The 120591-nt window shown below is 43.1% G+C and overlaps 1 protein-coding gene and 1 long non-coding RNA gene across 2 annotated transcripts; both read right to left on the bottom strand.

Annotated features, from left to right (window-relative positions):
* Window positions 1–10937: 10937 nt before the first annotated feature.
* On the bottom strand, window positions 10938–32348 carry LOC137378440 (uncharacterized). The gene is made up of 3 exons (XR_010976605.1): window positions 32225–32348; window positions 20388–20486; window positions 10938–12033 (listed from the first exon to the last, which is right to left on the bottom strand). It is a non-coding gene; the product is annotated as an uncharacterized lncRNA (long non-coding RNA).
* A 1622-nt stretch (window positions 32349–33970) lies between these two features.
* LOC137378034 (bactericidal permeability-increasing protein-like) lies at window positions 33971–72444 on the bottom strand. Its single transcript, XM_068048075.1, has 16 exons — window positions 72402–72444; window positions 71987–72124; window positions 69862–69976; window positions 65736–65864; window positions 63817–63972; window positions 62159–62222; window positions 61948–62008; window positions 60143–60234; window positions 59404–59580; window positions 55146–55205; window positions 54825–54992; window positions 54651–54718; window positions 41827–41869; window positions 40809–40872; window positions 38998–39074; window positions 33971–35618 (listed from the first exon to the last, which is right to left on the bottom strand). Exons 1-16 carry the CDS (start codon window positions 72403–72405, stop codon window positions 35577–35579), a joined length of 1458 nt encoding a protein of 485 aa, XP_067904176.1. The 5' UTR covers window positions 72406–72444; the 3' UTR covers window positions 33971–35576.
* Between the last annotated feature and the right edge of the window lie 48147 nt (window positions 72445–120591).

The raw sequence follows: 120591 nt of genomic DNA, 5'->3' as shown, positions 1-120591 counted from the left end.
CAGCTCTGGTTCCCACACTTTAAGAAGGATGTGAGGGTCCTTAAGAGGATACAGAGGAGATTTACCAGAATGGTTCCAGGGATGAGGGATTTTCACTGCAAGGTTAGGTTGGAGAAGTTGGTGTTGTACTCCTTGGAGCAGAGGAGATTGTGTGGAGATTTGGCAGAGGTGTACAAGATTCTGATAAGTTTGGATAGGGTAGACAAAGAAAGGCTGTTTCCATTAGTTGATGGTACAAGGACTAGGGGGCACAATTTAAGATTTTGGGCAAGAGATGGAGGGGAAATGTAAGGAGGAACTTTTTTGTAGCAAGTGGTAATGACCTGGAACTTGCTGCCTACAAAGGTGGTGAAAGTGGAGACAATGAATAATTTCAAAAGAAATTGGATGAGCACTTGAGAGAAATAAACCTACAGGGCTACGAGGATAAAGCCGGGGAATTTGACTGATTGGATTGCTCTGCAGAGAGTTGGCATGCACTTGATGGGCTGAATGGCCTCCTTCTCTGCTGTTATGACTCTGACTGTAAGATGTGGTCTACTATTTTGTCCTTGTAGAAGACCTTGGCCATATCTCACTTGGAATACTGTGCCCAGTTTTTGTCTCCTCACCTATTGAGACACTAGAGTAATTCCCAGTATAAAGCATTTTAATTATCAAGATAGGCTGAAATAGCTGGGACTGTACACTTTAGAGAAGTGTAAACTTAAGAGTGATCTGATTGAGGTTTATAAGATGAGAAGGGAATAGATTGGAACAACTTGTCAACTGGAACACAATTAAATAGGTTAGGGAGGACCAGAGGTCACAATTTCAAGTTGTATAAGGCCAGATCTAGGTTTGATGTCAGGCAGTGGTCTTTTTCCAGAGAATACTGGGCCTCTGGAACAGACTGCCGTCTTGTACAGCGGATACTAATTCGCTGATTTCCTTCAAGCGAGAGCTGGACCTGTTTCTGGTTGGGGGCGGATGTCACCTCTTACAAAAGACAGGTACTTCAGGGCATGAGTGATCTCCGAAACTAGTTTCAATCGCCGCGATGGGTCGGAGAGTCATTTCCTGGATTCTTTTCCACCAATTTGGCCTGGGTTTTTATCTGGTTTCTTGTCTCTCCCAGGAGATCACATGGTTTTGGGTGGGGTGGGGAGTGTATATATTGTGATATACAGGGGGTCACAATTGTGTGGGACAGGCTGGATCGACCAGATTGTATTTGTCTGTCTGTCATTGTTCGTATCACCATTAGGATTGACCGAGAGAACACAAAGCATGCTTTCCAATCATGTTGAAATAACAGGTGATTACTCTTACCCAAATTGATCATTGTCTGGGAATATATATTTTCAACAAATATTTACTGCTGTGCATGGCTGTAATGGTAATTGAAGGATACAAGAGCTGTGGAAGTGACGAAGTATGTTAGAATATTGAAACCATTAATACACATTTGGTTTTATCTCAGTAACACTTGGTGGGGGAGAGGGTAATTTTCTCTTAATCAGTCTCAGAACTGGAGTTGCTGCAAGTATTTATTACACTGGACAGAACAATCCACCTTAAATTTAAGATACAAAATAATAAGTTAAAGGTCTTCCATGCAGTGTGCATTTGCTGTGTCACAATTACTTCCTGAATCACTTTCCATTTTGAAATTCATTCTCAGGATGTGGGCATTATTGACAAAGTTGGTATTTATTGCCCACCCTCGTTGCCTTGAGAAGGTGGTGATGGGCCACCTGTAATATTACTTGTTCATTTGATACGTGAACTGTTGTAAGACTCAAGTAATTTCCAAAGAAAAAGTGGGTTTTTATTATACTTTAAACTAGAACATATATGTATATGTATACAGTTACTGCACAAGCCACATCTAAACACATCTTACTCTGTTGGCTATTCCCACAACTCCCTGGTCATGTGTAACATAGTCACATAATTTCCTGCAGTGACCTTCACTTTCAGTTCTTAAGTGGTCTGCTGTTAAAGTTGTCTCCATCCTGCACCATTTCCCTTTTTGCCAAAGATAAAAACATATGTACAATATACTGTGATGTTGCAGTTCGGACTAACGATACATGATTACATCAAAACATTATTTACAAGTGAGTAAGTTTAACACTCTCTAAAATGTAGAGGAGGTTTTCTTATTTGTCTCGATCTTGTTATCGTAAACCTCTTCCTGGAGCTGAGCTCGCCTTGACGACTCCTCTGAGACTCTGGTGACTCGGAACTCTGGTTAGTGTGTTCTTCCTCTGTGCTCGAAACCTCTCTACAATCATCTTCAGACTTTGTTTTTGAACATGTTTGTGATGCTGCAGCGTTGTGACATGTAGTGTTGTCATATAGCTCTCTGAGTTGACTTCAGTTCTGTCCAAAGAACAAAGAACAGTACAGCACAGGAACAGGCCATTCGACCCTCCAAGCCTGCGCCAATCTTGATGCCTGCCTAAAAAAAAACCTTCTGCACTTCTGGGGACCGTATCCCTCTATTCCCTTCCTATTCATGTATTTGTCAAGATGCCTCTTAAACGTCGCTATCGTACCTGCTTCCACCACCTCCCCTGGCAGCAAGTTCCAGGCACTCACCACCCTCTGTGTAAAGAACTTGTCTCGCACATCCCCTCTAAACATTGCCCCTCGCACCTTAAACCTATGCCCCCTAGTAACTGACTCTTCCACCCTGGGAAAAAGCTTCTGACTATCCACTCTGTCCATGCTGCTTATAACTTTGTAAACCTCTATCATGTCGCCCCTCCACCTCCGTCGTTCCTGTGAAAGCAATCCGAGTTTATCCAACCTCTCCTCATGGCTAATGCCCTGCAGACCAGGCAACATCCTGGTAAACCTCTTCTGTACCCTTTCCAAAGCCTCCACGTCCTTCTGATAGTGTGGCGACCAGAATTGCACACAATATTCTCAGTGTGGCCGAACTAAGGTTCTGTACAGCTGCAGTATGACTTGCCAATTTTTATACTCCGTGCCCCGACCAATGAAGGCAAGCATGCTGTATGCCTTCTTGACTACCTTATCCACCTGCGTTGCCACTTTCAGTGACCTGTGGACCTGTACGTCCAGATCTCTCTGCCTGTCAATACTCCTAAGGATTGTGCCATTTACTGTATATTTCCCACCTGCATTAGATCTTCCAAAATGCATTACCTTACATTTGTCCGGATTAAACGCCACCTGCCATTTCTCCGCCCAAGTCTCCAACCGATCTATATTCTGCTGTATCCTCTTACAATCCTCATCACTATCTGCAACTCCACCAACCTTTGTATCGTCCGCAAACTTACTAATCAGACCAGCTACATTTTCCTCCAAATTATTAATATATACTACAAACAGCAAAGGTCCCAGCACTGATCCCTGCGGTACACCACTAGTCACAGCCCTCCATTTAGAAAAGCACCCTTCCACTGCTACCCTCTGTCTTCTGTGACTGAGCCAGTTCTGTATCCATCTTGCCAGCTCACCTCTGATCCCGTGTGACTTCACCTTTTTGTACCAGTCTGCCATGAGGGACCTTGTCAAAGGCTTTACTAAAGTCCATATAGACAACATCCACTGCCCTTCCTTCATCAATCATCTTCGTCACTTCCTCAAAAAACTCAATCAAAATAGTGAGACACGACCTCCCCTTCACAAAACCATGCTGTCTCTCGCTAATAAGTTCATTTGTTTCCAAATGGGAGTAAATCCTGTCCCGAAGAATCCTCTCTAATAATTTCCCTACCACTGACGTAAGACTCACCGGCCTATAATTTCCTGGATTATCCTTGCCACCCTTCTTAAACAAAGGAACAACATTGGCTATTCTCCAGTCCTCTGGGACCTCACCTGTAGCCAGTGAGGATACAAAGATTTCTGTCAAGGCCCCAGCAATTTCTTCCCTTGCCTCCCTCAGTATTCTGGGGTAGATTCCATCAGGCCCTGGGGACTTATCTACCTTAATGCTTTGCAAGACGCCCAACACTTCCTCCTTTTTGATAACGACATGACCGAGACTATCTACACTCCCTCCCCTAGACTCATCATCCACCAAGTACTTCTCTTTGGTGAATACTGATGCAAAGTACTCATTTAGTACCTCGCCCATTTCCTCTGCCTCCACACATAGATTCCCTCCTCTGTCTTTGAGTGGGCCAACCCTTTCCCTGGTTACCCTCTTGCTCTTTATATATGTATAAAAAGCCTTGGGATTTTCCTTAATCCTGTTTGCCAATGACTTTTCATGACCCCTTTTAGCCCTCCTGACTCCTTGCTTAAGTTCCTTCCTACTGTCTTTATATTCCTCAAGTGCTTCATCTGTTCCCAGCCTTCCAGCCCTTTCAAATGCTTCATTTTTCTTTTTGACCAGGCTCACAATATCCAAGGTTCCCGAAACTTGCCAAACTTATCCTTCTTCCTCACAGGAACATGCTGGTCGTGGATTCTAATCAACTGATGTTTGAAAGATTCCCACATGTCAGATGTTGATTTACCCTCAAACAGACGCCCCCAATCTAAATTCTTCAGTTCCTGCCTAATATTGTTATAATTAGCCTTCCCCCAATTTAGCACCTTCACCCGAGGACTACTCTTATCCTTATCGACAAGTACCTTAAAACTTATGGAATTATGGTCACTGCTCCCGAAATGCTCCCCTACTGAAACTTCGAACACCTGGCTGGGCACATTCCCCAATACCAGGTCCAGTACGGCCCCATCCCTAGTTGGACTATCTACGTATTGTTTCAAGAAGCCCTCCTGGATGCTCCTTACAAATTCTGCCCCATCCAAGCCCCTAGCACTAAGTGAGTCCCAGTTAATATAGAGGAAGTTAAAATCACGCACATCTACAACCCTGTTACCTTTACATCTTTCCAAAATCTGTCTACATATCTGCTCCTCTACCTCCCGCTGGCTGTTGGGAGACCTGTAGTAAACCCCCAACATCGTGACTGCACCCTTCCTATTCCTGAGCTCCACCCTTATTGCCTCGCTACATGATCTCTCCGAGGTGTCCTCCCGCAGTACAGCTGTGATATTCTCCTTAACCAGTAATGCAACTCCCCCACCACTTTTACATCCCCCTCTATCCCGCCTGAAGCTTCTAAATCCTGGAACATTTAGCTGCCAATCCTGTCCTTCCCTCAACCAAGTCTCTGTAATAGCAACAACATCATAGTTCCAAGTACTAATCCAAGCTCTAAGTTCATCTGCCCTACCTGTTATACTTCTCACATTGAAACAAATGCACTTCAGACCACCAGTCCCGCTGTGCTCAGCGACATCTCCCTGCCTGCTCTTTCTCTTAGTCTTACTGGCCTTATTTACTAGTTCCCCCTCATTTATTTCACCTGCTGTCCTACTGCTCTGGTTCCCACCCCCCCGCCACACTAGTTTAAACCCTCCCGAGTGACGCTAGCAAACCTTGCAACCAGGATATTTGTGCCCCTCCAGTTTAGATGCAACCCGTCCTTCTTGTACAAGTCCAACCTGTCCCTGAAGAGATCCCAATGATCCAGATATCTGAAACCCTCCCTCTTACACCAGCTGCTCAGCCACATGTTTAGCTGCACTATCTTCTTATTTCTAGCCTCACTGGCACGTGGCACAGGGAGTAATCCAGAGATTACAACCCTCGAGGTCCTGTTTTTTAACTTTCTACCTAACTCCCTAAACTCCCCCTGCAGGACCTCGTCACTCTTCCTGCCTATGTCGTTGGTACCGATGTGTACCACAACCTCTGGCTGTTCACCCGCCCCCTTCAGAATGCCCCCTGTCTGTTCAGAGACATCCTTGACCCTGGCACCAGGGAGACAACATACCATCCTGGAGTCTCTTTCACGTCCACAGAAGCGCCTATCTGTGCCCCTGACTATAGAGTCCCCTATAACTGTTCCTCTTCAGCGCTTTGTCCCTCCCTGCTGAACAACAGTGCCAGCCGTGGTGCCACTGCTCTGGCTGCTGCTGTTGTTTTCCCCTGATAGGCCACCCACCCCCCCCCACCAACAGTATCCAAAACGGTATACTTGTTAGAGAGGGGGATAGCCACAGGGGATTCCTGCACTGACTGCCTGCCCCTTCTAGTGGTCACCCATCTATCTGCCTGCACCTTGGATGTAACCACCTCTCTAAAACTCCTGTCTATGACGCTTTCTGCCACCTGCATGCTCTTAAGCGCATCCAGTTGCTGCTCCAACTGATCCATGCGGTCTGTGAGGAGCTGCAACTGGGTACACTTCCTGCAGATGTAGTCGTTCGGAACGCTGGAAGCGTCACGGACTTCCCACATCTCACAGGTGAAGCACTTCACCCCTCTAACTGACATTTCTAGCACTAATTAATAAATTAATTAAAAATAAATAAATACTTATTAAATCCTTAATAAATTATGTTACAATTAACTATTTGGTCCCTAGTGCTAGATTTCTACTATAAATATTAAATGCTAACTTAATACAGTAATCTCCTCCCTCTGGTTTAGTTACTCCTCTACTTATTAGTTAATTAGCTAATTAGGGTTTTAATCAATTTTTATCAATGTTTTATTTTCAAATTCAGTACTGATTTCCTACCAGCCAATCAGGTCACAGCTTTCCTGTGATGTCACTTTTTCAGGTTTTTTTTTCCAGTTTTTTTTAAACCAAGGTAAGTTTTTTATACTTACTGGTCTGGAACTCCGCCCTCCGAGTCTTCTCCCTGGATGAAGGCCGCGAATCCCCGAGGTAAGTTTTTTATACTTACAGGTCCGGAACTCCTCCCTCCGAGTCTTCTCCCTGGATGAAGCCATAGGGTGTCTGGACCTCATACTATCTGGGTTGGTCGCATATCTTCACAACCTCTGCAGGATACCAAGTTTCTGTGACACGACTGAGGAATTTGACCCTTTGTCCTACATGCCATTGAGCTAATTCTGGTACTGCTTGCCTGTCATATGATATTTCATAATCCCTTGTTTAGAAAGCTCATAAAAATGATGACTGGCAACATCACCAATCACCGGCAAGCCTGAGGAGAGACTCCTGTCATTTTGCCTCTTCGTGTCAAGACTCCCAGCTTTGTGTTGTCCATTACATGGACCGACCCGATACACTCGACCTGGATATTTTCTACCACCTTTGGTGTGCACTTGATTGGAGAACCATTGTAGGCCGTCAGCCTAGCCATGGTGGGTCGCAACGTAGATTCCCATTTCTTTAAGTGCATGTCCTTCAGTACATGGGCGGGCATATTTGCATTTGCTCTGGTGTCAATTTTTACTCTGAGCTTGTGCTTGCCACTCTTCTGTAGACATATAACCCTCAGACTGCATGATAGCATTGACATGCTGATCCAGATTAACGATGTGGATGCTTACTCGCTGTTCGTACAAGTGCATTCTTCATCCATGTCCTCCTGACAATCTGTCTCTGTTGACCTGATGTACCTGCTTGGGCTTTTGTTGTGTGTTGGCATAGCCCTTGTTGTGTTTGCCATTCTTTCTTGCAGATGTTCTCTCTGCATGTGATCTGCCATCATTCCTGTGTGAACTATCTGAGCTCAGCCTTCTGCACTGTCTTGCCCAATGACCTTGCATGCCACAGGTCCTGCTGTGCTGGACAACTGCAAATTGGTTGAATCAGGCCAGGTTTGTCACAAGGCTTAGTAGACTTCTGAGCCTTGGTTACCATATCATAGAAACATAGAAAATAGGAGCAGGTGTCGGCCATTCGGCCCTTCGAGCCTGCTCTGCCATTCATTATGATCATGGTTGATCATCCACCCTGTAACCTTTTCCCGCTTTTCCCCCTTATCCTTTGATCCCTTTTGCCCCAAGAGCTATATCTAACTCCTTCTTGAAAACATACAATGTTTTGGCCTCAACTGCTTTCTGTGGTAGCGAATTCCACAGGCTCACCACTGTCTGGGTGAAGAAATTTCTCCTCATCTCAGTCCTGAAAAGTTTACCCCATATTCTTAGACTATGACCCCTGGCTCTGGACTCCCCCACCATCAGGAACATCCTTCCTGCATCTACCCTGTCAATTTTATAGGTTTCTATGAGAACCCCCTTACTCTTCTGAAGTCCAGCGAATATAATCCTAACCGACTCAATCTCTCCTCATATGTCAGTCCCGCCATCCCAGGAATCAATTATTGTAGCATTTGTAACTCTTGGTGACCAGCCATGATGGCTTCTAATTCCCTGCCATCATTAAGTAGTGCATCTATGGTGTGCCCTTTCTTCTTTTCTAGCTCGTCTTTTTGAAAGGCTTCTCTTGGGGTAAACGCGTTAACTAGCTCTATAATCCCGTCAAACAATTCGATATGTACAAAGTCGCATTCCTGAGCCTTGTCTCAGCACCTTGCAACAAACTGGTCAATGGACACATCTTGCCTTTGCCGGTATGTCAGAAGCTCAAGTCCCCCTATGTACTTGGAAATTTACCTTCATCTTGAGTTGCTGTTCCAGAAATGTCCATAGCTTGCTCGGGTCATTCTGATCCTCAGCTGACAATCCTGATGCATTGATCGATTGCAGGCCGTTGTTGCCCAGTGTGATCTGAATCTTGATAGCTTGTTTTTCTGGTTTGCTCATTTCTTGATCCAGGAAACACAATAACATTTGCTGTCGAAACAGTTGAAATTCAGACACTATTGAAGTGATTTATGACTTTAACCCCTTATAGGGATTAAACCAAATCAGGAGTACATCCCTATGAATCTACTTTAATTAAGTTCAAACCAGGCAAATTCTTATCGGCACTTATTTGGGTCCAAAGAATTGAACTAGCTTGCCCTCAAAGAAAGAAAACTAACAGAGAATATTACCATCTTTCGGATTGCCTATTTTTAATCATTATGGCCAAGTCATAAATATCCCAGATATTATAAGGATCTGGGAATCTCTGTTCAATACGTATCTCTCCACCAAAAGAGACACAGAGAGGGGGTTCTTGTAGTTGTATACAGAATGCTACATGAGATGATCTTTTAACTTCTGTATATTTGTTATAGAACTTAACATGCAATACACTTCCAAACAGATAAGTATATCTTTTTTCTTTTTTTTTCTTTGACCTCCTTGTCTTGAGAGACAATGGGTAAGCACCTAGAGGTGGTCAGTGGTTTGTGAAGCAGTGCCTGGAGTGGCTATAAAGGCCAATTCTAGAGTGACAGGCTCTTCCACAGGGGCTGCAGATAAAATTTGTTGTCAGGGCTGTTACACAGTTGGCTCTCTCCTTGCGCTTCGGTTTTTTTTCCAGCCAACTGCTAAGTCTCTTCGACTCGCCACTCTTTAGCCCCGCCTTTATGGCTGCCCGCCAGCTCTGCGATCGCTGGCAACTGACTCCCACGACTTGTGATCAATGTCACAGGACTTCATGTCGCGTTTGCAGACGTCTTTAAAGCGGAGACATGGACGGCTGGTGGGTCTGATACCAGTGACAAACTCACTGTATAATGCGTCCTTGAGAATCCTGCCATCTTCCATGCGGCTCACATGGCCAAGCCATCTCAAGTGCCGCTGGCTCAGTAGGGTATATATGCTGGGGATGTTGGCCACCTCGAGGACTTCTGCGTTGGAGATACAGTCCTGCTACCTGCTGCTAAGGATTCTCCGGAGGCAGCGAAGATGGAATGAGTTGAGACGTCGCTCTTGGCTGACATACGTTGTCCAGGCCTCGCTGCCATAGAGCAAGGTACTGAGGACACAGACTTGATACACTTTTGTGTTCCGTGTCAGTGCGCCATTTTCCCACACCCTCTTGGCCAGTCTAGACATAGCAGTGGAAGCCTTTCCCATGCGCTTGATGATTTCTGCATCGAGAGACAGGTTACTGGTGATAGTTGAGCCTAGGTAGGTGAACTCTTGAACCACTTCCAGAGTATGGTCGCCGATATTGATGGATGGAGCATTTCTGATGTTCTGTCGCATAATGTTCATTTTCCTGATGCTGATGGTTAGGCCAAGTTCATTGCAAACAGCTGCAATCCTGTCGATGAGTCTCTGCAGACACTCTTCTATGTGGGATGTTAATGCAGCATCGTCAGCAAAAAGGAGTCCCCTGATGAGGACCTTCTGTACTTTGGTCTTCGCTCTAAGATGGGCAAGGTTGAACAACCTGCCATCTGATCTTGTGTGGAGGAAAATTCCTTCTTCTGCTTCACATATATTGTATATCACCATATCAAATATTACTAAGAGATGTAACACATAATCTTATTTCTAACATAGAATCCAAAAGTGTAACCTTGCTAATGTTACAGCAAAAATTCTCAGAATATCCATCAAAATGTAAAGTAAACTTTAACTTAAGTTCCCAGAGAAAACCATGAGGTGAGAAGTATTGTTTGAGGAATTCAACACTTCTAATTTTTTGCTTCAAAAACTCTCATGTTTATACTGTTTCTAAAGTGTCATATGATCTTTTAGCATATAGTTGTTACCTTTCTGTGTGTGTTTTTCTTGGTTTCAAGATCCATGTTTGGTAGTATAATTAACTAACATCTTCTCTTAGTGTTTTACTGAAATTCCCCTGCTCTTGAAGTTGTGAGCATTTATCTGGTCAAAATATTTATAATTGTGTTTTATGGTAGGTTGAAACCCCTTTGTGGATCAATCTGCCTACATTTACCAACACCATCAATTAATTTAATTTATGGCTACCTTTTACTGATATCATACAGGATATTTCAATGTGTGTGTTTATCCTCCAAGTCCTTGGCAACAGAAACACTTCAAATGGATTTCTCAACTTAAAAGCTGTTTCAGTTTCATACTCCACTGCAACAAGGACCTTGAAATTTTTTTAACTCTACCTACTTAAAGGGGAATGCCAATGAGTCTTGAAAACTGACCATTTATTCAATCTTGAATTCTAAAAGGTATAATATATTAACTATATCTAAATTCTACCTAATTAAGCCTATTCTACCTATATTTCATCACACCCCCTCTTAACCAGGAGAACACAAGTAGGTTGTTTAAACTAAGTAATGCCTAAAATATAAACATGCAATAAAGTGTCATAACCTATTATGTAAAGCAGTGCAATAATACAAAAGATCACATCAACAACAATCAGAGTCCGTGTTGTTACATGGATCATCTAAATTCTCCAAAAATAAATCTTTTAATTCTATCACAAAGTTCAGAATAAAACTATGCGAAGCGTCGGTGACCTGAGGTCACAAAATGTTCAATAAGATGACTGTATTTTGACATGTCGGACATCAATGATCAATCGATGAGACCACGTGATGCCGTAGAGAAGTAAGGTTCCATAGCTGCCACTTGATCTTGAACCGATGAAGTCCTGTTGAGATAAACTAAAATGCGCTTTAGTCGATTTTCAGTCACATTCCAGCCAACGTCCTCATACCAGGAATAAAATGAAAAGAGCTTAACATCAGGGAATTCTGAGGTTACCTGGTAAAAAGTGTTATTCAGAACCTGATTATCATTATAACAGGTGTACATTCCATCAGAAGCTAACTGGGCGACACAAAGACTAGTCATTCCGCCATGTTTTCCTTAGTACCATCGCACTCTTCCAATGTCACAATAAATAAGAACATCACATGCATTGCCTCCCCTCCAAATGTCACTCAGGCAGTAAAATGTTTTATTTCTGCTTCTCTGGAAGAAATCGTATAGTGTGAGGTATTCAAGCAGTAAGACATCTCTGGCATGTCACATGCACTGCCTGCAGCCAGAAGACCTGCAACAAAGAATCCACCAGTAACTTAATCCTTGCTTTACATGAGAGCATGTCCCATCGCTGAGAGTCTACAGTGCTTTGTTCCTTTCCTACAGTATTGCCACCTTCTGTTGTTGTGACTTGACTATCGCTCGTTGCGCCGAATGTGGTTCCCTGTGAACCCAACCTTTAAGGTGCTGCGAGTCTTGCGTGGGGGAGGAACAGTTATTGACGCAGTTGGTTGCAGGTTGATTAGCGTTGTTCCCAATGCCATCCTCCAGGCTGGGTCCTGAAAGACAATGTACAACTGCACCTCGTACTGTTCCTCCATTCCTGTACCCTTCAGGACGTCTCTTCAGGTTGTCTACAGAGACAATTTTAAAAGATTGCTTGCCATTTGGCTGGTTAGTAAATATTTTGACAGTTCTTTCATTAATAACAGAATGTATTTGAACAGGTTTCTTCCACTTAGGTTGCAAACCAGGTTTCTGTTCAAACTTTCTCTCCTGAACCCCACTCCCTGGTTACAGGTTGCCAAGCTTTGTTAGTTACCTGTTTTTGTCTATTCTTCTCTCTGATCCTCTGATCAATTTCATGAATTTGATCTGTTATTTCTTGTCCCAAATCTAACTGTGGTTGTCGAGTCAAGGAGTCAGAAAGCATAGAGACAATAAAGGAACCGTGACGCGAGTAGGTGGTGTATGCATTTCAACACCATACATTAAATAATACGGTGTTCTAGGGAACACTGTTCCTGATGCACATATGGGCACATTATTTAGTGATAACTGTACCTCCGGAATGATGGCGGCCCACTTATTCCTTCTGATTCTCATCAGTTTGGTCAATAGCTTTTTTACTTCCTGGTTTGTACGTTCCATCAGTCCCGCTGACTGCAGATGACGTGGTGTGCTGTGCTCTAAGCCAATCCCCCTTTGCACACAATAATCTTTGAAAACCTTGGAAACAGAGGCTCCACCTTGATCAGTGTGTAGGATTTTGGGTGCACCAGCTACAATAATAATGTCAATAATAGCATTGGCAAGTGCAGTTTCTGAAACAGTTTTTGTGGGGACCAGCCAACAGAAAGAAGTGCAGACATCAACACAAATGAGAACATGTTTATACCCCATTTATGGGAGTAGTGGTCCATTGAAATCAACAAAGAATTTCTCCATTGATTTATTAGACTTCACAGGAGCCAACGGTGGCGATTTAATAAATGATGAGTTGTTGATTAAATTACATGGCTCACAATTTGCCACATATGTTTTACAGGCTTTAAGCATGCCTGGCCACCAATATAAAGGAGTCAATTTGCAGAATGTTGTTCGGGCACCACCATGTGCCTGACCTATACCCTCGTGAGCTTCCTTTATAAGCTGTTCTCATTTGTAACTCGGGGGCACCTCTCAGACACCCTTGGGCAACTTAACCAGTAGAATACCAGTCAGGGTCTCTGCATAGAACTACTTTGATTCATATTCTTTTGGATTCTCTTACGTCGGGTCTAATAGCTGAATCAGTTCCTCATCCTGATTAGCTGCCCATTCTGCCCTAGTGATTACATTTACTATGGCAGGCCCCTCTCAAGGGGGTGTCATGCTGACTGAATGTTTTGCCTGTCCATCGGCAAGACTGTTGTCCTTTGAATGTACTGAACCAGTGATATGCCCGTCAACATGAATTACCTGACAATTACGTTTCACCTTTCACAAATGGAGAATATCTTCCCACAATGACTTGTGTTTTATGGGTTTACCTTTATGATTGGTAAAGCCTGTTTGCTCCCAGAGCGCAAGGTCTTGGTTGTAAGCTCGTTTACAATAGTCACTATCTATACAAATTAATGAGGGCTTAATAGGGTCTGCCCTTTCTAAAGCATACCGTAATGCTGCAGCTTCTGCATACTGTGCTGTCTGTTGGCCAAGAGGTATGGACAGCAATTCTTCTGGATAGAAAGAATAAGAATCCCGAAAGGTACCTATTACTATCCCCATCCCAGCTGAGGATTGTTGGGATATCCCTTTTTAATCATCATTGACGACCCTTCACAGTAAATAACCTGATGATAATCTGTAAGTGGTTTAAGAGGTAACTCCCATCTCGGTATCATCATCTTCCATAATAGGAAGGTGTTCAAAGTCCACGTCTGAGGATAGAGATTTAAAAATGAGTGTAGGATCATTCAAAAAGGAGGCCCATTTGTTGTATTGGATTTGAGTGACTCTTCTCTTGTCGGAGGCCATTCGCAAGACTGATCTCAAGTCTGGTATTTCAGTATAAATTGTAATGGGGTGTATCCCTTGAAGGGGCCGTGCTTTAATGAGGCTCTGAACTACCATCGTCATAACTCTTTCCTTTTCATTGTACCGTCTTTCAGCATGGGAAAAATTATAAGAATGAAACTGAACTGGCACAATTCTATTTTCATTTTTAAAACTGCAACTGCTACTTTAGGAGATGTTTTAACGTGAAGATTAAGTGGGACCTGCAAGTCCCTTTGCTCCAAATTTATAGCGTTCTGTACATCACGACACAGTTGTTATAATTTCAAGTAATCGTCTGGGGAAAAAATGAATGGGCCTTTCTACCTACTAGACAGAGATGCTGAGAGCTCAGCAAAGGTTAGTGTAAATGATCTAGCTAAGTTCAGGAGTCCTAAACTTGCCTGCAAATTTTTCAAGGTTCAGGGATATTGTATTGTATCTAGTTTCTCTTTATAAGACTGAATAGGCCATTGTTTCCTGGGCTTGTGCCAGCCTGTATCAAGAGAGTGAGGTTCTATATCTACCTTGCCACATTGATTCAGATGACGCTGTAGATAAGGGTAGTACTTATTTAGGAGCTGTTCCAAAAAACCCTTGTTTCCCCCCTCCAGGCAGGTGCGGTCTAGCTGTGCCTGAATATATTTCTGTCGGTCATCCTGGTCCGTGGATGCCTCCACAGGCCTGGACGTGACCTTAAGGAAGTATTTAATATCAGGCTGTCCTATAATAAGAGGGCAAACCAAATCAGGTGCTAAACCCACCTCTAGGGTGGCTGTAATACCATAAATAACAACAGGAATTGCATAAAAGGCAACCCACTGTGTCTTATACTGTGTAAATTCCCCTAATTATAACTGATAAATTGTGCTTCCCAAATCTGACCACTGAGTCTTTATAATTACAGGATCCATGACTGAGTAATCAGTTTCTGTCTCAAAGAATGTCTGTACCTGTTCAGCAGTGGGCAGAGTTGCCAGGGCATAGGGGAATTTGAGAGACCCTGGCTGGGTGCCAGCCCTTCACTGTGGAGAGTCAGATGCTTCTGAGTCCTGACTATCAGCCCTGCTTTGATTTCTGATAACTTTAACTGAAGTCTGCCCCTCCCTCTTAGGAGTCTCATGCTTTCCCGACCCCTTAGGTGGTCTATCAGAAGGCTTACAGTCATGACCTTGGGGTGGATGCTGATTCTGTCAGGAGGCTTTCTGATTGCTGCCTCTGTTAGCCCTGGAACCTCCCATTACTCTATGATAGGAATGGCCAGTGTTATATTCATCCCCATGGGGATCTCAGCTCACCCTGCTATCTCTATGATGCGTGGTGCTAGACCGTTCCCACCGTTCTGGGGAAATTTGTTGCTTGCGCTCCTGGCAAGATGGCGGTGCAGACCGACCACACTGCCCATCTGGGGGCCCAAAGGAACGAGTCTGCGGGTGACTGGAACAAGAGGTAGTTCATGTTCTGTTCTGTCCTTGTCTGTGTGCCGCATAATTAGGGAAGTAGAGAGGGTTGTAAACTGAATAGTGGGGGCAAGGGATCAAATTTGGGAAGAACTCATAAATCAAGGAGTGGAGACAAGGCAAAAAAGGTATTAATATGGGAAATGATAAACAGACTGTGACAGGAAGGGACAGAGAGTACAAATCTAAGAGTAAATCAACAAATAAGGCTAGAGGTTACAAAAATAATAAAAGGACAAAAGAATGCACATAGCATTCGAAACAAAACAGGTGAACTGAGAGTACAAATAGAAATAAATAAGTACGATCTGATAACTATTAGAGAGACATGGCAGCAGGACCACATAGATTGGGGTGAATATTGAAGAGTATATGGCATTTAGGAAGGACAGGAAGCGAGGAAAAGGTGGAGGGGTAGCTCTGTTAAGTAATGGTATTAGCGCAATAGACAGGGATGATCTAAGTGCAGGAGACCAGGATGTAGAAGCAGTTTGGGTAGAGATGAGAAAGCATAAAGGCAAGAAGACACTTGTGGGAGTCGTGTACAGGCCACCTAACATTAACCACACTGTAGGATGGGGTATAAAGGAAGAAACAAGGGCAGCTTGTCAGAAAGGTACAGAAATAATTATGGGAGATTTTAACCTACATATAGACTGGAAAAATCAGATGGGCAGAGGTAGTTGAGATGAGGAGTACATAGAATGTTTTCGGCATAATTTCTAGGAACAATATGTTCTGGAGCCAACCAGAGAGTAGGCTATACTAGACCTGGTATTCTGCAATGAGATAGGATTAATTAATGACCTCATAGTTAAAGCACCCCGAGGTAGTAGTAATCATAATATGCTTGAATTTTACATTCAGTTTGAGGGAGAGAATAGTGGGTCCAAGACTAGATTTTAAACTTAAAGGGCAATTATGAGGGCATGAAAGCAGAGCTAGCTAAAGTGAACTGGCAAATCAGGTTAAGGGATACGTCATAGAGTCAGAGAATCATAGAGTTGTACAGCATAGAAACAGACCCTTCGGCCCACCGCGTCCATACTGAACATAATGCCTATCTATACTAATCCCACCTGCCTGCATTAATTCCATATCCCTCTATGCCTTGCTCATTCAAGTACCTGTCCAGATGCCTCTTAAATGTTGTTACTGTTCCCGCCTCCACCACCTCCTCAGGCAGCTCATTCCAGATACCCACTATTCTTGGTTTGAAAAATGTACCCCTTTGATCCCTTTTAAACCTCCTCCCTTTCACCTTAAATCTATGCCCTCTAGTTTTAGTCACCCCTACCATGGGAAACAGACTCTGGCTATCTACCCTATCTATGCCTCTCATAAATTTATATACCTCTATCATGTCCCCTCTCAGCCTCCTTCGCTCCAGGGAAAACAGACCCAGCCTTTCCAATCTCTCTTTATAACTCAAACCCTCCAAACCAGGCAACATCCTTGTGAATCTTTTCTGCACCCTCTCTAGCTCAATCGCATCTTTCCTGTAGTGCGGCGACCAGAACGGCACACAGTATTCCAGATGCAGCCTAACCAACGTTATGTACAGCTGTAACATGATGAACAACTCTTATACTCAATGCCTCGGCCGATGAAGGCAAGCATGCCATACGCCTTCTTCACCACCCTGTCTACCTGTGTTGCCACTTTCAGGGAACTATGTACTTGCACCCCAAGGTCTCTCTGCTCAACAACACTCCCCAGGGCCCTGCCATTCACTGTATATGTCCTGCCCTGGTTTAATTTCCCAAAATGCATCACTTCACACTTGTCTGCGTTAAATTCCATTTGCCAATCCCTTGCCCACTTTCCCAGTTGATCTATATCATGTTGTAACCTTAGACAACCTTCTTCACTGTCATCTGCAAACTTACTAATCATGCCCCCTGCATTCACATTCAAGTCATTAGTATATATGGCACACAACAGAGGGCCCAGCACCAATCCCTGCGGCACGCCGCTGGTCACCGGCCTCCAATCTGAAAAACAACCCTCCACTACCACCCTCTGCCTCCTATCACCAAGCCAAATTTGTATCCAATTTGCTAGCTCACCCTGGATCCCATGTGTTCGAAACTTCTGGACCAGCCTACCATGTGGGACCTTGTCAAAGGCCTTGCTAAAGTCCATGTAGACAACGTCCATCGCCCTGCCCTCGTCAATCCTCTTGGTCACTTCCACGAAAAACTCAATCAAATTCGTGAGACTTGATTTCCCACGCACAAAGCCATGCTGACTATCCCTAATCAGACCATGCCTTTCCAGATGCATATAAATCCTGTCTCTCAGAATCCCTTCCAATAACTTTCCCACCATTGATGTTAGGCTCACCGGCCTGTAATTCCCTGGCTTATCCCTGCTGCCCTTCTTGAATAAAGGCACAGCATTATCTATCCTCCAGTCTTCAGGTACCTCACCCGTGGCTAACGATGATACAAAAATCTCTGCCAGGGCCCCAGCAATCTCCTCCCTTGCTTCCCATAGCATCCTAGGATACACCCAGTCAGGCACTGGGGATTTATCCACCTTAATGCGCTTCAAAACCTCCAACACCTCCTCCTTTGTAATGTTGATATCGCTGTTCCTCCCTTGAACTCAATAGCTTCCATGACCTTCTCCACGGTAAATACGGACGAGAAATATTCATTTAAGACCTCGCCTATTTCCCGTGGCTCCACACATAGATTGCCACACAGATCCTTAAGGGGACCTACTCTCTCCCTTGCTACCCTTTTACTCTTAATATACTTATAGAATCTTTTAGGATTCTCCTTTATCTTATCTGCCAGGGAAATCTCATGGCCCCTTTTTGCCCTCCTAATTTCCTTCTTAAGTGTACTCCTACATCCCCTATACTCCTCGAGGGACTCGCTCGATCCCAGCTGCCTATACCTGACATGTGCCTCCTTCTTTGTCCTGAACAGACCCTCAATATCCCTCGTCAACCAAGGTTCCCTTTACTTGCCAGCCTTGCCCTTCCATCTAACAGGAACATGCCGGCCCTGAACTCTTCCTATCTCACTTTTAAAAGCCTCCCACTTGCCAGACGTCCCTTTACTTGTAAACAGCCTCTCCCATTCAACTTTTGAGAGTTCCTGTCTGATGCCTTCCTCCAATTTAGGACTTCAACCTGAGGACCAGTCCTATCCTTTTCCATAACTATCTTGAAGCTAGTAGAGTTACGGTCACTGGTCCCAAAGTGTTCCCCCACTGACACATCAACCACCTGCCCATCCTCATTTCCTAAGAGGAGGTCGAGTGTAGCCCCTTCTCTAGTAGGGCCATCCACATACTGCTTCAGAAAACTATCCTGGACACACTTAACAAATTCTTCCCCATCTGATCCTTTAGCACTAAGGCAGTCCCAGTCAATATTAGGGAAGTTAAAATCACCTACTATTACAACCCTATAATTCCTACACCTGTCTGTGATTTCCCTACATATATGCTCCTCCAATTCCCTCTGACTATTGGGGGGCCTATAGTCTAATTCCATCAAAATTTATTTCTAAGTTCTACCCATATGGCCTCACTGGACATTCCCCCCGGGATATCCTCTCTCAGTACTGCCGTGATGTCCTCCCTACTCAATTGTGCAACTCCCCCTCTCTTACCTCCACCTCTGTCACGCCGGAAGGATCGGTAGCCCCGGAACATTAAGCTGCCGGTCCTGCCCATCCCTCAACCACGTTTCCATAATAGCTATAATATCACAATTCCATGTACCGATCCATGCTCTGAGTTCATCTGCTTTACCTGTAAGGCTTCTTACATTAAAGTAAATGCAGTTTAGCCTATCAGACCTTCCACGCTCCCTGTCCTGCCCCTGCCTGGCCTGCCTACTGGACTTGCTTGCTTTAGCCTCTACATTTGCCTCAACTATCTCATCTGAGAGACTACTACTTTGGGTCCCACCCCCCTGCAAGGCTAGTTTAAACCCTCCCGAGTATTACTAGCAAACCTCCCCGCAAGGGTATTGGTCCCCTTCCAGTTTAGACGCAACCTGTCCTTCTTGTACAGGTCACCTCTGCACCAGAAGAGATACCAATGATCCAAGTAGCTGAAGCCCTCCCGCCTACACCAGCTCTTCAGCCACGCATTCATTTGCCTTCTCCTCCTATTCCTACCTTTACTAGCACGTGGCACAGGGAGTAATCCTGAGATTACAACCCTAGAGGTCCTGCTTTTTAACCTTCTGCCTAACTCCCTATATTCACTTTAGAGGACCTCATCTCTTTTCCTGCATATGTCGTTAGTACCAATATGGACCACAACCTCTGGCTGCTCACAGTCCCCTTTCAGAATGTCCTGCAGCCGCTCCGAGACATCCTTGACCCTTGCACCAGGGAGGCAACATACCATCCTGGAGTCTCATTTACAGCCAGAGAAACGCCTATCTGCACCCCTTATGATAGAATCCCCTATCACTATAGCTCTTCCAACACTTTTCCTCCCCTGCTGTGCAGCAGGGCCACAGGGACTCCTGCACTACCTGCCTGCGCCTACTACTCTGTCTGGTGGTCATCCATCCTTTTTCTGCTTGTGCAGCCATTACCTGCGGTGTGACCACCTCACTAAACATGCTATCCACGACATCCTCAGCATCGCGGATGTTGCACAGTGAATCCACCCGCAGCGCCAGCTCCGTAATGCGGGTAGCCAGTAGTTGCAGATGGATACACTTCCTGCACACATGGTCACCAGGGACACTGGAAGCATCCCTGATTTCCCACATAGCGCAAGAGGAACATATCACAGGGCTGAGCTCTCCTGTCATGACTTACCTTTAGATTAATTTAATTACTCCCTTTAAAAAATACTAATTATACTAGGAGCCTTGTTCTACCCACTCCAATGTAAAGTCCTTAAAAATAAAACACTTTAGTAGTACTCACCTTATCACCAGAGGTTTTTTTTTTCCAACAAAAAAACTTTCCCCTTATTTTTTTAAAGATATTCTAACAGCTGCAACTCACCAACCAATCACCTTGCAGCTCTCCTCTGACGTCACTTTTGGCTTTTTTTCCCAAAACTCCAGCTTGCTGGAAGAGGTCCGAATGCTCTGAGCTCCGCTCCTGGAAGGTAAGAGGTCAATTGAGATGCAGTGGCAGACATTTAAGGGGATATATCAGAATATACAGAATAGATACATTTCAACGAGAAAGAAAAATTCCAAGGGTGGGACCCGCCATCCGTGGTGAATTAAAACAGTTAAAGATAGTATCAAACTTAAAGAAAAAGTCTATAACTGCGCAAAGATGGGAGGCAGGTAAGAAGATTGGACAGAATATAAAAATCAGCAAATAATGAATAAAAGATTGATAAGGAAGGTAAAATTAGAGTACGAGAGAAAGCTAGCTAGAAATATAAAGACAGATAATAAGAGTTTCTATAGATATTTAAAAAAGAAAAGAGTTAACAAAGTGAGCATGGCTCCTATGGAAAGTGAGTCTGGGGAATTAATAATAGATAATAAGGAGATGGCAGATGAGTTGAAGAGATATTTTGCATCGGTCTTCACTATTGAGGATACAAGTAACATCCCAGTATTAGCTGTAATTCAGGGAAATGGAAGGGAGGGAGGAACTCAAGAAAATTACAATCACCAGGGAAGTGGTACTGAACAAATTGTTGGAGCTGTGGGCTGACAAATCCCCGAGTCCTGATGGACTTCATCCTAGAGTGTTAAAAGAAGGGGCTAGTGAGATAGTTGATGCATAAGTTTTGATTTTTCAAAATTCCCTAGATTTGGGGGAAGGTTCCGTTAGATTGGAAAATAGCAAACGTAACTCCCTTATTCAAAAAGGGAGGGAGACAGAAAGCAGGAAACTACAAGCCAGTTAGCTTAATATTTGTCTTAGGGAAAATGTTAGAAGTTATTATTAAAGACAGAATAGCAGGGCATTTAGAAAAATTCAAGATAATCAGGCAGAGGCAACATGGTTTTGTGAAAGGGAAATCATATTTAACCAATTTATTGGAGTTCTTTGAGGGAGTTACATGTGCTGTGGATAAAGGGGAATTAGTGGATGTATTGTACTTAGATTTCCAGAAGGAATTTGATAAGGTGCCACATCAAAGGTTATTGCAGAAAATAAAAGCTCATGGTATAGGGGGTAACATATTGGTATGGTTAGAAGATTGGTTAGATAACAGGAAATAGAGAGTAGGCATTATTGGGTCATTTTCTGGTTGACAAGATGTAACGAGTGGTGTGCCACAGGGATCTGTGCTGGGGCCTCAACTTTTTACAATTTATATAAATGATGTAGATGAAAGGACCAAAGGTATGGTTGCTAAATTTGATGACACAAAGATAGGTAGGAAAGTAAATTGTGAAGAGGACATAAGGAGGCTACAAAGGGATATAGATAGGTTAAGTGAGGGGGCAAAGACCTGACAAATGGAGTATAATGTGGGAAAGTGTGAAATTGTCCACTTTGGCAGGAAGAATAAAAAAGAAGCTTATTATCTAAATGGTGAGAGATTGCAGAGCTCTGAGATGCAGAGGAATCTGGGTGCCCTAATGCATGAATCGCAAAAGGTTTGCATACAGGTACAGCACGTAATTAGGGAAGCTAAAGGAATGTTATCGTTTATCGCAAGGGGAATTGAATACAAAAGTAGGGAGATTATGCTTCAGCTTTACAAGGCATTGGTGAGACCACATCTGGATACTGTGTACAGTACTGATCTCCTTATTTAAGGAAGGATGTAAATGCGATGGAAGCAGTACAGAGAAGGTTTACTAGACTAATACCTGGGATGGGCTGGCTGTCTTACGAGGAAAGATTGGACAGGCATGGCTTGTATCCACTGGAATTTAGAAGAGTAAGAGGTGACTTGATTGAAACATATAAGATCCTGAGGGGTCTTGACAGGGTGGCTGTGGAAAGGATGTTTCCCCTTGTGGGAGAATCTAGAACTAGGGGTCATTGTTTAAAAATAAGGGTTCGCCCATTTAATACAAGGATGAGGAGAATGTTTTTCTCTCCGAGATCATGAGTCCTTGGAATTCTCTTTCTCAAATGGCGGTGGAAGCAGAGTCTTTATTTTTAAGGGAGAGGAAGATAGATTCTTGATAAGCAAGGGGTTGGAAGGTTATCGGGAGTTGGTGGAAGTGTGGAATAATCAGTTCAGCCTTGAACTTATTGAATGGCGGAGCAGACTTGAAGGGCCAAGTGGCCTACTCTTGCTCTTAATTCATATGTTCATATGTGTGAAACAGAGACATTGTCCACGTTACTTTTAACCTTAGGATCCAGTTGGACCACACGTTTAGTATGGGGCAGACCCAGCAAGGCATGGTTAGAGCGGATAATGCGTTCAACATTATCCCACCTCTGCTAGTCATCAGGATAAGCAAACAATGCCCCTTCACAGGCTAATCTAAGTGCAGAATTCTGATACTAAGTTAGCAAGACAACCTTGAACAATTTCCCAGTTGCCATGTATAAGGTTCTTACCTAATCGATAGGCAGCTACCAAACCATTCGACTTAACAATATTTTGAAGAATTTCTTTGGTTGAACCGATTACATGCCCTCCCTGGGTTGCGGTCAGGAGGTGGGAACATATTTGTATCCAGCTGTTGCACTTGTTAATTGGGGGGACGAGATTAGAGTTTAACATCATGGAGAAGAGCTGCCGTAAATGTGCAGCACTCCAGCCCTGACAACGATTGTCAAGTCTATCAAGGTTGTTTAAAAGCTATCTTGTTTTATCTTGGTTGCTGAGACTGGGCTTGCCACACATGGCCTACATAGAGTTAAGATTCACATTGCCTAGGGGTTAATTTGAGACTGCACTGGCTGTCCCACTGACAGAGGAAAGCCTGCAGCACCATCATTCACAACAGCCTGGAGAAGTGTCTGTTTCATCTGAAGGTGATGTACCAGTAGCTGTCTATAATCCTCCCGCAAATTCTGATCACAAACCTCATTGTGAGGAAGCCATCTAATCCAAAACCCATGGCCACCACGCATATAGGGAGATCCAGGACCTACAATTTTACCATGGATACCCCCAACCTGTCGTGCACCAGTCATTAGGCCACCCAGTTATGCAAGTGTGCACTTTATCATTAAGGAATGTTGTGGGTCTGGGGTATCAGTCTGATTATCACACTGAATACGTGCAATCCCTTCCTCCTGGGGGTCAGCCACAATAGTACCATGAGCTCTAACTGAATCATTGGCATCAAAATTATCTATCTCGAAGACTACCACTCGATCTACCTGAGGCAGCGGAATGGGATTCTGTAATCTACAGAAATAAGTTGATGAATCACCCAATGGAAAAATTAAGCCAATCCCTTCTTCACTAGCCATTATATTTGAACAGATCCTGAACTGGGACTTAACATACATTAGGATCTAATCTCAACTGGGATTTAAAGTGAACTTTAAAGGAAATTTCCAAACCTCAAAAGTAGAATGAGGGAGTTCTGATTTAATATCCACAAACCATGATCAAGAGTTTGCTGTCTCAAGATTCTTAAATCGGGGTCTTAATAACACTGACATTAAGTATTCCTTCCATACTTACAAATCTAAAATAAACGTTAAAGACTAACATATAGTTACAGGATTCTGTTAACAACAAGCCACATTTTTGGGCGCCTACTTAAGTGATTTATGACTTTAACCCCTTACAGGGACTAAACCAAATCAGGAGTACATCCCTATGAATCTCCTTTAATTATGTTCAAACCAGACAAATTCTTATAGACACTTATTTGGGTTCAAAGAATTGAATTAGCTTTCCCCCAAAGAAAGAAAACTAACAGAGAATATTACCATTTTTCAGATAGCCTATTTTTAAATAATTATGGCTAAGTCATAAATATCCCATATATTATAAGGGTCTGGGAATCTCTCTTCAATTCGTATCTCTCCACCTAAAGAGACACAGAGAGGGGGTTCTTGTAGTTGCATACAGAATGCTACATGAGATGATCTTTTAACTTCTATATATTTATTATAGAATTTAACATGCAATACACTTTTAAGCGTATAAGTATATCACAATATCAAATATTACTAAGAGATGTAACACATAATCTTATTTCTAACAGAATCCAAAACTTGCTAATTTTACAGCAAAATATCTTAGAATATCCATCAAAATTTGAAGTAAACTTTTACCTTAAATTCCCCGAGTAAACCATGGGTTGAAAAGTATTGGTTGAGGAATTCAACACTTCTAATTTTTTGCCTCAAAAACTGTCATGTTTATACTGTTTCTAAAGTGTCATATGGTCTTTTAGTGTATAGGTGCTACCTTTCTGTGTATGTTTTTCTTGCATTCAAGATCCATATTTGGTAGTATCGTTAACTAACATCTCCACTTAATGTTTTACTGGAATTCCCCTGCTCTTGAAATTGAGAGCATTTATCTGGTCAAAATATTTATAATTGTGTTTTATGGTAGGTTAAACCCTCTTTGTGGGTCAATCTGCCTACATTTACCAACACCATTAATTAATTTGATTTATGGCTACCTTTTACTGATGTCATACATGATATTTCAATGTGTGTTTATCCTCCAAGTCTTTGGCAACAGAAACACTTTAAATGGATTTCCCAACTTAAAAGCTGTTTCTGTTTCAAACTCCACTGCAACAGGGACCTTGAAGTTTTTTTTAACTCTACCTTCTTAAAGGGGAATGCCAGTGAGTCTTGAAAACTGACCATTTATCCAATCCTTAATTCTAAAAGGTATAATATATTAACTATATCTAAATTCTATCTAATGAAGCCTATTATACATATATTCCATCACACTATGTCCGACCTTTCCAATCTATAACTGGATATCTGAAAACCATTGTCTTAATGATCCTGCTTGTTTTATAAATATAGGACTTTTTAAAGGTTTTCTTTTTCACAGTACACTTTTATTCTTGTTTAGATAGATTCATTTTCTGCAGTCCTGCCCTTTAAGGATTCCATAGATGCTGGAACTTTGAGTGTTTTTTTTAAAGGAAGCCAATAGAAGTTTTGGACTGAGTTTGAATTGTAAACAGATACTGGAAAACATCTGAAAGAACCTAGTCAGGGTTGTTTTTGACTTGGGGAGATGTTGACAGGCCAAGATCGATGGACATCAGGAGACTTGACTTCTGGAATGTTTTCAGTTTCAATTTGACTTTTAAAAAGACAGTTGGTGTTTTGCCTGCAACATAAGAAGAGCAACTCAGCTCTCTCTCTTGAAAACAACTCCTGCATTCAATGTTTCAGTTCCTATTTCCTCCTGTATTTGAAGAAACACTGCACGTTTGAAGGAAACTTTGCATCAAATGTGTGGGAACTGAAACCTTTGTTGCTGCATTCCTGCTGTAAGGCCTATTTTGTGCCTCTGTAGCTGCATCTCTTGGAAAGCCTACCAAACTGATCATCAACATCACCTGGAAACAACTGTTCGACCAAGATCCCATTGACAGCCATCGACACGCATTTGGGACGCAAAACCAAAACAAAGGACATCTTTCCATACCTTCTTTTCAGCCTATTATTCCTTCTATTTCTTTGTAACAGCTGTAAACAAAAATCCCTTTTATTTTTCCCAGATAACTGGTGTGTATGTATGTGTGCGAGGGCTAGGATAAATAAAGGGCTTTAATATTTCAATTTGCGTGTCTGTTTTACTTCATTATTGGTTAGAACTTGGTTTATAATAAACTGATTTTTTTTTGTTATTAATGAAACCTGGTTGGAATGTGATTGAGTGTACTGTTAGGTGGGAAAATTTAAATATATGTTGTGACCTGTGGAGAAGTGGGATGAGAATAAAGAGGGCACTCCTCCTGCCTCAGTCGTAACATATAATTGGGGGCTCTGTGTGGGATAACCCAATGCCGCTCATGTTCAATTGTATATGGGCTAATAATAATTGAAAAAGGAAAACTAAAAGAACCAGGTTTCTGGTGTAATAGAGTAAAGTCTACACCACCAGAATGTCTTTAACAGTCACTGTGACTTTTTTTGGTGAAAGAGAATGTAGACCTTAACCAAGGTTAAGCGAATAGCATTGGCAGCAACATTGGGGTTAGAGTTAAAACCAGGAGCTAAGAAAGCAGACATAATTGAAGTAATAGCCCAACATTTGAAATTGGAAGAAGAAGAAAGCAAACCAAAGGGTAGTGCTGTTGAATTAGCTAAAATTCAGTTAGAAATGAAAACACTTGAGCAGGAACAGGAAATGGAAAAACTTAAACTTCAATAAGAAAAAGAAATAGAAATAAGAAAACTTGAGCAGGAAAAAGAATTGAAAAATCTTGAGTTTGAAAAAGAGGAAAAGGAAAAGGAGACAGCATTTCAGACAGAACAAGAAAGAGAAGGAAGGGAACATGAAGTTAAAAAAGTGTAACTAAAACAACAGGGTGGGCCTGACTCCAGTGAAGATTTTGGTGAAGACAGATCTGACTACAGCCCAGAACCCAGCAGAAAACTGTTTAATTTTATATAAGCTGTCTCTAAGTTTGAGGAAAGGGACATAGAGGCATTTTTCATTTCTTTTGGAAAGATAGCCAAACAAATGAACTGGCCAACGGAAAGCTGGACACCGCTTATGCAAAGCAGATTGATGGGCAGAGCTCATGAAGTTTGTGCCATGCTTTCTGAGGAGGCTTCTGCAGATTATGAGATGGCAAAAAAAGCTATTCTCGCTGCATTTGAGTTGGTCCCTGAAGCTTAACAACAGAAATTTCAGAACCTCCGGAGATTCTCCGGGCAGACTCGTACAGAATTTGAGAGAGTAAAACAAATTAATTTTGATTGTTGGATACAGGCACTAAAGATGGAAGCCACCTTAGGGAATTAATTCTCCTGAAAGAATTAAAAAAATAATTTCTTCCCTTAGTAAAAACCTATGTAGAGAACCAGAAGGTTTCAATGGCCAGACAGGCAGCAGAAATTGGAGATGATTATGAGCTTGTGCATAAGCCCAACCCCTTTGTCCTTCACCCCCACAAACCCAAGAAGGATGGAAGGTGGGAGCGTGAAAGGAAAACAAGTAGCTGGGGACAAGAAGGGACAGCTGGGAACACCCCTGGACCTCCTCTGCAGGCCAAAAAGCAAGATGCTGAGGGGGGAAGTGAGGTCCGCAAGCCTAAGTGTTATCATTGTCACAAGATGGGACAGCTCGTGCAGAATGCTGGAAGTTGTGAGGTAAACCCATGAAACCTATTGGGATACACAAAGCCAATGCAGAGAAAGGGGCCCTGACCGAGGGTACAACAGATCAGGCTGTAGCGTTAACTGCAGCTGTAAAGCCAAATACAAAAAACAATGTGAGTGCAGGGGTTAAGAACAAGATACCGGAGAGTTATAGGGAATTCTTGTTGAAAGGAAAGGTAACACCTTATCCCTCAAGTGAGGCAAGCAAACCTATAGTTATACTTAGGGATGCAGGAGCAACCCAAACTCTTTTACTGAGGGAAGGCATAATATTTCCACCAGAGAGTGCTCTGAACACTAGTGTTTTAGTGAATGGTATTGGCAGGTGTAAAAACATGTACCTTCGGGTGCACCTGGAGTGTGACCTAATGTCTGGAACAGTAACTGTAGGAGTTGTTCATAGTTTGTCAGTAGACATAATTGACCTACTCCTGGGAAATGATTTGGCCGGAGAAAAAGTAGTAGTTTCTCCCGTATTCACAGAGAAACCAAGTGATGTTAAAGAGACCAACAGTTACAGGTAAAGGTTCCAGGAATTTTTCCTTCATGTGTAGTAACCCGAGCAATGGCTAAACAAGTTCCATTGTTGGCAGTAAAATTGGCACCACTGTCAAATAGTTGAATATCTGAAACTTTATTTGGGGATTTGGATAAACCAAAGGAAATGTTTTATAAGTCTTCTCTGATCACGGTTCAGCAAGCTGATCCAGAGTTTTAAAAAAATGGCACAATCAGCTCTAACTGAAGCGGAGGCAAAAGGAGTTCCAGAAAGCTATTATATTAAAGATGGGGTTTGATGAGGAAGTGGAGACTACCTCACAGACCTACGGATGAAGAATGGATGGTTGTTCATCACATAGTGGTACTGCCAAAGTATCACCGGGAAATTCCTATAGCGGGAGATGTGGGATCCAGAAGACCAAATCACGCATAAGTCAACATTTTTACTGGCCAGATCTTTCCCAGGATGTGGGTTTGTAAAACATGTCATATGTGCCAGATTGTGGGAAAATCACAATCTGTCATAAAACGGGCACCTCTAATTCCCATAGCAGTTATTGGAGAACCATTTAGTAAGGTGTTGGTAGACTGTGTAGGATCTTTACCGAAAACAAAAGCGAAACACCAATATATATATCACTATCATGGATGTGGCTACTTGGTTCCCAGAGGCCATTCCCTTCAGACAATCTCTGCTATGGTAGTGATAGAGACGCTAACCCAGTTCTTCACTAGATATGGATTATCTATTGCGATTCAGTCGGATCAAGGTTCCAATTTTGTGTCCAAAAATTTTCAGTAAAACACAGTTAATGTCTTCAGCCTACCATCCACAGACACGAGGGGCTTTAGAAAGGAAATAAAAACAGAAGGTGCTGGAAATATTCAGCAGGTCTTAAAGCATCTGTGGAGAGAGAAGCAGAGTTAACATTTCAGTTCAGTGACCTTTCATCGGAACTGGCAAAGATTAGAAATGTAATAGGTTTTAAGCAAATAAAGCGGGGTGGGGAAAAGAGAACAAAAGATAAGGTGTGTGATAGAACAGAGAGCCAGAAAAATTAACTGACAAGGAGTTCATGGAGCAAAGGCAAAGACAGTGTGTTAATGGTGTGGTGAAAGACAAAGTGTTAGTGTAGAGGAAATATTAATGACAGAATAATGAGCAGCCTTAGCCAAAAGCACAAACATGAAAAAACCAGTAGGCAGGCACATGGTAAAAAACAAAAAAAAAGGAACAAAGTAAAATAAAAATAAAAAGGACCAGTCTGTGTTCTGGGAATGCCTCATGAGAGCTTGCAAAGTTGCTCAGGAACACCTTAAAGCTTTCCAAACAACTATGAAGAAATGGGCAGACAAGCATGCTAAGATCCAAACATTTCAACCAGGTGATGAAGTGTTAGTATTACTGCCTTTACAGGGTGAATCGTTAAAAGCACGGTTCAGTAGTCCATTTCAAGTGGTCAAGAGAATTGGTGAAGTAAATTATTTGATTGACACCCCAGATTGCCGGAGGAAGAATCGACTGTGTCATATCTATATGCTAAACCAATACTATCGCTGGGGAACAGAATAAGTAAACACAGGTATGTCAGGTAGTAGGGACAGTGAAGAATGAAGATGATAATGAGAATGAGGCAGAAGCAGGCCTAGACAGTTCTCAAATTGAACTTCCGATTAGCTCATACTGAATTGCTGTGCAATGCTTTCATATTTAGATGTAGAACAACGAGAACACTAACAAGGCTACTCACAGCGTTTGAAAGAGTCTGTGGGGATAAGCCAAGATGTACAACCTTCGCCACATGATGCGGTGGTAGGGGAATCTGTTTCTATAAAACAGCATCCTTACAGCTTAAATCCAGAGAAACAGGCCCAAGTAAAAGCAGAAATCCAATACGTGATCGAAAACCACCCAATTGAACCCAGTCAAAGCAGCTGGAGTTCACCATTATTATTATGGCCTAAACCTGATAGTTCAACTAGACTTTGCATAGACTACAGAAAAGCTAATGCAGTGATAAAGGCAGACTCCGACCCAATCCCTCACTTGGAAGACTGCATTAACAGAGTGGGCAGTGCCATGTTTCTTACAAAAATAGATGTGTTAAAGGGAAACTGGCAAGTTCCTCTAACCCCTGAGCTAAAGAAATATCAGCCTTGTCACACCAGACGGACGGTTTGTTCCAGTGCCGAGTGATACCATACAGGCTAAGGAGTGCCCCAACGCTTCAGAGACTAGTCAGCCCAGTGGTAACCAGTGTTCTGAACTGTGTGGTTTACCTTGGTGATGTGCTGGTTTATATTAACACTTGGAAGGAATCCTTGGAACAACTGGGGAGTTCTGTTTGGAAGGTTGCAGTCGGCTGTTTTGGTGATAAACTTTGTAGAAAAATTTCAAAACCAGAATGCCAGGTTGTTTCAATGGAGTTTACTATTACAGCCCTATCACTTAAAGATTATCCACATTGTGGACAAAGATAATGTTATTGCAAATGCTTCATCACAAATTTAACTTTGTTTGAGTTATGAGTGCAGAGATGGTACAAAGCAAAACTGTATTAACTGCAGGTGAAGAGTGAATGGGATGAGTGTGAGAATGTCTTTTAAAATGTTTTCATCTTCTGTTTTAATGCATTTCAAAATGGTGTTTCATTTCTCCTATGCCAGAAGTGTTACAAGTGTTTCCATTTTTTGTTAAATTTTCAGAGTTTGTTTTAAAACTGAAAAGGATCCCATAGATGTTGGAACTTTGGGTGTTTTTAAAAAAAAAGTCACTAAAAGTTTTGAACTGTAAACAGTTACTGGAACGCACCTATTTTCAAATAACCTAGCAGGGGTTAGAAGAACCAGAGAAAAATTATGGCCATTCAGCCCATCATATCTGCACCAGACGAAAAACTGGCCTCCCAAGCTAATCCCAACTTCAAGCACCTGGTCCATAGCCTAAACCATCCCCAACAGCACTAGCAAACCTTCCTGCAAGGGTATTTGTCCCAGCCCTGTTCGGGTGTAGACCGTCTGGCTTGTATAGGTCCCACCTTCCCCAGAACGAGTCCCAATGCCCCAGAAATCCGAAGCCCTCCCTCCTGCACCATTTCTCCAGCCACGCATTCATCTGGTGTATTCTCCTATTTCTATACTTACTTGCATGTGACCTTGGGAGTAATCCGGAGATTACCACCTTTTGAGGTCCTCATTGCTAATCTCTTCCCTAACTCTCAAAACTCAGCCTGCATGACATCATTCCTCTTTCTGCCTATATTGTTGGTACCAACGTGGACCATGACCTCTGAATGTGGACCCTCGCTCTCCAGAATGCACTGTAGCCGCTCGGTGATATCCATGACCCTTGCACTTGGGAGGCAACATACCATCCTGGAATCATTTCTGCGACCACAGAAACACCTGTCTGTTCCCCTAACTATAGAATCCCCTATCACTATTGCTCTCTTGTAATTTCTTCTCCCTCTCTGCACAGCTGAACCACCCATGATGCTCTGGTTATGACTCTTGCTGCATTCTCTAGAGGAACCCTCTCTCCCATCAGTACTCAGAACTGAATACCGGTTAGAAAGTGGGATTCCCTCCAGGAACTCCTGCACTACCTGCCTTGACCTCCTTGTCTGTCTGGCAGCACCCAGTCTCTCTCTGCCTGTGCTCTCTTAAGCTCCGGGGTGACTACCTCCTGAAACATGCTATACCCACAGTTCTCTACCTCACGGATGTGCCACAGTGACTCCAGCCGCCATTCGAGTTCCGAAACCCAGAGATCAAGCTTCTACAGCCAGCTTTACAAACTAATTATTGCTAATATATTAAGTAGAATAACTTACCAGTTACTTGCTAATCAGCTTTTTCCCTGTACCCTGGAGGCTGCAAAGGCAGAAAAGAAAAGCAAGAGACCAAAGAGCACCTCCTTCCCCGAGTCAGTAAAGTCCCTCACACCGACTCACAGCCTTACACTCTGTCCGAACAGCATTTTCTAATCAGTAATTATTCATAAATTACACTAACTAAAAACCTTAGTAGTACTAACCTTACCACTTACAAGGTAGCTATTTGAGTGTTTAAAAAAAAAACATTTTTCTCTCTGATTTTTTAAGCTATTATAGGGAATAACTGCTTTTACTTACCAAGCAATCAACTTAAGGATTTCCCATGATGCCACTTAGCTTTTTTCCCCCCACTTTTCAATCCAGCCACGGTCCGCCGACTGCCACTCTGGTCTTTCAGGTAAGTGAGAGCCTTGAGCCCTGCTCTTGATTTCTATCTCACGCTCCAGTCCCGGTTCCAGCGATGTCCGCTGACTGCCTCTCTGGTCTTCCAGATAAGTGAAGGCTTCGTGCCCCGCTGTCAATTTTTATCTTCCGCTCCAGTCCCTGTTCCTCCAAGATCCGCCGACTGCCTCTCTGGTCTTCCAGGTAAGTGAGGGCCTCGAGTCCCGCTCTTGATTTTTATCTCCCGCTCCAGTCCCAGTTCCTCATGGGTCCGCCAACTGCCACTCTGGTCTTCCAGGTAAGGTTGTTTTGACTTGGGGGGATGTTGACAAAGGAGTGACAGGCCAAGATTTATGGGCATTGGGAGACTTGACTTCTGGAATGTTTTCAGTTTCAATTTGAACTGTTAAAAAGCAGGTTGGTGTTTTTCCTGCAACAGAAGGACAACAGTTCAGTTCCCTCTCTTGAAAACAAATCCTGCATCCAGTGTTTCAGTTTCCTATTTCCTCCTGTATTTGAAGAAACACTGCATGTTTGAAGGAACCTTTGCACCAAATGTGTGGGAACTGAAACTTTGTTGCTGCATTCCTGCTACAAGACCTATTTGGAGCCTCCGTAGCTGCATCTCTTGGAAAGCGTACTCAAACTGATCATTAACGTTGTCTGGAAAGAACTGTTCTAGGAAGATCCCATTGACAGCTGGGATGCGAAACCAAAACAACGGACATCTTTCCATACTTTCTTTTCAGTCTAGGTGCTTTTTTAAAATTATTCCTTCTATTTTTTTGTAACAGCTGTAAACAAGAATCCCTTTTATTTTTCCTGGTTAACCCATGTGTGTGTGTGTGTGTGTGTGTGTGTGTGTATGTGCGCACACGTGTGTATGTGCGCACACGTGTGTGTGAGGGCTTTAATATTTCAATTTTTGTGTATATTTTCCCTCATTCTTGGTTAGGACTTGGCTTATAATAAACTGATTTTTTTTTTGTTAATTCACAAATCCTGGTTGGTGTGTTTTATTCTTGGAAAAAAATAAAGTATATGATTGTATCGGTAGGTGGGAAAATTTAAATATAGGTTGTGACCTGTGGAAAAGTGGGACTAGAATTAACAGTGCACTCCTCCACCCTCGGTTGTAACAACAGAGAGAGCAGTTGTTTTGGCTACAGCCAGCTACACATTGCAATACCAGCAGCTGCCACAACCAGCCTTTCTTCGTGTTCTGTGAACCTCCAGTGGCGATGTTGAGTTCTTCCTTTTCATTTCCGTTTAGGCCTTGCTCATAAAGTAAAAAAACGTGGGAAAACACAAACAATAATGGCTACAGCTACTATTTTTCAGATTTTTCGACCCACTGCCAGATTAGTTGAAATCTCCATTCTCCTGGCATATCACCTGCTGTACTTTGAGTTTCAACACCTCCCAGGGTCCTATCTGTGGTCCTAGCTCGCTACACTGTTGTGGGATCTTCAGCCACTCCAGGTAAGCAACCTGATGCTCTTTGTTCTCTCTCAGTGTGTTCTTCAGAAAAAAATCAAATGTTGTCACGATGTAATATTTGGTGGTCTTAAGAAAAAAAAATCCCAAACATTGCCACCAGATAATATTACTTGTTCCTTTGATATGTGAACTGCTGTAAGACTCACAGGCCTACAAGTAATAGCCAAAGAAAACATGAGATTTTATTATGCTTTAAACTAGAACGTATACATACAGTTACTGCACAAGCCACATCGAAACACATCTTACTCTGTCAGCTACACCCACAATTCCCTGGTCATGTGTAACACGACATCATTTCCTCCAGTGATCTTCACGTATAGCTCTTAAGGTAGTCTCACGTACCACAATACCATCTACATAACTCCCTGCAGTTTGTATGGTGAAAGTACTCTCACAATGTTGTTAGGTAGGGAGATCTAGTCACAGTGATATATGTCCAAGTCAGGGTGGAGAATAACTTGGAGGTGATTTCCCTGTTAGTTGGGAGGGACTGCTGAAGATGCCTTGGTGAGTTTCTGCAGTGCATCATTCAGACAGTGCACACTGCAGCCACACCATTATACTTTAATTATAACACCCCTTTTATGATAAAATAGCGTATTGTTTCATCATCAGATGAAAACCTTGGGAGATCTGTTCGTGAACAATGAAATCCATATTAGGTTACTACTGTGGGGTAGCTATGCAGTAAAATACTGAAACCCTTTATTGATGCTTTTCCTCAGCACATTTATATTTTGAATTTTGGTGTAGCTGCAGATAGAACAGCATAAAAAAATACTTCAGCAACCCACTCATTTGAATACCATTGCAAGATCATGGCCCTGGATGTCACAGTGGTTGATGGACGTGTTCATTTTTGAAAAGAATCTGTATGCAAGAAATATCAACTAGTGTGTGGGAGGATGGAGATTTAGTTTTGTAGAATCGTTAATTTAGTTTCACAAACCTGGTGCTCTCCCAAATGTACGTTGAGAATCTGTATGCAAGAAATAATTACTACTGTATGGGAGGATGGAGATACAATTCTGTAGGATTTAGTAAATTTGGTGCTTTCCCAAATGTACGTTGAGAAGGACTTAAATATATGTTCGTCAAAGTTTGCATTTGATTTAAAAAAGCAAGAAATTACAAGGAACTGCAGAGGAGATAGTGAGAACTCCACAAACACATACTCAATGCCATATGGACTTCATTGAGGGGGAGTAAATCCTGGTCTCAAATAAAAGCCAAATACTGTGTATGCTGTAAATCTGAAATAAAAATAGAAACACTGGAAATACTCAGCAGTTCTGGCTGCATCTATGGAGAGAGAAACAAAGTTAATGTTTCAGGGCAATAACTTTTCACGTGAATTTCTGATGAAGAGTCATCAACCTGAAACACTAACTCTGTTTCTCTCTCCACAGATGCTGCCAGACCTGCTGAGTATTTCCAGCAATTTCTGTTTTGATTCCTGTTCTGAAACCATTCACTTATCCACAAAGTGAGACTTTGTTTCTTATTTATGAGGACCAAACAACAACGACTGAAACTAGTTTCACTTCCTTGTCGCTTTTTTTTTTCATTAGGTGTCTTGCTTGATTGAAAAGTGTCAAATTAGAAATTAACATTTAACTGAAAATATAGAAAATTTTAATGTATGGCCTTGTGTAAGCTTTGCCAGTTCTCAGCTTAAGAAATAGTTGGATTGTTCCAAGTAATCAAAGCAGTCAAGTGCATGGTCTTGTTTCCATCACCATGTTTTGCTGGGAACGGCAGCTGGTTAAGAACCGTAATGGAGATCAGTCGCAATCACCAGAATATTCTGAAAAAACAGCAACATTACAACATTACAAATGATCCTTCCTTCTTTCTCAGCACAACACTGTTGCATGCTTTGAATCACAGCATCACAGTTTAACTCTAGATTCGAACTCCATGCATTTCCAAAGCTTGGCATGCCACATCTTACTATTTATTTCTTTCCCTTAATGCCAAATGGAAGGGATAGAATCATAAAATCATACAGCACAGGAGCAGGCTATTGGGTCCATTGTGCCTCTTTGAAAGAGCTATCCCATTAATCCCACTCCCCTGCTCTTTCCCCATAGCTCTGCATATTTATCCAATTCCCCTTTGAAAGTTGCTACTGAATCTGCTTCCATGGCTCTGTCAGGCAGTAGATTGCAGATCATAACTCGTGATGGAAAATAATTTCTCATTTTCCTCCTGGATTTTTTAACCAATTACCTTAAATCTGTGTCCTCTGGTTACTGACCCACCTGACAGTAGAAACAGTTTTTCTGCATCAACTCCTTCAAAACCCCTCATAATTTTGAACACCTCTATTAAATCTCCCCTTACCCTTCTCTGCTGTAAGGAACATTCCCAGCTTCTCTAGCCTCTGCACATGACTGAAGTCCCTCATCTCTGGTACCATTCCAGTAAATCTCCTCTGCACCCATTGAAAGCCTTGACATCTTTCCTAAAGTGTGGTGGACAGAATTGAACACAATACTCCAGCTGAGGCCTAACCAGAGTTTTGTAAAGGTTCACCAAGCTTCCTTGCTTTTCCTCTTCCTGTGCTTCAATTTAAAAAGTTAAGGATACCACATGTTTTTTTTAAAAAATAGGCTGATAAACTTGTTCTGCAACCTTCAAAGATTTGTGTATGTGAAGCCTCAGGTCTCTCTGTTCCTCCACCCCTTTTAAAATTATCCCATTTAATTTATATTCCACCTGAACTGTGGTACTGGATCTAATTTGCCCTAAGCTATTAGAGAACAGATCTTCATCTCAACTGCCTGGAAAGGATTTGAACCCAGGTTACAAAGGACAGTGTTTGAAGCAAAGTAAATACTGAGGCAACATATGACTACTTTTCTAATGCTCTGTCTCTAATTCCCCTTTATTAGCATCTTCAATATTATACTGTATAGTGAGGTAAAAGACAACTGGATATTTTCCATAGTAATGAGTACAAATTATGAGAGGACAAGGTCACGATCAACCTTCCTCTCCAACCACACTTCAGAGTTACCCAGTAAGTGGTCTCACTTACAATTATCCTGTGATGTGTGGTGTATGGTGCTGGATGAATTTTCCACATTTAATCATTTGTCACTTGAGGGAGGGTTTCCATTCTATTAATTGAGTAGACTACAAGGGCTTGTTCTTGCAACCTGGTACTACAATCCATAGACAGATGATGGAGCTCGACTAGCTTAAATACAGTTTCTGTGTTTAGATATGGGACTTGTTAATGTTATGTCTTGCCCTGATGACATTCTTTCAAGTTGCCTCAGTATTTACTTCCAACACTGCCTTACGTTCAATTTCATCCTGGACAGGAATTTTTTTTATTATTCTTTCATGGAATGTGGGCATTGCTGGCAAGGCCAGCATTTGTTGCCCATCCCTAATTGCCCTCGAGTGGCTTGCTAGGCCATTTCAGAGAGCAGTTAAGAGTCAACCACATTGCTGTGGGTCTGGAGTTACATAGAGGCCAGATCATGTAAGGACGGCAATTTCTTCCTAAATGGACATTAGTGAACCAGATGGATTTTTACGACAACCATGGATAGTTTCATGGCACCATTACTGAGACTAGTTTTTAATTCCAGATTGTTATTAATTAATTGAATTAAATTCCACCAGCTGCCATTTGAACCTGTGTTCCCAGGGCCTCTCGATTACTAATTCAGGGGCATTACCACTATGTCACCATTTCACCATTGAAGGGCTGCTCTTCCCAACAGCTTTGCAATATCTCAAACATAGTACCATACAACAAAGCAACCATCCCCAGTTGACAAGCTGCAATAAGCAATAATGTAACGTAGTCCATCTGAGAACATGTTTTGATGTAGAGCCAAATGTCCAGGTTAGACCTTGGCCTTGTTTGTATTAACACATTAAGAATGGGGAGATGCACAAATTGGACAGGCACTAGGATGAAGGCTGTCCTTGGGCAGTTGCATCTGAGCATGCTTCAGTGAAAGGGGTGTGTATTACAAGACTGGGTTGCAATTCTGAAATCTTTTGTTGGTATATTTCATGCCAATTCCTGAAGAAAATTCTGAAATGTTGCCAAAATTTGAGCTATTTCTGATAGCTTCCAGCAATTGGAAAGTGAAGGACATGTGCTTAATTTCTTATGAAGGATTTACAACACTTGAGCATTTACATGTCATTCTCTCATGGAAACCTGTGCAGGTCTCATGTGACATGGTAAAATGATTCAGGGCAGGAGGCCAGTGTCGACAGGGGTATTCTGAAGTGAGACAAAAAAAATTGTACCAAAAATGACAAAGATCATCCAATTGATCAAGAATGGTATTACTTGTAATGAAATAGATTATAGCTAGGGGTGAAATCAGCAAAATGTGCTCAGAATGCACTGGATACTGCATTGGCTTTGCCAAGGTGAAGTTATGCTCAAGTTTTCATTAATACTCATTGGTATTACCTTAATGTAGAAGAATCTGCCATGAATCAATACAATAAAGCTGCATAGTTGATCATAATCAAGACAGATTTAATACTCTTGCTTTTACTTTTTAAATTGGCTTCAATTGACTGCTTAGATCTGCCCTTGGTACAAAAGACCAATGACCAACAATCAATTTAAGCCACATGTGTGTCCTGCTGTGCTGTAATTGACTGAATTTAGACTATTTAAATTGAATTTAAAGCAATGCAGTAACAGCAAGAGACAGAGCTGGGTTAGGCTTCAATGGACAGCTTGTGCCGGCAGTTCCAGTTGAGTAAGACTGACTTTATGTGACTTCTGGTGCCTGTGCACCTGGAAATCTAGGCACAAAGTGATGAACACTCCTGAATGGGCACAATCGGTGGAAATTCACCATTCCACCTTGGAGGACTGTCCAGGTTTTGCGGGCAGGGGCTGCTTTGGATTTAAAATTCCATTATCTTTAGTACTATTTCATTTGATTCTGCTCAGATTATGCTAATCTCTGGGTGAAATCATGCAGAAACTGTATATCATAATGTTATTTGCCAATTAAAGAAAAGCTGTGGGCAACCATCCCCAGGTGGAAGAAAGAAAGAAGAAGCAAATGACTTAGTCTCATTTGTTTCTTTAAGAGATAAGTGTTTTCTTGTGATTTCTTCCTGTTGGATAGATTGGTCTGTCAAGCATAATAAACATCACTATGAGGATCTTGTATCCTGCAATTACTCACCTGGTTCACCTGAAGTAATGGGTTTACAAAGCTTAAGTGATCCACATGTGGAAGTGGAACTCCATTGGCCAGTTTTGCTGGAAAAAGAAATGATAATTTTCGACATCATTCACAGAATTAAATGATTGTAGTTTCACACAAGTCCTTCTCACATTCCTTACACTCCTTCAACATCCCTATATTTGGGTATTAATTTATTATGCAACAAGGGTAAAATATTTAAAAAAACTTGGGGAAAAAATAATATGGAACATTGGTTTAGCTCAGTTTGTAGCACTCAAGTTGGGAGGTTTTGGGTTTGGGTCTCAGTCTAGAAGCGGAGTACAGTGCAGTAGTAATGGAGAGCTAAAGCAGTTGTCTATTGATGAAACCAGTTCAGATGGATGTAAGAGATCCCATGGCACTATTTCAAGAAGAGCAGGCAGTTTGACTGGTGACCTTGTAAATACTTTTCTCTCAACAGTAACTGATCATTCATCCCAATTGTTAGGAAGACATTGCTGTGATCAAATTGCCTACAGCATTTACCGATATAACAATAGTGACTGGACTTCAAAAGTAATTCATTGATTGTGAAGCACTTTGAGATGTCTTGAAGATGTGCCAAAGATGATAAACTAATGCTATTTCTTTCTGTAATTTGTGTAACAACTGGGACATATTGGGGGCAATTTTAACCCAATCAGGAGATTGACAGGATCGGTTTAATGCAGGTTACCCCCACCCTGCCTGATTTTACTCAATGAAGTGTAATATTGGGAAAGGAATAAAATTGGTATTCTATCCAATCCCATGGGTTTCTTGCCGAATGTATGAGGTTAAAATCACCCCCAAATTAAGTTACCAAAATCGAAAACAGCAAAAGCTTTTTTTACAAGATATAGGGCTGAATTATACCGGACCTTTGACGCCACTAGTCGCAGCATGGGGAGAGGCCTGCCTCGTCCTGCGATGTTTAGGAGGGCCCGCCACATATTACCGGCGGCGGGGGAACCTCGGTGCAGCCCCCTGGCAGTGGGCCCGTCATCTGCATGTTTAAATTGACAGTAATTATATTCAAATGAACCTACCTGCCGTCCCATGCAGATTTTACGGCTTCTGTTCGGCCTTCACGCGCCTTTGGAACTCCGTATGGAGTTCCGAGGCGAGTCCCTGGTGCGGAGGGGGGAGTAATAAAAATTTAAAGACGGGTGGGAAAATCAATTTTTATTGGATGTGGGGATAGTGAGAAGGAGTTATCGACAAAATGTTACAAGTTTAGGGGGTAAAGCTCGGGTAGGGAAAAGGGAATGTGTTGCTCATTTTGGGCATTGAAATGACCATTGTGGGGTTGGGGAAGGGCCATCCACATATTTCGTATTGTTCAGCAAAAATTTAATACTGCTGCCCATTTAAAAATTTAAAGTAATTCTAAGGGCTTAAAGCCCTTTACAAATGGCACCTGCGAGGTGGCATTGGACGCCATTGCCAGGGACGCAGAGGCTGCCCCTACATGTCATCGGGGGCGGGCGCTCCACCCCACTATTTAAATGAGCCCCCGCGCAAAATATTGTGGGGGCTCCTCGACGGCCACTGAATGCGGGCACGCCGGCAAGTTCAAAGGGTGCTGCCGAGGGGTGCAGTGCCCAAATAAAATTCAGCCCATAGTCTCAGAAACAGGACATTGTTCTCTGATATTAGCACCGTGCAAAGTGTATTCTTCTAGATTGCAGCCTGTGAGTTTTATGCTGTGGAGAAGTTGGATTCTAAGTGATTATGGTGCTTCATATTACTGTCCACTTTCATGTTTGATTTTTCTGCCATGGATTTACCATTGATTTTCGGTAATACCACAATCTTCATTGCCATGTCCAATATGCCCTGTAAACTGTCTACCTGCAATAAGAAGCAGAGCATGAGTTTAATCATTATTAGAAAGGAAGTATTAACAGTTTTCTCTCTTTTTAAGTGCCCTTCTAGAATAGTGTGAAGTTCATGGTTGAGTACAGAAACACAGGCCAAAAGTGTAGAGATCAGAGGACCAACATGGAGTTGGGTTGGGAGGTATAAGTCTTAGAGTTGCCCATTTTACATGGCCTCAGCCAGGATAATATATTGAAATATAAGCAACACACAAGTTTCAAAATAAAGACATTTTAAAAAGGCACTGAATATTTTAAACTAAAACATATGAACTTCTTCAACTAAAATAGCTACATGTATCTTTACATGAGCGGAGAGGAACTACTGACATGGCTCCCCATTCATAGAAACTGAATAAGTCAAATTCTGTTTTCATGAATGGTATCCCAGGATTTCTGTGGTTCAGTCTGTTGATAATTTAGGGCCACTGGTTTATCATGACTGAATAAATTAAATTCTGTTTACATTGAATTTTTACTGTTATTTTGGGATTGAACTCTGCAATTTTATCAATTTTTGCCTGAAAATACGACTAACTTTGCGACCACTGAAGGGGGTAGAGTCTTTCCATAAATGGTCAAGAGCCTCTTAGACCGGAGGAAGGGTAAAGAGCACCTTTCCCATAAATAGTTGCATGGTATGAAGATAGGGAGTGGTTGAGTACTTGCCACAAATGCTTTGGTCACCAGCCCTCGATACTCAGTTGGGACCAGGTTGCCACAAGTCACGATGAACAGATTATGATCTTCGAGCTGTGAAGCATTATTCTGAGCAGTTCATTTCAAAAATGGTGAATGACTAAGGCTGCTACATTGAGCAGTCAGTGGCAAGACTTGAGTTTTTAACCACAGCACCATCAAGCATTGTTCTCAGTGTGTTTCACAATAAACAAACAAAATTGTTCACCTTGTAAAAAGTTGTTCTTACCTTGAAAGGGCCAACATCAGAACGCCCAAGAGACAAGCGCAGACTATTCAAAAAAAATGTAAAAGAGCAGTATTCTACGTCAGAGGACATTGCCAATAATCATAGTTTATAATAATGATAGAACCCGAGCACACAGACTGTACATTTAAACCCCCTCAATAGATAATGTACCCTGCAGTGACGGTCTGTACCATAGCAACCAGGAAAATCTCAGGTTTAAATTTCTGTCTATTTTGTACAGCTTTCAAAATAAAGAGAGTTAAAATGGAAGCTGCCTTTCCTGAGCAAAATTCAACATGGAGGACTGGAATGAAGTCTTTGTTCAGAAACTAATTCAAGTTATTTTCGTGGTTGGAATAGTTTATTTGAAATATTAATATATTCACAGATAACAAGACAATCCTAAACTCTCTGAATGCAGAGCAATTTGAGGAATCCATTATTGGGACAAAACTTTGTCTTGGGGAAATATACGGAGGAAGTACATGCTTCAGTTCATCCACACTGCAGCTCATATCCTTGCTCACACATTGGTCAGGATTTTACGTTGGGTGGAGGCCCTGCCCATAGGCTTAAAAGTTGGGGGCAAGCCCGCCTTTGCCAGGCTAGGGAGCCATGCAGAGATTTTACGTGGCCCAGCCCCTTAATTTGCCTCAAGCGGGACATCTGCCCCTCTGAGGCAGGAAGTCTGGCCTCCAGGAGCTGCCGGCTGATCAGGGGGGGCGACAGCTCTTCTGTCCCAGCAGTGCCACCTGGGACTGCACCCAGCTTCAGGAGGATCGTGGATGCTGGCGCCGAGAAAGATAAATGGGGGTTTGGGCTTCACTGGGGACAATTGGCCGGGCCCCAGCAAGGCAGCAGGGAGGGGTGGTGGTGGAGAATGTCGTGCAGTAGTGGTGGCTTGTACGATGGCGGGGGGGCTCTCCATAGGGAACAGGGTGCCTGATCAGGAGAGACCCCCACCCCACCCCACCCCACCCCACCCCACCCATACAGCCCACAAGGAGGCTTCCAGGTTTGAGATCAGCAGCGGTGGTAGGATGCCCTTAAGTGGCAGGTAATTGGCCACTTAAGCACCTTAATTGGTCTGGGGCAGGCAGGCTGTTTCTTGTTGTCACCGCTCGTAAAATTGCAGTGGGAAGGCGTGGTAACGGCACCACCCCGCCTCATTTTCAATTTTATGCCACCCCCACCTCCAGCCCACTCCTGCGGAGGGCATAAAATTCCGGACATTGTTTTGGACTCTCATCAATTCAGTAGACCCATGCCCCAACGAGCTCTCCATGTCTTTTGCCCTAACTGACTTCAGTGATCTTCTCCAGGCTCAATCACACCTGCATACCCTTCACTCTTCAAACTCTAGTTTTCTTCATGCCACCCACGCCTTCTGTTTCACCATTTGCAGCTGCTTATTCAGCCACTCTAGTTCTGCCCTCTGGGTCTCCCTATCCAATTTCCTCTGCCTCACCAGCTCCAACCTTGCTTTCAAAATCCTCCTCAAAATCATTCTTGCATCTATGCCTTTGGTTCCCAGCCTAACCTTCTCCATTTCTCACCTATTCCCCTCCTTACTCTGTGTCCACTGGCTGTTTAGTCTTCTTCATCTAAAAGTGTTTATTGATATCTTCCTGCCCATGAAAGGCACTATTGAAGTGCAAGTTGCTTTTGTCCATGCAATCATGTTTCTGGGTCTCTCTCAATTCTTCAATCTTTTTCCAGTTGACACTCCTGTGCAGTTTCTTGTCCTTTAAGACTTTGTTTCTGTTTTGATTCTATAGTCTTTGTTACATTATGGTAACAATTAGCATTTTTAATTTTCTTCTGAATTCTTCCAGACTTAGGACCTCATCAGAGCTGTTTTAGCAATATAAACTAGGAGCTGGTCTTTTGTATTTGATCTCTTTCAGTTTCTATATAAAAGTGGAATCCAGAAAACCTATACAGACCAAAATTCCAGAACAAGCTGCATGGAAGTTACTCTGCACAAAAGGATGTAGTGATAGCATAGGTATAAAAATACTTTGTTTTTATTTAGTATTTCTCTCCTGGGTACTACTTTGCTTTGGTTTCTTCTTTTTATTTGATGCATTCTTCCCCCTTTGGCTCTGCTGTACAATAAATATTCACTTTGCCAGATCCTCAATAGCAAATGTATCAGTTCAATCTCTTCTTGGTTCCCTTCTGCTAGTTCTGCTTTTGGCAAATGTTTGTTTGTTTATTTATACTGCAGCTGAAACTCTATTTCTGACTGCATTCCTATACTCTTGACAATTCATGTGTTAGGTGTCATGCAGGTCCCCACCTGCCAAGAAAGAGACATTAATTTTGCCACATGAACGTTGATTTTTAAGCTGTTACTGGAGTAAAGAAAGAATTTGTTTAGAAAAAAACACCAGACCCTTGACTGGAAAGACATTTGCATAGTAACGGACAGTACTTGGAAAGGACAAAGGAACCACTCCTTGCTCCAATTTAATCCACAATGGACTTTTGATTACCAGACATTGAAGGTGGAGAGGCCAACATTCTAGGTTAACTTCTAAGATGGCTGAATACACAAACAGACGTGATCAGACCAGTTTAGTCACATGACTAACTGGCTATTGGAGCTTTTTTGAATTTGAACTTGCTACAGAGTTTTAAAAACTCAGAAAGCTCTTTCCTCCTGGACTGAGAACATCTCTCTCCTATCTGTTCCCATCTCTTTCTCACGAAACTGAAGACCCATTGAAGACACATGAACCCCAAGAGAGAAAAGTCTCCTACAGTGAACAAGGTTTAAGAAGAATACTGGACCCCAACAAAAAGCAAGAAATACCTAAAGCAAGAAGTACCTACAAAAGGACTACAGTGAGCTCGAAGCACAGTAACAAGAAACTCTTCTGATATTACCTCAAACCTCGCCACTATTTTCTTCTGCTCTTTACTGTCTCTATTTGCATGTGAGTATGTCGTATGTATGCTCGCATGGGGCGCGACGTGTATCTGTAGATGTTAACCGAATTAGAGTTTAAGTTTTTATAAATTTCACTTTTCTTCTTTAAACCTAAGAAAGTCTGTTTATGCTCATTTCTTTGCCTTGTAATTGGAATGTGGTGAACAAGGATTCACCAAATGGTGAGCTCAAAATACAGTGTGTTTAAAGATTAAAACCCTGTTAAAATAAGACCAGGTGAAGGCTGAGAAAGACCCCGAGACACCTTTCTCACCTGGTCATAACATAGGTTTTGTAGCAGTGTACAGTCAGTTTTATAACAATATATTGGATTCAGTCTTTTTTTACTGATCCACATTCTGCTCTGTCTTCCTTGCATCATCTGTTTCCAGTTAATGCATTTTGGGGTATTAATCCTATATCTTTTTCACCACTGACCATTCCTATAAGTGGACTTTGAGCATTAAATGGGTTAAAAAGTGCACATTACATCGTGTATTTTGCAACTACAGCAAAATGTTACCCTCCTTGGAATGTCAAAAACAATAAAGCTGCTCATGCTGTACTGATCCTCAACATAAAACTGACCCTCGAAACACAGCTGCATGATTTTTACATGATTTACATGATTTTACATGATTGTCTCTACCACAAAGCCTCTGACTAACCTTTCAACCAACTCCTGTCCCAAGATATCGCTGCAAATTCCTTTGCCAATTTCCCAGAACAAAGTGGCAATAAAAAACCATGCAGGTGATACTGGCCTTTGCCAGTAATGACATGAGCTCATAGCAAATCAACAGCTATTTACACAGTGCCCTATTTTCTTAAAACAAGCTTTTGATTTGCTACCAGTTGATTTCTTGTTACTAACAAAGACCAATTTCACCCAATATATCTCAGAACTCCATGTCAAATAAGTATGTCCTCTAAACCAAGCTGCTTGTATTTAAATTGAATTGATTTGTTTCAATCACTTTTAATGACCTGTTCAGTGAGTTTTCATCTGAGGACCACGGCAGTTTCACCTTGTATATCAAAAGACTTCTTGAGTAGTTTATATTTCTATCTTATTCTCAGGTGTATATCAGTCAGTCTAAAATGTGTAGTGTTTGTAGCCTGCAGAAACAGCAAGCAACTTGAAGCCAGTGTGTGCTGTGATCAGCAAGAAAGAATCCAATAAATAAACCATGACAGTGCTTCAACTCAAGTTCTGAGTTTTGGAGCTTGTGGAAGGGCTGGAGTCACTGCAGTGCATCTGACAGTTTCCTCAAACGTACGTTCCAGGAGGTGGTCACCTCACTGCTGCAGAAGGTGAGGGAATGGGTGACCAACAGACAAGGTAAGAGGAAGGTACAGGTAGTGCTGGAATCCCCCAAGCTAGTGGCTCTCACTAACTGGTTTTCAGTTTTGAACACTGGGGCAGTGATGACTTCTTGAGGGAATGCAGTAAATTCAAACCCCTGGCACTGTGGACGATTTGACTGCACACAGGGGACAGAGAGAGTAGAAATGCAGTAGTCATATGGCATTCGATAGGGGCATAGACAGGTGTTTCTGTAACCACAAACATGATTTGTGAATGGTGCTCCCTGGTGTTAGAGTAAAGATATCGCTGAGTGGGTGCAGGACATTCTGTTAGGAGAAGGGAAACTGCAGGAAGTTGTAGTCCATGTTGGAACCTATGACAGGTAGAAAAAATTGTTGAGCACCTTTAGGCAGAGTTTTAAGAGCTGGGAAAAAAGATTTTTAAAAAGGACCAGATTGAGGAAAATAGCAAAAAATGACAAGAGATATTAAATTGTATGTAGGTCAATGTCTGTAATGTAAATAATAAGGTCGGTGAGGTGCAGGTACAAATTGCTAAATATAATTATGATGAGGTTGCATTAACAGAGTCATGACTCAAACAAAGACAGAAATTCTGAATATTCCTGGTTACTAAGTATTCAGGAATGATGGAGAAGGTAAGAGAGGAGGAGGGAATGGCTGTATTAATTATGGATGATACAGTTCTAAAGAGAATGGATTTACTAGATAGCTCTGGCACTGAATCTATTAGGCTTCTGTTGAGAAACAGAGAGGAAACTGTTATATCCACTAGAAACCCCCTGACTCCCACAACTACCTTGACTACATTTCCTTCCACCTCGTTTCTTGATTTGCTAGTGTGCAATCAAATTCAGAAAAAGGGAGAATGTTCAAAGTAAACTACTTGCAAATGCACTGAACTACAATAAAAAGAACAGCCAAAACAAGTGTTTTGCCACCGGGCCCTTGACTGTGTCCATTCCATTTCCTGCATTTCTGCTCTCATCCCATCTCCTCTCTCCCAGAATAACTATAGGTTCCCCTTCTCCTCACCTTCCACCTGACCAGCCTCCATATTCACATTCCTCTGTCATTTCCGCCATTTCCAACATGACGCCACCACCAAACACATTCCCCTCAGCTCTCTTTTCAGCATTCTGAAGAGACCGTTCCCTCCTCAACACCCTGATCCATTCCTCAATCACCTCCAACAATCCCTCTTCTTCCGAAGGGTACTTTTCCATGTAAGTGTAGATGATGCAATATATGCCCTTAGCATCCAAGGCCCTAAACATTCCTTTCAAGCGCAACAATGATTTACATGTACTTCTTTCAATTTAATATACTGTATTCGCTACTCATTGTGCAGAGTCCTGTGCACTGGGGAGACCAAACATAGATTGGGTGACTGCTTTGTGGAATGCCTCCATGCAGTCTGCATTTTAATTCTCCAACCCACTCCCACTCTGACCTTTCTCCTTGGCCTCCTATACTGTTCCAATGAAGCTCACCATATGCTTGAGCAACAGCACATCACCTTTTGATGAGGCACTTTACAGCCCTCAATACTGAGTTCAGCAATTTCAGATCATAACCTTTATTCCCTTTTTTGTTTTTGGATGACAGCTGTAAATGATAATTTTGCTTTTTCCATTTACATCTCCTTCAGCCACTATCCCACCCAATTATATGCTCTTCCACAAAACAAAATGAGGACAAAGGTTATGATCCCAATTATATGCTCTTCCTGCCTCCAAACCCAACATGGAGGAGAACATAACATTCCCCCAACATTTCAGGTCAATGATCTTTCATCAGAACAGTGAAAAGATAGAAATCTAATAGGTTTTGAGCAAGTAGAAAGGGGGCGGGGAAGGTGGGAAGAAGAACAAAAGGAGAGTCTGTGATAGGGTGGAGGGCAAGAGAGTTTAAATAACAATGTTTCATGGTGCAAGACCATAGGGAGCAATAAAGGGACAAGAAAGAAAAGTTGTGTCTAGTATAGCAGCCATCCGAATGCAAAGTAAAGGAAGTAAGAAAGAAACAAATGAAAAAACCAAACCAGAAAATAAACACAAAACAAAATGAGGACAAAGGTTATGATCTAAAATTATTGAACTTAGTGTTGTTTCCAGAAGGCTGTAAAGTGCCAATTTGAAAGATGAGATGCTGTTTTTCGAGCTTATGTTGAGCTTTATTGGAACACTGCAGCAAGTCAAGTATAGAAAGGTCAGAGTGGGAGCAAGGTAGAGAACTCAAATGACAGGCAACTGGAAGCTCAGTGTCATGCTTGCAGACTGAAAGGAGGTGTTCCGCAAAGCGGTCACCTAAACTGCGTTTGGTCTCCCCAATGTAGAGGAGACCATATTGCGAGCAGCGAATACAGTGTACTAACTTGGAAGAAGTGTCTGGGGTCTTGGACAGGGGAAGGGAGGGAGCAAAAGGGCACGTGTTGCATCGCTTGGACTTGTATGGAAAGGTGCCGTAGAAAAGGGAGTGGGTGTTGGGAGTGACTCAGCAGTGGACCCGGGGTTCACAGAGGGAAGGGTCTCTTCAGAATGCTGAAAGGGGAGGGGAAAAATGTGTTTGGCAGTGGCATTGCACTGGAGGTGGTGGGAATAGCGTAAGATGATCTATTGAATACAGAGCTGATGGGAGTGGAAGATGAGTATAAGAGGAACCCTATCGTGGTTCTGGGAGGGAGGGGACAGAACTGCATGAAATAAAATTGACACAGTTGAGGGCCCAGTCAACCATGGTAGCGGAGGGAATCCTTGGTTGAGAACAAAGCAAGACATATTGGAAGAACGAGTATGGAAGATTGCATTGTTCGAACAGATGCGATGGAGAAACTGGGAGAATAGAATAGAGTTCTTACAGGAAGTGAGGTCTGAGGAAGCATAATCAAGGTAGCTGTGGGAGTTGGTGGGCTTATAAGGGAGGAAACTGTGTTGGATCTGGTTCCGGGAAATGATGTAGGGCAAGTGGAGTATGGTACAGTAGGAAATCATCTAGCTAACAGCGACCACAACATAATTTGGTTCAGAACAATTATGGAAAGAGACCAGAAACTATCAAAGGTAAAAATGCTGAACTGGGAAAAAGTTAATTTCAGTGATTTCAGAAGGAACCAACAGAGGTCGATTGGAAAAGGTGATTGCAGGATAAAGCAGTAACAGAGCAGTGGAGTGAAGGGATAGTTCTGATACACACTAAACATATCCCTTTGATGGTAAACGTACAGCATCCAAAGCTAATGCACTCTGCCTAACAAAGGAAATAAAAGTTCAAATAAAACAGAAAAAGGAGGCTTCTGACAAATGTCAAGAGCACGATTCAGATAATAACCTGGAAAATTATGGAAAGTACAGGAGGGAACTGAAAAAAATAATACAGGAACAAAGAACAAAGAAAATTACAGCACAGGAACAGGCCCTTCGGCCCTCCAAGCCTGCGCCAATCCAGATCCTCTATCTAAACATGTCGCCTATTTTCTAAGGGTCTGTATCTCTTTACTTCCTGCCCATTCATGTATCTGTCTAGATACATCTTAAAAGACGCTATCGTGCCCGCATCTACCACCTCCACTGGCAACGCATTCCAGGCACCCACCACCCTCTGCGTAAAGAACTTTCCACGCATATCCCCCTAAACTTTTCCCCTTTCAAAGGCAAAGAGAAATCATGAGAAAAGACAAGCACACATTAAATTGAACTCAAACATTTTCTAAACATATAAAATGTAAGTGATTAGCTCGGGAAAAGTTGGGCCTGTTAAGGACCCAAAGGGAAATCTTCATGTAAAGGCAGAGGACATGGCTAAAGTATTAAAGAAGTACTTTGCATCTGTGTTCACAAAGGAAGCAGATGATAAGGTTACACTAAAAGAGGAGAGAAAAGTTATCGCCAGGATAGTAATAGAGAAGATGTACTAAAAAGATCAACATTACTGAAAGTTGGTAAGTCACGTGGTCCAGCATCCTAGATTGCTGATAGAAGCAAAGGTAGAAATAGCAAAGGCATTGATCACAATCTTTTAATCCTCACTGAATATGGGAGAGTGCTAGAGAACTGGAGAGTTGGTAATGTTATACCACTATTTAAGAAAGGGGAGTGGGATAAAAAAGGAAATTACAGAGCAGTCAGTCTCACATTGGTGGAGGGGAACGTATTGGAAACCATTATCAGGGACAAAATAAACTTTCATTTGGAAAGGCATGGGTTAATCAAAGAGTGCCAGCATGGATTTATTAAGGGCAAATTGTGATAACAGAGAATGTTGATCAAGGTTGTGCAGTAGATGTATATATTGACTTTTGGAAAGCTTTCAAGGTGTCAAACAGGAGGCTTATTAAAAAGATGAAAGCCCACGGAATAAAGGTGAAATTAGTCGTATAATTGGTTCAGTGACAGAAGGCAAAAGATAGTGGATAGATGAATGTTTCTCAGACAAGAAAATAGACTGGTGATGCCTCAGGGTCTTTTTTGGGTCCATTATACATTGCAGTTTTTATAAATGACTCGGGTGTAGGGAGCAGCATCATAAAGGTTGCAGATGTTGCAAAACTTGGCAAAGTAGTATTTCACAGAATCAAGAATTGTTTCAGTGCAGAAGGAGGCCATTCGGCCCATCATGTCTACACCAGCTCTCCAAAAGAGCAAAGCAGTCAGTTCCACTCCCCTGCCTTCTCCCCGTAACCCTGCACATTCTTCCTTTTCATATAACAATCTAATTCCCTTTTGAATGCTTCAATTGAACCTGCCTCCACCACACTCTCAGGCAGTGCATTCCAGGCCTTAACTACTCTCTGCGTGAAAAAGTTTTTCCTCATGTCAGTTTTGGTTCTCTTACCAAATACTTTAAATCTGTGCTCTCTCATTCTCAATCCTTCCAATATCTCCTCTGTCCAGACCTCTCATGATTTTGAATACCTTTACCAAATCACCTCTCAGCCTTCTCCAAGGAAAACAAACAGTCCAAACCTCCCCAATCTACAGGCCTGCTACCCGACCCGAACCCGACGGGACCCAATGACGTGTTGGATTCAGGTCGGGTCGGGCCCCTCTTCTGGGTCCGGCTTTCAGTCTCAGGTCGGGTCGGGCCGGGTTCGGGTTGGGCCGGACACACAGGGTAAGTTTTAAAATAAAAAAAACTCCCCTGAGATGGGAGTCCAGGAAGAAACTCAGTCCGTGCAGTTAGCGAGTCACGTCTCTATGATGTCATTACGCATTCGCTGCAGCTTCGTGGAGCTTCCCAATCGGAAGGTAAGTCAAGGGATAGTTGATTCGGGCTCGGTTCAGGTCGGACACGGGGAAAAATTGGAGGGACTCGGTCCAGGTCCGGCTCGGGTCTGCTGTGGATTGGTCAGGTTCTTTTTCCTGACCTGAGCAGGCCTTTACTCCAATCTATCTTCAGAACTGAAGTTTTTCATCCCTGGAACCATTCTCGTGAATCTTTTCTGCACTCTCTCCAATGCCCTCACCCCTTTCCTCTAGGGCAGTGCCCAGAACTGGATGCAATACTCCAGCTGAGGCTGAACTAATGTCTTAGTAGACTGTGATGAGGACATAGAAAGAATGGTGAAATGGGCAGAAGCATGGCAGATGGAGTTCAAGATGAAGAAATATGAAGTGATGCATTTCGAGAGGCTGAATATGGAAAGATGGTATACTATAAATAGCATGATTTTAAAAGCATAGATGAGCAGAGACCTTGGTGTGCATATACACAAATCCTTAAAAGGTGGCAGGGCAAGTTGTTAAGGTGGTTAAAAAAGCAAATGAATTGCTTGGATTTAGTCAGTCCTTGAGGGTGCCACTGATATTCCACTGTGCTATCATTGATCAGCAGGTTAACAGTGTCTGATTTTAAGTTCTTGGCTCTCAAATCTCCTTCCCTCTCTTATCCTGTCTTTCTGTCCACACTCACACTGCTTTGGGGCAAGTTTCACAAAATGCTACCAATATTTGAGTTTCCATTTTAAGAAGATAAGGAAAGTTAAGGACAAACAAAGGCCATTCAAAATCATTGAAACTTCCCCTCTCGCATTTTCATCCACCCAGCCCAATATCCAAACACTTCTTGAATTGCCCTTTGCTTCCACTACTTTCCAAATCTTCTGAGTAACAGTATTTGTTTCCAAGATCTGTTAAGAATTTTCATTAAGTTTATGAAACTTTGTTCTACTGACTGACAAAATGATTTTCAGAATTCACCTCATCTCTGCCATTTAATACTTTATATACTGCAGTGGGGTCACTCCTTAATCACCTTCTCACTATACCACAGCACTTGAGCTTCTCTAATCTTTATTGCTTTTTTTCATTTGGGATCAGTTTTATTGCTCTTCCATCCAATCTCTAATACCTGTATCTCCATTTTGAACTGTGAACACAACATTCTAAGTGTTGATTGTCTGGGCCATTATTAACATCTCTGTAGACTGATAGTCCGTTGCTTTGGTTATGTATCCAGTTATTCTGTTTGGTTTTTTAACTGTTTCTCTGCATTGCCTTGATAAGCAAATTCGATGGCCTGCACAGCTGCTTCTCTTGCTCCATCTCGTTCTGTCTCTTCCCCAGAACTGGAGTTTCCAGGTTAACAACTTTTATAGGCCACCTACACATCCTCCTTTCCACGGCCAAGATCCAGGGCCTACCAAACTAGAAATATTTCTCAGCATGTCCAAATAACAGCACTCTCCAGGTAAGGTTGCCAACTCTGGTTGGATGTACACCTGGAGGTTATATCACATGACCTACCTCCTGCAAGTCAAAGAGACATATTTCCTCAATCTCTGTTATTTTTATAGTTAATAAAGGAAAGTGATCAAAGAAAATGAAACACTGGAGGGTTGGCAACCTACCTCAAGGACATGGTGCTGGATACTTTCACAAAAGAAATTTTACCTGTTTTTCCTTATATGAGTGGGATCTGAGAGCTGACCTGTTTTACATCATTACCTCGTTTCATAGATTCACAGTTGGAAATGCACACAAGGCTGTGAGTACTATCGACACAATGCACTGCAGCAACTCTCCAAGGCTCCTTCGACAGCACCTTCCAAACCCCCAATCTCTCCCACGTAGAAGGATAAGGGCAGCAGATACATGGGAACACCACCACCTGCAAGTTCTCCTCCAAGCCACACACCATCCTGACTTGGAACTATATCACCGTTCCTTCACTGTCACAGGGTCAAAATCCTGGAACTCCCTTCCTAACAGCACTGTTGGTGTACCTACACCCCAAGGACTGCAGAGGTTCAAGAAGGCAGTTCACCACCACCTTCTCAAGGGCAATTAGTGATGGACAGTAAATGCTGGCCTAGCCAGCAATGCCCACATCCCATGAACAAATGGAAAATAAGGCTATGAATCAAAACAGGCTGGTTCCTGTCGTCATTTTCACAGAAGCGCTCTCCCACAGTTAATTCAAATCATCAAGTAAAGATAGTTAGCGGCTGTGGTAAAAATAGCAGCTTCTGATTCGTCAGTAATAAGGTCATGAATGCAACAGGCACACAACTGTCGCGGTGAGGGGAATGTTAGGAATAACATTTACGATCCTTAACACTAACTGCCTGCACTGCAATGTAAACAATATTGAAGGGTCACTGACCCGAAACATTAACTCTGCTTCTCTTTCCACAGATGTTGCCAGACCTGCTGAGTGATTCCAACATTTCTTGTTTTTATTTCAGATTTCCAGCATCCGCAGTATTTTGCTTTTATTAAACAATATTATTGTTGCTTTTCATTTTTTTCAGCGTCGGGTAAGAGTTTTTACATAAACACTTTCTCCCCTCATGAAGGAGTCACCTTCTGTAGGGATACAACAGCCCTCCAATTCCTCACCTACTTGGGAATTCTTCATCTTTGAGCTAGATAGTGAAAGTTACACACCTGATGCATTCCTTGCCCAATGCCCACACTTGCACATATTTCCATAGGAGTCACTGAGTAAGAATCATGAGAGAGAATTCTGACTGAATATTCCTGGTGCGGCAACACTGAGTTCAACTACTGGTGGCCTTTCTGAGTTCAGCATAGGCGATATTTGGACCTAAGTCCTTCCTGGTCTGTTAATGTAAATTGACTATGTGCAGCTGGCAATGAGTGGAAATTGGTAGGTCGATGCATTTGGGCACTCAATATAGAAATGAAGCATCTACCTATTGTTATCTGTGGGTAGTGCACTTGTCTTTGAGTCAGATTGTTGGTTCAAGCCCCACTTGAGACTTGAGTATGTATTCTCAGCTGACACTTCAGTGTTTAGTACTGAAGGAGTGCTGCAACTTCTTTTGGATAAAACATTAAACTGAGACCCCGTTTGCCCTCTCAGGTGGACATAAAGGATCCAATGGCACCATTCAAACAAGAGCAGGGTGTTCTCCCCGTGTCCTGGTCAATATTTATCCCTCAACCAACATCACTAAAAGAGATTTTCTAGTAATGATCTCATTGCTGTTTGTTAAACCTTGCTGTGTGCATATTGGTTGCCAAATTTCCCTATATTACATCAGTGACTGACCCTGTGATAGGCACTATATAAATGCAAGTTTTTCTTTCTTTCTTACCTGTTGAGTTTCAAGGATCCAATGAGTTTCATGTTAGAGATAGCTACCTTAGCAGACACACTGGCATACTGTAACGATCAGAAACACATCATAAAATATTTCATGGCAACTTTGATGAATGTGAAAATATTAGGATGCATCACAGACAAGTAAGATTTTAATAACTGTACTCACGATGTCCAGGACAAAAAGCGGTGCGAGAGATGAATTTGGAAGAATTGCAAATGTATCAATAGCACCATACACTTGAACGGTGATGTTGTTCGATGTGGATTTCAGAACGGGCTGTCGACTGGCATGAAGGTTCATTAGTATCAGCATGTTGGGATAGAGCTTCTCCACCTGGAGACAGGTACAAGCTTATTAATATTTACATCATCTTCCCCTTGGGGACAGGGTACAAAGTGTTATTATCTGGAGACTGTGCCAGGGTGGAAGTGAATAGAGACCGTTAATATCAGGTAACAAAGTATGCAAACCTCATGAAGCACTTACCTGAGGTATCAAAACACCGAAGGTGGATGTGTTTAATCTGATCGGAAGGTGTTTTGGAATCTGAAGAAAACAAAAAGTCAATCAGCCAAAGTTGTTACAGTATTTTGTGTGATTATTTTGTTAAACAATTTGCAAAGGGAAGTGTGACATAGCAGTTATAAATGGAGCATAATCTGGATTTCAAAACCCGTGTGCACTTCTGAGGTTGGATTTGAGTTATTCTGTTCCCAATTGGCCTCACAGATTGTACAGATACTGGCCCAGAGAATTTGGTAAACATTGAAAAGAATACAATATTTCTAAAGAATTTGCTGTCTATGATTAAGTTTAGATTGGTTTAAAGTGATTGATCGTTGATCTTGGTCATGTCCCTCAACCTGCAAACATGAAAAACAAGGAAACAGACTCTGAAAACCACAGAAAAATGGCCAAAATCAGGGATATAATTCTAACATTTATTGCACTCTGGGTATTCAAATCTAATACGTCCATTTTGAACCATTCTTTTCTAACGCTGTGATATAACCTCCACAAATGGAAAATAAAAATGAAGGAAGCTTCACTCTGGAATGTGCTTAATTTCTTTTGCTCTCACACCTGAAGGGATCAACATATTAAGATCACAGCATCAAAATACGATAAATCTTTATTCCGTCTTACCAAGATGTGCAGAAATGAAACTAACATATTCTAAATATGTATTACGCTTCAGATATTGTACTGCCAAAAAGAAATCAAAGGTCATAAGAACATAGGAACATTAAAGCATAAGAAATGAGGAGGAGGAGTAGGTCGTACGGCCACTCGAGCCTGATACACCATTATTTTATACATCAGCTCCACTTTCCTGTCCTATCTCCACATCCTTTGATCCCTTAGTGTCCAAAAATCTATCAATCACAGCCTTGAATACATTAATTGACTGAGTACCTACAGCTCTCTGGGGTAGAGAATTCCAATGATTCACAACACTCTGAGCGAAGAAACATCTCATCTCAATCCTAAATGTCTGACCCCTTATCCTCAGTCCTAAATGACCGACCCCTTATCCTCAATCCTAAATGACTGACCCCTTATCCTCAATCCTAAATGACCAACTCCTTATCCTCAATCCTAAATGACTGACCCCTTATCCTCAGTCCTAAATGACTGACCCTTTATCCTCAATCCTAAATGACCGACTCCTTATCCTCAATCCTAAATGACTGACCCCTTATCCTCAATCCTAAATGACCGACCCTTTATCCTCAATCCTAAATGACTGACCCTTTATCCTCAATCCTAAATGACCGACCCTTTATCCTCAATCCTAAATGACTGACCCCTTATCCTCAATCCTAAATGACCGACTCCTTATCCTCAATCCTAAATGACTGACCCCTTATCCTCAATCCTAAATGACCGACCCCTTATCCTCAATCCTAAATGACCGACTCCTTATCCTCAATCCTAAATGACTGACCCCTTATCCTCAGTCCTAAATGACTGACCCTTTATCCTCAATCCTAAATGACCGACTCCTTATCCTCAATCCTAAATGACTGACCCCTTATCCTCAATCCTAAATGACTGACCCCTTACCCTCAATCCTAAATGACCGACCCTTTATCCTCAATCCTAAATGACCGACCCTTTATCCTCAATCCTAAATGACCGACCCCTTATCCTCAATCCTAAATGACCGACTCCTTATCCTCAATCCTAAATGACCGACCCTTTATCCTCAATCCTAAATGACCGACCCTTTATCCTCAATCCTAAATGACCGACCCCTTATCCTCAATCCTAAATGACCGACCCTTTATCCTCAATCCTAAATGACCGACCCTTTATCCTCAATCCTAAATGACCGACTCCTTATCCTCAATCCTAAATGACCGACCCCTTATCCTCAATCCTAAATGACCGACCCTTTATCCTCAATCCTAAATGACCGACCCCTTATCCTCAATCCTAAATGACCGACCCCTTATCCTCAATCCCAAATGACCGACTCCTTATCCTCAATCCTAAATGACCGACTCCTTATCCTCAATCCTAAATGACCGACCCCTTATCCTCAATCCTAAATGACCGACCCTTTATCCTCAATCCTAAATGACCGACCCTTTATCCTGAGACTAACCCCCCGCCCCAGTTCTAGACTTTCCAGCCAGGTGACACAGCTTCTCAGCATCTACCCTGTCGAGCCCTCTAAAAATTTTATATGTTTCAATGCGATCACCTCTCATTCTTCTAAACTGTAGAGAATAGAGGCCCATTCTACTCAATCAATTTTCACAGGACAGTCCTCGCATCCCAGGATTCAACCTTCATTGCACTCCCTCTAAGACAAGTATATCCTTCCTTAGGTAAAGAGACTAAAACTGTACACAGTACACCAAAGCTCTACATTACAACAGCAAGACTTCCTTACTCTTGTATGCCTACTCCCTTGCATTAAAAGCAAACAGACTATTGTCCTCCTTAATTGCTTGCCTCACCTGCATGATAACTTTCTGTGATTCATAAACAAGATCTCCCAAATCCCTCTGAATACCAACATTTTAATAGATTCTCACCTTTTAAAATTATTCTGCTTTTTTATCCTATCAAAGTGAATAATTTCAAGCTTTAGGCTTGAAAGACATTTTGAAATCTCAGTCAGGAAAACAGAGCAGGTTTGAAAATACATGTTGGGATTTCATTGGACAACTGAGATATGTGGTCCGGTACTGCCTTCTATTTCATCCTTGAGGAGCAACTTGATGTAACAACAATTAGCAAAATACCTTGGGCTGGATTTTCTTCTCCCACCTTCCGGGCTCTGCGATGCTGGCAATAAAGCCTGGCGACCCAACCTGAACCCGACTAGACCCGACTACATGTGTCGGTTTCGGGTCAGGTTGAAGCTCTGAGTCTGGCATTCGGGCTCAGGTCGGGTTGGGCGAGACACTGCTTCCGGGAAATCACAGCATCAGCTTACCCATGGGTCCCCACAACTCCAGCTGCAGGAATAACCTGCTGCCGGAGCAGATGAAGGAGATTCATGGTGGGTCGGGTCGGGCGCAAAAAGAATTATAGGGCTCAGGCCTGGTTCAGGTTGGCTGTGGTTGGGGTGGGCCCAGGTCGGGTTTTAATTTTATACCCAAGCCAGGCTTTAGCTGGCAATGGCATCAGCTGCTTGTGCCCAGGCGCTGGCTCCATTTTTAAAGGACAGCCAGCCCTGCCACTCATTTAAATTTTTAAAGGAATAAGCCCCACAATGTACCGCATTCGGAGCAGTTGCCCCTTCCCCCCCAATAACAATTAAATGTGATATTTGCCCTCTTCCCCCCCACCCCGCCCCCCAAAACTCTTGCCTTCAAGACTTGACCTTTCCCCCTCCAAACTGATCAAAGTGCAGCCGTCACCCCTTCCCACCCTCCCCTACAATAGTAATTGACATTTAACCCCATTCTCCCCTCCCCCCCCCCCCCCCCCCCACTGCACAAAAACTCATAAGTTCCCCCATTCTCCACCATAGTGGCGCCAGCTTTCCCTAGTCCGGAAAATGAAGGCGCGTGAGTGCCGGCCGCTACTCAGAAGTTTGTGGCACGAAGGTTAAATCGCTGTTGATTTTATTGAAATGTATTCATTTGATTAATTTAAATATGTTAAGCTGGGTCCTGTCACCCAGTGGCGGGGGGCTTGCTGCCATGGAGGCTTGCTGCTACCTGGAAAATCAGGCCCTGCCGTCGGGCTCCGTGGCGGGCCTCGGCTGGAATGAAATTCCAGTGCCCCCAGATAGGAATCCGACGTTGGAATCTCAGTTACATCAAGGCCATTGAGTCTACAGTCGCCGAGTGAAAAAGATAGGGCTGGAGAAAGGGGTACTGAACATTCAAGATTTGAGTTCTTATGTTTTATTGATATTGAAAACTTGCTGAAAACTTCATAACTCATACGTCATGAAATACAGAAGTAGTTTTAAAAACACAGTTTTTGGATCTGGTTTACATGTTTTGAAGTTTTAGCCAGCCGACTCAAATGGGACCATCCAGTCCAAATTCAGACTAATGGCTCCCTGAGAATCATCCCCATTCCAGCTATTTGGCAGCACAAACAGATGTTCCTCCAGTGATGGAGCCTTCCAATGACTGGCAACATTCCATTCCAAAAACTCATCCAGTCTGTGAGGATGTGGAATTTGAATGAGAACACTGTGTCCTCTGAACAAGAGACCAATACTTCAGGATCTACACTGGTTGTGAACAAATGGAACGAACAGTCTACGTACCATATTATCAGTGATGTTCATACGCAAGGCTCCAGCTTCATAATAGGCAAATCCTGCTGAATTAGCAAAGAAGTCCGACAGTCCCAAGTACATCATGTATTTAGCTTGTTTGGAGAGGCTAACTGGGGGTGGACGGAAGGGAGGTTCTTTATGTTGTCCCACTCTATAAAATTGACCCTATAAAAATGATTTGATACATCAAACGTCAGGTATGCAATACATATCAACAGAGATGACAGATTATTGTTCTCAGAGGTTCTAGGTTATTGGGGAGGCATGTTTCCAGAACTGACATTTCATTTTGTTCACATATCTATTCAGCCTTTTTCAAGTTCCTGTGTACAAATTATCTTCCGAGATCGCTGAGCCAGTGGCAGAAAATACAGCAAAGGGAGTAATGACAGGAGCAGATGGATCAGAAACGGCCGAAGGGACAGACCCTATATCCCTTATTGGCTAGAATCCAAATCACACTTCATTCAGATAATTACATCTGACATTACTGTGTAGTTTTTGAGAGTACTCACCCTACAAGCCAAACAACAAAACTCAGGAAAACTGAGGAAAAGCTTTCAATAAAACAACACAGGCCCCCATAATGTTGACGACACATAAAAATAAGGGATTTCTGAAAAACAGCCTTGAAAAATGTCCTGTGCCCAAGGGTCACATTTCAAGGCAAAATGTAAAGTACACTCACCCACACACTCATGCAGTCACATCAGGAATCAGTAGATACCTTAAAATCCAGGTCCATGAAGGTGTTTGTTATTGCAATTGGATTAACCAGGGAATAGTCAATCTCAGCATATTTGTCAATGCGGGAAGAGACTGGGAACATAGAGGGAAAGATCATTAAATATCAGACTGGGCTTCACAAAGTTAAAAAATTATTGTCTTTGAATTGGTCACATATTTTCTAAAAATTATGAACTTCTAAAGTACACAGCTTTGGATCTCTCAGTAATTCTGCCAATGTCCTAGTGGGTTAAGGAGTTGTCTAGATTAATGTTGAGCTACACCAACCTGAAAGATCCCAGGTTTGATTCCCAGTCTGTGCTCAATTATCTGATCTGGGCCCGAGTAACAGTCAGGACTGCAGTGAGTTGGACATTCCTTCAGCTCAATGTCAAAAAGAAACAAAATCAACATTGCTGCCCTGTTTGCCCCCGAGATGAGTTTTTTTTTACTCCATATCTGATCCATTGCCAAGACTACATTCTTCCACCTCTAGAACACAGCTCTCTTACTCCCCACTGCTGCTGAAGCCCTAGTCCATCCCTTTGTCACTTTCAGCATCGATCTCTTAAATGTTCTCTTCACCAGGCTCCTCGCTTCCAACCTTCACAGATTTCAGTTAATTCAGAACTTCATTCCATGTTGTCTCCTGCACACTCATCACCAAGCTCCATTGGCTCCCTGTACTCCAGTTAATCACTTCAAGATCCTTGTCCTCATCTTCAAACCCCTGCATGTCCTTGCTGTTTCCTGCTTTAGTGACCTTCCCTTTCAGCACCTCCCAGCCTTCCTTCTCTGATCCTCTGACTCTACATTATTCCTGGTTCTGTATTCCCTCTCTTAACTCTTAACCACAATGCCCCACTTTCAGAATTCTCTCAAAAAACGTTATCTGACCAACGCCATCATTGCCTTCAAAATCGTACTAAAAACCCACCTCTAACTCAGTAAAGGACAGGTGTCAGCCTTGGCTTGGTGGTAGTACACGTGCCTCTGAGTCCGAAGGAGAGAATGCTGCATTGTCAGAGGTCCCAGGGGTGAGATGTTAAACCAAGGCTCCAGCTGCCACATCAGGCGGGCATAAAAGATCCCATAGCACTAATTGAAAGAAAAGGGAGGGAGTCCTCCCTGGCATCCTGGCCAACACTTATCTCTCAGCTACCATGAAAAAACGAATGATCTGGTTGTTATCTCATTGCTGTTTGTGGGATCCTGCTGTGTGAAAATTGGCTGCCATGTTTTCTACATTACAAAAGTGACTACACTCAAAAGTATCTAATTAGTTGTAGAGTGTTTTGCGATGTCCTAAAGCCATGAAAGATGCCATATTAATTTCATAATTTCCTGATTTCTTTTCTTCCACTGGAGGGAAAATGGAAGGGGAATGATTTCCATTCGGAGAGGAATAAGAAACAGTCATCCTAATGGGAGTTTCTTATCAAAAGCCAACCTATAGATAGATGCACCTTTCAATACTGAACTGAACCATACAGACCAGAGAGATTTGAGGTTCTCAGTTAGCTGAACTCAGCTGGAGAATTTTAGTCAACAATCTAGACTGGTGGGGGAGAAATCAGCCAGGATTCCTGCTCTTGATAACTATCCAGTGATTCATGCTGGTTAAGTGAGGTTAGGATTGGGCCCAGCAGTTTTTGTTTCTGTTTTCCAGCTTTTGCAGTTTATTTTCTTTTTTTTATATATGTGACATCTGTCTAAGGTGAAAATCTAGCCACAGGAGGACAAAGTATCTCCTGCATGAGGCTTTGGAAGATCGTTGGTGGAGTGGTGAAAAATAAAGCAACCTACTCTTCATGTTCTTCAGATGTTGTTCCAGTCCATTGATTGCATTGGAGACTTTTGGACAAATCTGTATCAAAAATAAAGTAAATGGCAATTAGAAGATTGACAGATACTTGACCCAGCCCAGGGTTTGAAGGGTTTGTAATGTGAGTTCACTGTTGTTGTACAAACAGGCAGCTGAATTATTTGATGTGCAATTGGATACGAAGAGTTGTACCTCTCGGTTAAGAGAAGAGCGAATGGGGTTCTCCAGGGAACTGGAGAAGAGATTGTACAGCCAGCTGTAAAATAAAAAAGTTACATTTGGTTAAAATAAATTTGCACCATCTGTACAGCAGTCTCTTAAAAATTAGGTGGCATTCAAAGTAATTCTCAATATGCAGCAAATCTCACAGGTAAGTGAGGGTTTATGTTTGAAATTAAAGTCACCAAATGGTTTATTAGCTGCCCTTCATGCGACTAAGGCAGTTGATTTCATCATTAAACCTCCATAAATCCCAATGAGTGATAATCTTCAGATTAAACCTAACAAAACCCAGAAACATCAATGTCAATAATCCCAAGAAACACTTCATTTACTGTATACACTGGCCAGCATCATCAGTACTGGAAACACTCTCAGTTGTCTGCGGTTATTTAAAGAAAAAATAAGAACTTGCATTTATATAGCGTCTTTCACAGTCTCGGGATGTTCCAAAGTGCTTCACAGTCAATTAATTAGTTCTGAAGTGTATTTGCTGTTGTAATGTAGGAAATGTGGCAGCCAATTTGTGCACAGCAAGCTCCCACAAATGCCCATGAGATGAATACAGGTCATCTGTGTGTTTATAAGTGATGTTGTTTGAGGCATGAAGATTGGTGAGAACTCCCCTGCTCTTCTTCAAAGAGTGCCGTGGGATCTTTCGCACCCATCTAAGAGGGCAGACATCTCAGCTAAAAGATAGCATCCCTGATAGCCTGTGAGTCAGATTAGTGCAGCAATTACCTTGGTGCCATCACGGGACCTCTGCCTGTAAACCGAAACTCTCAGGCGTTCCTCCTGTGTCTGCTTAGCAGAACAGGTCAGAACTTACACAGGGGTTTTTAATGTGAATTGCCTAGTGACCCTGCCAAGAACCTTAACCACAGCAACACACAAACAAAACCTGCTGAATCCTTTGAATTTCTCCATGGCTAATTCTTTTTTAAGGTACCAGTAGAGGGCCTCATGCATCAGAGTCCAGAATGGGTCTGGGGCCCCTTGGACATTCAGTTCAGGAATCAGGAACTGGAGGCCTTGAGCAGGGCTGTGAAAATTGCTGGGATAGTAGAAAAATATACTGACAGTGGGAGTCAGGCAGCCCAGCTACTGGAAACAGCAGGGACGGGATTCAGTGAGAAAAACTGTAACAATTATAAGGAAATGGACAAGGCTAAGAGTAACAGTTGTAGGATTGAGCTGAGGGCCAAGACTGGCCAGGAGGAGGAGGAACGTGACCATAAAAACACATCTTAAAAATAGAGGAGAAGGAACAAATTTGCATTTATCCAGTGCCGATCACATCCTCAGGACATTCCAAAGTGCTTCACAGCTAATGAAGTAGTCTTTGAAAGGCAGTCACTGTTGTAATATGGCAGCCAATTAACACACAAGATCCCAGAAACAATAATGAGGTAAATTAGCAGATCCACTGTTAATTGAGGAAAGATCAGATCAGAATTGTCTCTGATCCTGTCCCCTGCTGCCAAATAGCTGACCACCAATCACTGTCTAGGCTCAAATGAGGAATGATCAATTGAGCAAGCTTCTGGGAGGAGGAGGAGAGAGAGGGAGAGGAGGAACTTGTGCAGGGGACAGGTGAATGTGTGTCTTTCCTTAAGGACTGTGCCCATTACCTGCCTCCTCCATGAAATGTGATGTCTAAGCTGCCAACATTGGCTGTGCAGCCAGCACTGTGCACTGCAGGGCGGCCAGTAGCATCCCGGGTCATTCCTATTGCCTCTGATATTGACAATCTGCTTACGGACAAGTCAAACGAGCCACTGTCTGATCTGTAGAGACAAACACACAGGAGCAGTCACAAGACATTAGATGGAGAAATGATACACTATATGACAGACTGATAAATGAACTGAGTCCCCATGGCAAAGCCCGTTCTCAATGCCCCAGCTAAGTGTGAAGTATTACGTTCCACCCTGTGACAGGATGGGGGATTGGATTGTGAGGAGCATTTATGTGAATTGGGCACTCTTATAGTATTACATAGTATTTACAGCACAGAAACAGTCCATTCAGACCACCTGGTCACTGGTCTTTATCACACCCTTTCAGCATGTAGTTACAGCGATAATGGAGTTGTTGACTAATGGCAGATATCTATCTCCATGAATCAGTCTGCAACAGACCCAGACACGAGATGATGGAGAGCTTTGGGAAACGTAGGTCCAAAGTCATCTGTTCCTCCCAAGCATACTGACCTTACCATGTCAAGTCTCAAATTACTCATACACTGTATCCCAAAATGTTATTTCCAAAAAGAAATCTATGTAATTTGCATTTGAATGAATCAATACTGTTTTCACCATCTTCCGAGGGAGCCTGTTCCAGAGATTGACCTCTCACTCACTGAAACAGCAGCTCTGATATTGATGGGAGTGGGCTGTGGAGACAGGGCACAGAGTTTTGGATGGAAAACCTGGATCTCCACAGCAGCATCTTTTCTCCTCGATAGATTCCCCGTCTGGAAGTCAACCTGATTGACAGGCTTGGGTTTCAGTCTGATGGGAGGACTCCGGAGCTGGCTGTAACCACAGGTACAGAGCCTGTAGCTACTACTGGGAGCGTGTGGAGTCCGATCCCTGACCCTGAGGGTAGTGTTTAATGGGGAGGTGGAGCTTGGGGGCTGGGACGGGGTGCACTCCTGCTCCTGGATCACAAGGCGTACTGTAAAAGCACTTACTTTCTCCCCAAGGCTGTCTGTCATCAGCTCCCTTCAGCTGCTGGGTTTCCCCCAGGCCTGGGAATTCCAGCCAGCCTGGGTTAAACCTGCAACTCAGAGGCTGCCAGCTTCATTAAAAATAACCGGTCTCTTGGGAGTATGTTGCCTGCCTTCCCTCTGTCCCATCTCTGTTAAACCTGGAAGTGGATGTCTCAGGGACAGGTTGGGGATGGGTTTGAACTGTTTTTTGTTTTTTTGATAAAATTCCTCCCATTGTTTCCACAGGTTAGTTTTGAATTTATCTCCCTTCAAGTACAGGCCGTATCTGTAAACAGTTCAGCTGCCCACCTTTACAACCAGAGTCAAGAAAATAAATCAGAAAAAGCAACTTAAAAATAATACACAATGTAGATGATTGATGGTGACTCTGTGCAATTGTGTAAAACGAGTGTTAGGGAGTGGACAGGCTGTTTTATGTCTCTCTTATCATTGACTTCAATGAAAGTCCTGGGAGGGATGTAAACAGGCTGCGAGCTCGCCATCACCCATTTTACAATATTGCACAAAGTCTACCCCACACTTTCCAAATGCACCTTCCAATGTGGGACTAAACCATACACAGTAGGAAGGCCCAAAATCCAATTGCTGGCCAGCACTGTGTTAAATGATGGGAGCTGGGCAGTAGTGGCAAATTGGGCTGTGTGCACCCTGGAGGGGATAAAATCAGCCAGGTTACCACTCCTGATCAGTGTTCAACCCTCAGGGGCCTTTTGGATGAAGTACAAGAGGGTTGACAGCACCAAGGAATGAATCAGCCCCTTCAGGAGGGGTCAGAAGGAAAATGATTAAAAAATAAAACAAAGACTAAATACTTACATAAAATGATACTTCACTCTCCAGTTTCCACTTATGTGTATGTAGGCATTGTCAATGGAGAGCTTAATGCCTGTCCCCGCAGAGAATGCTATTGCAGACTGAGGCAGACCAAAATCTGTAATGCGCATTCTGTAAAGACATTTACACAGGTTATTGTTTAATTCTCATCACAGCTGTGGGCAGGGTCTGAGTGCAGTGAGTTACGTGGAATAGAAAGTTTAAGGAGGTCACAATTGTTATAATGTTATTTCCAGAAATATTAACTTAAAAGCAAATTCACCCTAGCATTAAAATGCAGCTTAATTTGTTCAATGCCATTACACAAGATCCTACTAATTTCTATTACCTTCCCAATAAATCCTCCAAGGCAGGATCCATAATATTAGGCTTAATATCAACTGCTGATGTACTGGGTACATTTCCTGTAATGTCGACATAACATAAACCTACTGGTACACCTCACTATGTTTTCTCCCCTGTTAGTTACAGATTTGGCTGGGAGTATAAGAAGGAACACGCAGGTGAACATTAGAAATCTCTGGAGGAAGTATATTACACAAAACAGCTTTAACGCTCAATGACTTTGATTTAACAAGAACTATTCGGGGGAAGAGATGGCTGAAAGCTGAGTTGGTGAATTACCCCATGATTGAGGTGAATTAGAATATCCTGTCTTCGTGACAGTGCTGTCCTATTTAAATGCTGGCGTCTTCCTTTTTTTTATTCATTCATGGGATGTGGGCATCGCTGGCTAGGCCAGCATTTATTGCCCATCCCAAATGGCCCTTGAAAAGGTGGTGGTGAGCTGCCTTCTTGAACTGCTGCAGTCCATGTGGGGTAGGTACACCTACAGTGCTGTTAGGAAGGGAGTTCCAGTATTTTGACCCAGCAACAGTGAAGGAACGGCGATATAGTTCCAAGTCAGGAAGGTGTGAGACTTGGAGAGGAACTTGCAGGTGGTGATGTTCCCATGCATTTGCTGCCCTTGTCCTTCCAGTGGGTAGAGATCGCGGTTTTGGAAGGTGCTGTCGAAGGAGCCTTGTTGCGTTCTTTGTTCTAAAGAAAGAATTTGTATTTTCATGTCCTTAGGACATCTCAAGGTGCTTTACAGCCAATGAAATACTTTGCACATGTAGTCCCTATTGTAATATTGGAAACACAGCAGCCAATTTGCACACAGCAAGATTCTATAAACTGCAACATGGTAATGACCGGATAATCGGTTTTTAGTGCCAGGTTGGCTTTTACTTCCATCTGAGAGGGTAGGTGGGGCCTCAGTTTAACGTCTGATCCGAAAGACAGCACCTCTGACAGTGCAGCACTTCCTCAGTACTGCACTGGAGTGTCAGCCTGAATTTTGAGCTCAAGTCTCTGGAGTGGGACTTTACTACCTTCTGTGTCAGAATCAAGAGTGCTACAAACTGATACATGGTTGACACCCTGCATAATGAAGCATAGGCTGATCCTTGGTCTCCAGTGAAGTAGAGGTAGAGGCCACCTCCCTCTCCTGATAATTAAATGACTGGGCTAGTTTCCCGGAGCAAAACTCCCAGAAGCCCAGCTCCTGGTCTCAGGCAGCAGAAACTCATGCAGCTCCTCTTTGTTTAATTGTTACTGGCGAATTTCCTGTGACTGGCTCCAATGCACCACCTAGACAAGCAGGAAGAACGATGACAGTGAAATCCAATACATTGGAAAAATAATGGAAAAAGGGCCAAAAAGAGTGTGACAGAATATTCAAAACCAACCATTGTAGAGCAGCACATTACAGTCTGTTCAACTACATTGCCAAATCAGGAGCATAGGAACAGGAGGAGGCCATTCAGCCCTCGAGTCTGTTCCAGCGATTCCATCAGATCATGGCTGACCTGTATCTCAACTCCATTTCCACACCTTTGTTCCATATCCCTTGATACCCATACCTATCAAAAAAAAACTATCTACCTCAGCCCTGATAGCTACAATTGTTTCTCAGTTTCTGCGCCACAGCCTTTTGGAGAGAGAGACTGGCTTTATGGTTTCTGATTTCATTTCTAAATGGCTTGGCTCTAACTTCCTCGTTTTTGATTCCCTCACCAGAGGAAATTTTTTTTAATCTACTATATTGAATCCCGTTATCCAATCCCTTTAAACTCATCGATCAGAACTCTCCCCAATCTTCCATCTTCAAGGGAATACAAGCTAAATTTATGCAATCTATCTTCATAATTTAACCCTTTTGCCCTGATATTATTCTGGTGAATCTGCACTGCACCTCCTCCAAGGACAATAAATCCTTCCTGAGGCACGGTGCCCAGAACTAATGCAGTACTGTCGATGGGGGTCTGACCAGGTGTGGGTTGTCACACTGAAGCTGTGTCATTGTCTGGCTCGGCAACATCCTGAATACTGTGCTCAGTTCTGGTCACTGAGTCACAAGCAATACCCAAGCAATGGAAATAGTGCAGGGCAGGGCCAAGATGCTGATCTCAAGCGTCAGAAGACTGTTTATTAGGAAAGGTTAGGAAAGTTTAAACTATTCAGCCGAGGTAATCAGGCGGAGTGAACATGGTTTTGTGAAAGGGAAATCATGTTTAACCAATTTATTGGAGTTCTTTGAAGAAGTAACATGTACTGTTGATAAAGGGGAACCAGTGGATGTATTGCACTTAGATTTCCAGAAGGCATTTGATAAGGTGCCACATCAAAAATTATTGTGGAAAATAAAAGCTCATGGTATAGGGGGGGGTAACATATTGGCATGGATAGAAGATTGGATAGCTAACAAGAAACAGAGAGTAGGCATAAATGGGTCATTTTCTGGTTGGCAAGTTGTAACGAGTGGTGTGCTGCAGAGATCAGTGTTGGGGCCGCAACAAATTATATAAATGACTTGGTGAAGGGACCCAAGGTATGGTTGCTAAATTTGCTGATGACACAAAGATAGAAAGTAAGTTGTGAAGAGGACATAAGGAGGCGACAAAGGGATATAAATAGGTTATAAAAGCCAAATACTGCGGATGCTGGAAATCTGAAATAAAAACAAGAAATGCTGGAACCACTCAGCAGGTCCGGCAGCATCTGTGAAAAGAGAAGCAGAGTTAACGTTTCGGATTCCGATGAAGGGTCACTGACCCGAAACGTTAACTCTGCTTCTCTTTTCACAGATGTTGCTGGACCTGCTGAGTGGTTCCAGCATTTCTTGTTTTTATTTATTATATAAATAGGTTAAGTGAGTGTGCAGTGATCTGGCAAATGGAGTATAACGTGGGAAAGTGGGAAATTGTTGGAGGAGGTAACATAAATAGGAACTTCACAGAAAGAGTGATCAACACCCGGAATTGCTTGCTGGGTAGGATGTAGAAGGTCTGGAATCACTCAAGAGGTAGTTAGTTATATTTGGTTTGTCTGGAGCAGCCTTCAGGGGCCGTATGTTCTACTCCTACATCTCTTTATTTGATATGCTCTAATGGGAGGATCATAGGTTTCTACGGAAGGATAAGCTAGATGCCTTAAATGGCTTCCCTGGTCTGTGCATATCTATGTGAATCAATTTACCTTTTATCTCATTCCTCTCCTTATACATATAATGGGTGTAAGGACAGGAGTGACTTGCACATGTGATAGAGGTGTCTGCATAACAATGATATAATCATTTGCCTGGCGGGAGCAGATTCAATAGTAGCTTTCAAAAGGAAATTGGAATCATAATTGAAAAGGAAAATTCTGCAGAGCTTTGAGGGAAAGAGCAGGTGGGGTGGGACTAATTGGAAAGTTGTTTCAAAGAGCTGGTCCAGGCACAACGGGCTAAATGGCTGCTTTTTTTTGCTGTGAGATTCTATGATTTCTTGTTGATTTTTGTCTTATTCGAAAACCTCTTATTTTCACAAGCTGTGAGTCTAATGCACATTACAGGGCTGGGGAAAGGATTCCTTTCATTTGTTCTGACCCAAATTGGTGGGTGGTCCACTTCTAGCTGCAAGTGTGTGTGCAATTTCTGCCCACCGTACTGGGGACTTGGTAACCATTTATCACCTGAGAAACAGACACAACGCGACCAGATTTCTAGATCATTCAAAAATGAATGTGGTCAATTTGGAGCAAATTATCCTCAAACATTTTCCTGGAGAACACTGCACTCACTTACCCTGTGATTTTGTATTGGATGTGGCCAATCACAGGCACGTGTGTGCTGCCGCTGACGTCTGGAATCTGAATCTCCCGCAGTTTCTGTTGCAACACCTGGATCCCGACCTGCCGACCTGCACGACAAACCAGATGCTAGAGAACACCAGAGCCTTCCAGTATACACTGGAGGACAAACCAGTCAACACATGCTCTCAGCCACACAACAATACACAATCTCCTCAGCTACTGGTTGTTACTGGGAACTGGAACATCTTATACTCCCCACATCATCTGCTCCACTGGAAACTCCTGTGTGAGTCCTGTAAGGCCCCTGGCATTGCCACATATCATGATGCTGCCAAGCCACTTGTAGCTTTGTGCTAGGGAAAAGTGTGGGGATATGTTTCAAGGACCATTACATACAAGTACACAGAGTTAACACTGGTGTAAACATTGACCATGAGGCACACATGGCTAATCAGGAATCCCAATGTGGCATTTCTGGTTAGTAAATTAACAATGAGTAATAGGCATGTTGGACTTGGGATTATAATACTCATATTCTCATGTAAACTTCAACCTTTTTAGGCATTTGTTGGTAAAATGGTAACAATGCGGCACAGTGGCGCAGTGATTAGCACCGCAGCCTCACAGCTCCAGGGACCCGGGTTCAATTCTGGGTACTGCCTGTGCAGAGTTTGCAAGTTCTCCCTGTGTCTGCGTGGGTTTCCTCCAGGTGCTCCGGTTTCCTCCCACATGCCAATGACTTGCAGGTGATAGGTTAATTGGCCATTATAAATTGCCCCTAGTGTAGGTAGGTGGTAGAGAAATATAGGGACAGGTGCAGATGTGGTAGGAATATGGAATTAATGTAGGATTAGTATAAGTGGGTGGTTGATGGTCAGCACAGACTTGGTGGGCCGAAGGGCCTGTTTCTAAACTAAACTAGACATGAAAAGCAGGGTGTGTGAGAGTTTTTGATCATTGTGAGAGATACTTCCTTGGTTACTGAATGATGCTAGATTTCAGTAAATATATACATGTTAAGTATGTTCATCTGTATTGGGTATAAATTGAGTGCCTTTGGATAAAATGGTGTTGCAATAGCCACATGTGGTTAGTCAGCTATTTCTATTGGACGACACTGGATTTGTACATGACAACATAGATTAGTCCACATGAGTGTGTTTGGTTCTGTGCATTGGATCCACGCACAGCAATCCATGTTAGTGCCCACAAATACACCTTGGTGCCACTTGATGAGATCATTATACATCAGTAAAGACAATTACACAATAATATCCATTTGTGTACACTACTTCATATGAATACAATCATAAACTGTACTATCACAAATGGCATTTATATAATAATCCTCAGGTCAAACAGATATTTTGGATATGGTTAATTGTAGAGAAGGTTTTTGAAAGCAGAGAGTTCGGAGGTACAGCAGAGTGATTTAAGGGGAAAGTTCCAGGGGCTGGGGCAGGAATGTAGTCGCTGCAAGTGTAGCCACCAGTTGAAGGTAGGAGATGATGTGGAGTAAAAAGTCAGAGGAGCGAAGAGTGCAAGAGGAGACAGAAATGCGAGGTTGCGCATGGATAATGGCAGTAATATTCTGAGTTAAGTTGCAAATATAGAGAATAGACGAGCATTAGAGAAATTAAGCCTCACAGTGATAGAAGCATGGATTAGAGATTCACCAGCAGTGAGAGAGAAGTAGGGGCAGGGATGGATGATATTTTGAGGTGAAAGGTCATCCTGGTGGTGCAATGGATGCAAGCAACAAACCAAATTTCAGAATCAAACTCTGCACATTGGATTTAGCCCGAGGGCAATAGGGGATGTTGATGGATTTGTAAGCACAAGTATCTAGGATTACATGGGACCTGATCAGGATTGCTTCAGGTTTGGACAAGATGTCAACATTGGGGAAATATTAGCACACCGTCACTTTAAAAAAAAGGTCATATATGTTAAAATACGTTTCTAAATCCAACTGCTTGAGAGTGAAGTTCACTCTGTTAGAGCTGATACATAGCCAAGTGTAGCAGTTTGAATAGTGACACCGTAATTGCTCATAGTCTTTCAACCCTTACACAAGAAAAGCAGAGTGGTAGACTAATAGATTTATCCACACTTACCATAGTCCAAGGCTTTCTGTGTTACTCTCACTTTCAATCCTGGGTTTGTACACAAGGTGTGCGAAGAGAATAACAGGACAGTGACTGTCACAATCCAGATCATCTTCACAATCCAGATCATCTTCACCATCACTTCGACTGTTAATGCGGAAGTAGCAAAGAAATGTTATTTTCACTTTTAGTCATCTGAGAGTTTGGTTCACTTTCTCAGCGTTGGCGTGAATGCCTCCGGCTGAACTTCTGCCCCCACATCCTCTCTATCACAAAGACTGCTTATGTCCACCACTTTAACATCTCTTGTCCTGACACATCTGTCACTGAAACCCTTAGTCACCTCCAGACTCATTTATTCCAACAATCTCTTGACTGGCCTTCTTTCCTCCACTCTCTCTAAAGTTCAGCTCATCCCACTTACCCATCACTTCTGCCCTCGTGTACTAACATTGGCAGCCAGTCCACAATGTGCCTCAAATTCATTCTAATTCCTGTTTTTATATCCCTCCACCCTCTCAATCTTTGTAATTTCTTAATGACCTGCAACATGTCCCCACCAGCCCCCTCCCCCTTCAGTTCCTCTAATACTTGCCTGTTGTGAAAACCTGCTCCCTTTACAGGTGACTGTTATGCCTTCAGCTACCTAGATCCCACTCTCTAAACCTCTCTGCCTCCCACTCCTCTTTTAAGACCCTCCTTAAAACCCACCTCTTTGAACAAGCTTTTAGTCAGCCTTTCTAATCTCTCCTTGTTTGGATCAACGTCTGCTTCTCTGATACCTCTGTGAAACTCTTTGGGATGTCTTTCCAGGTTAACACCCAGAAATAAATGCAAGCTGTTGTTATTAATGAATGAGTCACACTTCTATTGCCTGGGGCTACATTCTCTATGACTCTACTGTCTCACCGACTGAACCAGCCCCATTCCTTGTTAGTTTAAATTGAGAAACATGGAAGGACCAAAGCCAAAATGCAGTACAACACCAAGGTTGTAAAGAGATGATAGGATAAACGTAGATACAGAAGTTAGATGATGCCAAGACGGTTTTCAAAGTTTCTAAAGGAAGACTGAGGGAAATGAGGAGACCTACAATTTTGAAGTCCTGGATGAACTAGAGTAGGAGGCAAAGTCCACCAGGTAGGACAAAGGTTATGTTTGAAATGCATGGGGAATAAGATAGTTCAGAGAAAGGACGACTGTAATAGTATCAATAAAATCAAGAGTGGAGAAAGGTTGTGGTAGAGAGACAGCCATGTATAGTATTACCTGAACAAACCAGTTCTGCCACTGCCTGAGCTAAATTTATGCAATATTTCCTGAAGAAGCCAGTTGCCTCATTCCTTGAGACAACCTCTCCCAGTTTTGTCTGAGCACGACACAATAAATCAATCACAAGGTTCTGAACAAAGGCTGTTTTCGATTTTTCTGTATGTTTTCTGAAATGATGAATAATTGCTGCTTCACAAACCTAAGCAGGAATTTGAAAAATGCTGAGGGACAGGATTACGTGTATGGTTTGTGATTAGCCTCCCGGGAATTGCTGCCAATCCCAGTTTTGCAAGGAAAATGCCAACACTGTGCATTTACATGCCGATATGAAATTAGGTGGGAAACTTGTGCAAGAGATCACAGTCTCCCACCCTCACACCTCAGGAGAAGTTGTGTCTGGTCTTGTGTGATTCTGCACTGTGTCAGTACATCACAACATTTCTTACAGCTTTCACTCAATGGAAAGTGGTAAAAGCAAAAGAATGTTATGAAAGTAGAAGCTATTGCAGTATCCATAGCGATATTTAAAGTTGTAGGCTGTATGACTTTAATAGAGGGCATTCATTACTGCTGTAATCGCTGGGATAGTACAGCCTCCATTGTGTTCTCTTGTTTTCTTCGTGAGATGTGTGTCCTGTGAAAAGTAAACACAGCGAGAGTATGAAAGAGAGCTGAACACTATATTAATGCTGCCTGGCTGCCCTATGCAATCCAGTAACCCCTACATTTTTCTGCTTCCAGCCTTGTTTATGTTTTCTTATTTATATTAAAGGATTTGATAGGGTACATAGAGAAAAACTATTTGCTCTACTGGGAGTGTCCAGAACAAGAGAGCTAGTTTCTTGAGGGTTAATGACAAATAAGCATTTTTTCACACAAAAGGTAATGGGAATCTGGAACTCTCTCACCCAAAAAGCTTTTGAATCTGGGGATCAGTTGAAAATTTTGAAACTGAGATTGATAGATTCTGATTGGGCAAGAGTAGTACGGGATGTGGAACTAAGGCAGGTAAGTGGAATTAAGATACAGATCAGCCGTGATATAACTGAACAGCAGAAGAGGTTCAAAGGGCTGAATGGCCTACTGCTGCTCATTTTTTTGGGAACCAGATTAGGTGGGAGTGTCAGGGAGAATGAATGATGATAATAAGCAAAACCACTTTACTGAGCCACAAGGAATTGCGTTCAATTACAAACCAAACTATGCTGCAGGACTCTCCGACAGACCGGCTACACTCTGCACCATCTCATTAATACACATAAACCGGCCTGTTTTAATAGGCTCCATTTTGCATATTTAAGAAGTTCTAATACTACCCTTGATTTCAACTGTTTCTGTTGAGGGCTGAACCCATTGTGTAAGCTACAGAATCTGTATTAGTGTAAATAGCAGTAAGTCTGTAACCAGGAGCAGATTTGAATGTAGCCAGTCATTTCAGAGTGTGCACATGATACATCCATTTCCGCTTTGTACTGTTTGATTCAATTTGTTTGTGGGTTTTGTCGCAACAAACGACTTTCAAGCTCTCTCCCTGGGGAATTTAACAGTTAGGGCAGAGGAACTGATACTTGTGCAATAAATTCAGTGCTGTATTGCACAATCTGTTGTGAAACAGCAGAAAACAGTGACCCTGTACACACAGCACTGTAAGGGCCAGAATCTCCCAGGCAAGGACAGAATCAGAATGAATTGGCCAAAGGAAACCCTGTAGTGTAAGAGTGCATAAGATAAAGGTGCTTTAGTATGTTTTAATGATTGACAGTTATGGCTCAGTGAGTTATTCTTGCCTGAGTCAGAATGTCATCAAGGCCACTCCAGAGACTTAGGCACAAAATCTAAGCTGACACAACAGTGTGGTACTGAGGGAGTGCGGCACTGTTTGATGTACCGCCATTCGGATGACACGTTAAATCGAGGGCCTGTCTGTCCTCTCAGGTGGACATAAAAGATCCCATGACATCATTCAAAGAGGAACGTGGGGACTCTCCCTTTATTCCCTGAGGAATAAATAACATTTATTCCTCAGCCAACATCAATAAAATAGATGATTCATTCATTTCTACATTGCTGTTTGTGGGAGTTTGCTGTGTGCAAATTGGCTGCCACTTTTCCTATATTACAACAGTTACTACACTTCAAAAAGTACTTCATGGGTTTGAAACGGCTTTGGGATGTCCTGAGACAAGAAAGGTTCTATAGACATGCAAATCTTTCTTGTGTTACGACCAAGTGAGAAAGGTATCTCGGGTTCCCTTTCAGCCTTCACCTGGTCTTACTGTAACAGGGTTTAATTTTAAACACACCGTGTTTTTAGCTCCCCCTTGGTGAAATCTTGTTCACCACTTTCCAATTATAAGGCAAAGAAACCAGCACAAACAGGCTTTCTTAGGTTTAAAGAAGAAAAGTTGAAATTTATCGAACTTAAACTCTAATTCTGACACCTACAGATACAGGACGCGCCCACGCTAGCATGCCTACGCGATACATGCAAGTAGAGACAGAAAAGAACAGAAGAAAAATAAAATGGAAAGGTTTGAGGCAATATCTGAAGAGTTGGTGTTATGGTTCTTTGAGATCACTGTAGAGTCCATGATTGTCGGTAGATCTTGCTTTTCGTTAATGCCCAGTATTCTTCTTAAACCTTGTTCGCTGTAGGAGACTTTTCTCTCATGGGGTTCATGTGCCTTCAGTGGATTCAGAGGCTTGTGAGAAAGAGATGGGAGCAGACAGGAGAGATCTTCTCAATCCAGGAGCAAACAGACTTTCTCTGTTCAAACTGTTTGTACAAATTCAAAAAACTCAGGTTGCCAAGCAGGTTAGTCATGTGACTAAAAGCAAAATACTACAGATGCTGGAAATCTGAAATAAAAACAAGAAATGCTGGAAATACTCAGCAGGTCTGGCAGCATCTGTGGAGAGAGAAGCAGAGTTAACATTTCAGGTCAGTGACCCTTCATCAGAACTGACAAATATTAGAAATGTAAAAGGTTTTAAGCAAGTAAAGCGGGGGTGGGGCAAGAGATAACAAAAGAGAAGGTGTTGATAGGACAAGGTCACAGAGAATAACTGACCAGAAGATCATGGAAGAAAGGCAAACAGTATGTTAGTGGTGTGGTGAAAGGCAAAGCATTAGTACAGAGAGGGTGTCAATTGATTGTAAAATGAACAGCCCTGGTTTCAAGCACAAACATTAAAACAAACAGTGGGTAGGCACAATAGAAACAAACTCAACAAACTAAAAGAAAAAAAGAAAAAGAAAAAAGAAAAAATAACTAAACATAAAAAGGGGAGCCCATCATGTTCTGAAATTATTGAACTGAATGTTCAGTCTGGCAGGCTGTAGCATGCCTAATCGGTACATGAGGTGCTGTTCCTTGAGCTTGCATTGATGTAGCTGGAATACTGCAGCAATCCCAGGACAGAGATATGAGCAAGGGGGGGGCAGTGTTGAAATGGCAAGCAACTGGAAGCTCGGGGTCATGCTTACATACTGATTATAGTCATGTGACTAGCTGGTTTGACCATGTCTGTTTGTGTATTCGGCCATCTTAGCAGTCAACCTGGAATGCGAGCATCTCACCTTCAACGTCTGGTGATCGAAAGTCCATTGTGGGTTGAATATGTCAGGGAATGGCTGCTTTGTCCTTCCAAACACTGTCTGTTAATATGCAAATGTCTTTTCCAGCCACGGCTGATCTGTTTAACAAGTCCTTTCTTCAATCTAGTAACAGTTTAAAATCAATGTTCATGACAAAATTAATGTGCCTCATTCTTGGCAGGTGAGGACCTAGCATGAGACTTGTCTGGGGACAGATGACTTGTTTTTAGCTAACTAGTTGCTGATTTACCAGAATGATGCCAGGTCTGATCAGGGACTTCAGTTATGTTAGAGACTGAAGAAGCTCTGATTGTTCTTTGAGTGGAGGAGGTTAAGGAGGGGAGATTGAATAAAGGTGTTCAAAATTATGGGGAATTTTGATGAGAGTAAATAAGGAGAAACTGTTCCACTGGCAGGAGGGTCAGTAACCAGAGGTCACAGATTTAAGGTAATTGGCAAAAGAGCCAGTGGTGACAGGAGGAGAATTGTTTTTAATGCAGCAAGTTATGATCTGGAATGCACTGCCTGAAAGGGTGGTGGAAACAATTGCAATTGTAACTTTCAAACGGGAATTAGATAAATACTTGAAAAGGAAAACATTGCAGGTCTCTGGTGAAAGAAGAGGGAGAGTGGGATTAATTTCTGGCTCTTTCAAAGAGGCACAATTAGCTGAACAGTCTGCTTCTGTGCTGTATGATCCTGTGTACCTGGCTCCATGGAGGAGTCGCCCTCATTTGCTGTTTCCTTTCTCATAATAGGTTCTGAACCCACCTGAGGTGGTTCTTCCTGGGAACTTGCTGTTGTACAAGACTGGGGGAGGGGGACAGGGATTGAGAGACTCAGTGGGAACTTGAAGAAGGAACAGACCTCTCTCCAGCTGCAAGTGGAATGGGGAGTTTCCGGCTCACTATGAAGAGGGATGAACGCTAGGATGTGTTTTAAAAGCAATGTCCTGACCCAGACACTTAGATGCTCCAATGGATTCCTCCCATAAACACAATGTAAATAAAGTATATAAGTGAGTGTAAACATTTGAGAATGAATGTTTAAAAAGACACTTTGTTTCTGTAATGTCAGCATTCAGCCAGTAGATGGTAAGAAAGAGGGACAAATCCAACAAGTTAAATTTTCCAAACTCTGTTTATTTTTTCCTTTGCTGAAATCTCTCCAACACCTGCTGTGATGTAGTTTTAAGGGCACTAGATGCTGCACAGTGCCAGACTCAAGTGAATGTGTCCACAGGTCTCTCAAAGGGATCAAGCGAGCACAATTCTACTCTCACCCACTGTTCACACACACACTCACTTTCTGTCTGAAGCTACTGGAGTGCGATCAGGAATCGAGAGAAGCCAATTTTTAAAACTTTCTTGCTTAACTGCATCAAGGGAATTATTGCTGCCCTACTCAGTCCAGACTGTGATCAGGAACTCAGCAGAGTCCAGGAATTGAACCTTCCACTGGGCCTGTCTCAGAATCATAGCTGGCAATTTAAGCCACCTGACCAGCAGAGAAGCACAACCCCTGTCTGTTGTTAAAACCCAACACTTCGCTAAATGTAGGCGACACTTGAATCTGAGACTGAGTGAGACCAGCGGTGTTTAAAAAGAGCAGCGGCAGCGGGAAAGAAGGAGACTGAGTGAGACCGGTGGTGTTTAAAAAGTGCAGCAGCAGCGGGAAAGAAGGAGACTGAGTAAAACCAGCGGTGTTTAAAAAGAGCAGCGACAGCGAGAAAGGAGGAGACTGAGTGAGACCGACGGTGTTTAAAAAGAGCAGCATGAGCGGGAAAGAAGGAGACTGAGTGAGACCGGCGGTGTTTAAAAAGAGCAGCAGCAGCGGGAAAGAAGGAGACTGAGTGAGACCGACGGTGTTTAAAAAGAGCAGCGGCAGCGGGAAAGAAGGAGACTGAGTGAGACCGGCGGTGTTTAAAAAGAGCAGCAGCAGCGAGAAAGAAGGAGACTGAGTGAGACCAGCAGTGTTTAAAAAGAGCAGCAGCAGCGGGAAAGAAGGAGACTGAGTGAGACCGGCGGTGTTTAAAAATAGCAGCGACAGTGGGAAAGAAGGAGACTGAATGAGACCAGTAGTGTTTAAAAAGAGCAGTGACAGCAGGAAAGGAGACTGAGCAAGACTGGCGGTGTTTAAAAAGAGCAGTGACAGCGAGAAAGAAGGAGACTGAGTGAGACCGGCGGTGTTTAAAAAGAGCAGTGACAGCGCGCCTGAGTTTTGAAAAAAAAAGCCAACAGTGACATCACAGGAGAGCTGCAACATGATTGGTTGGTGAGTAGCAGCTGTTAGAATATCTTAAAAAAATAAGGGGTAAGTTTTTTTTGTTGAAAATAAAACCTCTGGTGATAAGGTGAGGAATACGAAAGTGTTTTTTTTATGGACTTTAGATTGGAGTGGGTAGAACAAGGCCCCGAGTATAATTAGTATTTTTTAATTAAGGGAGTAACTAATAAATCTAAGGGTAAGTCGTGGCAGAAGAGCTCAGCCCCATGATATGCTCCTCCTGCGCTATGCGGGAAATCAGGGACGCTTCCAGTGTCCCTAACGACCATGTGTGCAGGAAGTGTATCCAGCTGCAGCTACTGGCTACCCGCATTATGGAGCTGGAGCTGCAGGTAGATTCATTGTGGAGCATCCGCGATGCTGAGGAAGTCGTGGATTGCACATTTAATGAGGTGGTCACACCGCAGGTAATGGCTGCACAGGCAGAAAAGAGGTGGGTGACCACCAGACGGAGTAGTAGGCGCAGGCAGGTAGTGCAGGAATCCCCTGTGGCCATCCCCTCTCAAACAGATATACCACTTTGGATACTTTTGGGGGGGATGACCTCCCAGCGGAAAGCAGCAACAGCCAAGTTCATGGGACCACGGAGGGCTCTGCTGCACAGCAGGGGAGGAAAAGTGTTGGAAGAGCTATAGTGATAGGGGATTTTATCGTGAGGGGTGAAGATAGGCATTTCTGTGGCCACAAACGAGACTCCAGGATGGTGTGTTGCCTCCCTGGTGCTAGGGTCAAGGATGACTCGGAGCGGCTGCAGGACATTCTGAAAGGGGAGGGTAGGCAGCCAGAGATTGTGGTCCATATTGGTACTAACGACATAGGCAGGAAGAGAGATGAGGTCCTGCAAAGTGAATATAGGGAGTTAGGCAGAAGGTTAAAAAGCAGGACCTCTAGGGTTGTAATCTCAGGATTACTCCCTGTGCCACATGCTAGTGAGGGTAGAAATAGGAGGATAAGGCAAATGAATGTGTGGCTGAAGCGGGAGGGCTTCAGCTACTTGGATCATTGGGATCTCTTCTGGTGCAGAGGTGACCTGTACAAGAAGGACGGGTTGCATCTAAACTGGAGGGGACCAATATCCTTGCGGGGCGGTTTGCTAGCACTACTCGGGAGGGTTTAAACTAGTCTTGCAGTGGGGTGGGACCCAAAGTAGTAGTCTCTCCGATGAGATAGTTGAGGCAAATGTAGAGGTTAGAGCAAGCAAGTCCAGTAGGCAGGCCAGGCAGGGGCAGGACAGGGAGCATGGAAGGTCTGGTAGGCTAAACTGCATTTACTTTAATGCAAGAAGCCTTACAGGTAAGGCAGTTGAACTCAGAGCATGGATCGGTACATGGGATTGTGATATTATAGCTATTACGGAAACGTGGTTGAGAGATGGGCAGGACTGGCAGCTCAATGTTCCGGGGTACCGATCCTTCCGGCCTGACAGAGGTGGAGGTAAGAGAGGAGGTGGAGTGGCACTATTGATTAGGGAGGACATCACGGCAGTACTTAGAGAGGATATCCCGGGGGGAATGTCCAGCGATGCCATATGTGCAGCACTCAGAAATAAGAAAGGGGTGATCACTTTGATGGGATTATACTGTAGGCCCCCCAATAGTCAGAGGGAAGTCTTCTTTGGTCTTCTTGTCTTCAGAGCCTGGAGGTGGTCAGTGGTTTGTGAAGCAGCGCCTGGAGTGGCTATAAAGGCCAATTCCAGAGTGACAGACTCTCCCACAGGTGCTGCAGATAAAATTGGTTGTCGGGGCTGTTACACAGTTGGCTCTCCCCTTGCACTTCTGTCTTTTTTCCTGCCAACTGCGAAGTCTCTTTGACTCGCCACACTTTAGCTCCGCCTTTATGGCTGCCCGCCAGCTCTGGCGATCGCTGGCAACTGACTCCCACGACTTGTGGTCAATGTCACAGGACTTCATGTCGCGTTTCCACACGTCTTTAAAGCGGAGACATGGACGGTCGGTGGGTCTGATACCAGTGACGAGCTCGCTGTACAATGTGTCCTTGAGGATCCTGCCATCTTCCATGCGGCTCACATGGCCAAGCCATCTCAAGCGCCGCTGGCTCAGTAGGGTGTATATGCTGGGGATGTTGGCCGCCTCGAGGACTTCTGTATTGGAGATACGGACCTGCTCCTTGAGGCCAAGGATTCTCCGGAGGCAGCGAAGATGGAATGAATTGAGACGTCGCTCTTGGCTGACATACGTTGTCCAGGCCTCGCTGCCGTAGAGCAAGGTACTGAGGACACAGGTTTGATACACTCGGACTTTTGTGCTCCGTGTCAGTGCGCCATTTTCCCACACTCTCTTGGCCAGTCTGGACATAGCAGTGGAAGCCTTTCCCATGCGCTTGTTAATTTCTGCATCGAGAGACAGGTTACTGGTGATAGTTGATCCTAGGTAGGTGAACTCTTGAACCACTTCCAGAGTGTGGTCGCCAATATTGATGGATGGAGCATTTCTTTCGTCCTGTTCCATGATGTTCGTTTTCTTGAGGCTGATGGTAAGGCCAAATTTGTTGCAGGCAGCTGCAATCCTGTCGATGAGTCTCTGCAGACACTCTTCTGGGTGAGATGTTAATGCAGCACTGTCAGCAAAGAGGAGTTCCCTGATGAGGACTTTCCGTACTTTGGTCTTCGCTCTTGGACGGACAAGGTTGAACAACCTGCCATCTGATCCTGTGTGGAGGAAAATTCCTTCTTCTGAAGACTTTAACGCATGTGAGAGCAGCAGGGAGAAGAAGATCCCAAACAGTGTAGGTGCGAGAACACAGCCCTGTTTCACGCCACTCAGGATAGGAAAGAGGTCTGATGAGGCGCCGCAATGCTGAATTGTGCCTTTCATGTTGTCATGGAATGAGGTGATGATACTTAGTAGCTTTGATGGACATCCGATCTTTTCTAGTAGTCTGAAGAGACCACATCTGCTGACGAAGTCAAAGGCTTTGGTGAGATCAATGAAAGCAATGTCGAGGGGCATCTGTTGTTCACGGCATTTCTCCTGTAGCTGGCGAAGGGAGAACAGCATGTCAATGGTGGATCTCTCTGCTTGAAAGCCACACTGTGCCTCAGGGTAAACGTGCACAGCCAGCTTCTGGAGCTTGTTTAAAGTGACTTGAACGAAGACTTTCCCCACTATGCTGAGCAGGGAGATTCCACGGTAGTTGTTGCAGTCACCGCGGTCACCTTTGTTTTTATAGAGGGTGATGATATTGGCATCGCGCATGTCCTGTGGTACTGCTCCCTCATCCCAGCACAGGCAAAGCAGTTCGTAGAGTGCTGAAAGTATAGCAGGCTTGGCACACTTGATTATTTCAGGGGTAATGCCGTCCTTCCCAGGGGCTTTTCCGCTGGCTAGAGAATCAATGGCATCACTGAGTTCCGATTTTGTTGGCTGTACGTCCAGCTCATCCATGACTGGCAGAGACTGGGCTGCATTGAGGGCGGTCTCAGTGACAACATTTTCCCTGGAGTACAGTTCTAGGTAGTGCTCCACCCAGCAGTCCATTTGCTTGGTCAGTGATTGTGTCCCCTGATTTAGATTTGAGGGGGGCGATCTTCTTGATGGTTGGCCCAAAAGCTCTCTTAATGCCATCATACATCCCTCTGATGTTTCCGGTGTCAGAGGCCAGCTGAATATGACTGCATAGGTGTTGCCTAAGGCAAGAGTAAGAGGGAAGTGGAGGAGCATATATGTAGGGAAATCACAGATAAGTGTAGGAATTACAGGGTTGTAATAGGTGATTTTAACTTCCTTAATATTGACTGGGACTGCCTTAGTGCTAAGGGATCAGATGGGGAAGAATTTGTTCAGTGTGTCCAGGATAGTTTTCTGAAGCAGTATGTGGATGGCCCTACTAGAGGAGGGGCTACACGCGACCTCCTCTTAGGAAATGAGGATGGGCAGGTGGTTGATGTGTCAGTGGGGGAGCACTTTGGGACCAGTGACCAAAACTCTACTAGCTTCAAGATAGTTATGGAAAAGGATAGGACTGGTCCTCAGGTTGAAGTCCTAAATTGGCGGAAGGCTAATTTCGATGGCATCAGACAGGAACTCTCAAACGTTGAATGGGAGAGGCTGTTTATAGGTAAAGGGACATCTGGCAGGTGGGAGGCTTTTAAAAGTGAGATCGGAAGAGTTCAAGGCCGGCATGTTCCTGTTAGATGGAAGGGCAAGGCTGGCAAGTTTAGGGAACCTTGGTTGACGAGGGATATTGAGTGTCTGGTCAGGACAAAGAAGGAGGCATATGTCAGGTATAGGCAGCTGGGATCAAGCGCGTCCCTCAAGGAGTATACGGTATGTAGGAGTACACTTAAGAAGGAAATTAGGAGGGCAAAAAGGGGCCATGAGATTTCCCTGGCAGATAAGATAAAGGAGAATCCTAAAAGATTCTATAAATATGTGAAGAGTAAAAGGATAGCTAGGGAAAGAGTTGGTCCCCTTAAGGATCAGTGTGGCAATCTATGTGTGGAGGCACAGGAAATGGGCGAAGTCTTAAATGAATATTTCTCGTCAGTATTTACCATTGAGAAGGTCATGGAAACTAGTGAGTTCAAGGGAGGGAACACCGATATCCTGGAGCATATCAACATTACAAAGGAGGAGGTGTTGGAGGTTTTGAAGCACATTAAGGCGGATAAATCCCCAGGGCCTGACCAGGTGTATCCTAGGATGCTATGGGAAGCAAGGGAGGAGATTGCTGGGGCCCTGGCAGAGATTCTTGTATCATCGTTAGCCACGGGTAAGGTACCAGAAGACTGGAGGATAGCTAATGTTGTGCCTTTATTGAAGAAGGGCAGCAGGGATTAACCAGGGAACTACAGGTCGATGAGCCTTACATCAGTGGTGGGAAAGTTATTGGAAGGGATTCTGAGAAACAGGATTTATATGCATCTGGAAAGGCATGATCTGATTAGGGATAGTCAGCATGGCTTTGTGCGTCGGAAATCATGTCTCACGAAGTTGATTGAGTTTTTTGAGTAGGTGACCAAGAGGATTGACGAGGGCAGGGCGATGGACGTTGTCTACATGGACTTTAGCAAAGTCTTTGACGAGGTCCCACATGGTAGGCTGGTCCAGAAGTTTCGAACACAGGGGATCCAGGGTGAGCTAGCAAATTGGATACAAGATTGGCTTGGTGATAGGAGGCAGAGGGTGGTAGTGGAGGCCGGTGACCAGTGGTGTGCTGCAGGGATCGGTGCTGAGCCCTCTGTTGTTTGTCATTTTTATTAATGATTTGGATGTGAATGTAGGGGGCATGATTAGTAAGTTTGCAGTTGACACCAAAATTGGTGGTATAATGAACAGTGAAGAAAGTTGGCTAAGGTTACAACAGGATATGGATAAACTGGGAAAGTGGGCAAGGGATTGGCAAATGGAATTTAATGCAGACAAGTGCGAAGTGATGCATTTTGGGAAGTTTAACCAGGGCAGGACATATACAGTGAATGGCAGGGCCCTGGGGAGTGTTGTTGAGCAGAGAGACCTTGGGGTGCAAGTACATAGTTCCCTGAAAGTGGCAACACAGGTAGACAGGGTAGTGAAGAAGGCATATGGCATGCTTGCCTTCATCGACCGAGGCATTGAGTACAAGAGTTGGGATGTCATGTTACAGTTGTACATAACGTTGGTTAGGCCACATTTGGAGTACTGTGTGCAATTCTGGTCGCCGCACTACAGGAAAGATGTGATTAAGCTAGAGAGGGTGCAGAAAAGATTCACAAGGGTGTTGCCTGGTTTGGAGGGCTTGAGTTATAAAGAGAGATTGGATAGGCTGGGTCTGTTTTCCCTGGAGCGAAGGAGGCTGAGAGGGGACATGATAGAGGTATATAAAATTATGAGAGGCATAGATAGGGTAGATAGCCAGAGTCTGTTTCCCATGGTAGGAGTGACTAAAACTAGAGGGCATAGATTTAAGGTGAGAAGGAGGATGTTTAAAGGGGATCAAAGGGGTAAATTTTTCACACAAAGAATATTGGGTATCTGCAATGAGCTGCCAGAGGAGGTGGTGGAGGCGGAAACAGTAGCAACATTTCAGAGGCATCTGGAAAAGCACTTGAATGAGCAAGACATAGAGGGATATGGAATTAATGCAGGCAGGTGGGATTAGTATAGATAGGCATTCTAGTCGGCATGGACGCTGTGGGCCGAAGGGCCGGTTTCTATGCTGTACGACTCTATGACTACAGTTTTCGTAAATTCCATTATTTTTAACTCAAGTAAAATTCCACCTATAATGAACGTACTTCTGTATTTTTGTTAAAAATTTTTTTTTGAGGAATTTGTAGTCAAACTGAAGAAATGTTGGACTTGTTATTTTTCAGGAGTCATCAAGGAGGCACTGAAAGAACTGGTTTGGCAACAATGTTTACTGGTTGTCACAAGACTCAAGTTAAAAATAGAACATGGTAACAGGGGAAGATGTGGGCAGAGAAGTGACAGGCACCCCTTGATAGGACAATCACAGGAGCAGCAGTGCGCACCTGAGAAGGCAGAAAACTTACAAGCTTTTGGTTATAGTGTCATTGTGTTTTACCTTCTGGAATGAGATGAAGAACTGCTGCTGAAGAACTGTCAAGGAAGGAGAGAAGGCCACAATCCAGCTTGCTTTCCAGCAACTCTCTAAAATACCCTGAGAAGTCCATTGTGTCAATTCATCTCATCTCCTGTCTTTGGAGAAAAACCTGCTAAAATACTTCTCAACGCCATCTGAAAAGAACTGTTCTAAAAGATCCCAGTGACCTGTCTACTTGTACTCGGAGGCTATACTGTCTGCCAGTTTTGGAACACAACATATCTCATCTGCTGTTTTCTTTAGGTATGAGCAAGTATTCTGCCCTTTTATTTTTCCGGTTAACTGGTGTTTGTATGTATGTGTGTTTGTGTGAGGGGCTAAGATAAAAGGGGGACTTTAAATTTCAATCTGTGTGTTTATATTTTACTTCATTATTAGTTAAGACTTGTTTTATAATAAACTGATAATTTTATTGTTCATTAAAGAAACCTGGTTAGTGTGTTCTATTCTGGGAAAATAGAGTATATGATTGACCGTATCGGTAAGTAGGAAAACTTAAAATATACGTTGTGACCACTGGGGGAGTGGGATTAGAATAAACAATGCACTCCTTCCATCTCGGACATAACATTCTTGCCTCTTGCCGGGATAAACCCCCAATGCCGATGAGATACAATTGGAAGTGGGCTAATAATAATCGAAAAAGGAAAAATCAAAAGAACAAGGTTTCTTGTGTAATAGAGTAAAGTTTACACCATCGGATTGTCTTTAACAGTTGCTGCGACTTTTTTGGGGAAGGAGGATGTATCCCTGAGGGATTTGAGGAACTTAACCAAGGTTAAACTCAATGATTTTGCAGAACTGTTTGTGTTAGCTCCTGGTTTTAACTCTAAGAAAGCAGACCTAATTGAAGTAATAGCACACTATTTGAAATTGGAGGAAGAAGAAAGAAAACCAAAGGGTCGAGCGGTTGAATTGGCTAAAATTCGGTTACAGATGAAGCAGCTTGAATTTGACAAAGAAAAAGAAATGGAAATAAAAAAAACTTGAGCTTGAGCTTGAAAGAGAATTGACAATGAAAAGACTTGAACTTGAGGAAAAAGAAAGGGAAAGAGAAAGAGAAGGAAGGGAATTGGAATTTAACAAGATGGAACTAAGCCAGAAGAGTCGTCGTGACTCCAGTGAAAGTTCTGGTGGGGAAAGATCTGTGTCCAACTCAGGACCCAGTGGAGAGCTGTTTAAATTTGGAGAAGCCCTCCCAACAGTTGAGGAAAACAGAGGCATTTTTCATTTCTTTTGAAAAGATAGTCAAACAGAAGTAGTGGGTGAAGGAAAGCTGGATGCTGCTTATGTAAAGCAGATTGATGAGCAGAGCTCATGAAGTTTATGCCATACTTTCTGTGGAGGCTTCTGCAGATTATGAGATGGCAAAAAAGGCTAGTCTCGCTGCGTGTGAGTTAGTCCCTGAAGATTACCACCAGAAATTTCAGAACCTCCAGAGACTGGGCAGACTTATATAGAATATGAGAGGGTAAAGCAAATTAATTTTGATTGTTGGATATGGGAACCAAAGCTGGAAGCCACATATGCGAACCTTAGGGAACTAATTCTCCTGGAAGAATTTAAAAATTCACTCCCTCCGTTCGTACGAACCCATGTAGAGAACCAGAAGTTTTCAACGGCCAGACAGGCAGCCGAAATTACTGATGATTATGAGCTTGTGTATGTGCCCAAACTCTTTGTCCATCACCTCCACGAACCCGAGAAGGATAGAAGGTGGGAGGGTGAGAGGAAGGCATGTAGCCGGGGACAGCTGGGAAGGCCCTGAGATCTCCTTCTCATGCCAGATAGGGAGGTGCTGAGGGTGGAAGTGAGGTCCGCAAGCCTAAGTGTTACCATTGTCCCAAGGTGGGATACCTTCATGCAGAATGCTGGAAGTTGCAGCTCTAAGGCCAAATACAAAAACCAATGTGAGTGCAGGGGTTGTGAGTAAGATACCTGAGAGTTGTAGGGAATTCTTGTCAAAAGGAAAAGTAACTCCTTATCTCTCAAGTGAGGCAGGCAAACCTATAGTTATACTTAGGGTTACAGGAGCCACCCAAACACTTTAGCTGGGAAAGAGAGCACATTGAGCGCTAAAGTTTTAGTGAATGGTATTGGCGGGGAGTATATATCCATACCTTTGTATCAGGTGCACCTGGAGTGTGATCTAATGTCTGGAATGGTAACTGTAGGAGTTGTCTATAGTTTGCCAGTGGATAGAGTTGACCTTTTCCTGGGGAATGATTTGGCTGGAGCGAGAGTACAAGCTTCTCCAGTAATCACGGAAAAGCCAAGTGGAGTTAAAGAGACAGAACAGTTACAGGAAAAGGTTCCAGGAACTTTTCCTTCATGTGTAGTAATCCAAGCAATGGCTAAGCAGATAAAAGCAAAATACTGCGGATGCTGGAAATCTGAAATAAAAACAAGAAGTGCTGGAACCACTCAGCCGGTCTGGCAGCATCTGGGGAAAGAGAAGCAGAGTTAATGTTTCGGGTCAGTGACCCTTCTTCGGAATGGCTAAACAGGTTCCATTTTCAGAGGTAAAATTCCATTGTCAGATAGCCAAATATCTGAAACTTTCTTTGGGGATTTGGATAATCCAAAGGAAATGTTTAATAATTCTTCTCTGATCACAGTTCAGCAAGCTGATCCAGAGTTAAGTAAAGTGGTACAATCAGCTCAAACAGAAGCTGAGGCAAAAGGAGTTCCAGAAGGCTATAATATTAAAGATGGGGTTCTGATGAGCAAGTGGAGACCTCCTCACAGAGCTTCGGACAAAGAATGGATGGTTGAGAATCAGATAGTGGTACCATCAAAGTATCCCGGGAACTATTAAGGTTAGCGCGTGCAATTCCCATAGCGGGACATAGGGGATCCGGAAGACCAAAGCACATATAAGTCAACATTTTTACTGGCCAGGTCTTTCCAAGAAAGTGATGCAGTTTTGTAAAACATGTGTTATGATCCTGTAGTTTTTGTCGGGAAGAATGCGGTGTGCCTTTCAGGCTGGAAAGGGAGCAGTACTGCTTTAAGGCAGCAAGCTCTAAAACTGAGTCAAAGAATGCATTCTCATTGCCTGGGATACAGCCATTCAAGACCAGAGATTGGGAGATACATTGTTACAATTTAATTTTGAACTGGCTAATAGTGGAAGCAGACTGTTCTAGCCCAGAGACAAAGACAGACAGCTAGACCAGCAGATACTGAAGAAAATGAAAGCTCCCTCTTGGTTTATTTAAATCCTATTTATTATACTCCCAGAATTCTGATGTTGAGCCAGATTAAGTTATTTAAAAAAGATAACCAAATTCCTTTAACTACTGAATTGTAATTGTTGAATTCATCACTGGAAGAAGAGAATCATTTCAACTTCTGAACTAGACTACTGACTATCCTACTGTTGAAGAACCTTTTGTTCCCCATCGGGCGGCTGTGAGGACTTCAAGCAACCTTGGACTATTCCACATTCGGCAGGAGCGTAAATATGCAAGGGCAGTAATCTTTCTATTTTAAATGTTATTTATATCTTAGTAGTGTTTAAGAATTGGGTTTTTCTAATTAAACAGTTAATTTGTTGATTTAAAGACACCTGGTTTGGTTATCCTCATTCGGGGGTTAATAGATGGTACAATTTGGCTGGTTCTTTCTTTAATTTGGAAAATTTAAAATGATATGTTAGGCAATCTGTGGAGGGACGGGATTGAATTAACAGTGCGTTTCTCCCACCACAACCAGAATCGTATATTTGACTGGAGCGATCGGTCGTACGTGCCATACGTGCCAGATTGTGGGAAAACTGCAACCTGCCATGAAACCGGCACCTTTAATTCCCAGTTATTGGGGAACCATTTAGTCGGGTGTTGGTAGACTGTTGGTAGACCTCACCGAAAACAAAAGTGGGACACCAATAGATACTCACAATCATGGAAATGGCTACTCGGTTCCCAGAGGCCATTCCCTTAAGAACAACTACTTAATTTCTGCTCAGGTAGCGGTGGACAAGTTAACTCAGTTCATCACTAGATATGGATTACTGACTGAGGTTCAGTCGGATCAAGGTTCCAATTTTCTGTCTAATATTTTTCAGGATGTTATAGGTAACTTGCGTATAACATTGTTAAAGTCTTCAGCATATCACTCAGAGACACAAGGAGCTTTAGAAAGGTACCATCAGACCCTCAAAACAATGATCAGGGCATATTGTCATGAATATCCCCATGATTGGGATAAAGGGCTAGAATTTATTTTATTTGGCACAAGGGATTCACGTAATGAATCTACAAGTTTTAGTCCTTTTGAATTAGTTTATGAGATAAAAGGTCCTCTAAAACTAAATAAAGTGTTTTTAAAAAGAGGGATGAATCTTCTGTGCTAGATTATGTATCCATGTTCTGGGAATGGCTCACGAGAGCAAAGTGGCTCAGGAACACATTAAAGCTTCCCAAAGAACTGTGGAGAAATGGGCAGACAAGCATGCTAAGAACGGAACATTTCAGCCAGGGGATGAGGTGTTAGTATTACTGCCTTTACAGGGTGAACTGTTGAAAGCACGGTTCAGTGGTCCATATAAAGTGGTCAATAGTATTGGTAAAGTAAATTACTTGATTGACATCCCAACTCACTGGAAAAAGAATCAGCAGTGTCATATCGATATGCTAAAATGATATTATCGCCGGGAGGAGGATAAGCAAGCACATGTGTCGGGTAGTAGGGACAGCGCAGGATGAAAGGGATTGTGAGGATTAGGCAGAAGAAGGCCTAACAATTCTCAAGTTGAACCTCTACTATCCGGTTAGCTAATACTGAATTGCCAAGGAGATTGGACACTATGCTGTCATATTTAGATGCCGAACAATGAGAAGACCTAACAAGGCTATTCACAGTATTTAAAAGAATCTGTAGGGATAAGCCAGGATGTACAACCTTAGCTACATATGATGTGGATAAAGGGGAATCTGTTCCTATAAAACAGCATCCTTACCGCTTAAGTCCAGAGAAACAGACCCAGATAAAAGCAAAAATCCAATACATTCTGGAAAACCACCGAATAGAAGCCAGTTAAAGCAGCTGGTGTTCACCAGTAGTATTATGGCCTAAACCTGACGGTTCAACAAGACTCTGTATAGACTACAGAAAAGTTAATGCAGTAACAAAGTCAGACTCCTACTCAATTCCTTGCTTGGAAGAACTTGGGGGTGGGGGGGGGGGAGGGGTGCTCTGTTTGGAAGGTTGCAGTCAGCTGATTTGGTGATAAACTTTGTGGAAAAATGTAAACACCGGAATGCCAGACCTTCCGATGGAGTTTACTACTACAACCTTCTCACTTAAAGATTATCCACATTGCGAGCAAAAAAATGTTATTGCAGATGTTTTATAGAGAATCAAAATTTGTTCAAGTTATCTGAATGAAAAGAGGATACAGAACAGAATTTTATTAACTACAAGAAAAGAGTGAATGGGTATGAGTGTGAAAATGTGTTTTAAAATTTTTTATCTTCTAGTTTCCCCCACACTTTGTCATGAAATGCATTTAAAAATGGTGTTTCATTCCTCCAGGGGTAGAGGTGTCAGGAAAGTGCCTCTGCTTTTTGTTAAAATATTTTTTTGAGGAATTCATAGTCCAACTGAAGAAATGTTGGAGCTGCTTTTTTCAAGAGGGTCATCAAGGGGACACTGAAAGAACTGGTTTGGCAACAATGTTTACTGGTTGTCACAAGACCCAAGTTAAAAATAGAACATGGTACCATGGGCAGCGAAGTGACAGGCACCCTGATAGGATAAGCCCAGGAGTAGCAGCACACCTGAGAGGGCAGAAAACTTACAAGCTTTTGGTTGTAGTGTCAATGTGTTTTACCTTCTGGAATGAGATGAAGTTAGCCTGCTGCTGAAGAAATGTCAAGGAAGGAGAGAAGGCCACAACCCAGCTCACGTTCCAGCAACTCTCTAAAAGACCCTGAGAAGTCCACTGTGTCAATTCATCTCGTCTCCTGTCTTTGAAGAAAAGCCTGCTAAATTCTCAACACCCCCTGAAAAGAACTATTCTAAAAGATCCCAGTGACCTGTCTATGTGTACTTGGAAGTTAGACGGTATGCCAGTTTTGGAACACAAAATATCTCATCTGCTGTTTTCTTCAGGAACGAACAAGTATTCAGCCCAAGTGTTTTTTTGTCTGTAACAGAGCTCTGAATTTTAAAAAAATCTCTTTTATTTATCCGGTTAACTGGTGTGTGTATATAGAAAACATAGAAAGAAAACATAGAAAAAAATAGGAGCAGGAGTAGGCCATTCGGCCCTTTGAACGTGCTCCGCCATTTAATACGATCATGGCTGATCATCCAAACTCATTAACCTATTCCCACTTTCTCCCCATGTCCCTTGATCCCATTAGCCCTAAGAACTATAATCTAACTCTTTCTTAAATATATTTAATAATTTGGCCTCAACTGCCTTCTGTGGTAGAGAATTCCATGGGTTCACCACTCTCTGGGTGAAGAAATCTCTCCTCATCTCAGTCCTAAATGGCTTATCCCTTATCCTTAGAATGTGACCCCTGGTCTTGGACTCCCCCACCATCGGGAACATCCTTCCTACATCTAGCCTGTCCAGTCCTGTTGAGATGTTTTGAATTTTGTAGGTTTCTATATATGTGTGTGTATGAGTGTGTGTGTTCGTGTGTGAGGGGCTAAGGTAAAAAGGGGACTTTAAAATTTCAATCTGTGTGCTTATGCTTTACTTCATTACTAGTTAATACTTGTTTTATAATAAACTGATATTTTATTGTTCATTAAAGAAACCTGGTCAGTGTGTTCTTTTCTGGGAAAAATAGAGTATACGATTGACCGTATCGGTAAGTGGGAAAATTTAAAATATATGTTGTGACCTGTGGAGAAGTGGGACTAGAATAAACAGTGTACTCCTCCCACCTGGGTTGTAACACACCCAACATCCTTCCCTTTGAATATTCAACATTGTGATCAGAAATACTATAGTCTAAAATATTTAAGCGTACTCAGAATTCAAAGATCACCTATATTTATTTTAAAAAGACTTGCATTTGTATAGTGCTTTTCACAGCTGCAGGACATCCCAAAGTGCTTTACAGCCAATGAAGTAGTTTTCTGTGCAGTCGCTGTTGCAATGTAGGAAATACAGCAGTCAATTTGCACACAAGATTCCACAAATAGCAGTGATAATAACCAGATAGTTTTTAAATAAGTGATGTTGGTCGAGAGATAAATATTAGCAATGACACCAAGGAGAACTCCCTGCTCCTCTAGTGCAGTGGTCTTATCCAAAAGGATAATGCATCACCAAGAGTGTCAACCTATAGAATGTGCTCAGGTCTTTGGAATAGGACTTGAACCCACAAACCTCTGATTTAGAGACAACGATGTTATGACTGAGCCACAACTACACCATTGTGGTATTTATGGGTATTAACAACAGGAAGGGGCCACTCCAGGATGGCTCAATCCCAGGTCTGTGCTGAGATGGCTGATGTCAGCAGGGATAGTATTATTAATATTGGCTATCCCTCGCAGGCGAGGATGATTGTCTTCTGTCAGTCCGAAGATGGCGAATGGGGCCGATTCGGGATCTACAGACTTTCTAGCACAAAGTGTATTTGTTGTCATGTGGGATGTCTGGTCGTGTATTATTAGTTTGGGTCATGGCTTCTTCTTTCCACCGCTCACATTTCCTCTTCATTTTGTTGTTGCTGGATCGCAAAATGCTGGGATCCTTCCCACAGACTCTGCCTCCATCTGGTTCGGTCCAGGGCGATGGTCTCCCAGGAGTTGATGTCAATGTTGTATTTCTTCATGTTGGCTTACAGCACATCCTTAAAGAGCTTCTTCTGTCCTCCTCTTGTGCATCTGTCCTGACTCAACTGGGAGAAGATGACCTGCTTTGGCAGCCTGGTATCTGACATCCGAACCATCTGACCAACTCAATGAAGTAATCATAGCCTCGATGCTTTTGCTGCCTGCTTGTGAGAGGACACTGATGTTGGTGCACCTGTCCTCCCACTTGATATGTGGGATCTTCCACAGCCAGCGTTGATGAAATGACTCCAGTGCTTTGAGGTGCCTACTATGCTTTGTCCCTGTTTCAGCCCCATGCTGTAAGGTAGGGATCACAACCACATGGTAGACCATGATCTTGGTTTCAGTTTTGATGTTGCCATCTTCAAACACTCACTTCCTCAGGTGGTCAAGTCAAAAAATGCTATGTAGAGAGGTTGATGTTGTTTGAGACATTTTTCTTGTACTTGGCGAGCTGTAAAAATCATGTTAGCAGTGCCTCTTAAACCCACATTGAGATTCGGGAAGTAGCTCTTCAGCAAGATCATTCTTGGAATGATCTTTCCTGCAATGGAGAACAGGGCGATGTCTCTGTAATTTCCACAGTTGGATTTGTTCTCTTTCTTGAAGATTGTCACAATCCTTGTATCCTTGAGATCATTCGGGACTTCCTCTTCATTCCAGATCTGTAATGTTAGTTCCTCTCCTCCATGCTTAAAGATTTCAGCGGGAATTCCATCACATCCTGCCACCTTGTTGTTCTTCTTTTGGCTCTCATCACCTCCCCAGGCATTGGTGGAGTTCCGGACTTGTCTCTAACTGGATGTTGTGGGATGGACTCGAAAGCACTCTCATCAACAATGGATTCTTGATTGAAAAAGTCTTCAAAATGCTCCCTCCAAAGAGCGCTGACGGCTTCCCTTTCCTTGATAAGATCTCCCCCATCCTTAGGCCTCAAAGGAACTAGTTCTTGAGTACTTGGGCCATAAATGATCTTTGTGGCAGTGGAGAAGCCACGGATATCATTCATGTCAGCAGTGGGGGTGCAGTAGTTGCCTTGAGTGATGCACTGGTTCCATGGAATTTTACCACAGCAAGAGTCAGGGTCTTCAGAAGAAGGGAGAAAATAAACGAGTTTAGTAAGAGTTTATTGGCTCTTTCCTGCCCTCTAATGGTTACAGACTGACATTACAGTAGTGCACTATTAAACAATTAGTTTTTTAAACTGAGAGTTTAAAACCACAAAAACAGCTTTTTCACCTCTGCTCACAAAGAGGAACAAATTAATCCAGGAAAAGCCTTGTAATTCTCACACTGGGTAGGTAGTGAACAAATGGGGCTGGGGGTGGGGAGCGGTGTTGAGGCACACTGATCAACTTTGCCTCAGGCAGACAGATGAGGGGAGGGGACAAGAGGCAGAACATAAAAGGTGAGCGATTAAGGTTTCCATACCATTAGGTACAGGGACCTGCCCACTCCATCTTCCTAGAAACGTCAACTTTAGCTGGACATATTCCTGAAGGTATCAACAGAAAATTTAAAAAATCATTTAAAAAAAATTCCGCCATGATTTTTCTCCCACATTATTCACAGAAGCATCCAGATTAACCTTTAATTCCTGCAGACTCCTGTCATGTAAACCACACCTGCCAAAATGAGACATATTAATTTTGTCATATGGACCATTAATTTTTAAACTATTGCTGGTCTGAAAGTGGCTTGGTTTAAAAGATCACTGGAGGCATAGCTGTGCATTTGCATTCTAAAAGACAGTTGCCTGGAGAAGACAATGGAACTGCTCCCTGATTCAATTAACCAGATGGATTTTGATCAAAAGACATTGAATGTGTAAAAAGCCAGCATTCCATCCTCCCTTCCCCCACCCCACCACTGAGGGTGTCTGCTAAGATGGAAAAGCCACAAACCTCGCCGGGCAGGTTGTTCCAAATAAGGAACTGGTCACATGACTAACCTGCTGGCCAACTTGGAGTTTTTTGAATTGTGCCACACAGTTTGAGAACAGACTGAAACTGAACTTGAAGAAGAGAGCACCAACTCTCTCTCTCACAAAATGGACAAAGCAACTCAAGTCTCAAGAGAGAAGACTCCTGCAGCGAAACAAGTGAAAGCATGCACTGGGCCCCAATGAGAACTGCAAGATTTAACAGCAATCAAAGACTCTCCATCCAACTCAAAATGAGTAACTGAACTCCATATTGCTTCAAACCTGTCCTTTTAATTCTTTCTCCTTTTCTGTGTGTGTGTTTATCGCATATGCATGCTAGCGTGGTTGTGTCGCATATTTCTAGTAGTTTTAACCGAATTAGAGTTTTAAGGTTAATAAACTTACACCTTTCTTGTTTAAAGCTAAGAAAACCTGTCTATTTGATTTCGTTGCCATTACAATTGGATAGCAGTGAACAAGGATTCACTGAGGGGAAGTGAAAAACACGGCATTTAAAAAATTAAACCCTGTTACGGCCAAATCAGGAAAAGGCTGAGAGGGAACCCCTAGACCCCTTTCTCACCTGGTCGTAACAGTCCACAACAATCTTGGCGTGTTGGCAACCCTATCTGTTCCACCCAAAGGGTGTATGCCAGCAGGTAAATCCAGGCCAATGATTCTAATCTCCCTGAGTTTAAGAGGGCCCAGATTATATCACTTCATTTCACAAGGTGGAACTGTTAAAACACTCAGAAAATAGTTGCAAAGTGAAAGATATATCCCAAGGCATAAATTACAGCTGATTCCTCAGCTTAAGTTTTGACAGGATGTCTGAACTCTGAGGCTGAATTAAGATTCACATCATTTAAAAACAACTACAGATTCCTATCTGAACATTTAGTTGCTTGTTGGACTCTAAATAGGATGGATTTGAAAGTCTGTAAATGAAGTACAGGAGAAGACCAACTGGTTCATCGAGCCTGCTGTGTAAGGTCATGGAGTAACTTCTGCAGAACATCCCCATCTCCAGGGAGATGCCAAAAAAATGTGGGGAGAAACAATGGACAAGTTTGGGGAAAAAAACTCTGGGAAATTCCTCTGACCTCCAAAGGCAGCTAAGAACAAAGAAAGAACAAAGAACAAAGAAAATTACAGCACAGGAACAGGCCCTTTGGCCCTCCAAGCCTGCGCCGATCCAGATCCTCTATCTAAACCTGTCGCCTATTTTCTAAGGGTCTGTATCTCTTTGCTTCCTGCCCATTCATGTATCTGTCTAGATACATCTTAAAAGACACTATCGTGCCCGCGTCTGCCACCTCCGCTGACAACGCGTTCCAGGCACCCACCACCCTCTGCGTAAAGCAAACATCAGGATGCCATGGTGATTGAGACACACCCCTCAATACTTCACCCACATTCCATTAGCAGGCTATACAGTCCAGTTCCTTTCTGAACTGAGGGGATGGTAGCATAGTGCTTATGTTATGGGACTAGTAATTCAGAGGCCTAGATTAATGATGTAGAGACATGAGCTCAAATCCCCCCGTGACAGCTGGGGAATTTAAATAGTCAAATGTGAAATTAGCAACAGTAATGGTGGCCATGAAATTTCTGAACTGTTATAAAAACCCATCTGGTTTGCTAACCTCTCAAAGAAAGAAATCTGCCAGCCTTACCCTGTCTGGCCTATATCTGACTCCAGATCCACAGCAATGTGGTTGACTCTTAACTGCCCACTGAAATTGCTGAGCAAGTCACTCAGATGCATTAAACTGCTAATAAAAATGTATTAGAATAGAACGGGATGGATCACCCCCAGCATTGATCTAAAGACTGGATTCGGACACTAAAAGGCACACCCAGCCCAGTATATGCTGAAAAGTCCTCTTTACTGACATCTGCGGACTTGTGCCAAAATTGGGAGAGCTGTCCCACAGACCAGTCAAAGAATAGCCTGACAATCAGACCTTTCAGCCAATGTTCCAAACTCCTTCATCACCACCAGAGGTGGCAGCACAGTGGTATACCAGAGGGAGTGGCCCTGGGGAATTTAAAATACAATACTGACTTTGGACTCCATGAGATCTCATGGCATTAGGTCACAAATGGGCAGGAAAACCTCCTGATAAGTGTCTACCACCCTCCCTCAGCTGATGAATCAGTACTCCTCAATGTTAAGCACCACTCGGAAGACGCACTGAAGGTACAGAATTTACTCTGGGAGGGGTCTTCACAGTCCATCACCAAGAGTGGTTCAGTAGCACCACTACTGACTGACTTGGCCGATTCCTGAAAGACGTAGTGGCCAGACTGGGCCTGCCGCAGGTGGCGAGAGAATTAACAAGGGAAAAGCCTACTTGGCCTCATCCTGATCAATCTACCTGTCACAGATGCAATTGTCCATGACAATATTGGTAGGAGTGACCACCGCACAGTCCTTGTGGTGAAGAAATGGCATCTTCAAAGTGATGGATTCCCCCCCTCCCCATAGTGTGCAGGGCACTACTGGGTGAAATGGCATTGATTCAGAACAGATGTAGCAGCTCAAAACTGGGCATCCATGAGGAGCTGTGGACCATCAGCAGCAGCAGAATTGTATTCCACCACAATGTGCAACCTCATGTCCCAGCATATCCCTCACTCTACCATTAACAGCAAGCATGGAGACCAACCCTGGCTCAATGAGGAGTGTAAAACAGCATGTCAAGAGCAGAACCAGGACTGCCTAAAAATGAGGTGCCAACCTGTTGAAACTACAACACACGTGCATGCTAGACAGTAGAAGCAGCATACCACAGACAAAGCTATGTGATCCCACAACCAACAGATCAGATCAAAGTTCCACAATCCTGCCACGCACAGTGTTGGACAATTAAACAACTAATGGCTCCATGAACAACTAAAGGCTCCATGAACATCCCCATCCTCAATGATGGCAGGCACGGCCTGTGAATGCAAAAGACAAAGCCAGAAGTGCAGGATGGATGATCCAGGTTGGCTTCCTCCCAAGGTCTCCACTATTATAGATGCTAGTCTTCAATCAATTTGATTCACTCCATGTGATATCAAGACATGACTGAGCACACTTGACACAGCAAAGGCCATGAGCATTGACAACATTCGGTTGTAGTGCTTCAGACTTGTGCTCCTGAACTAGCTACGCCTGTAGCCAAGCTGTTCCAGAACTGCTACAACACTCGCATCTACCTGACAGAATGGAAAATTGTCCAGCTATGTCCTGTTCACAAAAAGCAGGGAAAATCCAATCTGGCCAATTACCAATGCCATCATTCTACTCTCAATAAACAGAAAAGTGACAGAAGGTGTCCCGGCAATGCTATCAACTGGCACTTACTGAGCAACAACCTGCTCACTGATGTTCAGTTTAGGTTCTACCAGGACCGCTCAGCTCCAACCTCATTCCAGTCTTGGTCCTAACAGACAAAAGAGCTGAATTCCAGAGGTGAAGCAAGACTGCCCTTGACATCAAGGCAGCATTTAACCAAGTGTGGCATCAAGGAACCACAGTAAAATTGAAATCAATGGGAATCAGGGAGAAAATTCCCCACTGGCTGGAGTCATACCTCGCACAAAGGAAAGTGATTGTAGTTGTCGGAGACCAATCATTTCAGCCCCAGAATATTGGTTCAGGAGTTCCTCAGGGCAGTGTTTTAGGCCCAATCATCTTCAGCAGCTTCATCAATGACCTTCCCTCCACCATAAGGCCTGAAGTGGGAATGTTTGCTGATGATTTCAGTGTTCAGTACTATTCAAATTCCTTGTAATAAAGCAATCTGTGCACCAACGCAGCAAAACCTGGACAACATTTAGACTTGGGCTGATAAGCAGCAAATGACATTTGTGTCACACATGTGCCTGATAATGACCAAATCCAATAAAATAGTCTAACCACCTTAGTTTTATATTCAACAGCATTACCGTCACTGAATCACCCACCATCAATATCCTGGGGGTGGGAAATCATTAGCGACCAAAAACTTAACTGGACCAGCCACATAAATACTGTGGCAACTGTGATGACTGTTTGTGTGGGCTTGAGTATTAGAGAATATATGGTACTTGGAAGGGAAACAAAGTAGCTTTGTGCTTTGGGGAAAGCACCTGACCTGGGTGTTGTTGTAAGGTCAGATAAGCAAGTGCTCTAGTAGTGAGAACAGTAAGCAAGACCTCTACAGAAGTCTTTAATAAAACACTTGTTAAATCTTGTTAAACTTAGATCTATGATTACAAGTGTGATTCATTTCAGACTGAGATGTGACATTGGCAATGAGGTTATAATGAGAAACAATAGAGGTCAATTGTGTCATGGCATTTGCTGGAGCTGATATGTCTGCAGTCCAGGGAATTGAACCCTTTGATTCGACGGGTGATGCCAGTTCCGTCAGCATGAAATGGAAAGTGTGTCTGGAGGAGCTCGAAGTGTATGCTGACAGTCGTAGTTTGTATTTGGACGGGGGCAACGGAGGTGCAGAAAGCACAACGACGGGCTTTATTGCTGTTCAATACAGGTGCTTCAGTGAGGGAGAATTTCAAGATGTTGCCTGACACGGGAGAAAAGATGGATAATGGACATGCAGTGAAAGCTTTGAAGGGCCATCATGTGGTGATGTCAAATGCCACATTCTAAAGGAATGTTTTCTATCAAACGTGACACAAAGAGAGGGAAACCATAGCCTAATTTGTGATTCTTTTGAGGCAGGCGTCAGATGGATGCAATTATGTTGCGACAGATCTGAATAACCAGATAATGGATCAGGTGGTCCAACATTACAAGACGGACAAGTTGAGACACAGGCTGCTGGAAAGAGGAGGTGACTTAACGTTGGATGATACTTTGAAAATAGCGGCTGCGTTGGAAGCAGTGGATGGATAAGGTCACATCATGAAACTTGATCCCATTTCGGGCATCGGCGCAACAAATTCTGAGGTTAATCGAGTGACATAACGGAATCCAGATACATGTAAATGTAAACAGCAAAATTCTGAGTATTTCAGATGTGGCAACTTGGGGCACAATGGAAGAGATGATTACTGCCCTGCCAAGGGAAAGATATGCAGAAAATATGAGGGCAGAGATCATTTTGTCAAGAAGTGCAGAAGCAAAGCTGAACAGAGAGGGTAGTCTAGCAAACCATGTAAAGGAAAGAGAGATGGAAGTAGTACAACTGTGAGACGGGTTGAAGATGCAGAGAGTGAGGACACGAATAGCAATCGTGGATACATGTTTTCTGTCAATGGAAGGAGACATGAGAAAGTTCCAGGGATTGTTGGGGGTGTTGAAGTGAGCATTATTGTAGATTCGGACAGTGACAGTAATGTCAGCAGCAGAGCACTGTGGGAGGAACTGAAGACAAAGAGAATCAAGTGCAAAGAGAAAATGTGTCAAAAAGCTTTATCCTAACACATCTAAAACCCCACTTCAAACTGTTAGATGTTTCACTGTGAGTGCGAGAGCTGGAGACCAGAGGGTGGAGGCAGAATTCGTAGTGATTGAGGAGGATGATGAGCCTCTTCTCAGTAGAAAAACTGGTCAAATCTTGGGGTTGCTACACATTGGATTGAAAGTAAATTCTGTGAAATCCTATGCAGACTTCGAGAGGAGTTTGGATCAGTGTTTCCAGGAATTGGGAAGTTGCACAACTGCCAAGTGAGATTAACAATTGATGAGAATGTGAAGCCTGTAGCTCAGCCTGTACACAGAACACCTTTTGGTCTGAGAGGGAAAGCTGAGGCAAAGATCAAGGAACTGGTTGACCAAGACATCATAAAGCCAGTTGAAGGACCAACACCATGGCCGGAATTTTACCGTTAAGAATCCGGTCCCGTCGGGGTCATGCAGAGGGAAAAATGGCGTGCGAAGACGTCGGGCCAGGTCCCTGGCGTCATTACGCGCTGACGCAATTTAACCAGCGTGGGAAGTCGGGCGCGATCATGTTTGCGCTCACCGCCCGACTAACATCAATTGAGAAGTACTTAAGGTAATTCAGAATCCAATTGACTGAGATTTTACGCTACGTATCTGATTTTACAGCCATTAATCGGGTCGTGGGGTGTGTCGTCAACCTGGCAGGTTCAAAAGGGTGGCAGGGATTGATTCATGAGGGAGTTGGAGGTAAAAATGAATTTATTGAACTTTATTCATGTTGATGTTATTTGTGTGTCCTAACAAAGTTTGTAACATGCAGGCTGTGCAGAAGGTTTAATCTGAATGTTATGCACTGCTGATCGGGACCCATGTAATATTAGTTATTGCCTGATAGGAAGTACCTGAAGTGAGCCAGTCACAAAAGCTGGAAGCTATTACCTGTGGTCAAAGCATTTGTTCTGCTGTTCACCAATGGGAATTGTTCACTCTGGAGGTCGATCATCAGATGAGGAGGACAATGATTCAATGAGTGACAGAAGTACAAATGGTCAGGGGAACGTACAGAAAGCTGCACCATTGCATCCTCGTGCTGTTGGAGGGAGAGTAGTTCGCAGAGTCGCCCGGGAGCGACCAAATGTCAGGAGACGTACCTACCCAGTCGTAAGGGCATACCGAACATGTCTGAACTACCTGCAGCTGTCAGAACGCCAGTGCAGAAGAAGACTGCGGCTGTCACGGGAGACTGTCACATCTCTTTGTGAGATGCTGGCAGTGGATGTTGCATCAAACTGTCTCAGTGGCCATCCAATGCCAGTCGCTCTAAAGGTTACAATAGCTCTTAACTTCAATGCGTCTGGCTCCTTCCAAGCCTCAGCTGCAGACTTGTGCGGTGTCTCACAATCAGCAGCGCACCATTGCATAAAGGTTGTGACTGATGCATTGTTTCAACGTGCTGACCATTTCATCACGTTCAAGACAGACAACACCAGTCAGGCTGAGGGAGCCAGAGGCTTCAGCATTATATCCGGCTTCCCAATGGTACCGGGTGTGATAGACTGTACTCATGTGGCCTTTAGCGCACCAGCAGATCAGTCGAGGGGATTCATGAACCGCAAGGGATTCCATTCAATGAACGTTCAGCTCATCTGTGATCATCGGAAGCGAATCATGCAGGTGTGTGCACATTACCCTGGTAGTTGTCATGATTCTTTCATTCTCCACAACTCACAGGTGCCTGCAATTTTCAGTCCTCCACACAGAATGGAGGGATGGATACTTGGCGACAGGGGTTATCCTCTGAAGACATGGCTCATGACACCAGTGAGGAACCCAAGGGGTGAGGCGGAGGAACGATACAACGGGAGCCATGCGGCCACCAGAGTGACAATCAAGTAAACTATAGGCCTCCTAAAGATGAGATTTAGGTGTCTTGACCGCTCTGGTGGATCACTGCAGTACGCACCGTCGAGGGTTTCCAGAATCATTGTCGTCTGCTGTGCCTTGCATAACCTGGCGATTGAACATGGAGATGCCCTAGAGGATGATCAATGTCAGTGCGATGTGTCATCAGATGATGACGACGTTTCTGATGAGGAAGATGGGCATCAGTCTCATGATGATCATGGAGAGGAAGCTGAATGGAACTTGGCTGTAACTCCTAGAGAAACAAGGGAATCTCTATTAGGAACGTGTTTCAGTTGAAATGATATAAATCTTCACACATTTCAATCTGATTTATGACATTAATCATTGTGAGGATCTGACAGTGCAAAATCTCTAACCTTTAGGGGGTGAGACAAAGCGAATAACCAATCCATCACATCATGAGGGATACGACCCAAGTGTGTGGCCTCACATTTGAGACAACTTGAGTTGACTAACTATGTAATATCTGACTTCAGGAATGACATGTCCAAAGAAAAAATCTCCAATTTAATCAAACACTATTGTTTTACAAATCAAATAAATGTACTTCAAGTCACCCAGTGCACCAGTAGTGAAATTAAAGTGTTTTCTTAATCCGTTTACGCGTGCTTATTCGTGCGCATGATCCCTCGCCACCAGACTTACCAGAGGCAGGTGGCTGATTTTGTTGCCGCCCTGCTTTTGATGACTTGGGCGGACGTCCTCTGCATGCTCGCAGCCGTGAGGGCCCTGGCATCTCAGGGTTCTCATGACAAATATCATGAGCACCCTCTATCACCCCGGATTTAGCGGTTCACATGTCCCTGGCAGAGGGAGCAAGGAGCTGCTGGATGCATCAGAAGCGCTGTGAGAGGAGCTCCCATATGCGATCTGCTGCCCCTGTGCCCTCGTGAGGGTCTGGTGGTCCTCAATGGTGGCATCAGAGCACTGAGTGTCCTCAACCTGGCGCAGTCGCATCAGATTATGCTCTCTGATGCTTTGGTCCAGGGAGGCCACAGTCGCTCTGAGATCCCGAATTGTATGAAGAACTGGTCCCTCCACTGCAGCCGCCAGTCTATCAACAGAGGAAACCTGATGTTCAAATGCCTGTGAGTTTGCTGAACTCATCCTCTGGATGGATGTCTCCAGAGTATGAGTCATAGCGCGCAACGTCTCAGGCAACTCCGCCAGATTTCCATGGACTGCATTCTGCACCTGCAACATCGCCCGATGAAAGGATGATCTCAGAGGCACGTCATCAGCCTGCGGCTCTGCACTGGCCTGGCATCCCACTCTCCTCAGTGTGTGAGGCATCGGCTGATTCTGCCTCTGGTGTCTGGCCCAGAAACTGTGCTGTGCTCACACCAGTATGTGACATTGATTCCCCAGACACAGTCATCCCAACCGAAGTGTCAGTATCTACTGTGGTACTTGGTGCGTCGTGATGATGTGACGGTGCACCCTCTGAGGCGCCCTCCTCCACCTCAGAGCTGGATGGTCGGGCAATGGTAACGCTTCCTGGCACATGCTGGGTTTCACCTGTTGGGAAAAGCATTGTGATCAGTTTCATCATCAATGAGTTAAACAGAGTTAAACACAAGTTTGTGCCTCCAGCATGGTTACATCTGGGTGATGTTACAACTGAGGGGAACATTCAGTGCATCTGACATTCACCAAATCATTGGCACAGTAGCGCAGCCTCACCATCCCCACCCCCCACCCACCCCCCCCCCACCCCCCGCCCCCCCATAATGAAGTGTTACACCACATTCTGGAACACTCACTCTCATGGCCAGGTCCACCAGCCTCTCTATCTGCCACGGCGCGTCCTCCTTCCTCCCCTGCTATAATTAAGGCATCCTCCTCCATCCTGGTGAGGAATGCCTGGGTGGCTACGCCGCCACCAGTACGTGACCTCTCCCGGACATTGTGTGCCCTGTTTTCCTGAATAAACAAAGATACTTATTTTATACATAGTCGATGGCATCTGACGCTGTCACCCAAAGGGTTGGTGTTGCATTTCACTGCTGTGACAGTGTTGGGCGCAACTTCAACATCACAGCATCAGCGTTCATCTCAGACTTGCCCATCATGCGTCCCATTTCAAGGCAGCAGCCAGGCATTGATCATACAGGGCTTCCACATTGCATCATGGGTACACAAAAAACCTCCCTTGGCACATAACCGATTAGATGAATGAGGAATGCCCCTTACCCGGGCAGAGCGAAGCATATCATTGAGACGCTTGCGACACAGTTTCCATGTACGCCTCACAATGCATCGGCTGCTGACCTCCTCTAAAACCTCCAGCCAGGCCCTTTTGGTCACTTTGGAGGGTCTCCTTCTCCCATCTGAGCTGAATAGAATGTCTCTCCTCTCCTCTCCTCAATGTCCTGGAGGAGGACCTGCAGTGAATCATCAGAAAATCAGGGGGCAACGCGATTGCTTCTGCCCTCCATCACCTCTAACAGCAATATTTTTGTCTCCCAGTCTTTCTTGGTTTCAATGAATGAAATCTCCAGACCTCAAGACAGTTGTATCTTCCTTTACATCAAATGGGGAACTCACTGCTCCGTTTCAAATCAGTAATCCTTTATGTAGGGGTTACAATCAGCCTTCCGCGTATGTGGCCCCGCCCCCAATGATGCTGAAGTTCCCGCCCGCGTGCACCATTTCTTTTCAGAGTTACGCCGCGGGCCCGCTGATCAGCTGATCTGTGCGTGATGCCGACGGCCAGGCGATGTGGAGCGGGATCGGGGGCCTGATCCGCTTCGGGCGGATCGGCCCCGGGACCACTGGTAAGCGAAAAATTCCAGTCCATGTGTGAGCCCTATTGTGGTAGTGCCTAAACCAAGTGCTGACAAGAGACTCTGTGTTGATATGCGACAGGTAAATGAAGTGGTAGTGAGAGCACGCCATCCAGTTCCCACTGTGGATGAAATCAAGAGTTGTCAACAAGCAAGGTGTTCTCATAATTAGAGTTAATATGGAGATACCACCAGCTGGAGCTTCATCCTGATTCAAGGAAGGTGACTACTTTTGTCACTCTTTGTGGACTTTACCAATATAAGAGGTTGCTATTTGGCATCAATGTGGCACTAGAGATTTGCCAACATGAAATCCATAAGGTGTCACAGACCTGTGTTTTTTTTTTCTCTCCTCGAAAATATTGCTGTGTACCTTTAGGAGTGTAAAGAGATCAGTGCATCTTTAAGAAATCTCCAAAGATCAGTAAGCCAAAGTACATTCTGGTTGCCAAGCAGCAGCCACACAGAGAAAGAGGTCAGAGATTCAATGTTGCAATTTGACTTTTGAAAACTGGCTGGCAAAAACTGGTTTGGCAGAGACAGACTGTTCCAGCAAGTGAAGGAAGAATGAGGACTCTCTGAGATAATTTAAACTGAAGGAAGAAAAACTGTATTGTTTCTCTCTCAAAATCCTACAAAGCTTCAAACCGAGTTAATTCCATAAAGAAATAAGAAAAAAGGCTTTTTTCTTTCACAACAAATTATTGAGATCTGCTGTGTTCATCGCTGAAAAGAAGAGTTTAATACTACAACAGCCGAATTGTTGAACCCGTATCTTTGGAAGGATTTTCTGTTTCATCGTGCCTTGGAAGACTGTAAGTGAACTTTGACTGTGTTGTATTGGAAAACTCCATTGGTCCGAAACGTAATCTTCAAAGACTTTTTTTTTCTATTTTTCGGTCAGCTAATGTGAATGCGGGAGTTAGATTTTTTTAAAGTAAGAAGTTATAAGGTCTTTAGATATTGGTTTATCTTATTTGTGTTAAAGATTTTAGTTTTTTTTAATAAATAGTTAATTTGTTGATATCTAAAGATACCTGGTTTGGTTCGCTTCATTTGGGGGTTACTAGATTGTTCAACTAAGCTGCTCTTTTTCTTCAATTTGGAAAGCTTAAAGAAATATGATGCAATCCGTGGAGCAACGGGACTGATTTGACAGTGCGTTGCTCCCACCGCGATCAGAATCATATATTTTGATTGGGGGCTTTGTCCTCAGCGGTTGTAAATGAGGCGGTAGTGAGAGAACACCACCCAATTCCCACTGTGGATGAAATCAAGAGTTGTGACCAACCAAGGTATTCTCATAATTAGTGTTAGAATTTGGAAACCACCAGCTGGAGCTTCATCCCAATTCAAGGAAGGTGATTACTTTTGCCTCTCATTGTGGACTTTACCGACACAAGAGTTTGCTATTCGGTATCAATGCGGCACCAGAGATTTACCAACATGAAATCCATAAGATGATACAAGGGATCCTAGGAACAACCAATATTTCAGATGGCATCACTATTCATGGAGCCAATAGCGAGGAACATGACAAGAGGTTGTGTTTATTATTGGCTAGCTTGCAGTCAGCAGGACTCACGTTAAGAGCAGCAAAGCAGAGGCCCGTGAACTACAAAATGCCAGTGAAGAAAGAAGTTTTCTGGGACTTGTGAGCTATTGTGCAAGCTAACCTTCACTACCCTGGCTGATCCATTGAGGAAATCAACCAGAAAGAATGAACGCTTCGGATGAAGAACAGAAAGCAGCATTCAAAGCTTTGAAAGACAGCTTGACAAGTGCTCGAACGCTGGGATACTATGATCCGAAAGCACCAATGAAAGTCATTGCAGTTGCTAATCCAGTAGGATTAGGAGCAGTGCTGGTGCAAAAGCATGCTGAGGGCCCAAGAATCATTGTTTATGTGAGCAGATCACTAACAGATGTGGAGAGAAGATATTCTCAGATGGAGAAAGAGGCCCAAGATTGGTGTGGGATTGTGAAAGATTCCATACATACTTGTTCGGCATCGAGTTTGAATTAATGACAGATCACAAGCCATTACAGATGATTTATTCTCCCACATCCAAACCATGTTCCAGAATCGAAAGATGGGTTTTGAGACTTCAGCAATACAAGTGGTTCACATTGCTGGAAAGGTGAACATTGCTGACTCGCTGTCACGACTCCTGAGGGAGGATCTTCACTAGAGAAGGAAGCTAAATCGTTCATGTGGTTTGTCGCAGTTTATGCTACACCGAGAGCAATAACAACTGGAGAGATTGAAAAAGAGTCAGAAAGATCCAGATTTGAACGATATCAGAAAGAGAATCCAAGCTGGAAATTGGGAGAATTGCCCATTCAAGACATACATTGTTATACGAGATGAACTGTGCACAACTGGGAAGTGTATTGTCAGAGGTAACAGACTTATCGTGCCACTAAAGCTTAGATCTAGACTGGTGATGCGACCTCACGAGGGTGACTTGGGAGTGGTTGGTACTAAGCAAAACTTACAAAGTATGGTGGCCAGGGATGGAGAAAGACGCGGAACAGTTTGTCAAAACATGTCATGGATATCAACTTGCCAGTAGACTCAATCCACCAGAACCAGTACTCAGTAAACTGTTACCGGCTGGAGCATGGGAGGATGTAGCAGTTGACTTCTTAGGTCCATTTCCATCAGGAGAGTCCATACTAGTGGTGATTGACAATTACAGCCGTTATTATAAGTATGTGGTAATGAAGTCTACAATGGCAGAGAAACCAGTGTTTGCACTGACTGAAATATTTGCAAGGCATGGTCTACCAGTCACTTTGTATTCAGACAATGGACCAGAATTCATTTCACAGACCTTTGCAGATTACATGCAAGTCACAGGTATTCACCATCACAGAATAATACTGAAATGGCCACAGACAATTGGGGAATTGGAAAGACAAAACCAATCCTTAGAGAAACGGATGATAATTTCTCAGGCTGAAGGTAAAGACTGGAAGGAGATGTTGTCACATGGGGCCATGTATAGAGCAACTACACATACTACAATGGGAAAGAGCCCAGCTCAGTTGTTATTTGGACACAAAATGCGCACCAAGATACCAGAGCTGAGGAACATTGTAGTTGATCAGGAGGTTCAAGATTGTGATGCTGAGAAAAAGGGTGCTGCAAAGTTTTATGCAGAACACAAAAAGAAAGCTAGACAGTCTGATGTGATGCCAGGTGATGAAGTATTGCTGAGATGGGAGAGTCTAAGTAAGATGGATACACCCTATTATTCCAAGCCGTAGACGGTTATTGCCAAGAAGGGAAAGTGTGACTGTGCAGTCACCAGAAGGAGTCCTGTATAATCGAAATTCTTCATGCATTAAAAAGTATCATGGTGACAAAGACATACCAGCAGATGAACCAGGTGTAGGAGCTGAGGTGAAGCTGACATTCAGCAATTCAGAAGTCCAAGCTAGTGATGCTGTTGGCATTTCAAGTGTGATCCAGTTTAGCCTGAGATTTAACACCTGCAAGAACAGGTCAGAGGTTGGGTATTATGTGGTGAGTGACTCAACTCCTGCCATCCCAAAGCCTTCCACCACCTATAATCATTAGTCAGGAATGTGATGGAATACCCTCCACTTGCCTAGCTGAGTGCCGCTCCAACACTCAATAAGCTCAACACCATCCAGGACAAAGCAGCCCACTTGACTGGTACCCCATCCACCACTTCAAAATTCACTTTGTCTACCAGTGCACTATGGCTGCAGTGTGTACCATCTACAAAATGCACTGCAGAAACTCACCGAGGCTTCTTTGACAGCATCCCAAAAACCCGCAACCTCTAGTATCTAGAAGGACAGGGGCAGCTGATGCATGGGAACACCATCACCTTCGAGTTCCTCCAAGCCACACACCATCCTGACTTGAAACTACAGTACATCGCTGTTCCTTCACTGTTGCTGGGTCATATCTTGGAAACTCTACCCCATCCCCCAACCTAACAGAACAATGAGATTACCTTCAGACTGCAGTGGTTCAAGAAGGCAGCTCATTTTCTCAAGGGCAATTCATACTGACCCTGCCAGTGCGTCCACACCCCATGAATGAATAAAAAGATTGCACCTAACCTGAAAGACACTGCAACTTGTTCTAGGGATTGATAACTCTGAATAGAATTACCTCCTGATATCTAATCTAACTCTATGTTTATGTAACCTGTACTGCTAGCCCTCCCTAAGCTATGTCAGACCACCCATGTTGATAGAATCTAACCCCTTAATTATTTTAAAGGCTTCAATCTCACAGTCTACACTTTTCTGAACTAAACAGCTCCAACATTTTCAGCCCATCACATTAACCAAGGGGTTTAAGAGATTTTAAACAAACTCCAGGGCAGTACTGAGGAATGACATTATTTCGAAGATGAGCAGTGGAGTTCTCGCCAATGTTTATCCCTCAACCAACACCAAAAAAAGTTTACCTGGTCATTAGTTGCTGTTTGTGGGACCTTGCTGTGTGCAAATTGGCTGCAGTGCTTCCGACAACAGTGACGACACTTCAAAATTGGTAGCAAAGCATTTTGGGATGCTCTGAGGTTGTGAAAAGTTCTACATAAATTCTAGTTTCTTTTTAGACAGCAAACCTCTTTTAGCTTACTATTGTAAACTGCCTGCATGAAGATTTCTTTGTAGTAATCATCATCACTTTCTCTAACAAGCTTTGTGCATTTACCATGCCCCAATGATCAACCCATTAGTGTTAAACTTCCAATGCAGGGTGTGCCAAATTCACCCTCTCATCCGGATTTCTCCCCAGAATGATCATGGATCAGTTCTCCAGTAAGCACGATTTAATCTGAAAAAGCACAATGTGGTGGTGCTGGTGATAGAAATCGGTTGCAGTTTCTTTCAAGCTGTCCTGGATCACAATTCAAATTCCTCTGTCCGTGTGCCAGTGCCACATGCAGATGGTATCTTTGCAGTGTTCCTTTTTTCCCCTTAAGGCATCTCTGTGCCATATGCTGTTCAAGGCAAGTGTTTGCAGATTAGTAACTTGCTCTGAAGCATGTCGCAGAGGTTGAGGTTGAAAGAAAAAATGTTTCCCAAAGGAAGTCAAATTCAAAAAGACTACAATTGAATCAGAAAAAGTATATCTAGGAAGCCCCAATGATATTTGCAATTTAGCTAGATAAACTATGGACACTGATTCACATTTTGGAAGTCAGCAAGTTCAATGCCAGATTAGGTGAACAAACAGCCTGATTTAATGGACAATGCACAAACTGACTTTCAATAACCCTTGGGTTGATTAGAGATTCTTTGGCAAAGGAAGAGCTTTGGCAAATTTGGTTAGTAAAGGCAGTTTTTTTGCTTGTCCCTTATTCTCCAAGAGGGACCCAAGAGTTCTTTAGCCTACATAAGTCACTATATTTCAAAGATAAAATCATTGCATAAAACACATTGGAGCCATTGGCATCACCAAGTGTTATATAAAAGCAGGTATACATACACCTTTTGCAAGCGATATAAGGAACATACATTTAAAGTCCTAGACCTTCACTGAAAGGTAGTATTATCTGTTTCTCCACTTCCCGACTCTGGACAACACTTCAAATGCAAGGACAAATCAAACATGCTCATCACAAACCAGGTTGAACAGTTTAACCAGAGCTTTCCTTGAGTTTTGCCGGCTGACTTTGGTGAATTCAGTACTGGTGTTCACTAGGTCAAACAGTGTCCATAATTGAAACATGGTTTGAATGGACGCAGTTCAAGTCTACCAGCATTCTAGAAACTGTAGCCCAACAGAAATCATCAATGGGAGGGGAAGAATTACCTTCTCTCAGTCTCCTAAATGATGAGCATGGAGACAGGAGACTGCAAAATTATGACAATTGAAAGCTTTTCTTGGGTAACTTGCACAGCTGGTTAGTTTAATAAGCGAAAGCTATGTGTTTGGATTCAATTCTGTTTGAATTATCCTACAGAGATATACTTAACTCCTGCTATACTTAACACTATACTTGGCAAAATAATCAAAATCACATGAAGGGTTTATTTTGCACTTTCCAGCACCAAAGCTGCTTGTTCAATCTGAATCAGATAATGGCCTTGATGACACTGGATACCAAGTTTCAGCTCTGAAAGTTTAAGCCCGACAAATGGGTCCCCATCTCTGATCTAGGGAAGTAGATTTTGATGACTTTAGTGGAGGTAGCCCCGTCATTATTACCTCCATTATGAAGCGCTCAACATCTAGTAATTAATTGGGATGGTAGATTATACAAACAGCACAATCTACTCCAGTTGTACCACTCTAGCATATGGGATTTCAGTTTTATCCACCATCCAATTCTCTTCTACCCCCTTTCAAAAGAGCAATAAGTTATGCTTGGGTGCAGTTCAATGGATCATGACAACTCTTAGAAGTATCTACAGGAATACTCAGATGTTGGGACAAGCACTATATTATCCTCACGTGACATTTTGTGGTACGTAGGCCACTGGGTGAAAGGGAACCTTAGTTTATTCTTCCCATTCCCACTCTGAAGTGGAGAAATTTATTTTCTTCTACCATCATCTCATCTGAATCAGGAAGCATCACAGACGAGGGATAAAACCAGGGGCTGAATGGTTGAGTATCACATGATAAGTGTATTCACTAAGCTCCTTTTGTCGAGGAGCTTCAGTTCAAGACGACTTTGGGCTGAGCCTTCCTATTCATCCTCCATATAGGATACTTGCACTGATCTAGTAAACCCCATTCTGTAATGATTAATGATCAAACCACAGCTCGAGATAATACATACACGTCCCACAGACTACAGAATTAGCCATTTACTCAAAGGATCATCCTGTGTCTTCTTTCTGTGCTGAATTTGGAAAGCTCATTCGTGATCAAAATTCCATCACACATCATGACTTACATAAAGAAGAAATGACTTATGTGACTTCCACATAGAACCATAGAAAAATTACAGCACAGAAGGAGGCCAGGCAGCCCGTTGTGTCCATGCTGGCCGAAAAAAAACTAGCCGCCCAGCCTACTCCTACCTTCCAGCACCTGGTCCACAGCCTTGCCAGTTACAGCTCTTCAGGTACATGTCCAGGTACTTTTTAAAAGAATTGAGGGTTTCTGCCTCCATCACTGTTCCTGGCAGTGAATTCACTCTCTGGGTGAAAATGTTTTTCCTCATGTCCCCTCAAATCCTTCTACCAGTCACCTTAAATCTGTACCCCCTGGTAATTGACCTCTCCGCTAGGGGAAACAGGTCCTTCCTGTCTACTCTATTTAGGCTCCTCATAATTTTGAACACCTCTATTAAGTGACCCCTCAGCATCCTCTGTTCCAAGAAAAACAACCCTAGCCGATCCAATCTTTCCTCATAGCTGCAACATTCGAGCCCTGGCAACATTCTTGTAAATCTCCTCTGTACTCTCTCCAGAGCAATTTTGGCCTTTCTGTAACGTGGTGACCAGAACTGCATGCAATACTCCAGCTGTGGCTTAACCAGCATTTCATACAGTTCCAGCATTACATCCCTGCTTTTGAATTCTATACCTCGGCCAATAAAAGAAAGCATTCCATATGCCTTCTTCACCACTCTATCTACCTGTCCTACCACCTTCAGGGACCTGTGGACATGCACTCCAAGGTCTCTCACTTCTTCTACCTCTTTCAATATCTTCCCATTTACTGTGTATTCTCTCACTTTATTTGCCCTCCCCAAATGTATTACCTCACACTTTTTTGGATTGAATTCCATTTGCCACTTTTCCGCCCACTGAACCAAACTATTGATATCTTTCTGGAGTCTACGGCTATCCTCTTCACTATCAACTACACGGCCAATTTTAGTGTCATCAGCAAATTTCCCAATCATGCCTCCCATATTTAAGTCCAAATCATTAATATATACCACAAAAAGCAAGGGGCCCAACACTGAGCCCTGTGGAATGCCACTGGAAACAGCTTTCCATTCACAATAACATCCGTCAACTACTACCCTTTGTTTCCTGTCCCTGAGCCAATTCTGGATCCAACCTGCTACATTCCCCTATATCCCAAGGGCTTTCATTTTACTGACCAGTCTGCCATGCGGGACCTTGTCAAGTGCCTTACTAAAGTCCATGTAGACCGCATCCACTGCATTACCCTCATCAATCCTTCTTGTTACTTCCTCAAAAAACTCAATTAAGTTAGTAAGACATGACCTTCCCTTAACAAATCCATGCTGACTATCCCTAATTAAGCACTGCCTTTCAAAGTGGCAGTTTATCCTGTCCCTCAGAATAGATTCTAACAATTTACCCACCACCGAGGTCAGACTGACCGGCCTATAATAATTTGGCCTATCTCTTGCACCCTTTTTAAACAATGTAACAACGTTCGCAGACCTCCAATCGTCAGGTACCTCTCCTGTATCTAGTGAGGATTTGAAGATGATCCTCAGCACATCTGCTATTTCCTCCCTGGCTTCCTTTAACAACCTGGGATGCAATCCATCTGGCCCTGGTGATTTATCCACTTTCAAGGATGTCAGACCCTCTAGTACTTCCTCTCTCATTATGCTTATCGTATCTAATATTTCACACTCCTCCCATTTAAGTAGAATTTCTATATCAACCCTCTCCTTTATGAAGACAGAGACAAAAAACTCATTAAGAACCCTGCCCACATCGTCTGCATCCACGCATAAGTTCCCTTGTACATCTCTGATAGGCCCTACCCTTTCCTTAGTTATATTCTTATTCTTAATATACTGAATAAACATCTTTGGGTTTTCCTTGATTATACCTGCCAAGAATTTTTTTAAGTCCTCTTTTAGCTTTCCTAACTTCCTTCTTGATTTCACCCCTGCACTTTCTATACTCCTCCAGGCTTTCTAAAGTATTAAGATTTTTGTGATCATCATAAGCTTTCTTTTTCTGCTTTAACTTACCCTGTAAGCTTCTAGATAACCAGGGGGCTCTAGATTTGGCAGTACCACCCTTTATCTTTGTGGGGACATGCCTACACTGTGCCTGTAGTATCTCACTTTTGAATGCCTCCCACTGGTTTGCCACAGATTTTCCTTCAAGTAGCTGTATCCAGTCCACTTTCGCCAGGTCACCTCTCAGTTTCTTAAAATTTGCCTTCCCCCAATTTAGAACTTTTACTCCTGTTTTATCTTTGGCTTTTTAGATGATTATGCTAAAACTTACTGTACTATGGTCACTATCTCCAAAATGATCACCCACTGTTACTTCCTGCACTTGCCCAGCTTCATTACTGAAGACTAAATCTAGAATTGCGCCCCACCTCGTTGGGCCTGTTACGAGCTGGCTAAAAAAGTTCTCTTAAACGTAGTTCAAGAATTTTGTCCCCTCTGTGCCCTTCACATTGTTTGTATCCCACTTGATATTAGGGTAGTTGAAATCCCCAACTATTATTGCCCTATAGTTTTTACACTCAGAAATTTTCCGACATATTTCTTCTTCTACCTCCCTCTCACTATTTGGGGGTCTATAGTGCACTCCTAGTAGTTTGGCTGCCCATTTTTTATTTCTGAGCTCCACCCATATGGCTTCAATATTAATTTGATGATTCATTTAGCATATAATCCCTCCTCAAAGCTTTTATTGATTCCTTAACTAATAATGCTACACCCCCTCCTTTGTTTATCTCCCTCTCTATCCTGCCTGAAAATTCTATATCCAGGGATGTTGAGTTGCCATTCTTGCTCCTCCTTAAGCCAAGTGCAATGATATCATGTTGCCATGTGACTGTCTGTGCCCTCAGCTTATCGGCTTTATTAACTATACTCCTTGCATTTAAATAAATACCCTTTAACACTGCCAAATTCCTGTGCTGCACACTTTTTAACTTTTGCTTCTTCTGTCTTACAGTCACTCGCTAATTTTCTGCCTCCTTTTCCTGCCCTGAAATTGTCCTATCTAAGACTGCACTCAGGTTCCCATTCCCCTGCCAAGCTAGTTTAAACCATCCCCAACAGCACCAACAAACCTTTGTGCAAGGATATTTGTCCCAGTCCTGTTCAGGTGCAGACCATCCGGCTTGTACAGGTCCCACCTTCCCCAGAACCGGTCCTAATGCCCCAGAAGTCTGAAGCCCTCCTTGCTGCACCATCTCTCCAGCCATGCATTCATCTGGTGTATTTTCCTATTTCTATACTCACTAGCACGTGGCCTTGGGAGTATTGGTTTGAGACCCGAGTTGCTCGCCCTCAAACTGAATTTGAAATTCTACCATGTTGTGATCGCTACCCCCTAGAGGATCCTTAACTACAATATCTCTTATTAATCCTACCTCATTACACATTACAAGACCTAAAATAGACTGTTAGTAATTACTGGTAGTAATAATCCCTGATGCACTCTACAAATTTGTCTTCCATGTTACCTCTGCCAATCTGATTTGTCCAGTCAATATGCAGATTAAAATCACAGACAGAGAGGGAGTGAGAGAGAGAGAAAGAGAGAAAGAGAGAGAGAGAGAGAGAGCAGATTGGGGACAGAGAGAGCGAGAGAGAGGACAGAGAGGGGGGCAGAGAGAGAGTGGGGCAAAGATAGAGGGACAGAGAGAGGGGAGGCAGACAGAGACAGAGAGTGAGAGGGGCAGAAAGAGAGGGGGCGCAGAGAGAGAGGGAGAGAAGGAGGGGAGGGGGAAAGAGAGTGGGACAGAGAGAGAGGGATAGAGAGAGGGGGCAGAGAGCAGATTGGGGTTAGACAGAGAGAGGACAGAGAGAGAGAAGGGAGACAAAGAGGGTGAGGGGGCAAAGAGAGAGAAAGGGCAGAGAGAGAGGGCAGAGAGAGAGGGGAAGAGAGAGACAGGGGGACAGAGAGAGGGCAGAGAGAGGGACGGACAGAGAGAGGGAGAGAGAGAGAGGGCACAGAGAGAGAGAGGGTGGGGAGGACAGAGAGAGGGGGAGAGAAAGAAAGGGGGGACAGAGAGAGGGGCAGAGAGAGAGGGGGCAGAGAGAGGGGGAGAGGCCAGAGAGAGAGAGTGGGGCATAGATAGAGGGGCTGAGAGAGGGGGCAGAGAAAGGGGGGGGGGACAGAAAGAGAGAGAGAGAGAGGGAAGAGACGGGGGGCGCAGAGAGAGTGGGTTAGAGAGAGGGGGCGGAGAGAGACAGGGGCAGAGAGAGAGAGGGGACAGAGAGAACGGGGGTAAAGAGAGGGAGCGCAGAGAGAGCGAAAGAGGTGGGGGAGGTGGAGAGAGAGAGGGACAGAGAGAAAGGGATATAGAGAGAGGGGGAGAGAGAGGGTACAGAGAGAGGGAGCAGAGAGCAGATTGAGGACAGAGAGAGAGAGAGAGGACAGAGAGAGAGAAAGGAGACAGAGAGGGTGAGGGGGCTTAAGGTCACTTAAGGAATGTCTCGATTTCTATGCTCTAGCACGCATTACTTTCACCTGGGACACAAGCTCATTGATCTGTTGAACGTTGCTGGACTTTTACTTCTATTGTGACGAAAAATCACACATCAATTGGAAAATATTAAATTCGTCATATGGAACTCTGCTTGACTGGAACTCTTTATTCGTCATATGGAACTCTTTTTACTGGACATTACAAATAACTTTTAAAAAGCAGAACAGAACAGCTAAAGATGGCCATGCACAAGTTGCCTATGAGAAGCCAAAGACTGGCTGAGAGACAGAGATAAATCACCCAGTCTGGCTAGAACAATGGGAGTGCTCCCTGATTCAATTAACGAGAATGGTTTTGTCAATAGTGGTGATCAAAAGCCATCGACACACTTTGACTTTGAAAAAGCCAACCCCCCCACCCCCCACCAAGTATCTCTGAAGAACTTTGAATTTCAAACAACCATCCAGAAACATCTTTTTTCCAACAAAGAAGGGGTCACATGACATACCTGCTGATGTAACACTGAATTTGTGAATTGTGACTCAGAAAGGAAGAGACTAACTGAACTCCAAGAGGAAATCACCTCTCTCTCTGTCTCTCTCTCCAGCAAAGTCTCAGAGAAACCTCGGTGGCAGCTACTAAGCCTCAAGACTACAGGACCTTATAGACAACAACCAAAAAGATGGATAAAGCCTCTCTTTGTTTTTTTGGAACCAGAGAGTCAAGCCTGAATTGTGCACGTAGCCCCAGCGAGGACTTCAAAACTTTAACTTCAACTAAGGACATTCAAACTCAATATTTGAATTCCATTTATTATGTACTTTACTCCAACCTCCCAACTCTACCTTTCCCCTCTGTATCTATTTGTGTGTGTCTGTGGCTCTCATATGAATGTGAGTGTGGATGCATTGCGTATTTTAGTCGTTTTAACTGGTTTAGAGTGATAAGGTTAATAAACTTTCATCTTTCTTGTTTAAATTCAAGAAAACCTGTTTGGTTCATTTGCAATTCTAATTAGAGTAACAGGAGCAAGTGCTTACTGAGTTGGTAAATTAGGTCACAGTGCTTAAAAGATAAACCCTGTTGCAGTCAAAGCAGAGAAGGTGCCAAAGGGGAGCCTGAGACCGCTGCCTCACCTGGTCGTAAAACTATATAAATGTCACAATTCCGCTGCTATACAGTTGGAATCACATTGTTTCAGAACTTGTATTGAGGGGAAAACAGGTAAGAAAACTCCGAAGTCAGCACTGTAAGTTCCTCATGAATACAAGAGTGCGGTGTAATGGGGCTAAGTGATATTGGCAAAACGTGATTCTGCTGACCCATTTATAATAGTTAGTAAATACAATGTAATTTAATAAACCTTAGGCTATGATGAACTGTCTATGATTCCTTAACAAAACCTGTCTTGCATTTGCAATTTTAAAAACTGTCAGAGAAGACATGGTAAAAATTATTATGTTTCAATGACCATGTTAGAAACAGTCATTAACTGATTATTTTGCTGCAAATTGGATTAAAGGACAAGTTTTACAAGTATGTCAAAGATCAGTAACTGCAATATGCATGATTTACTATTCAGTTTGAGGGCAGATAACCTGAGTGGCCAATGCCATTTGAAAGTTGTCTGGATCATATAATTACATTATGTTAAAAGTGCACCTTTGCTAACAGGTAATAGATTTGGCTCGGACATAAATTGGTTTGTCTGGAGTACAATCTTACAGTTAGTGACTAAATATTTTTGTAACTGAAAAATACATGCAGTAACAATTGCTCAACTTTTTGCAGAAAAGCTTTTTTGTTAATAATAATCTTGTCAGAGCTGAATCGGAATCGACAGTGATAGACTGAGATAGACATAAGTGAATTTAAGAGACTTGCCAGGAACTGAAGGGCACTCTTAATTTGTATTGTATTTATCTAATTTTGTCACTAGCTTTGGTGAGCAAATGTCATTTTGTCGAGAGATTCTGTTATTTCTGTATTTCAGAATCCAGGAGCTGGTTTAACAGCCTGTCAAGATGAATAAAATAGTCTTGGCTACCTGTTGTTAATCTCTCTGTCCCTTCCTGTCCCACTCTGATTTTCTGTTTTACATGACTCTTCTGAAGCACTATCTGCTTCATCCTATAAAACTCTCCTGATTCGGAGATCACTACTTGTTGGCTATCCTGCCTTCAGACACATATTACAAGCAAGTGGAGAAGTTGCACAAACATTGACCATCACGGGTTAAATTGTCTTGTGACAACAGCAGTGTAAGAAATGGTTCATCTTCCTATTGCTGATTTTTCTACTGTCTCACCTCAATAACCACAATAACAATCCTCTCCTAGAGTTTCATGGTTTATTGGATGAATTTGCACTCCTGGCACAGTGTGAAGCCACAGAGGTCATCTAATAAGGTCCATCTACCACCCCGTGACATGGTGAGCCGGCTCTATTCTGTCAACAAAATAATTCACATGAGCATTGCTTACTATTTTGCTTGCCAGCTAGCTAATAATGTGCTGCTCTCCATTGATGTTTGTATGCTTAGCTACTTTATTTATAGGGAGAAATCTGTTTTAAATTGGACTGTGTTTTGATGGCATTAGATTGGCTTATACTTTATATGCAGACTAATTGCCCCCATGTCCACAGCTGAGTTAATCATTTTGTCAAATGTCCGTGATGCAACATGTCGGTGCCGAGCCCTGGTATGCGAATAGACAGGGAGAAAATTCAAGTTACATGTCTGGTTGCATGTCAGTCAGTAACAGACATTAAAAACCTGATTGTAAATGGGAAATGGATAGGAGACAATAGAAGGGAGTCTACAGTTAGTCAAAGGTCCCACAGTGGGCTAACGATGAGCTAGGTAGGATGGAGTTACCATGGAGCATTGATGAACTGTTGGCTGAGTTTGGAAACAGGTGTAGCGAGTGAAATCCAGAAGTAGAGTATCGGAGGATGCACTAATGGAAGTGATATCTGTGACGATGTTGACAAGTGTAGAAGCATGATCTTACTATCCAGAAATGTCAAGGAATTTGAAGCCAAGTTTGAGGGAAGATCCAGATCTTTTCCAGAGCTTAAAAAGCAATAAACTGCAGCATATCAGAGACCGAATTTGAGTATTATAGTTTATTCCAAAGCAGTTCAGAGCAGAAGTATGGTCTCAATGTCCAGAGAAGTCCAGGAATTTGAAACCAAGTTTGAAAGAAGATCCAGATCTTTTCCAGAGCTCACAAACAAACAGCAATCAAGGCCGGGGGTTTGGATTTTAAACAAAGACAGAGGTCATTTAAACTGGTAGCTAACCTAAAGTTTGGGATACAATTCACTCACGATTAGGGTTAGGTGAGCTAGGAGAAAGGGTAAAGGATGGCAGAAGATGGTCAAGGATAGACATGCACCGTGAGGAGCTCCTTAGGGGACTGATTGCCCAGGAGCCACTTTGAATCCATTAATAAAACACATATCATGAACAGTGAACATTACCAGGACATAGATAGGCTAGCAGAATTGGCAGAAAAGAGGCAGATGGAATTTAATACAGACAAGGTGATGCATTTTGACAGAAGGGATAAGGTAAGACAGTAGAGACATAATGGCACAGTTCTAAAGTGAATGCAGGAATAGAGTCCTGGGGGTGCATGTGCATTAATCTTTGAAAGTGGCAGGACATATTGACAGAGTAGTTAGCAAAGCATATGGGATCTTGGGCTTCATAAATA

This window comes from Heterodontus francisci, chromosome 16, assembly GCF_036365525.1.
Source record: "Heterodontus francisci isolate sHetFra1 chromosome 16, sHetFra1.hap1, whole genome shotgun sequence".
Taxonomy (NCBI): domain Eukaryota; kingdom Metazoa; phylum Chordata; class Chondrichthyes; order Heterodontiformes; family Heterodontidae; genus Heterodontus; species Heterodontus francisci.
The sequence above is the reverse complement of the archived record's forward strand: the minus strand, read 5'-3'. Positions and strand labels throughout refer to the sequence as shown.

What these genes read in the sequence shown, in the direction of transcription:
- LOC137378034 (XM_068048075.1), bottom strand. An exon ending in TCATGGACCTGGATTTTAAG is followed by an intron (nt 59,581 to 60,142) that starts GTATCTACTGAT and finishes TCATTTTTATAG; the next exon opens with GGTCAATTTTATAGAGTGGG. An exon ending in CTGATGTTGGCCCTTTCAAG is followed by an intron (nt 40,873 to 41,826) that starts GTAAGAACAACT and finishes TTCTTATTGCAG; the next exon opens with GTAGACAGTTTACAGGGCAT.